The sequence below is a fragment of the Ambystoma mexicanum genome, chromosome 3q (assembly GCF_040938575.1).
Source record: "Ambystoma mexicanum isolate Mex_15411 chromosome 3q, UKY_AmexF1_1, whole genome shotgun sequence".
NCBI lineage: Eukaryota > Metazoa > Chordata > Amphibia > Caudata > Ambystomatidae > Ambystoma > Ambystoma mexicanum.
Window position 1 is genome coordinate 1,273,829,481 of NC_090926.1, and position 144,179 is coordinate 1,273,973,659.

The 144,179-nt window shown below is 49.1% G+C and overlaps 1 protein-coding gene across 1 annotated transcript; it reads left to right on the forward strand.

Moving 5' to 3' along the window:
• The first annotated feature begins 7,813 nt into the window (after nt 1-7,813).
• On the forward strand, nt 7,814-86,050 carry LOC138447867 (surfeit locus protein 4-like). Its single transcript, XM_069604328.1, has 6 exons — nt 7,814-8,111; nt 69,013-69,199; nt 69,874-69,950; nt 70,922-70,965; nt 71,383-71,569; nt 85,573-86,050. Exons 1-6 carry the CDS (start codon nt 8,061-8,063, stop codon nt 85,837-85,839), a joined length of 813 nt encoding a protein of 270 aa, XP_069460429.1. The 5' UTR covers nt 7,814-8,060; the 3' UTR covers nt 85,840-86,050.
• Nucleotides 86,051-144,179: the final 58,129 nt, after the last annotated feature.

Below are 144,179 nucleotides of genomic sequence, written 5' to 3' on the forward strand. Positions count from 1 at the left end.
CACATTTAGTGCAGTAACCCAGGGTTGTCTTTTAGACTTCCCTCTGACTCCATTTCCCTGGGGCTGACTACTGTGCCCCAGAGAAAGGTGAAGTTGCCATTTACTTTACATAGTCACTTTTACCACAGCCCCAGTACACCCCATCTTACATGGAGTACTGGAAAGGGCTAATCTGTACCCCTTTTCTGTCTGTACCACCCTGAGCATTGTTTTGCTCTTTTAACATTTAGACTTGGCTGGTGGCAGTGGTATCTACCCTAACTTGTCTACCACGATTATATTAGATAAACGTAGTAATACCTTTGGCTATTTTGAAAGCCTTAAGCATAAACCCGCTTGACCAAATCATCTTTCTTATGGCTCCGGTTGGGTTTATTCGCCATTTCTTTTTGTTAAAGTCCTTCTTGTGTTTTACTTTGCGCAGCAAACTAGGTTCACCTTCTTTGTTCACCGCCTTTTGGCGGGCTTCTGCAGAGAAGCCCTCCTCTTGGCGCCTGGGTGTCTAGGTAGACTGAATGTGGGGAAGGGGTGTAGTCACCCCCTGCACAGGGTATCCTAGGAAACCCAAGTCGCACTTTGCCATGATTGGCTGAGGTGGTTGTCCTGGCTGGACAACCCCTCTGCTGCATGATTGACAGCCAGGCTGTGTGAATGGGGGTTTTGCGCATAAAAGGCAGGTCTCTTGGGCTAGAAGTCAAAGTCGCCTCTGGAACTACAAGGAACCGAAGAGAAGCGGAGAGAATGACGGCTGCTGCAACTGGCCCATCCCGGTGAAGCCCTGCTGCAGTCCTGAGCTATCTACCCTTCGACGACTAAGAGAAGATCCAGTCCGAGTCTTCTTCCCTTGAGCCTGGTGGGGATAACCAGCTCATCTTCTTCAGACAGAGGTCTCGGTCGTGGTCGAAATCGCTGCACACTGCTGTAGTGGTCCGGATAGCCACCTGCCGAGCCTCTCCTGTTTTTAAGGAGCACACCTTTTATTCGTTGTCGCTGCTGCCGGCTTCATCCCTGTGTGGTGCAGACCCCCCTCAGACGTCCTCCTTCACAACGAAGCTCCAGGAATTGTGGGTCTGCGGGAAACCAACAGGAACAACTGCCAGGGCACCAGCTGCACCATTGGAACAAGGTACAGTGTTCTGCTCGAGGAAACTGGGAGAATCCCTTTTCTTCATCCTCAAGGCTCGTCCTTGTCTTCCCTCCTTCTTATAACTTTTGCTTCCGAATATTGACAATATCAAAATACTTTTGGGCTACGCTGAATCGTGAACTGTCTAACGGTGTGATCTTCGGCAACAGGTCTCCGGTGTCACTTAACCCTGGCTGCGGCCTTTTGACTTTTGAACTCCTGTTTCTGAGTGTTTCTCGATGCTGTCTGCCTAACCTAAATATTGCCTGTGATTTTTGCCTCCAACTCCCTCTGGGTATCTCAGGTGCTAAGTGTGTTTTTGCCCCGGTAGCATTTCATGTGACGGATACGCTTTTATTTAGTAGACCGAACTGTCAAAAAGTGATCGCAACCGTATCCGCGGTATCATGTTTTGTTTATAACACCGGTTCATTCAAACACAGGGTACTTACCTTGAGACATACTGTACAAAGTGAATTGGTTAGTTGTAGTATATTTAACGTGTGGTTTTGTTTAAAGGTTAATAGAAGTGTTGTGCTTTTAACTGATGGTTTAAAAATAAATGTACTTATATTTTTCTACCTGAAACCTTGAGTCAGTGTGTGCTTGAGTCACAGTAATTGTGGTCCCTTTGTGTAATCTCTGCTACTGCTCATATACTCTTGAGATAAGCCTGGCTGCTCTGCTACTGCTACCACTATAACTTAGTAGTACAGGCCTGTACCAAAGGTAAAACTTGTATTACCACCTATGGTCTTAATCGTGTGTAATGGTCCCTAAGGGCACTGCAAAGGATTCTGCCTAACAGTCAAGGCCCAAGTCTAGTATTAGATTGAGGTCTCCACCCCAGATCACCGTTGCAGTGCCTACGGGTGACAGCTGCTCTACAATCCGGAGATAAAATGCAGGGCTATCCAAGTTGGGACCATAAGTATTTACAAGAATAATATCTTGGTTATGTAGTCGCCCCCATAGAATCGCATAGCGCCCCTCGTCATCTGTAATAGATTTGGTGACTTGAAAGTGTAGTCTTTTGTGTACAATTGTGAGTACTCGCCATTGTGGAGTAGTTTGTGGCAACTTTCACGGGTCCCCAGTTTCACGCAAATGTGTCGGTGATCTTTGTCGTGGCGTGTGTTTCTTGTAGGAGGAGGATGTCCACCTTGTGTCGATTCGCATATGCCAATATCTTCCTAGCCTTTATCGGGTGTGCGAGCCCCCTGACGTTCCAGGTGAGTAAGTTAACTCCTTGTCTCATAGTTGCCATTGGGGTCGATGTCATAGGCTTGCCATGGCTTGCGCTTTGTTAATTGCGGTGAAATCCTGCTTGTATTTCTCCTGTCTATGCTTTTGATGTTTTCGTCCCTTCCGTGATGTGGCTCATTTCCCTCATCAATGTATAGCATCTTACAGCTTGCTCTGTGATGTGGATTGTCAATGTCATCTTGTGGGCAACAGGCCATGTAGCCTCCCCTCTCCCCTCCCTCACTATCCCCTCAACTGGACAGTGTAGGTCCCAAACTGAACTTCAACTGTTGAGAAAAAACAATCGGGTGGCCCTGATTGGTGAGTCTATACTTGACCCTCTACCGACCAGACTGATCTGATGGCTGCGGTACCGTTATTATATGAATCCGGGTAACTTGACTTCAAGTGTTCGAATTGGACTGCAAGTTCTTGTCTTTTTGTGTTTGCGGGATGTTGTGCTCAATGTACCTCATGGCTTCCTCCGGGGATTCGAAGAATTGCGCCCTACCATCAAATTGAAGGCGTAATTTAGCGGGGTACAGCATCGCATATGGGATGGAGCACATCCTAAGAGCTTTCTTGACCTGGTCGAAGGTACGTCGAGCAGCCTGTACGCCGTTGGAGAAATCGGGATATATGTGTAACCTGTTGGAATCAAACAGTAATGTGCCTTTCTCTCTGGAGAGGTGGAGAATCATGCCCCTGTCGCGGTAATTAAGAAGACGGACAATGACTGTTGCGAGAACTGAGCCTCTGGGAAGACGGTGCGAATCACCTCCTCCACGTACACTTCCATTGGGTGTTGATTTGCTTTTCTACCAGCCCGACTATTCTTATATTGTTGCGGCGTGACTTCGATTCGAGGTCATCGCATTTCATTTGTACCTGAGACAGGCTTTTTTTGATGCTTTCAATATCCTTGCCATGGGTTATAACCACATCCTCTACAGTGGTAATGTGAGTCTCGGCCTCAGTTACACGTGTGTTCACCTAAAGTAGGTCTGCCTTGAGTGATGTCATTGTGGACCTCATTTCTTCTAACTTGGAGTTTACTGTCTCAAAGCCAGCCTGTAGGGCTGCCATACATGGGTCCGGAGTGTCATCCGTCGGGTGTTGAGGCGCTGGCTGGCTGGTTTGTAGAATTTCATCACTCCTACCCTCCTGCACAGAGTTCGTAAACACGTCCATTGGACCTTTTTTGTTGGATTTGGTGCCTCTAAGCATAATCACTATTATGATTATGCGTTGGATGGAACGGAGGGTAAGGGGTAAATTGTTTTGGGGGAGAGGATCTCAGGGGGTCAGTGATCGTATGTTGTGACTGTGGTATCTCAGGTATAATGCAGACCCCCTGGTGCAGTCTGTTATTAAATTTGCGAAGTGACCAATTGAATGGCCACCTGTCAACTGCTGAGAACTCCGCTCAGTGCACGGCACAACTGAAGTGTATGTTCATGGGCGAAGGTCTCAACTGAGTGTTGACCCATGGCTCTCAGTACATGGATAAGCGGGCCTCGTCTACGGGTCCCCCATGCCTCCGTTCGGCACAGCAGAATGGGCAGTATGGATTTGGGGCCAGATATTAACACATAAAGCTGTATCTCCTCTCGGATAGGGCTCCACCTAGCTGGCAGCTTGTTTGTGGAAGGTGGCGGGGGAAGGCACACCCTCAACCCAGCAGGCCTGCTGCTCGCCCACAGCGCACACAGCGGCCATCGAGGAGGGGAAGCTCACTCCACCCACCGTCAAGCGAAGGGCGGGGGTCTGTCTCACAGGCTTGAGCCGCTCAAACCCCACCAAGCGTGGTGGTCGCCAGAGAATGGATGTCGTCTCCGCCCGCCGTGCGTTCACGGGCTGTTGGCTTCACCAGAGCGTTGAATGTGGAATCTTCAATGCAGGCAGAATGTCCCGGTCCGCAACGGGCAATTGATGCGGGGCCCCAGCCCCGATCCGCACCAGGGGTAGATATAACAGTCAGAGGGTGGGGATCCCCACAGCCCCGCAGGCCACTGTCGGGGTCCAGCAGCGAGGCCCCCCAGCACTCCCGCTTGCCTCCGGTCCCGGGGGAGGGTGGGAGGGGAGCCCGACGAGGCCGTGGCTCAAAGGAAGAGAGCCCGCGGGTATACGAGCACGGAGCTCTTAGGTGAGTCTTCGGATGGCTCGGGGGGAACACCACAGCCCACCACGGGCAATCACTGTGGGGCCCCGACCCTGGACAGCAAAGAAGAAGTGTAGATGGTGGGGAGAGGATAGACGGCCTCAACCCCACCGGACAGGCAATCACGCGGGCAGGGAAGCGCAGCCCGCTCCAGTACGCTGCTCCGATCCCCAGCTGCGTGTGCATGTTTGTGTGTGTGTGTGTTTTTTTTTGGGGGGGAGTCGGGCTTTGCTTTGTCTGATGCTAACCATACCTGCCTACATTTGAAAATCAAAAATCCTGAGATTTATGCCCCGTCCACAAAACTCTGCCCATTTTCACATGGCCCCGCCCACATGTCAAAAAGGTAAACTCTGTTGTAATGTGATGTGACTTCAGAAATTTGCAGTTCAAATTGAAATATGCATATTTCATTAAATTGCCTTTTCACAACCACCCATATTGCATAATGCAAAAGTTATTCGCCTTCCATAAAAATCAACAAGTTAGAATGTGCACACGTAAACTGCAAGAACCAATACAAAGGTTTTCCCTGAATTTTGCAGTACCGAAATTGGACATTTCACCTTAGTTGTTTTTCATCAGGTTAGTGCATTGGTGAGTTGTCCAGCCTGCAAACCTGATGGCTGTGGTTCAATGGGGCTGAGTCCACCCTAACCTAGGCAAAAAGAATGAACGCAAAAGAAACACGCGTTGGCATTGAAAGTTGGCAGACAAGAATGAAAGGTGAAGCAAAATAAACATGCGTTATTTTGCTTCACCTGCATTCTTTCTGCCAATGTGCTGGAAGCGTTAAGACTAAGCCAGTCAAGTGGCACAGCGAGTAGAGCGCTTGCTTTGACATCCGTGCAGAGCCTGCTGACGCAGGTCCGGCGGGGCCAAACTCAGCCTTTCATCCTTCCACAAGGTCGATAAATGAGCACCACACACTGTGGGTAATAATAAGCAGTGCTCAGATACCTGAGGGTGCGTAGCTCTATTTAAATGCTAAATTATTAGTCATTGCTGCAGAGACAAAACCACACTCGGGCAGAGAGCTGCGGTGGCGAAGTCCTGCAAGGATTTTTTAAAAAGCAATCAGTGAAAGCTGCCCCTCACCCCAACAGCGGGCTCATAGGACGCACATTCGCACTATTTCCGGATCCGCACAAAAGTCCACCCGATTTGCTGCGGGTGAGGATCTGACGGGACCGGAAAGAACACAATAATTCCAGAGATTCCAGTGTGTTCACCGGAGACATGATTAAAATTCCTGAGTCTCTGGGAAAAATCCGGAGGTTATGCAGGTATGGTGACAACAGCAAAATAACACTATGCTGTGCTTGCCTGCCCAGTCTTTTGAACCACCTGAAAGCCATGCTTAGTTTAAAGCTTTTAATCAGTTTGCTGCTATTACCACTGCTATATACAGTGAAACGTGGGCCCATACTTGCCATTAGCTTTCACCCACTGCCCTCTATGACCCATTGATAAGCCGATTCATGTTAGCAAAGTTTCAGGCCCTGAACTCTCCCACAACTCCTGAACTTTTCCAGTAAAGCTGGGGTGCACAACATATGGCCCGCGGGCCAAATGCGGCCCTCCATCCCGCGTTATGCGGCCCGCCAAGAGTGTTTACTTTTGTAATGAGATACGGCCCACTTCAAGCAGTTGGCCGCATTTCATTACAGGGACTGTCTGCACCTCTACTAAAGCGGCTATTAACGTGATCTTTATTTCCATTACAATGTATTCCCCCCCTCCTTTGTTTAGAATGAAAAGCAGTCTGAGTGAACCCTTGGGGGGGGCATACATGATAATGGAGATAAAGATACAGTTAATAGTCGCAAATTATCAAAAGACCCAGAGCCAGCAGTCTCCCCTGTATTAATTGTAATTGGTTATTTATAATGCGTTTAATACCCGAATGTTTCTAAGCGCGACCCTTGAAGTGCTTAGAAAGCATTGTCTTGCTTCCAAGGCAAGCACGTTGTCCCTGCGCTATCCTCCCGAGACAAATAGAAACTCGGTTTTATATCTATAACACCCAATGCAGCAGTCTTTTGGGTTTACAGTGATGGAAACATCCTGCATTGTTCACACAAAATCTGCAACCGAACGGTACCCAATCAGGCTGTGTTTGGATTCAGGCATGAAACATGCAATTTACAGATTTGGGGAGCAGGCGCAGTGCTCTGCTCATCTACTTCACCAGCTCTTTGGGGGCAGCAGTGTGTTTGTTTTTGTGTGCAAGTTCAGTGTATGTTGAGATGCGAGGGTGGGGTGAGTGTCGGGTCTGCCTGAATATGTTTGTGTGCACGTTCAGTGTATGTTGAGATGCGGGGGTGGGTGGTCCGGGTCTGTATGGGTGCATGCTTGTGAGTTTGTTTGGTGAGTTCGGGGATGGGGGGTTCAGGTCTGTATGGATGCATGGTGTATGTGTGTGAGTTTGTATGGTGAGTTGGGGTGGGGGTCTGTATGGGTGCATAGTGTTTGCATGAGGGGTGGGTGTCTTGGGGCATAGTGTTTGGTGGGGGTGGGAGCCATGGGGCATATTGTTTGGTTGGGGGGGTGGAGGCCATGGGGCATAGTGTTTGGTTGGTGAGTGGGGGCCATGGGGCATAGTGTTTGGTTGGGGAGTGGGTGTCTTGTGTAGTACAAAATGTATTTGAAATGCAAATAAAAATCATTACACCTCCAAAAACGTATTATTTTTCCATGTGTTTAATAAAAATTGGGGGTTAAAAAAGCCTCCTGCCACGCCTACCGTCCCACCCACATTTACTTTTTCGGCCCACTATAACCATCATGTAAGGTACTTTCAGCCCTCTGTCAAAAGCATTTGTGCACCCCTGCAGTAAGGTGATTTCCAAAAACCTCAAGATAATCCTTACACTTTTTTTTATGAACTGCATTCATTTAAATATTTTTTTTATTTGAATACTGGTTGCATATAATGCAGTTGTTTTACTTTATGTTGATATTCTAATGGCAGCTGCAACAACTGGGTTGACCTTTTTGGCATGTAGGCGAGCCTTGTGTGACTGTGGGCGGGGCATACATCTCAGGGTTTTTGATTTTTAAATGTAGGCAGGTATGGCACACACCCTTGTTAGAGTCACGCCATTCGCATTCCACTTAAAGAACTGCTTTTTGATGTCTCTGGAAACCTGCCCTAAAATAACGTTAGCTAAACTCAAATGACTCAAAAAGCAGCAATAGTCCTGGGTGTGTTATTGTAGATATCGGAATAACCAGGAACTCTGCTGCGAGCTTATCAAGTGGTCCTGTTTTGAAGGGAGAGAACGAGGCTTGGAACGCACAGCGTGGACCGCACAGCGCTGCGAGGCGCGCGACGCGTGACGCGTGGCGGCTGCGCCGGGTCCCCCGCGCGCTGAATGGCTGCGCGCTCCATGTACGTGGCAGCAGCAGCAGCAGCAGCAGCGCGAGCGGGGAGAGTGGTGGGCTGGGCGCGCGCCTCGCCCCGCCCCCTTCCTTCAGCCCTCCACTGACTCGCTGCGGCTCCTTCCCGAGCCCCGAGCGCCAGACATGGCGCCCAGCAGCGACCTGATGGGCGCCGCGGAGGACGTGGCCGACCAGGTACTGGCGCCGCCCCTGCAGCTGCTTCTCGAGTGCTTCCCGGGGACCTCGTGCTGCAGCATATGGGGGGAACCAGAGCGAGTTATTGGGGGTGACTGGCCTGGGTGTGCTTGCAGGGACAGAAGCGAGTTCTCTTTCCTGCGTACCCGAGTACCAGGGCTGGGTCTGCACAGGGTGTAGGGTGGAAAGGGGTACAGGGGGGGCCAACAGCTGGCTGTGTAATGTATAGGGACTGTCAGAGCTGGGGTATGTAATGTATGGGATGACAGAGCTGGGTCTGCACAGAGTGTGGGGTGGAAAGGGGTACAGGGGGGGCCAACAGCTGGCTGTGTAATGTATAGGGACTGTCAGAGCTGGGGTATGTAATATATGGGATGACAGAGCTGGGTCTGCACAGAGTGTGGGGTGGAAAGGGGTACAGGGGGGGCCAACAGCTGGCTGTGTAATGTATAGGGACTGTCAGAGCTGGGGAATGCAATATATGGGATGACAGAGCTGGGTCTGCACAGAGTGGGGATTGGGGGAAAGGGGTACAGGGGGGGCCAACAGCTGGCTGTGTAATGTATAGGGACTGTCAGAGCTGGGGTATGTAATATATGGGATGACAGAGCTGGGTCTGCACAGAGTGTGGGGTGGAAAGGGGTACAGGGGGGGGCCAACAGCTGGCTGTGTAATGTATAGGGACTGTCAGAGCTGGGGAATGCAATATATGGGATGACAGAGCTGGGTCTGCACAGAGTGGGGATTGGGGGAAAGGGGTACAGGGGGGGCCAACAGCTGGCTGTGTAATGTATAGGGACTGTCAGAGCTGGGGTATGTAATATATGGGATGACAGAGCTGGGTCTGCACAGAGTGTGGGGTGGAAAGGGGTACAGGGGGGGCCAACAGCTGGCTGTGTAATGTATAGGGACTGTCAGAGCTGGGGAATGCAATATATGGGATGACAGAGCTGGGTCTGCACAGAGTGGGGATTGGGGGAAAGGGGTACAGGGGGGCCAACAGCTGGCTGTGTAATGTATAGGGACTGTCAGAGCTGGGGTATGTAATATATGGGATGACAGAGCTGGGTCTGCACAGAGTGTGGGGTGGAAAGGGGTACAGGGGGGCCAACAGCTGGCTGTGTAATGTATAGGGACTGTCAGAGCTGGGGTATGTAATGTATGGGATGACAGAGCTGGGTCTGCACAGGGTGTTGGGTGGAAAGGGGTACAGAGGGACCGACAGCTGGCTGTGTAATGTATAGGGACTGTCAGAGCTGGGGTATGTAATGTATGGGATGACAGAGCTGGGTCTGCACAGGGTGTTGGGTGGAAAGGGGTACAGAGGGACCAACAGCTGGCTGTGTAATGTATAGGGACTGTCAGAGCTGGGGAATGCAATGTATGGGATGACAGAGCTGGGTCTGCACAGAGTGTGGGGTGGAAAGGGGTACAGAGGGACCAACAGCTGGCTGTGTAATGTATAGGGACTGTCAGAGCTGGGGAATGCAATATATGGGATGACAGAGCTGGGTCTGCACAGAGTGGGGATTGGGGGAAAGGGGTACAGGGGGGGCCAACAGCTGGCTGTGTAATGTATAGGGACTGTCAGAGCTGGGGTATGTAATATATGGGATGACAGAGCTGGGTCTGCACAGAGTGTGGGGTGGAAAGGGGTACAGGGGGGGCCAACAGCTGGCTGTGTAATGTATAGGGACTGTCAGAGCTGGGGTATGTAATGTATGGGATGACAGAGCTGGGTCTGCACAGGGTGTTGGGTGGAAAGGGGTACAGAGGGACCGACAGCTGGCTGTGTAATGTATAGGGACTGTCAGAGCTGGGGTATGTAATGTATGGGATGACAGAGCTGGGTCTGCACAGGGTGTTGGGTGGAAAGGGGTACAGAGGGACCAACAGCTGGCTGTGTAATGTATAGGGACTGTCAGAGCTGGGGAATGCAATGTATGGGATGACAGAGCTGGGTCTGCACAGAGTGTGGGGTGGAAAGGGGTACAGGGGGGGCCAACAGCTGGCTGTGTAATGTATAGGGACTGTCAGAGCTGGGGTATGTAATGTATGGGATGACAGAGCTGGGTCTGCACAGAGTGTGGGGTGGAAAGGGGTACAGGGGGGACCAACAGCTGGCTGTGTAATGTATAGGGACTGTCAGAGCTGGGGTATGTAATGTATGGGATGACAGAGCTGGGTCTGCACAGAGTGTGGGGTGGAAAGGGGTACAGGGGGGGCCAACAGCTGGCTGTGTAATGTATAGGGACTGTCAGAGCTGGGGAATGCAATATATGGGATGACAGAGCTGGGTCTGCACAGAGTGGGGATTGGGGGAAAGGGGTACAGGGGGGGCCAACAGCTGGCTGTGTAATGTATAGGGACTGTCAGAGCTGGGGTATGTAATATATGGGATGACAGAGCTGGGTCTGCACAGAGTGTGGGGTGGAAAGGGGTACAGGGGGGGCCAACAGCTGGCTGTGTAATGTATAGGGACTGTCAGAGCTGGGGAATGCAATATATGGGATGACAGAGCTGGGTCTGCACAGAGTGGGGATTGGGGGAAAGGGGTACAGGGGGGGCCAACAGCTGGCTGTGTAATGTATAGGGACTGTCAGAGCTGGGGTATGTAATATATGGGATGACAGAGCTGGGTCTGCACAGAGTGGGGATTGGGGGAAAGGGGTACAGGGGGGCCAACAGCTGGCTGTGTAATGTATAGGGACTGTCAGAGCTGGGGTATGTAATGTATGGGATGACAGAGCTGGGTCTGCACAGGGTGTTGGGTGGAAAGGGGTACAGAGGGACCGACAGCTGGCTGTGTAATGTATAGGGACTGTCAGAGCTGGGGTATGTAATGTATGGGATGACAGAGCTGGGTCTGCACAGGGTGTTGGGTGGAAAGGGGTACAGAGGGACCAACAGCTGGCTGTGTAATGTATAGGGACTGTCAGAGCTGGGGAATGCAATGTATGGGATGACAGAGCTGGGTCTGCACAGAGTGTGGGGTGGAAAGGGGTACAGAGGGACCAACAGCTGGCTGTGTAATGTATAGGGACTGTCAGAGCTGGGGAATGCAATATATGGGATGACAGAGCTGGGTCTGCACAGAGTGGGGATTGGGGGAAAGGGGTACAGGGGGGGCCAACAGCTGGCTGTGTAATGTATAGGGACTGTCAGAGCTGGGGTATGTAATATATGGGATGACAGAGCTGGGTCTGCACAGAGTGTGGGGTGGAAAGGGGTACAGGGGGGGCCAACAGCTGGCTGTGTAATGTATAGGGACTGTCAGAGCTGGGGTATGTAATGTATGGGATGACAGAGCTGGGTCTGCACAGGGTGTTGGGTGGAAAGGGGTACAGAGGGACCGACAGCTGGCTGTGTAATGTATAGGGACTGTCAGAGCTGGGGTATGTAATGTATGGGATGACAGAGCTGGGTCTGCACAGGGTGTTGGGTGGAAAGGGGTACAGAGGGACCAACAGCTGGCTGTGTAATGTATAGGGACTGTCAGAGCTGGGGAATGCAATGTATGGGATGACAGAGCTGGGTCTGCACAGAGTGTGGGGTGGAAAGGGGTACAGGGGGGGCCAACAGCTGGCTGTGTAATGTATAGGGACTGTCAGAGCTGGGGTATGTAATGTATGGGATGACAGAGCTGGGTCTGCACAGGGTGTTGGGTGGAAAGGGGTACAGAGGGACCGACAGCTGGCTGTGTAATGTATAGGGACTGTCAGAGCTGGGGTATGTAATGTATGGGATGACAGAGCTGGGTCTGCACAGGGTGTTGGGTGGAAAGGGGTACAGAGGGACCAACAGCTGGCTGTGTAATGTATAGGGACTGTCAGAGCTGGGGAATGCAATATATGGGATGACAGAGCTGGGTCTGCACAGAGTGTGGGGTGGAAAGGGGTACAGGGGGGGCCAACAGCTGGCTGTGTAATGTATAGGGACTGTCAGAGCTGGGGTATGTAATGTATGGGATGACAGAGCTGGGTCTGCACAGGGTGTTGGGTGGAAAGGGGTACAGAGGGACCAACAGCTGGCTGTGTAATGTATAGGGACTGTCAGAGCTGGGGAATGCAATATATGGGATGACAGAGCTGGGTCTGCACAGAGTGTGGGGTGGAAAGGGGTACAGGGGGGGCCAACAGCTGGCTGTGTAATGTATAGGGACTGTCAGAGCTGGGGCATGCAATATATGGGATGACAGAGCTGGGTCTGCACAGGGTGTTGGGTGGAAAGGGGTACAGGAGGACCAACAGCTGGCTGTGTAATGTATAGGGACTGTCAGAGCTGGGGTATGTAATGTATGGGATGACAGAGCTGGGTCTGCACAGAGTGTGGGGTGTAATGGAGTACAGAGGGACCAACAGCTGGCTGTGTAATGTATAGGGACTGTCAGAGCTGGGGAGTGCAATATATGGGATGACAGAGCTGGGTCTGCACAGAGTGTGGGGTGTAATGGAGTACAGGAGGACCAACAGCTGGCTGTGTAATGTATAGGGACTGTCAGAGCTGGGGAGTGCAATATATGGGATGACAGAGCTGGGTCTGCACAGAGTGTGGGGTGTAAAAGAGTACAGAGGGACGAACAGCTGGCTGTGTAATGTATAGGGACTGTCAGAGCGGGGGTATGCAATATATGGGATTACAGAGCTGGGTCTGCACAGGGTGTGGGGTGGAAAGGGGTACAGGAGGACCAACAGCTGGCTGTGTAATGTATAGGAACTGTCAGAGCTGGGGTATGCAATATATGGGATTACAGAGCTGGGTCTGCACAGGGTGTGGGGTGGAAAGGGGTACAGGAGGACCAACAGCTGGCTGTGTAATGTATAGGGACTGTCAGAGCTGGGGAGTGCAATATATGGGATGACAGAGCTGGGTCTGCACAGGGTTTTGGGTGGAAAGGAGTACAGAGGGACCAACAGCTGGCTGTGTAATGTATAGGGACTGTCAGAGCTGGGGTATGCAATATATGGGATGACAGAGCTGGGTCTGCACAGAGTGTGGGGTGGAAAGGGGTACAGGAGGACCGACAGCTGGCTGTGTAATGTATAGGGACTGTCAGAGCTGGGGAATGCAATATATGGGATGACAGAGCTGGGTCGGCACAGAGTGTGGGGTGGAAAGGGGTACAGAGGGACCAACAGCTGGCTGTGTAATGTATAGGGACTGTCAGAGCTGGGGTATGTAATATATGGGATTACAGAGCTGGGTCTGCACAGAGTGTGGGGTGGAAAGGGGTACAGGGGGGGCCAACAGCTGGCTGTGTAATGTATAGGGACTGTCAGAGCTGGGGTATGTAATGTATGGGATGACAGAGCTGGGTCTGCACAGAGTGTGGGGTGGAAAGGGGTACAGGGGGGGCCAACAGCTGGCTGTGTAATGTATAGGGACTGTCAGAGCTGGGGTATGTAATGTATGGGATGACAGAGCTGGGTCTGCACAGGGTGTTGGGTGGAAAGGGGTACAGAGGGACCGACAGCTGGCTGTGTAATGTATAGGGACTGTCAGAGCTGGGGTATGTAATGTATGGGATGACAGAGCTGGGTCTGCACAGGGTGTTGGGTGGAAAGGGGTACAGAGGGACCAACAGCTGGCTGTGTAATGTATAGGGACTGTCAGAGCTGGGGAATGCAATGTATGGGATGACAGAGCTGGGTCTGCACAGAGTGTGGGGTGGAAAGGGGTACAGGGGGGGCCAACAGCTGGCTGTGTAATGTATAGGGACTGTCAGAGCTGGGGTATGTAATGTATGGGATGACAGAGCTGGGTCTGCACAGGGTGTTGGGTGGAAAGGGGTACAGAGGGACCGACAGCTGGCTGTGTAATGTATAGGGACTGTCAGAGCTGGGGTATGTAATGTATGGGATGACAGAGCTGGGTCTGCACAGGGTGTTGGGTGGAAAGGGGTACAGAGGGACCAACAGCTGGCTGTGTAATGTATAGGGACTGTCAGAGCTGGGGAATGCAATATATGGGATGACAGAGCTGGGTCTGCACAGAGTGTGGGGTGGAAAGGGGTACAGGGGGGGCCAACAGCTGGCTGTGTAATGTATAGGGACTGTCAGAGCTGGGGTATGTAATGTATGGGATGACAGAGCTGGGTCTGCACAGGGTGTTGGGTGGAAAGGGGTACAGAGGGACCAACAGCTGGCTGTGTAATGTATAGGGACTGTCAGAGCTGGGGAATGCAATATATGGGATGACAGAGCTGGGTCTGCACAGAGTGTGGGGTGGAAAGGGGTACAGGGGGGGCCAACAGCTGGCTGTGTAATGTATAGGGACTGTCAGAGCTGGGGCATGCAATATATGGGATGACAGAGCTGGGTCTGCACAGGGTGTTGGGTGGAAAGGGGTACAGGAGGACCAACAGCTGGCTGTGTAATGTATAGGGACTGTCAGAGCTGGGGTATGTAATGTATGGGATGACAGAGCTGGGTCTGCACAGAGTGTGGGGTGTAATGGAGTACAGAGGGACCAACAGCTGGCTGTGTAATGTATAGGGACTGTCGGAGCTGGGGAGTGCAATATATGGGATGACAGAGCTGGGTCTGCACAGAGTGTGGGGTGTAATGGAGTACAGGAGGACCAACAGCTGGCTGTGTAATGTATAGGGACTGTCAGAGCGGGGGTATGCAATATATGGGATTACAGAGCTGGGTCTGCACAGGGTGTGGGGTGGAAAGGGGTACAGGAGGACCAACAGCTGGCTGTGTAATGTATAGGAACTGTCAGAGCTGGGGTATGCAATATATGGGATTACAGAGCTGGGTCTGCACAGGGTGTGGGGTGGAAAGGGGTACAGGAGGACCAACAGCTGGCTGTGTAATGTATAGGGACTGTCAGAGCTGGGGAGTGCAATATATGGGATGACAGAGCTGGGTCTGCACAGGGTTTTGGGTGGAAAGGAGTACAGAGGGACCAACAGCTGGCTGTGTAATGTATAGGGACTGTCAGAGCTGGGGTATGCAATATATGGGATGACAGAGCTGGGTCTGCACAGAGTGTGGGGTGGAAAGGGGTACAGGAGGACCGACAGCTGGCTGTGTAATGTATAGGGACTGTCAGAGCTGGGGAATGCAATATATGGGATGACAGAGCTGGGTCGGCACAGAGTGTGGGGTGGAAAGGGGTACAGAGGGACCAACAGCTGGCTGTGTAATGTATAGGGACTGTCAGAGCTGGGGTATGTAATATATGGGATTACAGAGCTGGGTCTGCACAGAGTGTGGGGTGGAAAGGGGTACAGGGGGGGCCAACAGCTGGCTGTGTAATGTATAGGGACTGTCAGAGCTGGGGTATGTAATGTATGGGATGACAGAGCTGGGTCTGCACAGGGTGTTGGGTGGAAAGGGGTACAGAGGGACCAACAGCTGGCTGTGTAATGTATAGGGACTGTCAGAGCTGGGGAATGCAATATATGGGATGACAGCGCTGGGTCTGCACAGAGTGTGGGGTGGAAAGGGGTACAGGGGGGGCCAACAGCTGGCTGTGTAATGTATAGGGACTGTCAGAGCTGGGGTATGTAATGTATGGGATGACAGAGCTGGGTCTGCACAGGGTGTTGGGTGGAAAGGGGTACAGAGGGACCAACAGCTGGCTGTGTAATGTATAGGGACTGTCAGAGCTGGGGAATGCAATATATGGGATGACAGAGCTGGGTCTGCACAGGGTGTTGGGTGGAAAGGGGTACAGGAGGACCAACAGCTGGCTGTGTAATGTATAGGGACTGTCAGAGCTGGGGTATGTAATGTATGGGATGACAGAGCTGGGTCTGCACAGAGTGTGGGGTGTAATGGAGTACAGAGGGACCAACAGCTGGCTGTGTAATGTATAGGGACTGTCAGAGCTGGGGTATGTAATGTATGGGATGACAGAGCTGGGTCTGCACAGAGTGTGGGGTGTAATGGAGTACAGAGGGACCAACAGCTGGCTGTGTAATGTATAGGGACTGTCAGAGCGGGGGTATGCAATATATGGGATTACAGAGCTGGGTCTGCACAGAGTGTGGGGTGTAATGGAGTACAGAGGGACCAACAGCTGGCTGTGTAATGTATAGGGACTGTCAGAGCTGGGGAATGCAATATATGGGATGACAGAGCTGGGTCTGCACAGGGTGTGGGGTGGAAAGGGGTACAGGAGGACCGACAGCTGGCTGTGTAATGTATAGGGACTGTCAGAGCTGGGGCATGCAATATATGGGATGACAGAGCTGGGTCTGCATAGGGTGTTGGGTGGAAAGGAGTACAGGAGGACCAACAGCTGGCTGTGTAATGTATAGGGACTGTCAGAGCTGGGGAGTGCAATATATGGGATGACAGAGCTGGGTCTGCACAGAGTGTGGGGTGTAAAAGAGTACAGAGGGACGAACAGCTGGCTGTGTAATGTATAGGGACTGTCAGAGCGGGGGTATGCAATATATGGGATTACAGAGCTGGGTCTGCACAGGGTGTGGGGTGGAAAGGGGTACAGGAGGACCAACAGCTGGCTGTGTAATGTATAGGGACTGTCAGAGCTGGGGAGTGCAATATATGGGATGACAGAGCTGGGTCTGCACAGGGTTTTGGGTGGAAAGGAGTACAGAGGGACCAACAGCTGGCTGTGTAATGTATAGGGACTGTCAGAGCTGGGGTATGCAATATATGGGATGACAGAGCTGGGTCTGCACAGAGTGTGGGGTGGAAAGGGGTACAGGAGGACCAACAGCTGGCTGTGTAATGTATAGGGACTGTCAGAGCTGGGGCATGCAATATATGGGATGACAGAGCTGGGTCTGCACAGAGTACGGGGTGTAAAAGAGTACAGAGGGACCAACAGCTGGCTGTGTAATGTATAGGGACTGTCAGAGCTGGGGAATGCAATATATGGGATGACAGAGCTGGGTCTGCACAGAGTGTGGGGTGTAAAAGAGTACAGAGGGACGAACAGCTGGCTGTGTAATGTATAGGGACTGTCAGAGCGGGGGTATGCAATATATGGTATTACAGAGCTGGGTCTGCACAGGGTGTGGGGTGGAAAGGGGTACAGGAGGACCAACAGCTGGCTGTGTAATGTATAGGGACTGTCAGAGCTGGGGAGTGCAATATATGGGATGACAGAGCTGGGTCTGCACAGGGTGTTGGGTGGAAAGGGGTACAGAGGGACCAACAGCTGGCTGTGTAATGTATAGGGACTGTCAGAGCTGGGGAATGCAATGTATGGGATGACAGAGCTGGGTCTGCACAGAGTGTGGGGTGGAAAGAGGTACAGGGGGGGCCAACAGCTGGCTGTGTAATGTATAGGGACTGTCAGAGCTGGGGTATGTAATGTATGGGATGACAGAGCTGGGTCTGCACAGGGTGTTGGGTGGAAAGGGGTACAGAGGGACCGACAGCTGGCTGTGTAATGTATAGGGACTGTCAGAGCTGGGGTATGTAATGTATGGGATGACAGAGCTGGGTCTGCACAGGGTGTTGGGTGGAAAGGGGTACAGAGGGACCAACAGCTGGCTGTGTAATGTATAGGGACTGTCAGAGCTGGGGAATGCAATATATGGGATGACAGAGCTGGGTCTGCACAGAGTGTGGGGTGGAAAGGGGTACAGGGGGGGCCAACAGCTGGCTGTGTAATGTATAGGGACTGTCAGAGCTGGGGTATGTAATGTATGGGATGACAGAGCTGGGTCTGCACAGGGTGTTGGGTGGAAAGGGGTACAGAGGGACCAACAGCTGGCTGTGTAATGTATAGGGACTGTCAGAGCTGGGGAATGCAATATATGGGATGACAGAGCTGGGTCTGCACAGAGTGTGGGGTGGAAAGGGGTACAGGGGGGGCCAACAGCTGGCTGTGTAATGTATAGGGACTGTCAGAGCTGGGGCATGCAATATATGGGATGACAGAGCTGGGTCTGCACAGGGTGTTGGGTGGAAAGGGGTACAGGAGGACCAACAGCTGGCTGTGTAATGTATAGGGACTGTCAGAGCTGGGGTATGTAATGTATGGGATGACAGAGCTGGGTCTGCACAGAGTGTGGGGTGTAATGGAGTACAGAGGGACCAACAGCTGGCTGTGTAATGTATAGGGACTGTCGGAGCTGGGGAGTGCAATATATGGGATGACAGAGCTGGGTCTGCACAGAGTGTGGGGTGTAATGGAGTACAGGAGGACCAACAGCTGGCTGTGTAATGTATAGGGACTGTCAGAGCTGGGGAGTGCAATATATGGGATGACAGAGCTGGGTCTGCACAGAGTGTGGGGTGTAAAAGAGTACAGAGGGACGAACAGCTGGCTGTGTAATGTATAGGGACTGTCAGAGCGGGGGTATGCAATATATGGGATTACAGAGCTGGGTCTGCACAGGGTGTGGGGTGGAAAGGGGTACAGGAGGACCAACAGCTGGCTGTGTAATGTATAGGAACTGTCAGAGCTGGGGTATGCAATATATGGGATTACAGAGCTGGGTCTGCACAGGGTGTGGGGTGGAAAGGGGTACAGGAGGACCAACAGCTGGCTGTGTAATGTATAGGGACTGTCAGAGCTGGGGAGTGCAATATATGGGATGACAGAGCTGGGTCTGCACAGGGTTTTGGGTGGAAAGGAGTACAGAGGGACCAACAGCTGGCTGTGTAATGTATAGGGACTGTCAGAGCTGGGGTATGCAATATATGGGATGACAGAGCTGGGTCTGCACAGAGTGTGGGGTGGAAAGGGGTACAGGAGGACCGACAGCTGGCTGTGTAATGTATAGGGACTGTCAGAGCTGGGGAATGCAATATATGGGATGACAGAGCTGGGTCGGCACAGAGTGTGGGGTGGAAAGGGGTACAGAGGGACCAACAGCTGGCTGTGTAATGTATAGGGACTGTCAGAGCTGGGGTATGTAATATATGGGATTACAGAGCTGGGTCTGCACAGAGTGTGGGGTGGAAAGGGGTACAGGGGGGGCCAACAGCTGGCTGTGTAATGTATAGGGACTGTCAGAGCTGGGGTATGTAATGTATGGGATGACAGAGCTGGGTCTGCACAGGGTGTTGGGTGGAAAGGGGTACAGAGGGACCGACAGCTGGCTGTGTAATGTATAGGGACTGTCAGAGCTGGGGTATGTAATGTATGGGATGACAGAGCTGGGTCTGCACAGGGTGTTGGGTGGAAAGGGGTACAGAGGGACCGACAGCTGGCTGTGTAATGTATAGGGACTGTCAGAGCTGGGGTATGTAATGTATGGGATGACAGAGCTGGGTCTGCACAGGGTGTTGGGTGGAAAGGGGTACAGAGGGACCAACAGCTGGCTGTGTAATGTATAGGGACTGTCAGAGCTGGGGAATGCAATATATGGGATGACAGAGCTGGGTCTGCACAGAGTGTGGGGTGGAAAGGGGTACAGGGGGGGCCAACAGCTGGCTGTGTAATGTATAGGGACTGTCAGAGCTGGGGCATGCAATATATGGGATGACAGAGCTGGGTCTGCACAGGGTGTTGGGTGGAAAGGGGTACAGGAGGACCAACAGCTGGCTGTGTAATGTATAGGGACTGTCAGAGCTGGGGTATGTAATGTATGGGATGACAGAGCTGGGTCTGCACAGAGTGTGGGGTGTAATGGAGTACAGAGGGACCAACAGCTGGCTGTGTAATGTATAGGGACTGTCAGAGCTGGGGAGTGCAATATATGGGATGACAGAGCTGGGTCTGCACAGAGTGTGGGGTGTAAAAGAGTACAGAGGGACGAACAGCTGGCTGTGTAATGTATAGGGACTGTCAGAGCGGGGGTATGCAATATATGGGATTACAGAGCTGGGTCTGCACAGGGTGTGGGGTGGAAAGGGGTACAGGAGGACCAACAGCTGGCTGTGTAATGTATAGGAACTGTCAGAGCTGGGGTATGCAATATATGGGATTACAGAGCTGGGTCTGCACAGGGTGTGGGGTGGAAAGGGGTACAGGAGGACCAACAGCTGGCTGTGTAATGTATAGGGACTGTCAGAGCTGGGGAGTGCAATATATGGGATGACAGAGCTGGGTCTGCACAGGGTTTTGGGTGGAAAGGAGTACAGAGGGACCAACAGCTGGCTGTGTAATGTATAGGGACTGTCAGAGCTGGGGTATGCAATATATGGGATGACAGAGCTGGGTCTGCACAGAGTGTGGGGTGGAAAGGGGTACAGGAGGACCAACAGCTGGCTGTGTAATGTATAGGGACTGTCAGAGCTGGGGAGTGCAATATATGGGATGACAGAGCTGGGTCTGCACAGGGTGTGGGGTGGAAAGGGGTACAGGAGGACCAACAGCTGGCTGTGTAATGTATAGGGACTGTCAGAGCTGGGTTATGCAATATATGGGATGACAGAGCTGGGTCTGCACAGAGTGTGGGGTGGAAAGGGGTACAGGAGGACCAACAGCTGGCTGTGTAATGTATAGGGACTGTCAGAGCTGGGGTATGCAATATATGGGATGACAGATCTGGGTCTGCACAGAGTGTGGGGTGGAAAGGGGTACAGGGGGACCAACAGCTGGCTGTGTAATGTATAGGGACTGTCAGAGCTGGGGCATGCAATATATGGGATGACAGAGCTGGGTCTGCACAGAGTGTGGGGTGTAAAAGAGTACAGAGGGACCAACAGCTGGCTGTGTAATGTATAGGGACTGTTAGAGCTGGGGAATGCAATATATGGGATGACAGAGCTGGGTCTGCACAGAGTGTGGGGTGGAAAGGGGTACAGGAGGACCAACAGCTGGCTGTGTAATGTATAGGGACTGTCAGAGCTGGGGCATGCAATATATGGGATGACAGAGCTGGGTCTGCACAGGGTGTTGGGTGGAAAGGAGTACAGGAGGACCAACAGCTGGCTGTGTAATGTATAGGGACTGTCAGAGCTGGGGAGGACTGTCAGAGCTGGGGAGTGCAATATATGGGATGACAGAGCTGGGTCTGCACAGAGTGTGGGGTGTAAAAGAGTACAGAGGGACGAACAGCTGGCTGTGTAATGTATAGGGACTGTCAGAGCGGGGGTATGCAATATATGGGATTACATAGCTGGGTCTGCACAGGGTGTGGGGTGGAAAGGGGTACAGGAGGACCAACAGCTGGCTGTGTAATGTATAGGGACTGTCAGAGCTGGGGAGTGCAATATATGGGATGACAGAGCTGGGTCTGCACAGGGTGTTGGATGGAAAGGAGTACAGGAGGACCAACAGCTGGCTGTGTAATGTATAGGGACTGTCAGAGCTGGGGAGTGCAATATATGGGATGACAGAGCTGGGTCTGCACAGAGTGTGGGGTGTAAAAGAGTACAGAGGGACCAACAGCTGGCTGTGTAATGTATAGGGACTGTCAGAGCTGGGGTATGCAATATATGGGATGACAGAGCTGGGTCTGCACAGGGTGTGGGGTGGAAAGGGGTACAGGAGGACCAACAGCTGGCTGTGTAATGTATAGGGACTGTCAGAGCTGGGGAATGCAATATATGGGATGACAGAGCTGGGTCTGCACAGAGTGTGGGGTGGAAAGGGGTACAGGAGGACCAACAGCTGGCTGTGTAATGTATAGGGACTGTCAGAGCTGGGGTATGCAATATATGGGATGACAGAGCTGGGTCTGCACAGAGTGTGGGGTGGAAAGAGGTACAGGGGGACCAACAGCTGGCTGTGTAATGTATAGGGACTGTCAGAGCTGGGGCATGCAATATATGGGATGACAGAGCTGGGTCTGCACAGGGTGTTGGGTGGAAAGGAGTACAGGAGGACCAACAGCTGGCTGTGTAATGTATAGGGACTGTCAGAGCTGGGGAGTGCAATATATGGGATGACAGAGCTGGGTCTGCACAGAGTGTGGGGTGTAAAAGAGTACAGAGGGACGAACAGCTGGCTGTGTAATGTATAGGGACTGTCAGAGCTGGGGAGTGCAATATATGGGATGACAGAGCTGGGTCTGCACAGGGTGTTGGGTGGAAAGGAGTACAGGAGGACCAACAGCTGGCTGTGTAATGTATAGGGACTGTCAGAGCTGGGGAGTGCAATATATGGGATGACAGAGCTGGGTCTGCACATAGTGTGGGGTGTAAAAGAGTACAGAGGGACCAACAGCTGGCTGTGTAATGTATAGGGACTGTCAGAGCTGGGGTATGCAATATATGGGATGACAGAGCTGGGTCTGCACAGGGTGTGGGGTGGAAAGGGGTACAGGAGGACCAACAGCTGGCTGTGTAATGTATAGGAACTGTCAGAGCTGGGGAATGCAATATATGGGATGACAGAGCTGGGTCTGCACAGAGTGTGGGGTGGAAAGGGGTACAGGAGGACCAACAGCTGGCTGTGTAATGTATAGGGACTGTCAGAGCTGGGGCATGCAATATATGGGATGACAGAGCTGGGTCTGCACAGGGTGTTGGGTGGAAAGGAGTACAGGAGGACCAACAGCTGGCTGTGTAATGTATAGGGACTGTCAGAGCTGGGGTATGCAATATATGGGATGACAGAGCTGGGTCTGCACAGAGTGTGGGGTGGAAAGGGGTACAGGAGGACCAACAGCTGGATGTGTAATGTATAGGGACTGTCAGAGCTGGGGAATGCAATATATGGGATGACAGAGCTGGGTCTGCACAGAGTGTGGGGTGGAAAGGGGTACAGGAGGACCAACAGCTGGCTGTGTAATGTATAGGGACTGTCAGAGCTGGGGCATGCAATATATGGGATGACAGAGCTGGGTCTGCACAGGGTGTTGGGTGGAAAGGAGTACAGGAGGACCAACAGCTGGCTGTGTAATGTATAGGGACTGTCAGAGCTGGGGAGTGCAATATATGGGATGACAGAGCTGGGTCTGCACAGAGTGTGGGGTGTAAAAGAGTACAGAGGGACGAACAGCTGGCTGTGTAATGTATAGGGACTGTCAGAGCGGGGGTATGCAATATATGGGATTACAGAGCTGGGTCTGCACAGGGTGTTGGGTGGAAAGGAGTACCGGAGGACCAACAGCTGGCTGTGTAATGTATAGGGACTGTCAGAGCTGGGGTATGCAATATATGGGATGACAGAGCTGGGTCTGCACAGGGAGTGCGGTGGAAAGGAGTACAGGAGGACCAACAGCTGGCTGTGTAATGTATAGGGACTGTCAGAGCTGGGTTATGCAATATATCGGATGACAGAGCTGGGTCTTCACAGATTGCGTTGTGTAAACGTTCAGAAAGGCTGTATAAGGCAAACGTATTTATGCTGAGCCCCTGAGTAAAAATATTGTTGCCGAGCCCCTCTTGAGTAGCAATAGTGTTGACAGCTTTCCGCCTCCCGTGCCATATCTTCGTATATTTTGTATTGAAATCTGACCCCGAACTCTATTTTGTAGAGCCTCACCCCCACGTACTCCTGGCCATCCTTCGGCCCCCACTAGAGAGGCCAGGCCCACATTTGAAGACCTCTGGTATATGGTATAGGCACTGGCAGATCTGGGGTTTAGCAGTGTATGGAATGACAGCTGGGTCTGCACAAGTTGTGGAGTGTAAAAGTGCATACAGGATAACAACTTGACGTGTAAGGTATAGGCACTGGCAGAGCTGGGGTGATGCAATGCATGGGATGACAGTCTGCACAGTTTGTGGAGGTGCCATGACTGCTGCAAGGATAACTGCTCAGTGTGGAAGGTTTAGGGTCTGGCAGAGCTGGGGTTATGCAATGTATGGGATGACGGCGCTGGGCCTGCACACATTGTGAGGTCTAACAGTCCAGACATGCTAACAACCGACTGTGTAATGTATAAGGACTGGCAGAGCTGGAGTTATGTAGTGTATGGGATGACAGAGCAGTGTAGGTGCTGTATATTGGAGGGGACAGTTGATTCTGCACAGTATTTTCGGTTGACAGACTTGCATAGCTCTCAGCCCGCTGTACTCATCTGGCGGGTAAAAGAATGTTAAAGGATATTTGTACCGCGCACTTTCACCACCGGAGTGGCGCTCTGGCGGCTCTGAATAATGGAAGAGGGGGTGAGTTAGTGGGAATGAGCTGAAAATGTGCAAGAGAGCAGTGATGTGCTGTAGGCAGTCTCAACCCAGTTAGCTCCGTTGGCTGGACTTGTTTTCCATTCGGTAGCCGTAGTGTACTTCTGTGCAAGTCTTTGTGGTTTGTTTTGTTGTTGTAGTGAAGTTTGTGCGGATTGTTTATAGGCTTGTGGTTGTGTTTGGTTAGAGTTTGAGAGGTGTATGATGCACGCCAATGTCTAAGATTACATCTAGGTTTGGCCCATGCTAACAATCACGATTCTAGGTTTGGGACATGCTAACAATCACGTTTCTAGGTTTGGGACATGCTAACAATCACGTTTCTAGGTTTGGGACATGCTAACATTCACATTTCTATTTAGATGCGAGGGAGCCTACTGTTTAAGATTCCCTCTAAGGAGATTTTGTTTGGTCAGTGTGGGCCCAATAAAGTCTATAGGGCTGTAGTTTGCTCGACAGGGGACGCCTACCAAAATCATGTGAGTTGAGCGGTGTGGACTTCAGTCTCAGTGTTTTTGGGGTAGAGTGTAGTTTACTGGGACGCACAGCTTGGTCTGTGCAGTGTGTTCAGCTCACAACTTCTGGGCAGTCTTATCTTTTGACAGAGCTATGTCTGAATTGGGGATGCTATAAGTGAGCCTGTATTGTGGTAAAATCCTCCACTGATTTGGGTACTCTGCATAGAAATGTTTGACACTGCTGAGAAATGTAGTCATGAAGGTTAAACTGATGAGTAGGTGTCACACTTCCTTCACCAGTGTGCTCTGCTGGCAGATTCTTCCGCCATCCAGGGAAGTGAATCAGCAGCTAAAGCTTAAATGCCATAATCGTACCGTAGACCCAAAATGTATTATTATTCTTGTTTGAATCGCTTTTGCGATATATTTTTTTTTTTTTACAAGGTGAAACTGTGGTATAAGAGTTGGGAGTTTAAAGTCGACCGAAGGTAGAACATTTACTTTCTGTTTCATATTTCAAGTTTCTAAGCCTCTTCCATCTTGTAAGTCGAGTGGCTGCTTGTTTCTTGTTTGCAGACTTCGGCTTAGCTCTCTTCCTTGTTTAATAAAGTCAATTCCATGATTTTGTCTGTTGCTCTTACCCAGGAGGTTTTCTCCACTGACCATGTGAACCCACCAAAGGTCTTCCTCAAAGATGTACGATGAGGAGAAGAGATTTGTCATGTTTGGTATCCTGATGTGATATGTCCCTGGGCACGACAGTAAAAGGTGTCTCATGGTTTCGATATCCTCCTGGTTCTCACAGAATCTGCCCTTATTTGAAGTTGATAAACCTCTACCAAGATTTCATTTGTCGGGAAGAGATTCAAGCAAGCTTTTATAAAGATATTCCTTAGTGCTCTGCTTGGATATTTTTTCAGGAATTCTTGTATCGCGTTGAATTTCCTTGTCTGCGGCGGTAGGTGCGATACCAGTTTGTATTTTAGCGCTACGTCAAGGGTGAGGATCCAATCTAGTTCATTCATTTTCTTTTGCACCTTTGATGTGTTCTGGGTCAATTCTTGTTTAGAGCTCAAGATCTCCAAAAGTTTTTCTTGCTCTTTTTTTTTCCCCCCACTCAGCAGTTTGCAACGTCCTCCTTTTTAGTTCTGCATTTATCAGGGCAAATGGCCAACGGCCTTTTCCCAAGATTGTTTTCCTGTACAGCATCATACTGTTTATATGATTGACTGCAAAGATAGTTGGCTTAGTTTGCGTCTGATCAAGACAATTGGGGTCGTTTTAGGCAAGTTAAGAACCGTTCTCCAGAGATGGCTTTCCAAAGTTTTTAGTGAGGTTTGGCATGGCTTCCTCTCCATTGGATATAGATGGTATAACCTTCGCTCTATAAAAGTTGATGACGGGGAATAGTGAGAAGCGGGCAAACTTTTTGTCGACAGCTTACGCTTGGGATGTTGGTTTTCACATTTTCTTCATGTAGAACGTGCTGCTTTTGAGCTGTCCAACGTTACTCCAAGATATTTTAATTCTAAGTCTTTTTCAATTTCAACGCCTTCAAGGTACCATTTTAGTTCTGCTTTCGTACTGCGTTTTTCCAAAGACATCATTTTTGTCTCCCCATTGTTGATTTCTAGGTCGTTGGAATTTATATATTTCGATATGTTGTCCCGCTGTCTTTGTAAGCCAATAGCTGTGTGATCCAACAGGATCACGTCGTCTGCGTAAAGTAGACGAGGTATCTTTTCTTGCCCAATTGTTGGCGGGAATGATCTTGCCCTTCCCTCTACATTTTTGTAGTCTCTTAGGTAAGTGAGCATAAGACAAGACACTAGGGGGCAACCCTGCTTTACCCCTCGTGGAGTTTGGCATTTCTTCTGATAGCAGGATCTGGTGGCTCAAACGGACAGTGTTTGTGTGTAGGGCCATTATTGGGCTTAAGATTTCGTTTGGATATTGCCATGATTGTAGTTTGTTCCACAATTTCGTTCTGTTGACCTGATCAAAAGCTTGGGTTAGGTCAATGAACGCAAGGAAGATCCGAGGTCCCCCATCCAAGATCTTACTCTTAAGTATGCTCAATATCATGATGTTTACGCTGAGTTTTTCTTAAAGCCTGCCTGAAAAGGATCTGTACACAGCGCTTGGTTTGCCCATGTTTGAAAACAACTTAATAGAAGAGAGCCATAGACCTTCCCAATTACATCTAATAATGTAATTGGTCAGAAGTTTCTTGGATCGTCTTTGCTTCCCTTTCTTAAAAATGGGGACTACTATTGAAGAGGTCTCGGATGCTGGCATTTCCTTGATTTCTGTGAATTTTTTAAAGACCAGGCTGGTGAAGGTAGCACATTCCTCAGGGTGGTTTTTCAAATCGATATTAGTAATCCCGTCTAGGCCTGGGGCTCTTGAGTTTTTCAGCTTATGAATGGCGTCTACAATAAGTTCTCTTATCATGTAGGTCAGCCCAGCATGTTTTTTCTCCATTCTGTGTAGTGAACATTGCTGTTTGTGGCGAGTAGAATACATTCTTAGTGTTTCACCCAAGTACCTTCTCCGATGCTGTTTGAGAGTGCGTCATTTGTTTTTCGCTCCATAGACCTAAATCAATGACCAAAATTCATGTGGGTTATGATCACACACCTGCCTCGGCATTTCCTCTGAGTCTTGTTGGTATAAGGGGAGATGGCCTTTCAGCCGCAATTTATAGTTTGTTGCTACGAGTGCAGCGTCTCTATTTAGTTGGATGTTTTTTCGAGTTGCCGCTCTTTTTAGTCTTCGCAGGGTTCTTCTTTTTGTCACCAGAAGTTGGTCGAATTTATGTTTATTTGGTTTTGAAATCAGCCCCAATTTGTGCATATTGCTACTATAAGGGACAAGTAATGGGCAATAATCAATTTGTAGTGGATTGAGGTTTTGGCACCTTCGAGTTCACTGTAGGTCTTTGTTAGAGCTGTGATGTTTCTAGCACTCAGCTTGAGATTGCCTCGGTTTTTTGCCTCAAGTTCAGTGAGCATTTTCTGATTCTTCTGTACGAGTCGAGGTCCAGACAGCAGTCAAGAGATTGTGGTCACTCGAGTTCGTTCTTATTACATCAAAGGATGTTAACACTGAGATCAGAGGACATGATGCAAAAATATAGTCGATGGTTGCGGAAGAATTCCCTCTTTCCCAGGTAGGGGTACGATCAGGACAATTGAAAATGGATTCCAAAGAAATTCTCTTGAAGCCATTAAGTTTGACAAGCAGTGCCTCTCTCTTCTGCGGGAGATCTAAAGGAAACCACTGGCTTCTTTGTGCATGTAGCATTTAAATCTCCACAAATGAATAAGTGTGAGACTTGGTAGTCTACATAAGCGTTGTCGATGTCCTTTTCCATCATCCTAAGGAAGCTGCTGATTGATATTGCCTGTGGATTACAATAGGTATTCACAATTATCCCTGAAGTAGCAGTTTTCTTTCCTGTTTCCTTGTTGTGATGGTCCCAGGTCACTAGAGCAGCTAGTAGGGAGAAGTTTGCTATCAAAATGTGGTCCAAGTGTATCCCACTGCCTGAGCGAATGGCCTGAAAAAGGGCGTCCTCTATCCCCTTTCTTTGCAGATGCAGTCGCCAGGACAAAGCTGTCTCGGTTGGTTTTTCCACTAGCCAGGTTTCCTGGAGGCATGGCCCAGGTCCATGTCACTGGGGACCGTCCCATGTTGGAGACCGCACTTATTCCAGGAGCCCAGCCTCTGCGTCGTCAAAGTTGGTGTTTGGTGGATTAAGGTCCCTGGCAATGAGGCTTGGTACTGGGATCTCATGGATTGCTAATTACTGTGGTGCGTCGATAGAGCCTTTGGGATCCAGGCCCACAGTTGTTGCAAGGGAGACAATTTTTCTTTTGTTTGAGTGTTTGAAGTTTCTGTGGGAACCTGTACGGTTGTCCTTTATTAGTGCTGTCATCGGGCCAGTTGGAACTCTTCCGATCGCGTGGATGTCCTTAAAAAATTGGTGTGGCCGCTTGCTCTGAGCAGGAGCCAAGTCTATCCAGCCAGATGAATTCAATTTTTTTTCCGTTTTTCTGGTTATTGGTTTTGAGGCTGTTTATTCCCGGCAGGTAGTGTCCTGCAAGTAGCCATTATGATCTCGTTTTTTATCTTCTCTTTGCTCCCTACAACTTGTTTTTCGTTTTGTAGGTCTCGAGGGTTCGGAAGGACCTTTGCATTTACCATGAGAGAAAGGGACATATGGTATTTCTGTTACGTTCATTAAGTTGTATCCCAGTTTGAGTCGTTTTTTATCTGATGCTTTTTCTTTTCCACAGCTGAAGAGGTTATGTACAAGTAAGTTGTGGCTTGTTGCCCCTCGTGGTTCAGCTCTACAATTTTTAGGTATTATGTTCTCAGTGAGTGGATATTTGAAACGCAATGAAATAAGTTTAGAACTGTTCTTCTGTTTAGGACGATGTATTCTCTACTGTGCATGAGTTGTTCTAGTTTAAATGTTGGTTTACTTTTCTCGCTTCTCATTCTTTGTTCCCCCGCCTCAAGCAGCTGTACTTTACGAGAAGCTTGAGTTTCTAACTTACTTTCTCCTTTCGGTGGTGGTGTTTGGGTTGGCGAGGCTCTCGCCCTGGAGTGGTAGCGTTTGGAACGGAAAAAAAAATTAGCCCCAGAGTGGAGTCGTGCATCTGGTTTAAGGCCCCAATTTGTTTCTGTAGTTAGTTATTTGCAACGATCTTCCAACGTGAGAACATTAGCTGGAGACGCCTGGTCTGTGATACCTAGGTTCAATGCCGTAGCCGCCTTTGGGCTGGCAGGCTGGTGGAACGAGGTATTTTCCCCTGTTAAATCTGCCAGATCTTCATGTATGTGTTAGCTTAGATTCATTAATTCTTCAGCTGCTGTAAAGTCCTCCACTGTTTTTTGGGAGGTGGAGAGCTGTGATGGCTTGTTTAGATTTGTTTGAAGGCTAGGTGTAGCCATATTTTGTCCCTTTGAAGCCTGCTTTTGTTTAATTCTCGGGGCAGTCGTTTGTCTCCAAGGTTTGGGAGCGTCAGCCTGGTCGAAGTCCGACCTCTCAGGAAGGTGTAGGCAAAAAACAAGTTGTTTTTTGGTTGTCGAGTTTGCCTTTGGTTTCGACTTTTTGAGGTTCAAAAATTGCGAAATCTTTGTTAGAAGTGGCTTTAGTGGTGGTTTCAATTATGGAGTTTTTCACAGACTCCACTGAAACTAAGATCACATCCTCTTCCACTGCACAGTTGCTCAGTCCTGGTCTTACATTGTTTGGTGCTATTAGTTGTAGTTTTTATGGTTTCACATGTTGGCTTTGTTCAAGACTTTGCGGTGTGAAGGTACTTTGCTACTGTTTTAAAGGCTTTATGTGGTCTTCCAGCTTTTCATCAAAAAGATCCATTTGGGTTTGGGAGCCCATCTCAAGTAGAATCTTTGGGGTAAACGCATGAATATGATTTCTTTTCTCAGTTTATTGGATGTTTGTACAAGTTGGGTCTAAACTTCAGTGCTCATTAAATCTCAGTTCCGTCGCAGTGATTTAGCCTTCAAGGTATATTAGTTTTGAATGCATCATTGCTGAGATTGTACTGTGGTCTTTCAGGGTGTCGTTGATCGACTCATTGCTGAAGGGGGCAAGCGCTATTGCTACAATGGACATTACTGAGAATATCTGGTTTTTTGACGGTGTATCGTTTGATGGGATTTGAAGAGATCTTCTGCTTCTAGAGGGCGACCGCAGCAATGATGGTAACAAATCCCTTCTTGCAGACAGGCTCCGAGGTTATGTTTACTCTTTTAGTAGAGGTAAATCCATGAGATGGGTTTCTGTGACTTGGTCTCGCTTTACATGCCCTTCATTTGGCCCCTTTGCAGTTACAGTAGCCAAATCGCCTAAATGGACTTTTTTTCTGTACAGGTCTTTCGAGTAGGAGAAGGGGAGGCCAAACCTTCCGATTTATCCATTTGAGATGGGCATTTTTGATCTTCTAGGCTTGCAAGTAATTTGTCTTGCTGTTATATTTGGATTTGAGCTTCTAGTGGTGTTTTGCTCGTTAAGGTCCCCCCACTTCCATTATGTTGGGAAGTGCCATCTTGCTGCAGGTGAAAAGACCGTTTGTGGAGAGGATATGTTATCGTCAGTTTTCCAGAGTTTTGTGCAAGCCTGAGAGTCTTGAACGGTGTCTAGCATTTCGGTATCTAAAATTTCCGTTACCTAAATAAAACGTTCTTTTACACTGTTTATTAAAGAAGTCCTTTAAAATGTTTGCAGAGAGACTTGAGTTTTGTCTGATTTCTTTTTAGTCAAAGTGCTGTGCTGCTTTTCCCCTTTTAGTTTGGAGAGTAAGAACATCCACTTTTTTTCTTAGTAGAACACTTTGTGCAGAAGAGGGGACTGTGGCTTTCCAAGATCGTTTTTGACGAAGGCCTTTTACCAGGGGCTTGTTGTTTGATAGCCACTTGATTTTTGTTTTAGTTTCTTTGGAAGGGGAATAATCGGGGAATACAACTGCTAAACGCATTGGAGTCCCCTTTGGCATTTTCTTGGCAATTTGTTTGCGTCAAGGCCACGATGTCTTCACAATCAGAATTCAGTGGCAAGTTCATTTTGTCGGGTCGTGCTTGCACTTTGATGTGGACTTCAGCGCAGGTCTTTCCAGGAAAAGGGAGGCTTCAATGAACTCTCCCTTTCCCCTACCTTTTGAGTTTCGACTCACTAAGCGGTTTCCGTCTTTGTGTTAATCACCTGTTGCTCCGGGGAGGAGGCGATAGTCGTCACACATACCGTTCCTCGCGCCGCCTGCTTCGAGCGCCCTGTTGAAGTCGATCGATTCAAGGATAGATCGCCAGGTCCAGCTAAAACCTCCACGTCGGTCTCCGGCTCCACCTCTTGCTCCTACTCTGATAATGGCCGTGCCCCAACCACACCCGCGGCGGCCAGCTCTGTCTCTCCTCCGACAGGCGGAGTGGGCTCGCTGCTGTCTCTCCTCCGACAGGCGGAGCGTGCTCGCCGCTTTCAGGTAAGGAGTAGCAATGGGGCACCACTGTGAAGTCCGGTGGGCTTTTCGAGAGAGCCTCTTTTGTAAATTTGATGTTTGCTTAGATGGAGTAGGAGCCGCTGGCCTGATTAAGCAGCTTCCAGTTTTATCCGATAGACTGCGTTCCACGAGAGAATTCAGTCTAGCTGCATTTCCTCGGTTATCCTCCCGCGGGTGGTTTATAATGCAGTCATTTCTTTCTTTTGGAGGGCTGTCGATGTGTTTGCCCTTCTGGTTAGGGGGAATTAATCCGGAATTACTGTTTTTGTTTGCTTCCTTGAATCGGGACTTTCGCAGCTCTTTTTTTGAGAATTTTCAGGTGGTCATGTTTGCACATGGCATCTTGGGTGGAGTTGATTTGTTGCACTCCAACCTCAATATGTGAACTCGAGGGGCAAGTTCATGCTGTTCACTCATTTGGATTGGATTTACACACACTTGTGGAGTCTTGAGACAAGTTGGGACGGAGCAGACTTATTCACTGTGCTCTTCCAAGCTGGAGCATTGGTTCTGAGTCACATGTTCGATCACATTCTCCTCGGAACAGGTGTCTTGTTCTTCAATAGATTCAAGAAGAGTACGAGGGGAGGAGGCACTTTGGCCGGTCGGATCTTGGATATGTTTTAGGGCGTGCCGAGCTTCGCCCTCTTAGAAAAACACCTAGTCACAGGCCGCAAGCTGAGCTGCTGCCTTGTCCAATTGGGCGACCGCGACGGAAACCACAGCAGTAGCAGCGGTGCGTGGCTCACGTGCGCACTGGAAACTTTGAGCGCGTTCTCTCTCACTTCCCGTGGCATGCAGCTCGGACAAATCCTCATTACAGGAGAGGTAAGATGAGCGAGGGGCGCAGGAGATATCACGGACAAGGGTAAGGACCCAAAGGGTTGAATTTCAGAGTCAAAGAATGTTTTAGGTAAAGTGCTGAATATGGGGGCGGGGCTAAGATTTGGCAAGTTTGGAGGTCTTAACTGGGAATTGGGAGCCTTTTGCACCCCCGAGGTCTGACTCTGATGACTCGAGAGCTGCATCATGAACTGTGCTTGCGGTATTTGTATATGTTGTTGCTGCCACGTACCTTGCTTCTTGAGCGGAGCGGAGGCCCGACATCAGCGAGATCGTCCATGGTGTCGACTCCATGGTGTCGACGAAGAGTCCTTCGCTTCACGACTCACTTAGACTCTGCTAGACTCCACGCTGCTCCGCGTATGTCTATAAGTGAAATCCTCCTCCTCTCAACAATGAAGCTGGAGAAAATACTTGTGCTGCAGATAATAGCAGAGCCAGCCAGTCCACACTCCTCACTCACTTAAACTCTGCTAGACACCCAAAATAAAAGGCACGTTCAAGTAAATTTCCTAATTACTAAACGCAATAATCGCCAACCATTGCAAGGGGGAAAACACATTGTAATACAGGCTGAATTTATACTTGTATGCATGCTGGTAAACTGGGAATTGTCCTGCAGGATAGAAGAGCAGAATAAAGACAGGAAGAGGAAAAACACACACATAGTCCCTTTGAATGTTGTATCTAGACATACTGGTCAATGGGAATTAACTCGCCAGTGAGCAAGGGTTATAGGAAGCATGGGGCAGGACTACAAACCCACGTTCTAATACACTCACTTTAGCATTCTTGACAGTCACGTTGGTCTTTATAGAGGAACCCCTCAACGCTCGCACCAGAAAAAAACACAACCCACTAGGGAAAAAGGCACAACACACCTCTTGCAAGGAGAACAATGTTTTATTTCTACACAGAGATCCACCAGCAAAATACTCAGCTGCCACAGAACTTTCTGATCAAAATTGGTGCAAGCAGCACTTTATGAAGGCACACAGCATCATCAGTGACGTGAATTACATAATGTACATATCCAAATCGCTAGTTGGCAAGACCCTATACATAGGCTACCGGCTTCATAAGGGATGCCCGGCCATCGGTCCCAGCCCTGTCTGTCCATCTTCTTCCATGTGGGTGTCTTCTCACGTGTCACCAGACATGAATCTACAATTAATTGGTTAGTAGGCAAAGAAAAAGAATTCATACTCTATCTCCAACCTAATATGCACATGGTACTGCAAACAAGGGCTGAGTGGATACTTTGAGGTCATTGCATCTAACAGACTACAGCTTGATTCCAGACACGTCAGCGCCTGTCCAAAGCTCCCCACCTTCGTTCATTTATTTTCCCCTCCCAGTAACCCACAGCACAAATCACATGACCCATGGTGAGGGCAAGGGATCCCTGCTTTCTGATCGATTGAGGGTCTAATGGTTTTATGATCTGTGGCCTGGGATTGACTGGTACCTTGGAATGCTGGGGGTCTTGGGATGGGGGCGTCTGGGCGCTATCACTTAGAGCTGGGACTGGGAAGGTTAAAGGCTCATGCCCTACTTCTCGTTGGATTGCTTTTCGCAGAGAGCTCTCAATCCCCTCGTGGTCTTGCAAGGCACAATCCTTCTGGGATATGAATGTTGACAACATGAGACAATGAAGGGTCTATGAATCTCTGCAGCGCTGGCCTTCCTCACTGGTGCTCAGGCTACAACCCATTCCTGCATACATGCACTTAATTTCTGTGTGTTTGTGCCTCAACTCCAATATGGCTGTTACTAGCTATGATGGAGTTTAATTACCCATGTTCACTAAAAAGACATACACCCCGCACTACAGCTCCTGTCAGCATCCCCTTCTCCCTGTATCCTCCCCAAGTCCCGACTGCATGCTTCCAGGCCTCATCCTAAAGCGATTGGGGGGGCCTGGGACGATTGTCTCCCCTTTCCAACATCTTCTAAACACTTCCTTGGAGTTTGAGCTACAGTGGTACTCGAGCACCACATTCCTTGTCAACGGACAGTGACTCTGAAGAGTTCAGGCACTAAGACGATGCGGCTTGATGTAGTTAAGTGGAATTTTTAGTCCAGATATCTCCCACGGTGACACATGGATTGGAGGTGCTCGATTTGCAAGGTGGACAGCTTTGAACCAGGTCAGCTCCACTGGCTTTCTAAGCAGCTTGAGGTCTTGCAGATCAAAGGTGGATTGTAGTCAGTTGTTTGTTTGCTGTACGACCGCTGATGCCAGAATTAATGGCTGTCACCCTTTGCAGCCATCACCTCCTTGTTTTTGCATTTGTCTCCTTCTAGTTACATAGGTGTGCTGGTCCCTTGGTGCTCAGTTGCTGGCAAACTTTAAATTCTTCCCCCTGTTTGCCCTTGTGTAACTTAACGATGTTGTGGGAAGGATCTCTCCTTTCTCTGAAAGTGTACTGCTCTCCTACGGGAGGCAACCTTTTAATATCTGTTGCTCCAACAAATTACCATCAGTAGCGATGCACCCCATTTCCTTTATTATGGATAAAGCCAAATGAGGTAATGGTGGAAGGTGACTTTCTTCTGAGATCCAATGGGAATAGCGCCTCCCGTACTGGCCTCTGTCTTTTGCAGCAGCAATATCCAGAGTGCCTTGTTGCTAGAAAATTCCATGTGGTACTGGAACAAAGCATTCTGGGAGTTTCCACGTGGTAAATGTAATCTTTGTCCACAAGCTCATATGCTGCCTTCTACAGGACATAGGACAGTGATTAACCTGTACCTAATCGCCCTTTATGATCCTGGCCTCAGTGGTTTCATATTGGTAAGCCCTGCTCCCAGAAGGCACAATAAACCTGGTGTAACATCTGCTGGAAGGCTCAAGCACATCTGACAAACTGGCCTGCTGCTTGCTCCAAAGGCAATATTGTCTAGCCATCTGCTCCAAGAAGAAGGCCTGTGTCCAAGCCCGCATCACTGAGGCCACCAACAACACAGCTGAACTTTTTAAAATCTGCAAGGAACTTGCCAATCCTACTGCAGTCCCCTCCTCTTCTCCTCCCTCCCAGGCCCTCTGCACTGGCCTCCTGCTTCTCCTCCAAAACCCAGAACATCCTGTCCTCACTATCGTCTTCTCCACTCCACACCCCCCTCTTCTCGCCTCTCTTGCCCCCCCTCCTCACCCCTCATACTCTCCTACTTTTCCCCCATTGCACCAGATGAGGTCTTTAGAGTAGTCTGCTCTATGAAAGTCGCCTCTAAAAAAGTGGTCCCTTGCTCATCCAGAACCATCAAGGACAGCATCACCGCTCTTGCCCCAGCCCTGGCTGACTTCTATAACCATTCCTTTTCCACTGGCTCCTTCCCTCAAGCACTCTCTTGTGCACCCTCTGCTAAAAAAGCAGTTGTCTGACCTTATTTGCCTGGCTTACTATCGCCCTATCTCTGTCACCCATTTGTTGGGTAAACATGGAGAAGCTGGTCTTCCCGGAACTGACCCTCCACACTGAAGCGGCTGGCTGCCTCTACAAGTCTGGCTTCAGAGCATCCATATGCACGGAGACTGCTCTCCTTAACACCTGTGAAGACCTGCTCTCTAACCTGGACTCAAACTCTTCCTCTGTTCTGATCCTCCTCGATCTTTCTTCTGCCTTTTTCCACAGTCAACCTCTCCATCCTCATAAATAGTCTCTGTGATACCCTACGCATCACGGACCTGGCACTGGCGTGGTTGACCTCCCCCTCACCCCCGTCAAACCGACCTTCCCAAGTGCAAATGGGCCCTTTCCTCTCCTCCACCTAAATCTCTACCTGTGGCCTCCCTCGGGGCCCTATCAGGGCTCTATCCTGTCGCCATGGCTTTTCAACCTCTACCTTGCCCCTCTGGCCCACTTGATCACCCCCTCTTCTCATTTCCAATGTTATGCTGATGACACACAGCTCTCCTTTTAAGCTTCCTTCCTCTCTCATACCGGACTGCCTGACTGCTATTCAGGCGTGGTGCTCTGCAAATGATCTCTGCCTTAATGCCAGTAAAACAGATCTTTCTCATCGAGACCCATGCTCCCGCCTTCCCTCCCATTCTGTGGCCACGCTCCGTGGGTCCCCTCCCCAGACCTCGGTCATTTTTCGACTTGTGTGTCTCCTTCTCCACACATCACAGACCTTGCCAAGAAGTCAAACTTTCAGCTTGACCTGCTCAGAGGCATTTTCACCTTCCCCCAGACGCTCCAGAGCCCTGGTTCTCTCTAGGTTGGACTACTGCAACAGCCTCTTCCTCAATCTGCATCTCTCCTCCCTTCACCCCCTTCACCTAATCAGAATAGGGCTGCGAGACTTATCCTTGGCCTCAAGTCCAGGGACCGCATCTCTCCAGTCCTTAAATCTCTCCATTGGCACCCGGTGACTGCAAGGATCAAATTCAAGACCCTGTGCATCACTCACAGGGTTGTTTGGGGCTTGGGGCCTCTCTACATCCAGCTTTCTCTCTCTAAATACCTCCCAGCTTGAGTTCTTCGGTCCTCTAGCTACAACTCTATGCAGGTCAGGCGTTCCTCCAAGCAGAGAGTGGGAGGTAGATCCCTTCAGGTTCCTGCCTCTTGAACAGCCTCCCTGCCCCCCTCTTGAACCTGATGTTCGGGAACCTCCTAGACTTTCCTTGTCTTCTCTTCCTTCCCTCTCCCCCTCCCATGTGAATGTCCCTCTGCTGCTGGGGCCAGACCACCCCCGACCAGTCTCTTCCAGCAGCCCTTGCCAGCACTTGCCCTCGGGCACCCATCCCAGGACTAGCCCGATCATGGTCCACCCCGTCTTTCCCCCTTCTCCTCTGGCACTTGCCATAGTTGCCCCTCTAAGCACTTGCTCGCCCTCTTGGGCCCCCCTTTCCTGCACTTACACACCCCCTTCCATCCCTCCCCTGCACTTGTCACCTATTCTTTGCAATTGCAGGGTAGGATTGTTACATGGCCAATATAACCGTCATTGTTGTTTTTTCGTATGCCCCTCAAGCCCTTTTCTGTCTTGTGGCGCCTGGAAACACTTGTGTATAGGCGCCATACAGATAAATGAATAACTGCTCAAGAAGCTGCATGTCGACAAGTCTTTACACTAGCTCCGCTCCAGGCACAGTCGAGCAAGAGTTAAGGCTTTAAATAATGAAGTAAGAATCATTATAACGTATTTTAGGAAAACCCTTTGGCCATAAAGTGCTTTATATATTTTCCAGCACCCATGCTTGAGGGTTCTGGGACAGTGTCTGCGGGTAAAGTGCTAATGACGTTTACCTTGATGCTGCATGTCACATCTGCGCTTGGGCCCATTAGGCATCCTCTGATCTAGGCTTTAGTGCGGAAGATCCAGGACGGCAGTTCCCATCTGTATCTCCTCTCCATTCATTCCCCAGCAGTAGGCATTTGATGGAGAGTGCGTTAACACTTCTACCAGGCCACAATACTTGCGTTTGCCTCTAGCCTTTGGCTAACGAGTGACTCTTGGCGAGTAAGAAATGATGTCCTGTGTGCATATAGAGAACTGAGGCGGCAAATGGCTTTATGCCTTGCTAGTAGCATGCGACTTGTATTTTTGTCACCCCCTGTTTATATTAAGCATTCCATATGCATATTTCTCTGCTCCCTTACTGCTGATCTGCCCTAGCACATCAAAAAAAACATGTTGGAAATTACTGGCTGATGAGCAGGAGCAAGGAAAAAGCTCCCGAGTATCAGACATCGGCCGGAGGGCAGGCGCTTCCTCTTGGGAACCAGGAGTTGGCACATAGTGCCTTCAGATTGCTCTTCCTTATGAGATGCAAACTTTAAGCTGATTCCATCATGCCTGTAGATGTTTTACAGATCTCTCCCAATGCTGCTTCATACAGATTTGCACACACGCAGGTTTGATGTCATATGGGTATATTTGCATGGCACCAGTTGGCATGGGAGCCAAAAGGAGATGATGGCGAGTGTTGGCGTCAAGCGTACCAGGATCTCCTAGGCTATAAGGAGAGCATGTTTGAACCCTGATGTTTGCCTTGTCAGTGGTCCAGTTGCGTCCCTTCGATCCAGTTGGCCCACTTGTGTAGAAACCACTTATTTAGTTCTAGAGGTGTTTTTTTTATTTTTTATATACAGGTGAGGCTTTCTTGCAGATCTAATGTCTATGCAGAATTCCTTCAACTAGGGCACCTACAATTACACAAGAAAACTGAAGGCTGTCACTTAACAGAATTCGATCCCAGGGCTGACGGAGCCTATTCTGCGCAGTGCAAAGGGGTGCCCTAGGAGTCTGCGATGATAGCTGTGTCTGGCAGTTTACTGGTTGGTTGATTTATTTATTTATAGAGCGCTTTACACCAAGGCGCTGTACATTGGAACAACACAATACAGAGTAATAACAATAACTTTATGAGCAAATTACAACTTGAATCATTCAGCAAAACAGTGCAAAGAGCAATTGACTGAGAGGGGACGGGGGAGTGGAGTGGGAACAGGAGTGTTGGGTGAGGGGCAGGGGAAGGATTGAATACATGTAATAGGAGGGGAGGAAGAAAGTAAAGGTTGAAGGGAGAAAGGGATTAAAAGAGGGGAAAAAGAACGGGGGGGGAGTAAAGAGGGCAGGGGGGTGCATCAAGGTGGGGAGTGGAGGAGGAGGGATTTAAGGGAGGTGCGAAATGGGGTGAGGGAAGTGGAAGAGCGGATTGAGAGGGGGAGAGAGTTCCAATGCAGAGGATCAAGAAGTTGGAAGGAGCGTAACCGGGAGGAAGCACAGGGGGAAGGGGGAACAGTGAGAAGGAAGTGGTCAGCAGAACGAAGGGGGAGAGAGGGGGAGTAGGAGAGAAGGGAGGAGAGATGCAGAGGTGCAAGACCATGGAGGGTTTTGAAAACAAGGCAGAGAAAGTGGAATTTAAGTTGTAGGTGGAAAGGTAGCCAGCCAAGGTGAGAGAGCGAAGCGGAGATGGCGTCACGGGAGGTAAGGAGACGGAGGGTACGAATAGCAGAGTGGTAAATTTGAGAGGGGTAAGCTGAGATGAGAGAAAACCGAAGATTAGAGAGGAGCAATAGAAGAGGCGGGAAAAGATGAGAGAGGAGATTAGGAGTTTAGTAGCCCGGAATGTGAGGGAGGGACGGATTTTGCGAATATTGTAGAGGTGGTATCTGCGGGAGGTGAGTGAAATGTGTTGCGAGAAGGTGAGAGAGGAGTCAAAGAGAACACCTAGTTTGCGAGCATGAGTGGAGATAGGGAGATTGGAAGGAGGAAAGTAAAACCGGGAGGACATCCAGTTCTAAATGGCTGTGAGACAAGAGGAGAATTTAAGGTGGAGGTCAGGTGTGAAGGAGGAGAAAGAGAGAAAAAGTTGAGTATCGTCGGCATAGAAATGATGGGAGATGCCAGAGGAGGAGATAACGGGGGCAATGAGGGAGGTGTAGAAAGAGAAGAGGAAAGGACCAAGTACAGAACCTTGAGGAACACCGTAACTTAAGTGTGAAGGAAGGAGAGGTTTGGCCTCCCCATGAGACAGCAAAGGAACGAGAGCAAAGGTAAGAGGATAGCCATTTTAGGACAGGGCCTTTAAACCTGAAAGAGGAGAGAGTGTGGAGCAGAAGTGGGTGATCGACGGTGTCAAAAGCAGCAGAGAGATTAAGGAGAATAAGGATAGAGGATTGCTTCGCATGACGAGCGGAGAGGAGGGAGTTGAGGATAGAGGTGAGGGCAGTTTCGGTGGAATGTTTAGGACTGAAGCCAGATTGGAAAGGAGGGAGGAAGAAGAGACAAAGGAAGAGAGTTGAGAGTAGACAAGGCGTTCAAGGAGTTTAGAAAGAAAAGGCAGAAGAGAAATAGGTCTGTAGTTGGCAGTAAGCAGTGGATCAGCAGAGGGTTTCTTGAGAATAGGAATAATCGTTGCATGTTTGAAAGCAGTAGGCAAGGTAGATGAGGAGAGGCAAGAGTTGAAGAAAGAGGTAAGGTAAGGGATAAGAAGAGGGTAGATCTTAGGGATGAGAATAGAGGGTAGAGGGTCAGAGAGGGCGGATGTGGGGTGGGCTTTGGATAAAAGGGAGGAGACATCAGAATGGGGAAACAGATGAGAAGACAGACATGATAGAAGAGGGGGAGGAGGGGAGAGGGAGTCAGAGGGAGTTAATTGTTTGCCTGAGTGTGATGATTTTGGAGGAAAAGTAGTTGGCAAAGTCGAAGGGAGAAAGTGTGGAATTGGATGAGGGATCAAGAGTGGGAGGAGAGAGAAGGCGGGAAAGAGTTTGAAAAATCCCATGAGGATGGGAGGCTTGAGATTGAAGAAGGTTAGAGTAGTAGAAGGATTTGGCAGTTGCAAGACAAGAGTTGTAAAGTGCGTGGTAAGAGAAGTAAGAGGTTTGATTGGAAAGCGAGGGAGTTTTGACCCATAGTCTCTCTAATCGTCTGAGAAGGCGCCACATAGAGCGGAGATGGGAAGTAAGCCAGGGTTGAGGAGGTTTGAGTAGGGCGGAAGAGAGAAAGAGGATAGAGTTGGTCGAGGGTAGTGGAGGTGGAAGATGAAAGGGCAGAGAGAGCATCATCGGGCGAGAGTAGTGCAAAGTCTTGGTGAGATGGAAGAGAGGAAGAGCAAGTGTCACAGAAGAGGGTAGTGTCGAAATCTCGCAGGTCGCGACGTGAGGAGATTGGGGGGGGGATTAGTAATAGTGGAGGAGGAGAGAGGGAGAACGAGAGTAAGGCATGGTCAGAGAGATAGACAGGAAGAGAAGAGACAGGGGAGGAGGGATAGGAGGAATTGAAGATGAGGTCAAGAGTGGAACCAGAGGAATGAGTAGGGGATGAGGGAAGGGGGGAGAGGAGGTAGGAATCGAGGATAGAGAGTAGGGGAGAAGAATAGGGGGGAGAAGGAAGATGGATGTTAAAGTCGCCAAGTACAGTTAGAGGAGATGGGGAGGGAGAAATAAGTGAGAGGAGGTGATCCAGGTCTACAAAGGAGGAGAGAGGAGACCAGGAGGACGATAGATGATCAATCAGGAAGGAAATAGGGTGGGGGGGGGGAGAGAAGGATTTGTAGAGGAATTCAAAGGAAGAGAAAGAGGGGAGAGGAGGAGGAGGAGGAGATGTATTTAGGGTGGTACAGGAGACCAACGCCTCCGCTACGTCCAGAGAAGAGGAGGTTGTCAAGGAAGCGGGGACAGAGGTGTTATGAGGGGGAATCCAGGTTTCAGTTAAGCAGAGGAAATGGAAGGTTAAGACGAAAGAATAGATCAAGGGTAGCAGCGGTTTTGTTACAGATGGATCTAGCGTTCTAGAGAGCAGCGTTCATGATGGCAGCATGGTTGGAAGTGGGGGGGGGGTAAAGAAGGTTAGGGCGGTGAGAAGGGGAAGGAGGGAGGCTGGGAGAGTGGGGGAGAGGAAAGTGGAGTGGATGAGGCATAAGGAGAAACAATGAGAGTAGAAGGGAGAGGGGGAAGAGGGACAGGGTGAGGTGGAAGGTAGATATGGTGGATCGCATAGGGTCAGGGGGAGTAGGTACTGGGAATTCAAGTTGGTGAGTCTAATTGAGGGTGGTGTCAAGGGTGGACGCAAGACAATGGTGAGACAGCAGGAATGGGCCAGAAGATTTAGAGGGTGTAGGTTCTCGAGACAGAGGTTGGGAGTCCAGGTGCTTGAGGCAGGAAAGTGAGGTGACCAATTCAGAGAGATGATCAGCAGGAGCCCAAAGAGTCGTAGGAGTAAGTACTCAGTGATGGCTGGGGGAGACCAGCGGCCAGCAGAGGGTGTTTTCAAAGTAGAATGAAGAAAGTTACCACAGCGCAGGTCCAAAGTTCGTACTGCCACTCAAGAGGACCTGAAGCTGATTCCAGGTGTGCCTGGAGGCTCCCCAGTGCTCAGTGTAGTGAAGAAGGGGGCAGTCGATGAGGCAGGGCGCCTCAGAACCATGGAGGGGACTCCCAGAGCTGAACTGTCACAGCTTGGGCTAGAGCCAGGTAGGTGACCCGAGAGGCACCGAACCTGTACGACAGATGATCGCGGGCTTGGTTAGACCCAGCACAGTGCAGAAGAGGGCCGCAGAGCAGCGAAGCAGGCTCGCTAGGATCCCAAGTGAGGAAGAGTGGGGACCGGACCTCGAGGGATGAAGAGGGAGCTCCAAGGGCTGTGAGGAGTCCGGCTGTCAGGAGAGAATCCAATGCTGGTGAGATGTGGGCTCAGAGGATGGTTGCAGCTGTACCCAAACCCCAACCCAAGGAGAGGGGCTCCTGGGTTGCAGAGGGCGTAAGGAGGATCCAGGGGCTGCCGCTGGTACCGGGTGTGCAGTGGTGGAAGGAGGTAACTGCCGCCCTGAATGTTAGCAAGGTGGGAAGAAACCCACAGGGCCGACCCGAGACAGAGCGGGAGGGGCAGTCATGGGGCTCAAGTTGATACAGATGAGGTCGGATCCGACTCTCGTGGTCCGACGGGGCCCTGATTGTGGAAGTGGAGGGTTTGGATCCGGACTGTAGCTGGCTGTGGCTTCACCCGGACCCAAAGAGAGGTGCTCCGGGGGCTGCACAGAGCGTGCAAAGGCTCTGGGGTTAACCGTGCAGCCTTGGATGACAGCGAGGCGGGAAGGATCCCGCGGGGCCGGCTGTGGCTTCACTGGTGAGGACAGGGCTGGGTGTCTGGTGTTTGAGGGCTGGGGGTATAGTCTGACCGTTTGGGGAGTGTACTGGGGCCTGTGCAATGTTGGAGATGGCTTTATGCGTAGTGTACTGGGGCTGATGGGCGTGCCTGCGTAGTGTCCGGTGGTGAGGAGCTGGTAGGTACAGTGCCTGAGAATAGTTGTAAAATAAAAAAGTAATACTGCACTGTTTGCAAAATCCTTTAGGTGGGGCTGCAACATTAAACATGTCCATAGCCTGTACTCGGTGCATTGCTCCCTTTTCAATTGAATGCGGCATGAGAACACCTGTGTTGGTCTTGGTCAGGCTAAACCCAACCATGCGATCACTAAAGGACACCTGCTGTGTGATGCCTTCATCCAGCTTTATTTGCGCTGCTGGGACCCTTGCACCATAAGGCTGCGGCCGAGCTGCTACGTTGGTAGAAAACTCGAGGTTTCCGCCTTCTGTGCCTTGTGCCACTCCTTCCTTGTGAGTGCAAAGGGATGTATGTATATGTCTGCAAAGTTAAGCGTTCTCTTCTTGTATGAATTGAAGTGCATTGTTAGCACCCCCCCCCCCTTATTATTTGCAAAGCAGAATACTCTTCGTTAAGGTGACGAAAGTGTAGTCCGTGAAGGGCCATTCTCACGGCTGGCTTATCACATTAAAAGCGGGAAGGGTTTAGGGTGGCCATTTGTAACACCAAACAAAGAAGGACAGAGTTAAGTGCACACGTGATCTTTGGTGATAATGAAAAGTGCAAAAAAAGACTTAGGACTCGAGGTTTTTTGGGCAGAAATATTGCTGGTGTGAAATAAACATTGCTAGTGGTATTTCTGAAAATCTTCTCAATTCAAAGTTTGCCACTAGTGAAGGTATTATTGCAGGCGTAACATTACCAGAATTCTAGCAATACCACCTCTGCCAATGGCAGCCTTTAAAAGGTATATGCATTTTAAAGGATGTCGATGTGAAAATGAATAATGTGAAGTAGTGCTTTGTACCACTTTTGTATATTCTTTTCTGCGTTGAACGGGCAAGGTTGGGGGTGTCAGAGATGCCCCTTTCCATGTCCCCATGTGAACATGTTTCTGTGTTGAAGAGATGCGCCCGTGCCTTCCTGCAAGACACTTAACAAGTGATGGGGAACAGTTAAACCTTTTGACCCTCACCTCTGGGGTGGTGATAAAAATGGGTGTTTTTCATTCTGACAAACCACATAGTAATTTCGCCAGACATTTCCTTCCCACTCAGAATCCCGAGATGGGTCATTAAGATGTATTTCTAAACTCTGACCGGGTGGGTAGAAGTTTATGAGGCCACCCTAGTTTACTGCGACAGGGGCCTTCTGGACAAACGAGACCAATCTACGGTATATTGGCAGGTGGTCAAGGCTAAGTCTCAGGAGGGCTGAGAGTGATCGGAAGCCCACAACGAGCGCACACAGTAAAACTCCACAGATTAACCTTAGATAGATGTATGTCAAAAATACATTTATTATAGGCCTTTATAACAAAAACACAATTAAACTACAGTTATCAAGAAATTAATTGCCACACAAGCCTATTCACTATGTAACATATATATATATATAATAATGTGATTAGCCTAAGGCTGATGATGGGTGAGAAAATAACCACAACCTCCAACAGAAAGGTGTTAGTTTGGCACATATATCAATTTAGTTCTTCATCAACAATCCCTAACTTTGAGCCCTACGACGTGAGGAGCCTAGTGTGTGTTAACAACGTGCAGTAGTGCATAATACGGAAAGTGGGTTTGCTTCAGTAGCTGCTAAGTAAGGGGCTTGAGGCAATGAAGAATACGTTCCTATTCCAAGAAGAGGGTCTACCCTTGCACATAGTGATTCGTAGTTTGGGAATAGCAGGGTGGGGGTGGCGGGGAGGGCAGCAGGCTATCCCATCCAAGGTGAGTATCTTTTTAGGGATTCTTGTTTTAAAAAGGGATGGATGTGCCAGGGGGCCACCACTAAGTTGTAAGAAATTGCTGACCCTTGATACAGCCCGGACCAAACTTAGGCAATCTAGCCCACTTCACTCGTTGGCGTTAACCCTCCAGTTTCAGGGCGCTGTGGCTTTTAGCGGCTGCAGGACGATCGTCTGTGGCGGGACAGTAGCCTTTACTCAGCTCTCGAAGAAAGGGGAATGATGGTTCTGCTGCAACACGTCTCAGGACACGGTAGGAACGAGCTGCAGGCACTTTCAGCGATGGTCACCACAGCGGGGCGACACAAGTACCCTTAATGCTTGTGGCGTGGCATGGTGCACTCTCGTAAATCGCGACCCGGAGGAGCTAGGACAATGGCGGGAGAGGGTCCAGGACCACCAGCTAGCGATTCCTAAAGTCTCGAGTCTCAACTCGGGATGGCAGCGTTTCTGTGCGATACCATGGGTGTGAGCTGGTCAGTTCACTGCATGACCCAGGCACACTTCCGAAGAGGCTCTTTGCGAGGGTAAGCAGGAGATGCTGAGAGTAGTTCCCACTACTCTAAATGGGCAAAGCGCCCTTGCAGGCCTGCTTGGTTCGATGAAAAATCAGGGGTCAGGTGCTTCCTCGAATTTGCTCTCTCATTAAGGATACTTGGCTCCTTATGAGGTTCGGTGTGAACCTTAGTAGATCGGCCTGGAATGGATGCAAAGACCTTTCTCTTATCCAAGATACTGTTCGCGCTCAAATCTCAATGTCCAATGACGCACCGAATCTGTTGGTTGCCTTCATGACCATCAGTCAGGCTTCAGGGCTGCTAGAAGCACAGAAACTGCTCTCCTGAACATCCGTGAAGACCTGCTCTCCAACCTTGATTCCAACACCCCATGTGTCCTCATCTTGCTTGATTTCTCTTCAGCCTTCGACACTGTCAACCACACCATCCTGCTCAACCGTCTGTGATAACCTGGGTATCACAGGACAGGCTCTGGCGTGGCTGACTTCTTTCCTCTCTGACCGAACCTCCCAGGTCCAATTTGGGTCCTTCCGCTCCGATATCTTTCTCTCTACCTGTGGTGTCCCCCAGGGATCTAACCTCTCTCCCTGGCTGTTCAATCAATACCTGGCACTCCTTGACCACCACATTGCCGTTCTCTGCCCCAATTTTCAGTGCTATGCGGATGATACCCAGCTCATCTTCAGGCTACCCTCTGACTCCTCTCCCTCCCTCATTGCTGACTGTCTGTCTGCTATCCAGGAGTGGTGTGCTGCCAATGACCTGTGCCTTAATGCCAGTAAAACCGTGATTCTACTCATAGGCACACCCACTCCCTCCTTCCCTGCAGCTCTCTGGCCGGCCTCTCTTGGCCCTTTTCCTGTTCCCATCTGCAAGGCTAAAAACCTTGTGGTCATCTTCGACCCCACACTCTCCTTCTCTCCTCACATCTGACGTTTCTAAGAAGTCGCACTACCAGCTGCACCCCCTCATAGGTATTCTTCCTCTCCTCTGCTTCCCCCAGAAGCTCACCGTCTCCAGAGCCCTGGTTCTCTCTAAACTGGACTATTGCAACAGCCTCTATCTGAACCTGCCTGCCTCTACTCTCCGCCCTCTGCTACTTATCCAAAACAGGACTGCAAGACTTGTCCTTGGCCTCAAGCCCAGGGATTGTATCTCTCCAGGACTGAAATCACTACACTGGCTCCCAGTGGCTGCAAGGATTAAGTTCAAAACACACTGCATTATCCACAAGGCCTTCTGGGGCTGCATTACCTTCAACTCTCTCTTCCTAAATACCTTCCTTCTCGGGCTCTCCACTCATCTGCCTCCAACTCCCTCAGGGTCAGCTGCTTCTCCAAGCAACGAGTTGGTGGTCGATCTCTCTTCGGCAGGGGCCTCCCTCTGGAGCAGCCTTCCTGCCTCCCTGAAACTTGAGAACCATCTCCGGTTCCGGAAACACCTCAAAACCTTCCTCTTTGCTTCTGCTTTCTCTGCCTCTCTCCCCTGCTGAAACCCCCGGCCTAATCTGCTCTGGTTACCTCGCCACCCTTTTGACCTTGGGGCCAGATTCCTGCACTCCTGCCCTGCTTCCCTGTAAACCCCCTGCACTTAGGGACTGTTTTCTGTATCCCTTCACCCCCCCCCACCCCCCACCAGCACTTCTGCTCTACCTTGCACTTGCCACCATGAGTCCGTTTATCGTATTTATTCCTCCATCCCATGTACTGCACTCCCCCCCCAGGCCTTTTCCCTTCTCCCTCCCCTTGCACTTGTGTGATCTGAATGACACTTGGCCTAGTAGGTTCGTTTGTCTGTCTTTCCACTCTTTTTTTTTTTTTTTCCCTTCCCTGCCTCGTCGCGCCTTGAAACACTTGTGTATAGGCGTGTTATAAATATCATATCAATGGAAGATCTGCTCCCTTGCATGCACGCCAGATGTAGGCCAATCGTGGCCCACGGTGGTTCCCATCATACATGGCTACCAGACATGCTGGCACTAGTAGTGTGGATTGGGACAAGATAGTCCCAACCCTCTTCCTGGGCACTAGCCGATGTGACATGCAGGAGCCTGCGAAAGATGAGGTTTTTTTTTGTGGGAGGCCTCATGCCCAAATAAGGAATGCCCAGATCTCACTACCTGGGGGAAGGCAAAGGGACAAAATGGCCAAAGGACAGAACAAAAGACTTTGTGGCACTGCCATTTTCGGCACTGGCCAGAGTCTTGGGCCACGCGGTAAACCCAGTATGGTTTATAAAAACAAAGTAAAAATATTTTAAGTAAACTGCTGCCACCTGTTCGTCCTGGGGACACTTGTACAAACACCCAAAAAATCCTTGGAAGGTGGCTAGAGGTATAAAACAAAAGGACCCCTATGCGCTTTACGGTAAGGTACTTGGCACCTAGATCAAAAGTTCCCAAGAAATGGCAACATAGTCAAAGACTAAGGGAAACCATAGTTTCCCAGTAATGACAGCCTGAAGGAAGGCTGGGCTCAACTGGAAAGTAAGGTTAGGGAACCCAAACCAAAGTAAAATGTTTGGGGGGGTTCCATAAATGGAGGGAAATTTGCACCTAAGTCTACGGTAGTAGGCCACAGCAGTGAACGTGACCCATCAACTCCCAGAGTTTCAGCTCTTCCCCTGTGGGTATTGCAACATTTAGAGCGGAGGCAGCTGTAAACGCCAGCCAACAGCAGTGAGGGTCCCTCCTCCAACATCTGAATTCGCACCCCCCCCCCCTCCCCTCCACGCCACGCCACCCTGCTACCACCTGCCCTGGACTTGTGTTCCTGGAATTTGTGTGGCAGTGAGATTTGTAGGGCATGGGGGAGGTGTGTGCTGGTGGCCGCAGTAAATGTTTTTACTTCAACGTTGCAACTCTTGTATTTTTAGTGAAGTGTTTTATTGCACGCGCCCACCAGATCCTTCTGTGAGGTGTGCTGCTGGCCGCTGAGCAACCATATATTCCTTGAAGGAGAAAAAACACATCCATAGCTTTTGAATCACAGCCTTGACCATGGGTTGGTCTTTTTGTTCCCAGTTGCATGCATGCCCCAATAATGGTCTCCACTGCATGAATGGTATAGTCGCCAATACGACGCCATGTCCATTGATCTTGGCTCAATCGACGACAAAGTTGCCATACTTGCGCTCCAGTCCCCCCAACCTTCTCTGCTGTAGTTGACATTGCTGCATCCATTTGACCCTCCTGGCTGTTGGTCCTCGAGTGCTACCTCATCATCTTGTATTTTCCTGATGACACTTCACATAGCTGGGGGTTCGCAGTGTACTTTACAGTGGGGTCCGAATCAGGCCTCCTGTTGTATCAGGGTAACAGAGGTGGGTCTGCGCTGTATAATGGGATGACAGAACTTGCCACCATCAGAAGACGCTCTTGTCATGTCAACACAATTTCTTCCTTGGGTCTTGCACGCCTAGTGATTTCTTGAGCTGTTCGCAAACATAAAAAACATCACTAATAAAGGGTGAAAAGACGTGTTGCCTCTTCGTTACTGGAAACCCATACCCTGATGTACCGTTATTCACGTTTGTGGTCTTGCAAGAAGAGCCTAAAAAGTGGTTCTTCTGGACACTGTTTGCATTCCGTGGCTAAGCACCCTATTCCTTTCTGTGCATATCTGTCCTTGCACGAGTCCCTGTACTATACTGAGGTTTGGCGAGTCTTTCGAGTTCATGATTTGTTTGTGGACATGTGTGGCATTTTAGCCCGAGGGAATTTGAATGGGTTCAACTCCTGCTTCACTGTTTTGTAGATGTTTCCTCATGCTTTTTCTTCATCCTCCACACTTCTGGCAAAAGGACTTCTGGGATACTTCTGAAATCCACCCATTCGGCCTGCGAGACAGAATCCAGCAGATAAAGAACACAACTGCCACCCACCCTTGCAACCAGTTCCATAGACTATTCCTCTGCTCCCCCAAATGACCAATGCATGAGGAGCTGTACTGACTGCAAGGGGAGCCACGGGCAAACCACCATCGCTCTGAATATCCTCCCTAGGTGCACAGAACAGTCGGCCATGGTTGAACGGAAGACTAGCGGGGAGATGACGACGAAAGGACCGCAACACTCCGCCACGCTCTGTCGCTGTGGGGCCAAAGAAGTTAACCTGAGCTGACGCACTGTTGGTGCCTCCCCGTACACCCCAAGAGACTGGTGGCATGGCCGCTAAGAAGGAAGCCTTATTGTCTGGGGTATTCATCGGCTCCCTACACTGCTCTTTAATTGTAAGTCTTGTGCAATGCAATGCATGTGGGTGCTTTTCCCTGTTACCATTAGAACACCACAGGGGGATGCAGAGTGCAGTCCACTCTGTATAGAAACTGGAACATTCATGCTGCCTTTCACTTAACATGCATCCCTGCGCACAGGTTCATTCTACCTTGTTCTTTTACCCTAATCTTTTTACTCAAGTTGGTTCTATTTTGTTCACCCGTTCTCCTCCAACTTACCCTCATGTTTTTCCTTTCCTCCCATGAACTATGGTTTGGTCGAACAACCCTGGGAGGGTTGCCATCATGCACGGACAATGACTCCTTACTTTTAAGACCACTACGGTAGGGACTCGTGCAGTATAAAAGCCAAATAATATGTATTTTTATGGACGTCTATTTATTTTTGCACCTGCAGTGTATCCTGGTTTGTCGTATGCATCCTCAACCAGAGCATTATCCTTTTTACATCGGAAATGCCTAAAGCAAACGCCTGCATAGCCACCACTCTTGGATGGTGCAATTCACTGACATCAGAAGGCTGTGGTGGACCACATGAAACCACGAGCAAGTCAAGAGGTGCTCTCTACTACTTGCTATGGAAAATTAGCAATTGGTCCTATTCATGACAGGGAAATTATTTTGAAAAAGTAGAAGTGAATAAATAGATTTACCTGTACGCCGTTCATCAACCCCTTTTTTTAGGTCCAATTAAGGGCAGCTTTAGCTCTCTGTGTGAGCTCTTGAAAATGCATTTTAAAGACAGTGCATCATGATGGAAGCTTTTTGAGTCCAGTGTTTTGTAGGAGCAAATGGAACAGTTTAAATATGGGAGATATTCAATATTTAGTTTTAAGAGCTTTGTTTGCATGCTGTATTTGTTGCATTTTTATTTTTTGCTCTATTTTATTCGTTGTCACTTTTGTCTGGGTTGGTCATAATTCCCGTGGTTAAATCGTACATGCTTAGTAGGTTCCCAATTCGTAATGGCTGCCAGAGGCTAGAGCTCATTTTGCATGGGAGTCCTCTTTTGTGTTTCTAACAGTGGCCAGGATGGATGGCATTTGTTTGACTTGCTTCCTGATTGGGATTACTGGTCTGTCCATCGTCTGTGGCTTTCCCGTATAGATGCTAAGGAGGCAGCGCGACTTGGGCACTTTGTGTCTCCATTGCGAAGTCACAGTGCAAAGCTCTGTTTCTTTAGTTGACAGTTCAGCGGAGAGGACCTAAGCCTACAGTGCCCTGCGTTCTGTGCCATGAGGCTGCAGGAAGGGCAGCTAGACCGTCTATTCCCCCGCTCTTCATGGTTCGAAATTGCCTGGAATTATGACACCAACAGCTACCAGGATCTTCCTTTTGGCACCCTAAACTAACGGCTGCCCCAAAAATATACCCCTCTGACATGAAATCTTTGTTTGGGAATTTTTAGTGATCGTCTAGACTACATGTACAGCACGAATGCTTATATGTACCGTCAGTTATTATTGCATCTTATTTGGTAGTTTGAGATGTCGCATGCTATGTATTAGTGTCTCATTGTGCAGCAGCATTGAGAGCGGCAGAGTGAGCAGGGTTGCATCGCAGAGAAAGTGCCAGCAGAGTGGCAATACAGTCCCCATAACAGATGCATGCAGTAAGAGCAGCAAGAGATCTAGTGGCAGACTTGCAGCAAGAGATCTAGTGGCAGACTTGCAGCAAGAGATCTAGTGGCAGACTTGCAGCAAGAGATCTAGTGGCAGACTTGCAGCAAGAGATCTAGTGGCAGACTTGCAGCAAGATGGAAGTGACAAGAGATATAAAAGAAACTAGAGCATTTGAAAGAACGTAACAGGTCAAGACCTGAGAAATAGACCAAGCAACACCGCAATAGGAAAAGGGGTCCAGGCTTGTTCATTTATGGAAGCATGCCAACATTTAGGAAAAAGTCAAATTCCACCATCTTCCAGGTAATCCATTTGAGACTGGACCGTAATAGCTCCTAGCCACAATGAGCAACTCTAGCTCAGAGGAAAATCCTAACACACAGGAGCTCCTTCATGGCCCTGCTCTGTTCTTTATGGACACGGCTCTGCCTTTAGGTGGCTTGTGCGCTCTTTCACCATCCAAAGCCATTACACTGCTGCCTGTACTCTACTTTATGCCGATGCGCCACTCTTTCTCCTGTGTGGTCAAATAGGATAATTTCTCCTGAGGGTTCTTCTCTGTCAAGGAGACGATGAAGCTTAAAGACTTGGCCCTTAGGATACTTTCCTCCATTGTAAGGAGGGGTCGCTTGCTTAGTGATCAAAATGATTGGAGCTACTGTTTTGCAATTAGACACAACTTTCACATACAACTCCATTTCCTGCCTACAGTCAACTTGCTTTCAATCTTCAAAAGGCAAGGAAAGGTCAAGATTGCATAATGGTGATAATGTTTTAAGCTCACCTTCTTCCCAGGTCATGAAAGAATCTGATCAAATCGATGGAGAAGTCAAGGCTACCAATTACAGATGATGGCATACCCGTCCTGCACCACTATTGCCTTACCCGCCTATCACACAAGAATAAGACTCTGGATTCCGCGTACTGCGGGTTCTACAACCATTATGAGGGTACTTATGGAGCCATAACCTAGCTTCTGGAAGCAAGAGTGGTGCACAAATCATACAGGGGAAATACATGGTGAGGGATGCAGCGATACAAGGGAGCCCAGAGCTAGACACGGGGGAGGGTGGACAGTTTGACCGCAAGACATCTTAAGCAACCAGGGGAGATAATGGTGGGCGGGGGGCAGGGCTGCACATTCAACCCCGGTTTAGAGGGTATGTGGGTCTAGGTGTTGGGGAGGAGCCATTCCTTGATGCAGATGGATGGTTATTGGGGTCCTTCCTGAAATGTAGAAGCGAGGGGGCGAGTCTGGTGTTGAAGGGGAGGCTGTTCTAGAGTGTAGGGGTAAAACTAAGGCCTGCCTTTTTCTTTCTGCACCGACTGAGTGTGCATCCTTAATTCTGGTTACTCCTAGGCCACCGGAATGCTGAGTTTCTCAGCGAGGTTGCATGGGGACTTGCGTAACAGCCTTGTAGATGATGCAGGATTTTAAGATGATACGCGCCTACAGCAGGGGCCAGTGCAGTTTAGTGAGGGTCGGGGTGGTGTAGTCAAATTTGCTCCAGCATGTTGAACTCGTCTCAGGTAGTCGCTGAAGGCCTTCCAGAAGGGCATAGCCACCATGCAGGATGGAGAGGACCAATGCTTGTGCAACAGATCTAAAGCTGTTTTCTGGGATTAAAGAGCTTGATTTTCTGTAGGAAGGTAATGTTGTCAAGCTGTTGGTTTCTTCCTTGCTGTGTGCTGATTGCAGGCGAGGTTTTGGTCTTTTTCAAATCCAGGGCACTTGGCACAGGTAGTCGGATGGTGTGTGAAACCCTCGAGGTTCACATCACAGAGCCCGGTCTTGATGTCAGGGTGTTGCTATGATATGATAGTTTATTTATATAGCGCCTATACACAATGTGTTTAAAAGCGCTTCAAGGCAAGGAAGGGAACAAGGGAAAATACGACATTCTTACAGGCCATGAACAGTAAGGATGTGAAATTAACTATCGAACTCGGCCTGACGACATTTCAGATAGTGCAAGAGCTAAGACATAGATAAGGAAGGGAGGGGGAGAGTGGAAAGGAAATGGAGACGGGCTACTACCGTACTAGGCCTGGCGACGTTTCTGGTAGAGCCGGAGGGAAACAAAAGGTGAGGGAGAGGGGTGCATAAAGGGAGGGGAGGAACAAAACAAGTGACTATCGTAGTAGGCCTGACAATTTTTCAGATGGTGCTGGAGGGAAGGGGGTGGTTAACAGGGGATAGGGGAGCGACGGACGAGGTTGCTATCCTAGTAGGTCCAGGGACAATTCTGATAGAGTAAGTGCATAGAAGAAAGTAAGGGGAGAAGGGGAAAAGGGAGAGGGGAGGGGAGGAGAGAACCGAGAGTAAGCAGTCAAAAAGAGTGGAGAAGCAAGAGGGGAGGTGATCAGCAGTAGGAATTTGGTCTTGGAAGGGTTGCTTAAGATGAACACTGGACATCCACGACTGGGTTAATGTGAGTCAGTCAATGAGCCTGTGGAGGCCTTCAGTGGAGGATATCTTGCGGTAGAGCTGCGCATCTATGTATTGGTAGATGTTGTGCAGAGCCAGGCGTGGTCAGTGTTTCCATGTAAAGTTGTAAGATGAGAGTATGGCTTCTTGTGGGATTCCTCAGGTGATGGGTAGAGTTGCTGATCTGGAGGACTCCATTTGGACGAATTGGTGGCAGTTAGCCATGTAAGGTTTAAACCAGCTGTGGATGATCTCACTAATCCCCATGTGGTGGTGTAGATTGTCTGGTGATCTACTGTGTCAAATGCTCCTCAGACGTTGAGAACCAGGAGGCAAGGCTGGTCATCATCGAGCATGTTAAGGGCATTGTCGGATCACCTTCAAGGTAGCTGCAGCCGTGTGTGGAGCTAGATTGGCTGGATTGAAGGAGGTTGTTGGTTTTGATGTTTTGGGTGAGCTGCTTGGCTATTGCTTTCTCCAGAATCTTACCTTGGAAGGCAGTATGGGTGATGGCGTGGTAGTTGCTCAGGTAGTTAGGGTCCACTTAGTGTATCCAAAAAGGCGTGGATCGTCGTGTGGATATTAGCTGGCGTTTTTCATGCTCACTCACAGAACAGTTTCCTTAAATGCATCTAATAACAAATGAGATGCCTGCAAGTCGGCACCACAAGACCACCAACCATGGACCTCCTTTTCTCAGTGAGTCCTGGGACTTCTCAGCAGTTTTCCAGCCCAAATAAACAAAAACAAATATGCATCAAAATATGAGAATTGGGGGGGTACACTGGAATTTGAATGGACAGTGCAAGAAACGTGTAGATGGGTCTGATGACTAGTTCTCTTCCCAGCACTAATCTAAGATATCCTGTGAGTCTTCCATCTGTCCCAGTCTCGTGAGCGTTCCAGGAGGTTCATTCAGAACTTTGGAATTGACAGAGAGGGGGATCTGGTTCTCCTAATTCCTGCATCCGATGGATAGTGTGAAGCTCTGTGGGACCGTTGTCCTCCAGATAAACCCTGACTACTACTGTTTTTGCAGACGCTGTAGGCGAAACTATCAAGGGGGGGGCAGTTGCATATCACTGGAAACATTTAGTCGGGGCTGTGTTTGAGACGGATTGGCTCTGAAAGACTGCTACTACCAAGCTTAAGAAACCAGGGAATAGGAGAGTTCAGGCGGGCATCCCCAGACTTCTGCCACAGTCCTTAAAAGATTAGAATATTGTCATGTGCCTTCCGGTCCCTAATATAGCCAGTCTAATTTGTCACAAGGGAAGGGAAGACTTGCAGCATTTGGGGGGCACGTTTTTGTGTAAATCCTGGCACCGATGTTGAACAAAGCTACAAGACGAACCCACGTTCTGTATGTAATCTATGCTGTTCCTCCTGGGTTCCTGGAGCAGAATAGTGGTAAACTCGGCCATCTATATTTGACTAAACCTTCCACGTCCTTTGTGCACTCTGTTATAGTCGAAGGATCTAATCGCAGTGGTTGGAATGTTTTTTTAATAGGACTGAGAAGTCATCTGGGACCGGTACTTCATTGTTTTTGCGAGGAAGAAACGGCCAAGTCCATCATGGAAATGGACTCCTGAAGATTGAACCAGCCCTGCTCTGTTAGCTGGAGAAGGTTTGCCTGCTGATTTTTCAGGGGCAGTGTCTTCTGGAAATCGGTCATTGAGTGGAGAGTAGTCTAGCCTTCTTACCTTCCCCAAACTGAAGATTCCCCTCACAATCTTTTTGGCCAGACACGAAATTCCTGGATCTAATAATCTTGAGTTTATAGGCCAAAAGTCTGTTGGCCTTAATTTTCTGGAGTGTGATGGGCCTGGTTGGTTTGCAGTAGAGTTCACCCGTGACTTTAGGTACAACTCATTTGTATATAGGACAAGCATCTACTGAAGCACAGGCTATCCACTTCCATGCCTGAAAGACTCACCTACCTGAAGCTCAACACCACAACCGCTTAATTCACTCACATCGGAGGAACACTGAAAAAGAATGCCAAATACCAGAATTGGCTGACTGAAAACAAAAGGTGATGGCTGAAAGATTCTGAAATTAATCATAACCATAGGTGTAGCTCTGGGCTACCCTCCAGACCATCGTTTTTCATCCTGCCAAGCCATTACAGAAGAGAGAAACCATATGCAATCGGGCTTGGTCCCACCCAAAAAGGGGTAGTCCAGCCCGAACTGCTAGGTGGCATTCCCCTCTGCAAGAGACCACAAACATCCCCAGACATGTTTCGGCCTTTTTGGGGGTCATCAGTGAGGCGTAGCTTGGGTCTTTAGGACCAGCAGAATTGGTTGACTGGCAAGAAGATGCACAAACTGCCTCCACTCACCCCAGTGTACACGGTCTTGGATTTACTGTGACTGCTCCTTCAAGGAAGTCCAGATCGCATGGTACTGGCTCATGCTCCAGCAGTGAAGCCTTTCATCCCTGCCTCGATTTCAGAACCGTTGTCTGAGCCTTAGTCCCCTGCCACCTGGAAGGAGGCCACATCTTGCGAGCTGCTGTGCACATTGGCCCCTCTGAAAGCTGTACAGCATGTTCATCAGGCCTCTCACAGGACCAATAAAATCCAACCATATCGCTCCCATTTTCAAGAAGCTGCAATGGCTACCCCTAAAAGCACTCGTCACCCTCAATAGGTGCAGCACCTGTGCCTAAAAAAAAGTGTACTGGGAGTTGCAAATGCTGCAGGGTAAAGAGCAGTGTGTTGGCAGTGACCAGGGATTTTGAGGGTGGAGTAATTATGGCCTTTCCAATAAGACTGCAATCTCAAGTTTGAAGTTTCGTCGGCACTTGGAAGCTAAGGTTCTGGGGGGGGGGGATTTCCTTACACTTGCCACTGCTAAAATGATGGCACTAGGGCAAAAACAACCATGCTTTATTCATCCAGATTGTAAGGGGAGGGACAGGCTGTTGGGATTAGTATAGGTTCAAGCTGTTCCCACGGGGAAGTGGACGTCTCTTTGAAGTATGTGCAGTGTTGTTTGAAATTGTGCTCTTGCATATACAACATTTACACAAGTTGGTAAGATGCTTGAGGACAATGGCAGAGAAGGCAGCAGAAGTACCCCACTACTGCTTCGAAACTGGGCTGCTGCTGTGTGGGCCCTCTTCGACAGCAAATGCAACAGTATGTTGCCCTCCCTCGGTCTCATGCTAAACTTGAGAAATGTAAACCCGGTATTATGCTGCACAAAGACTTAAGTTTGCAGGTCCCTGAAAAACATAATTTGTTTGTCAAATGGCACAGTGCTGTCCTCAGCTGCTGGATGTCTGGGAAGACGCATGGTTGAGGGTGGAAGGGCGCAAGAGCGAGTGATGCAGTTGTGCTTGATGGGAGCAGCGAGTGCTAGGTTGAATTTGCTGAAGACTTTGATCGATGCAACATGATGCAGAGAGTGCCTCTCCACTTAAATGTTCTAGGGAGTAATGCGTCTGCGTTTTTCTTTGGTGGCAACGGGGAGCAGAGTGGAGGAGGAGAGAGTACTGCAGAGGAGGGTCGATTGAAGAGGCGTACAATTTGTGGGACGACGGAAATAAAGGCCCAGTGAGTTGCCACAAATGTGGGTTGACATTTTGGAGGTTGACGTTAGAGCGGTATGAGGGTGGAGTTAAGCATGGACATCCGATGGTGACAATTGAGAAGTGAATGTCGTGAAAAAATATTTCTTTTTAGGGGAGCAGAAGACGAGACGTTGGAACTGGTAACCTGAATTTCGCCTCTTACCCCTTCTCTCCTCGAAGGCGCTGTTAATGTTTGCTCATAACCCATCTATTACTTTAAATGCTGTCCTCTGAGCTGAGGTTACCATTGGGCAGACTAACCCCGGTATCTCATCCCCTCCAGGATCTGAAATTGGAATTCATGGAGCAGGAGCTAGAAATGGTCTCTGGCTATTGGGCGCTTTCCCGCCAGGAGCTTCCTGTTGCAATCCAGGAGCTATTAAAGCAGAGTCTCATGAGTTCCCAGGACAGTGTGGGTTTAGCAGCAGCAACACGTTATAGGAAATAGATTGCAGAACATTTTACTTTTTTATCTAACGATTTAATATTGTGAATTGTACAAATGGAGCCGCCGCTGTGCCTGAAAAGTGGTGGAAGTTTCCTTTTGTTAACGCACGCACCATGAATAAAGCCTTTTTTCTGTTCCTCTTCATTTGGTTCATTCAGTCGTTTTGTTGCGTCTCGATATGTTGCATTCCCTTTTTCACCTCTTTACTTTGCTGTCCTTTCGGTTCTGTCTCTACCACTTGTCTAGCCCCAATGCCAGTCACTTCGTCTGTTACTTTAGCACCCTGCAGGAGGGAGTTAGGAAAGATTTTTCTTTACAGCACCTTTCCTTCCATTTCTATGGACCCCCAAACCATTTGCTTGGTATGTTTGAATCCGACCGGCTCTTTTCACAGCTTCACTGCACCACATTGGTGCTTGCTTATTTGTCATGGGGAAACTGTCAATACTGGTAAACATTGTTTCCCGTAGTCTTGTTGCATTGCTGCCACTTTTGGTAACTTTTTATCATTGCACAATGGGGTACACTTTTGTTTTGCCCTAGACTAACACTCGAGAATTTTTGGTTGCTTTAGGCTAAAGGACACGCTGGTGGCAGAGTAACATTTTGGTATGTTTTGGTGCATTTTGATTTAGCCTTGCTGTGTTTACCGCGTTTGGCTACCTACTGTGGCTAGTGTCCACACATGGCTGTGCCACAATGTTTTTCATTTGTCTCTTGGCCATCTTGTCACTAACCTTTCTTCCTGACCTGTGAGGACAGGAAAATCCCTACATGGACGTCCAGTGCCAGGGAAAGCAGAGGCTTGGTTGAGTCAGTGTCCCTGACAGGGAGCCCTCCTTAGGTCTTTATTGCGAAAAATGGCACTGCGTCTCCCTGTAAATCTATACCGCTGCAGTGCTTTCTTTGCATTGTTCTTATTGCTACCGTGTCCACCATCACCCAGTACTTAGGAATATGGTAATCCTATGTTCTTATTCATCTCGGTACTTTCCCAGAGCTTGAGATGGTCTGCTTTACAATAACACATAGGCCTAGTCCCTACAGTAATTAGCAGAGAAAGAAGAGGCTAGAGCGTTTGGGGGTATGATGTTCCCATAAGGGCGGCACCTTAGATAGTCGTCCTCCACAGGGGAGAGCCAGGGTATACCACCCCATGGGGACTATCGGGTAGCGGCCCCAACTCCCTGGCCTCATGGGAAGGGTCCCCCCTCGGGGAGAAGTGACTACATGTAGTGAATCGTCACACCAGCCATAAAGAAATTAATTCCCATGCCACCTCTATATAAATACACAGCACTTAATTTCCTACTCGCCAAGAGTCAAGTATCATTAACCAATGGCTAGTGGCAAGTGCACATTTTGCACCCTGGCGCTGCCAACAATTATCACCCAAGGTAGGCAAAACCTTGTACATCCCATATTTAAATCATAGCTGATGCATAGTCCCGCAGTACCACTTAATACCACGGTATGTAGATTAAAATAGGGCATACCCACACAAATCAGAATACTACCCTTGTTGCCGCCTCGCTAAAAGTCAATTTACCCAGCCATGATGGAGAAGTCTTCCTGCTTGCTTTACAAAAGAATAAGATTACATTTAAATGGAGCAAATTGGTGGAACAAGTAGCTGCACTGTGCAGGGTAATTTAAGGGAGCTTGCAGGCAAAAATCTCTAACCCCAGTTTACACAGTAGCCCTGGCTTTTACCAAATGGCTGACCCTATGCACTCAGCCGTTTTGCCCCTTTTTCGGGAGGAAGGCGATGTTGGTCAGTGTTTAGCCATGCGTTAGTTGTGCCAGACTGCACGCATTGCCACCTATTAACCAACTCTGGTAATGGACTGTACAAGCAGCATGGAAACACAAAATGCATTTAAAAGCATAATTCTACAAATGGTCTCTCGAATGTAAACAGTTCCATTACCTACTCACAAGTGAAAAAAATCACTGGACCATGCAGCATGAAATTAAAACTTAAAAGCACCGTTCAGCAAATCTCTGACCAACCAACAGCTTCTCTGCCCTTGCAAAATGGCTGCTTGTTAGGGACAATTCTCAAACATGTGTTAATTCCCTTCTACCCTAGAGACCCCCAGCTCTTTTTGCTGGCCTTAGGACTTTTTATCTCTCATGTAATTTTAATGTGATTGATTCTGTTTCTTTTGACTTGGAGTCTGACAAACTCCATAGGCATCATCTTAACTTTGTGTCGCACAGCACCTGCAGTGCAGTGGCACAGGGAAGTCTTAGATTTCCGAAAGGTTTAAATACCTTCTCTTGGTGAACTGTTCCCAAGAGCAGTGAAGTGAAATTGACTTTACTTACAATAGGATGCTGGAGGGGTTACTTAGTATCCCCTTTGTCTAGTTTCTCATGTAACATTTTTATTTTACCCTTTCTACAATTAATAACTGGTGGCAATGGTTTACTTTTTACTACCATTGTGTGTTTTTACAGTGGGCTGCGTTCGCAGCCACAGTAAGGCACCCATGGGTGCCCCATTTCGTCAAAATGGCCTTGGTCGTCCTTTTTAGCCATTTCTTGTTGGAAAGGTCCTTCTAGAGATTTACTTTGCGCACCAAACCAGGTTTGGTCCCTTTGTAAATTTTGTCTTTGGCGGGATTCACGAGTGAAGTCAGCATTTGACTCCAGTATGTCTGGCAGGAAGTGAGGGAGTTGCCCAACTCCCTGTGCTTACTCCCTTTGGTTACAGGAATGCACCCAAAGGTGATTGGCCGGCTGGCTGTCTGGCAAGGACAGCCACCCTTCTGTGTAATTGACAGCAAGGCTGGAATTAACGTGAGAAACCTGCATAAAAGGCCAGGCTTTTTGGCTTGGAAGGCAGAGTCGACCACTGGATGAAGTAATCCGAGGAAGAACTTGGAAGAGACGCCTGCTGCAACTCCTGGACCGTTGGTTTGCCCGGTGAAGCCCTGCTGCTGTGCTGAAACTCCGTATTCGTCTCGTCTAGAGAAGCCCTGCAAGGACGACCTTCCCTTTTGAGTTGGTGGGACCAATCAACTCCAAAGTAAGCCCGTCTGGACATCCTCTCCACAATCTTCTACAATATATTAGGGAAACGTGATTTTAATTTTACAAAGAACCACCCCTCTGGCTCTTGGTGAATGCCACTTGAAATTGTGCTCATAGCAAGATGCACCGCTCGTGCTTATCTGAGTAACAAGCCTCCCTCTAAACTTGCACCTGCAATATGCCGGTAGAGAGCTCCCCATCTCCTCTTCCCTCGCAGCAAGCCTCCCTCTAAACTTGCACCTGCAATATGCTGGCCGAGAGCTCCCCCTCTCCCCTTCCCTCGCAGCAAGACTCCCTCTAATCTTGCACCTGCAATATGCTGGCATCGAGCTCCCCCTCTCCCCTTCCCTCGCAACAAGCCTCTCTCTAAACTTGCACCTGCAATATGCTGGCAGAGAGTTCTCCCTCTCCCCTTCCCCTCTCTCGCCAGAGCTACATTGTTTGAAAGGATCTCCACTTTGGTGTATTGTGTACATGTATTTCTGAGGCTTGTGGAATCTGCTTCGATCACATGCTGCAGAGTATTAGTTTTGTTTTCGAAACTCAAAGGGACGTCGACAGGGCGTGCCAGTAATACTATTCCCTAGTGTGACGTGCACTGTACCCATGATCCCTCATGCGTTGAGGACCCTCGGATTGATTTTTTCCGCCATTTTAGACGGATAAGTGTAGCAGAGTTCCTCTTTCGGCGTAAAGCCATTTACTCATTTCAGTTACCGATAGTTCATTCTTTCCATCCTTTACTTCACCGACCTTCGAAGCATCACGCCGATGAAGACAAGAGGCTGTCCGTCGAAAGACTACCTCGACTGACCTTTTGGCCTTGGAAGGCCACCCCAGGCCTCGGCCCTGACAGTAGGGAGAAGGGGGGGGGGGGTCATTTTAGGATGTATATGCCCCTTTTCCTACACTACTTTCGCCCAGCTGCCATAGTTTGTAGTTATGGACAAGACCCCATTTAAATTTTGCCTCAAGTGCAATTGTAAATTTCCCTGTGTCGATAAGCATTTAGTCTGTAACTTGTCTCCCAAGAGACCACATCGAGGGTTCTTGTTGAGCGTGTAGGCTCTTCAAGCCTAAGACTTTAAAGGACCGCTCGATGAAGCGCTGGGCCCACTACGCCAGGCAACTCGAGGCCATGGAGGTAGAAGGGGCTTTCAGTGATGGGAGCGACGCCGTTGTTTCGAACAGCGAGGGCAACTGGGTAGCTTCAGCTACCCAAGCGCAGGCCCCCGACCCTGGAGGACAGGCCGGTGGCACTGTTGCGGGAACTACACCCAACGGCGGAAGCGCAACAAAAACATCCATCACTAAACACATAATCCCAAGTCGAGACTCAACACATGGGTCGAGCAATCAACAACGCTAGATACCTAGGGAAAGGTCCTTTGAGTGCCTGTCCTCTGGGCACTCTAGTTCGAGATCGCCACACGACAGGGCCCAACTGTCAGATGGCATTGAGTGTCGCGCGTAAACCTCCCTCTGAGGGCCGATCGTCCGCAGACAAGGTCTCGGCCTTACCCCCATCCGAAAGTTGACACTTGGCATCAGATCAGGTAGTAGGCCCCAAAAAGTCAGATAAACACGGCTCTGGGTGCCAGGGGGTGGGGAAAGAACACAAAAAGAAATCCTCAAAGACCCCTCATTCATCAGAATGGTCTTCACAAGACCTATACAGGGTGATGAGAAGAATTACCTTTATGGCCAATTTCTACGAAAAAGACCCTGCATACTTCGAGAGTTTACCCCACCCCCACCACAGCTCCTTTTGGGTCACATGTCTCTGCTCAACCTACTTAACCCCCTTCGTCACAGAGCTCTATGACTGGAATCGGAGAACAAAGATCTCTATTGTAGAGGCAGCTCACCCTCAGTACGTGGATGATACAGCAGACCCTTATTATGGGGATGAGGACCAAGAGGCTGACCCAGAGGCCAATCTGTATCCTATAAACTCACCTATTGATCAGGACCCTCCAATTGTTGATTCTCCTATTGATAACCAACCCCTTCCTAATGAAGTGCTAGCCAGGGAGGTGGAGCACTTTCAAATAGATACCCAGGAAGTACTGGAGGATAAGGACTTTGTGGAACAGATCCTTAGGGACAAGAAAACAATGATGCAGTCAGTACAGCGCAGGATACTACCGTCATTAGAATCCCCTAACCTTACACGGGCTGCAAACTCACGTGTAGAGGAGCTATTTAAACCCGTACCTTCAGACCCATTGTATATTAGAGGGCAGCTGAAGCCAGACTCGTTAGTTGGAACTACAACTAGGAAAAGAGTGGGTACCCCCCTTGCTTTCTCTGAGGCCCCACCCGACAAGGAAAGCAAAAAGATTTACACCATGGGTAGAAAGTTTGCTTCCTCTGCGGTTTATCAGACCAGAATTGCGAACAATGCAACCTTTTTGGCCAGTTACAACTGCCACAAATGGGAGGAAGTTTCGGCTTTACTTTCGTCGGCCCCAGAACCACTAAAGTCCCAGCTAGCGCAGGTGGCTGCAGAAGGGAGGGCAGTGTCAAGCTGTTTACTAAAAGACCAACCTTGATGCAGCGGACAATGCCGGAAGAATCATTGCTCAGGTTACCGTTATTAAACGTCATGCGTGGCTGCGGCAATCGTGTTTCAGACCAGAAACGCAGGCCACCTTAATTACCATGCCTATTGAACCCAATGTGCTCTTCGGCAAGGCCATTGAATACGCCCTTTAAGACAGCCAAGGACGAGTATGACGCACTTAAAACCTTCGGCCAACTCACCAACGAGCCTCCCAGGCAGCGGGGTAATATCAGTTTTTGCTGTTTTCGCAGCCAACGTACTCAACAGGGGTCCAACTGCTGTCAAACCCAAGTCTCCTCCTGCGGAAATAATCCAGGTCAGTCCTCCCATGGCTATCCTGGAGGACAGCACAGAGGTCGGAGGAGCAACTCCTCTCGAGGTGGCACACCACCTCAAAAGCAGTGACCTCCCGCGTCGGGTGCCCTCCCATGCCTTTCCAGTAGGAGGGCGCATTTCTAGCTTTACCCACGCATGGGAGTTAATCACCTCAGACAGATGGGTGCTGTCCACAGTAGCAGGCCGATACTGTATAGAGCTCCTCCAACGACCCCACGACAAAATCCATTCAGAAGAACACCAGCGTATCCTTCTCGAGGAGATGGCCTCACTTCTAATAAAGGACGCCATCGACGTCGTCCCGGCCAACCAGGTTAAACAGGGGTATTTGCCAAAGAAAGATCTAACAATGTCCCCATTATTAGATTTGCACCCTGCAAACAAGTATGTCAAGCCAGAAGTTCTGCATGACTACACTGCAAGAGGTAATCCCTCTACTAAAAGAGGGGATTACATGGCAACACTGGATATGAAAGATGCCTATTTTCATATTTCAATGTCCCCAGCGCACAGATTCTTGCGTTTCAAAATGTTGAACCAGCACTACCAATTCAAGGTGCTGCCCTTCGGAATAGTATCTGCTCCAAGGGTATTCACAAAGGTACTGGTGGTGGTGGCAGCGCACCTACGCAGGGAGGCAATCCCAGTGTTCCCTTAACTGGACGACTGGCTCATTACAGAGGAGTACCCTGCTGCCTAATTTGCAGCCAAAACATTCAAAGATTCAAAGAACAATCCACCTTCTCTTCTCCATCAACGAGAAAGTCAAGCCTAATGCCAAGCACTTAAACAGTTCCTAGGAGCTGTCTTAAACACACAAGAGGGATTGGTCTTTCCGTCGGAGGAAAGAGTACAACATTTGTTACTGTAAATACTGCATTATTCCGCAGGGAAAGCCAATGAAGCCAGCAGTCAACAGACACCAACAACAACTGTAAGTATGGCATGGATGGGGTGTAGAGCAATTGCTCTACTCCAGAAAGCCCCCGCCACTCTACCTTACATTTCCATAATGTAGACTTCCATAGACTTACACCATGCATACTTGGAGAGATTTGTGACCGCCAGCCTAAATCTATACATGGCTGGACTGTAAATGTTGCCTTACATTATATACTAACATACTGCCACACCTAGAGAACTGTGAAGATCAGCCTGCGTCAAATTTAGACAGGTGTAACAATGTTAGCTTGTGCCACACTTGGATGGAATTCTTAACTTTGGCCTGCGTCGTATCTAGATAGAAATATGAATTTTAGCATGCACCACACTTAAATTAAACTGTGAATGTTAACAAGTGCCACACTTAGATGGGATCACTAGCCTGCCTCCCGTCCAGATGGATTAATGAATGATTGCAAGTGCCACACCTAGATATAACTGCAAGGACAGCAATGCCAATTAACCAATGATGGCATCTTGCATTTACCTGGTTCCTCACGCGCGCCTTTGACCCATACAGGAGTGGTTGGGGAAACGGTGGTCTCAGGCAAGTGGTCAGTGGGACGAGCTAGTGGTCGTTTCGCCAACACTTGTACAAAATCTTCACTGGTGGACAAGGGAAAATCTAATGAAGGGGAAACCATTCTACGATCCAGAGATGCAGGCGATTGTCACGACGGGTGCCTCTCTATCGGGGTGGGGAGCTTACTACCTTCACCACACAGCTCAGGGTCTGTGGTCATGCACAGCAGCTCAGAACCACATCAATCTGCCAGAGCTTCAGGCAGTATTCAAAGCCCTTCGGGCATTCGAATCCCATTTAACAAACCAATCTGTGCAAATCCTGATACACAGCACTACAGCAATGTTTTATTTCAACAAACGGGGGCGCACGTTCTCCAGATCTGTCCAGACTTGCGCTGCAAATTTAGAAATGGGCACTCAAACGGAAGATTTTCTTGTAGTCACAGCGTGTTCCAGGGGAACACTCTCTAGCAGACTCTTTAAGCAGAGAACCCCTGCCAGAGGAACACGAGTGGCGTCTATACGAAAGAGTTGTAGAACACCTCTCATCTCAGTGGGGTTTCCCCACAATAGACTTGTTCACTACAAGCAAACAGTCAATGCCCAGACTTTGCGTCCAGGTTCCTCCAGCCGGGCTCCAAGGGGAACACCCTATGAATGAACTGGTCTGGGAAATGTGCTTACGCTTTTCCCCCAACACTTCTCATAAGGAAAGTGGTGAACAAAATCCACAAGGAACCGATGACGCTTATCCTAGTTGCTCCTATGTGGGAAAGACAACCATGGTATCCACATCTGTGCAAACTGGCGATGTGCGATCCCATCAAACTCCCGTGCCAGTACAACCTACTTACCCAGCACGAGGGACTAACAGTGCAGCCTCACTCAATGAACTTGTCAGCATAGCTCCTGAGGACAGAGAGTTTGGACATCTGACCCTGCCACAGAGATGCATGGATAACTTGAAAGAATCAAGAAAACCAAACACCAGGCACTGTTACTTTGACAAATGGAGAAGATTTGTAATTTGGTGCCAGTCTAAACAGATTAAAATCTCATAGAATGTTCTCCTTCCCACATTCTAACTTATATGCTCCATTTGCTAGGTGCAGGGTTTGTATTAAACTCCCTAAAGGTCCACCTGGCGGGTTTATTGGCCTGCACCACTTCCCTAAATAAGGTCTCATGGTGGAAACTATCTGTCATCAAAGCATTCATGGAAGGAGTAAAGTGGCTCCACCCTCCAATTTCAAACCTGCCGCCAGGATGGGATCGCAATGTGGTACTCGCTAAGCTCATGGGACCCCCTGTCGAGTCAATGGACATCTAGAAACACCTGACTTATAAGACTGCCTTCTTAGTGGCTATTACTTCCATAAGAAGAGTTAGTGAAATTCAAGCATTGTCATTGCAGGATCCTTTCTTTGTTTAGTACACAAAGACAAGCTAGTTTTTACGTACTCGCCCTAGGTTCTCCCCTAAATTCATCTCCAAATTTCATGTAAACCAGTCAATTGAGCTGCCGGCTTTCTTCCAGGAACCCACCAGCTCAGCTGAGGTAAAACGCCACACACTAGATGTGAGGAGGTCCTCTACCAGCTAATTATGCACAGCATGTGATCTAAGCAGATTCCACAAGCCCCACAAGGGATGCATTCTCAATGTAATTGTATTTCTATTGCTTGCATCTGCTTAAATTCACATGTGCCCGCCCTTCCTTCCCCTCAGAGAGAAGGCACATAGATGCTTATGAGCTTGTCTGATACATGGCTGCTTGGCTACATCTGTACTCGCCCTACACTTCATGCTACCTCATGTCAGAAAAATAACTATTTCAGGGACCTTGACGTGTGAAGGACCATGGGTACAGTGGGTGTCACACTAGGGGTAGTATTACTGGAACGCCCTAGCGACGTCCCTCTTCAAATTTCAAAAACAACTGTAATACTCTGCCGCTTCCACTAGATGTTGGCCTATGCACATGTGAATCTAAGCAGATCCAAGCATCAGAAATAAGATTATGGTGATATATATATTTTCCTGGTTTAAGATGAATGCTTTCCCTGTTGGCCTCAACTGGCGCCTTCTGCAGGGAAGCCAGTGTACTCGTTGATGAACGAGGTGGCTGTGGGGCTAGTTAAGGAAATGAAGTACTGTAATACAGTTCTTGATTTGGTGGCATTTAGTTTATCACTTGTCTGTGCAATCACAGAGGATGGGATGCCATGCATCTGACTGATCCTACCACAGAAGCTGCAGTCGGACACACAATGCCAGGCCATACGCATGTGCTGGATCGTCTCAAGAACACACCAGCTCTCAAAGATGGTTGAGGGAATCTTGTCAATGTAAAGGGATTTCATCCAAGGTGTCCACCTCTGGCCTTCTCCACCAAGGCAATGCTGGTGCACGTTAAGCCAGGTGCTCGCTTCTTTGTTGCTCTTTAATAGGTAGGGTAGTTTTTCTTTTGCTGCTGGAATTTCTAGTAACTGGAGTCCTTGAGCCGGTGCTCTTTCTTTCGTGGGATGTATAGTGTCTGGCTCACAGCAGAGGGGTCTGAAAGAAAACGGAACTCTGGCCAGCATTTTGTTACGGAGGCATGTGATTTATTACAAGTGGTGCTGCTCACGTGCAACCAGGCACATGAGAGGGGTGGGGTAGTTGTCAGTCCAGAAAAAGTAGGTACCCCTCAATGATGGAGGGAATGTATTTTGTTGGCCAAATACCAACCGCCTCATGTGTTAGGTATTAGAAATACGCATCTATCAGCTTGACTAAAGTGCGGCCATTATGATGTGATTGAAATCGCCATTTTGTTTTTAACTTCCGCCTCTTGCCTTCTGTTGAAACTGCTTTGCTGAAAGCTTATTCTGCTCCACTATTACATTATTGCTCATGCATAGAGCAAGGCGGCAAGATACTTGTTGAAACATAACGCAGGCGACCCAGACAGAAAGGCCCGGTCTCCTCCCTCACAAGTCCTTGGAAGTAAGCAGCAAGGCATTTAATCATTACACAGGTGCCAGCCAGTCTCGCTCATGCGGTAGAAATGGTAGAAACGAACAATTAATGGCTTGAATTATGGTCTTCTTTGCGGGGCCCCCTTCCCTGAGCCCTGTAAAGCCCTGGAGAGCGAGTTGACCCCTAGCACACGACTAGAAAGTAGGAGATGGCGAGGCCTGGAATGTGTCTCTCCCCTGCACGCAGCTTGCTTGCAGAGAACAGGAGCAATGTGTTCTTTAAAACAAAAAATTGTGTCTGCAGGCTCATGAAATTGCAAACTGTTGCTAAATTAATGTTTGAAGGTGTCGTACTCGTCACAATTGTCAATCATTGAACCCAGTACAAAGGAAATACATTATGGGCGGTATTGAATGTGTCACCGCTGATTGTAAGATGCTCGCTTTGTATATATGTAACTGTTGTAAAATTCTCGCTCTCTTGCATCCCTCGGGGTCTGGAGACACACGTTGCAGGGTGTGAGACCCAGTTGGCCAACTGAGACTATTTGCTTTGCAATAAACCCTAGCTTTTGGGAATACAACCTTGTGTCTGGCGTATCAGTTTTTGTGTAGTGATTTTGCCTTGTTTCCATACGCGAGGGTCCCCTAGGGGCCCCATCATAGTGACTGGGGCCCACCCAACTCCCTCATCTCTTGAGCAGGACTGACACTGGCAAACACCATGGTAGGCCTTCTGCCACAAGTTGAGGCGGGTGCCCAACCCTCTTGAGGGGTCTGGTTCTTGAACCCGTCACTCATGTAAATCCCATCAGTAATTGCTATGTAATAGTCTGCGCCATAGGCGATTGCTCCTCCTTACCTTGTTTTCCCTATCCCTTTACAGTTCCTTCGTGGTACGAAGCGGTATCTGCCTCACCTGGCCCACCTCTGTCTCATCAGCACTTTTCTGGAGGATGGCGTCCGCATGTGGTTCCAATGGGGTGACCAGCGCGACTACATCAACATGTCGTGGAGCTGCGGCCTCTTCCTGGCCACACTGTTCGTGCTTGTCAACATGCTCGGGCAGCTAGGTAAGGTGGGGGGCTGCTGGAAGGTCTCTGCAGCGTTGTGGCGTATTTATAGTTGTCTATTGTCGGTATAAGCATGAAGGGCAGTGTGTATCGGATCTCCAGCTCGATACATAGGCTACTCCACTGCTCTTTTCTGCAGTATCTAGGCTTAATCTTCACTCGAGTTACCAGCAAGACCACTGGCAAGGAAACTGTGTGGTGGAGGCACGGTCTGATTAATGGCGTGCATGGTCTGTGGGCCTCATGGTGACCACTGAATGGCGGAAAGGACGTGCATGTGTGTGTCTGTAGTATTGAGAGACCCCGGGAGCTATGAGTCATGATTCGGGGCACTGTTCAGGGTTGAGGTGCACTAGAGCTGTGTGGGTCTCGGTGCTGCAATAGAAGAGGGGTTGGGCTGCTGTGTCCAAGCTATGCACACGTCCCAGTTCTTGGCTGGATCTCTTGCATTTGCTGGTCCGCTGTTGGGGCACTGATGCATTCTAGCACAATGGCGATTCTGCTCCTCCAGAGCGACGCATTGCTTCCTGGAGTGGAACCCAAGGGCGGTTGCACAAGATTGGGATGTTAGCAGCGTGTTGGTCTCAGTGCGGGACTAGCCGTACTGAGCTAGATGGTAACCTTTCATAACTTGCAGCCTATTCCTTGTATTGATCCCCTTTTTTCCTGTGCAGTTGGCTGTGTGCTGGTGTTGGCCAGGAAGTTCGTTCCGTATGCTTGCTTCGGGCTGTTCGGAATTATTTTCATGCAGGTGAGGTCGCGGCTGACATTGCTCGCAAATCATTCACACTTTTGGGCTCAGTTACTTGCATGGCTTGCTGGTTTTACGTGTTTTGCAACCCAATTTTGCGCTCCCAGTGTTTTGCCTCTGTTCTGTTTTGAGGTCTAGGACACGAATCCAGTGTCACTACTGTGAACATGCGTGTAGTGGACTACCACAAGTATTCACACCAGTGGTTCTGAGAGCGAGTGCACTGTACATGCACTGTGGGAAGGAGTAGGGGAGGGGAGGTAATACATTTCTTGGACCTAGCAGGCCCGGGCTATTGAAGGAGTAGACGAGTTAATGGAAAGGCTCCCTGTTATTAATATTTACCCAGCCCACCCTCTGTTCTGCCAAGGAGTAAGGAAGGTGGGTGTGGGGGTGCCTCTTCTGGCACGTACGGGGCTCACACACCAACTCCTCCCTCGCCTTCACAGGATCATTAGATCAGCTTAGGAGAGGTTGGTTCCGGATGGCAAATGTCCAACATGAACCCCTTTATGGAGTGACTCTGCACGGGTTGAGGCCATGGAGGCCCGCGGTAGTTGAAGGCTAGTGGGGAGCGTACATACTGGCTCTGATGCTTGTCAGTCTTCCAGTCCAGTCCTGGCTTCCTTTGCCTTCTGGGGACTTTATGCAGGTGACTTGTGGCGCAACACCCCGGCAAGCGCTTTGCATGCACTCCAGGTAATCAATGGATGGAAGAACATGGTTCACCTAGAACTGCGATCTAGGATCGCTCTCCCCAACTACTTGCAAGAGGGTAGATGTTTGTGAGTTGCCTATTGTGTGCAATGGGCAGAGTCCTGGCTGTGGGACCGTGCCGCTCTGCTTTCCTCCTGCGCCATCACTCCTGATCCAGCTTCCCCATCCTTTGCACGCCCATGCGTCTGCGTTTGACTGCATCTGTGCTTCCCCTCTGCAGGTCTGCTCACTGTGTTTACCTTTTTCCCCCCCAGACCATCGCCTACAGTATTTTATGGGATCTTAAGTTCCTGATGCGGTAAGCTCTGCTTTCGTACGTCTTGACTTCAGCAGGCAGAGACGCAGTATTGGGAGGGTGGGGGAGGGGGCGTTCTGTCTCCACAAAATAACATCGTCTGGCTCACTGTTTTACCTTTCTTGATACAGAAACAAGCCTAGTTTGTCAAAATTATGTAAGAATGTGCAAGTTGCCTGTGTGTTGTATGTTGCTGTTCATAAGTGAATGGGGTGTAGCTTCTGGGAAAGTTTCCATGCTTCACTTGTTTGAAACCACTCTGGACTGAGTGAGCTTTCTGCAATACCTCATTGCAAATTGAATGGTTGGGTGGTACTTCAGTAGCTTAAGTGTTGGCAGTGACAATGTTCTCTACCCCGAGTGCTGTGTATTATGTTAATGGCTGCCGAACTGATGTCCTCTCTGATCCTCTCGTCACAGAAACCTCGCCCTGGGAGGTGGATTGCTGCTGCTGTTAGCCGAGTCCAGGTCGGAAGGGAAGTCCATGTTTGCTGGCGTCCCCACCATGAATGACAACTCTCCTCGGCAGTATATGCAGCTGGGAGGGCGGGTACTGCTGGTCCTCATGTTCATGACTCTGCTGCACCTGGAAGCCAGTGCATTCACCGTAAGTGCCTAGTATGGGAGCCCTCTCTGCCCGCTGGTTCCTGACAGCAGTCGAAACTGGGGTTTGTTGAGCAAGAGCAAAAGGCAGCTCTGGAGAACCAGGAGCCGGCCCATAGCATGGTAGTCGTTGCATGCACAACCCCGGAGGTATTGCGGCTAGGTTACATAGGGTTGCTTATCTGGATGTAGAGGATGTTACAATACAGGTAATATTAAATGCATCATTAAATATTATACAGGTAACAACAGTTCAGGAGGCAAGATAGTTGGAGCCGGCCTGAACATTTCAGTATATGGAGACACTGGTTAGAATTGATTGAATATCCATGCTTTGATTAGACTCTTAAAGCGCAGGTGGCAGAGCTCATTGCTAATGAGCATAAGAAGGGAGTTCCACATCTTGGGTGCAGCGACTGGGAAGCTAGCACCCCCTGCCCTGGAGCTCTTAAATCTTGGGACGATGAGGTGTGTGATCGAGCCCGATCTGAGGGATCGAGTTGACCTTTTTTGTGTGAGTTATTGAGGGCATCATTGATAATACATTTCTGTGTAATAAGATACTTGTTAGGCAGAATGCAGTGCAGGTCCCTTAGGGAGCACTACACAAGATTAGGACTACAGGTGAGCGCAATAAATCCCCTTTTGGTATCAGTCTGTACCACAAAGATTTAGTTGGTAGCTGTGGCTGAGCACTCGCTTATCTCAAGAGGGAGATGAGCACTATTCAGGGTTTACACAATAGGCAGTACAGTACTATGGAGCAAGGAAACACTGACCAAAGCTTTGTATCAAAAAGAGAATATATTTATTCTATACACATCTAGTTCTAACACATAGATTACAGTTGATAAAGTAAATTAAGTTTAGTCAAGGAAAAGCATATACAACTCCCTTTTCAATTGTAGACAAGTTTGCGGTAAAGTGAAAACTGAGCAAAACGGCACAGTGAAAACCAACTACAAATGGCACAATAGCAATTCAACGAAAGGGAGGGAAAGCACAAGTTAAACCGAAATATCTTCAGACACCCCCTAGCAACACTTCCCTGAAGTTTTGTGAACAAGTAATGCACAGTAATACTTTAGCCAAAAGATAAGTGAATGAAAACTGAGCAAAATGGCACTCCACAAGTTAAAACAGTAGGAAGGACGAGGGGTTTAGAAGATTTAGGTGCATCAACACATTTCTCATTGAAAACCAATCTAGTGAGAGCAGATCTAACAAATCAGCCAGAGTCAATAGGCCTGAGCCAGAGTCAGTGGTACAGCACCAAGAGCTTAGGAGCAAAAATGTTCTTGTAGCTGCAGTCAAGTCTTTAGTAGAAAAATGGTAGATGCGAGGCGAAAGACAATGTTAAGAGAGCGGGCAGCCGACCCCACAAGTAGTTAAAGGATTTAAAACGCCTTTAGGGCTACCACGGAGAAAGGGCGGCCTGGCGGAACAATGTACCTTAAACGTGGAGAAATGGCTCCTGCGGTTGTTCCTGGTAGTTCCTGCAGGTCGAGGCATCCAACAGAGGAAGAGAGGCTCTCGTGGAGGAAGATTCGAGTCGCTGCACTACCCAAGGATGAAACCAGCCGCGGTGCTGCCAAACAAAGTTTAAAAGGTACGCTCCTTTTAATCGCGGTCCGAGTCGATAGCTGCCTGGCTATCCAGTCTCAAGGTGCTGGGCACTGTCGATTCGACCAAGGCAGGCCCGAAGAAGCGATTGGTGAACTGGTTGAACTCACCAGCTCAAGGGAAGGAGGCTCTTTCACTGAAGATCTCCTCTCGTCGTATGGAAGAAAAGTGGTGAGATGATCCAGCAGGGCTTCACCGGTCGTGTAGATGCTGAAGATGTCTGTGGCTTCTCTCCCCTTCGGTTCCGTAGTTCCAGTGGCGACGTCTTGCTCTTCCAGTCCTCAGGACCCTGCTTTTATGCAGAAAGAGACCCATTCATACAGCCCAGCTGTCAATCACACAGTGGAGTGGTCTTCTTGGTGGGAGACCCTCCAGCCTATCAGGGTAGAGTGCAACCTGAGTTGCTGTGGCAACTCTGTCCAGGGGTTCTAATCCCCCTCCCAAACAGACCCACCCCAGACTCAGAGGCACCGAAAGGAGGGCTTCTTGGCAGAAGCCCGCCAAAAGAGCGAACAAAGGATCCCCGACCTGGGTTAGGAAAATGGAGTAAGACTCGAGAAAGAAGTTATATAAAAGATCTGGCAAATAAAACCTACCGGAGTGAAGTTAATAATAGAATAAACCGGCGGTATGTTAGAGGCTGTCAGTAAAAGTGTTAGCCTCGAACAATTGGAAAATCCCATAGGAAAATATTTGCGGTTGAATATAAAAGGTAGTAACCACTGCCACCAGCCAGAAACTTTGTAGAGGGGGACTTTAAGGTACCCTCTCGGAAATGAACGTAGGGGATAAACTATTAACCCCTTCCAGTACTTCCATATTAAGATGGGGTGTACTGGTTTAGTTCATAGAGATTGTCTAGTAGTCAATGGGGACTTTACATGCCCTGGGGGACAGTAGTCAGCCCCAGGGTATGGAGTCTATGTTTGGGGGTCACTACAACACCCCTGTGTCACAGCACGGAGGGTGCGGTGTGACACATGTGCATAAAGATGGTTCCTATGGGTGAGAGAAAAGGTCCCATACGCATTAAACACAAAAATAGCCTAGAAGACACATAGCAAAGATGCCTAACAGTGGGAAAAAGAGTCTCACTCTTAGCAGGTAAGCTGCTGGGGGCCTCTATAGGTAAGGGAAATTAGCCATAAAATGAGAATTCTCCCTAATCATACTTGAATAGGCTTCTAGCTTGGATGGGCGGCCAGTGTGTATGAGAGAGATGGTCATTAAGGCTGCTCCTGCGGCTTTGTTTTGCAGGTTAAGTCAGGTTTGTTTTTGTGGTTCCTAGCAGCAGGATATTGCAATAATCGAGCTTTGATAGTATGAGGGCTCACGCTAGAGTACGGCAGTTTTGTTGGGTGAGAAATTGGCAGCGAGTGCATTGAGTTTGGCCATGTAGGCAGTAGCCGATGAGAGTGCACGAATGTGTTTAGTCATGGTAAGGCTGGAGTCAAGATAAACGCCTAATTTTTTGACTTGTTGAAGTACTGGTATAGGTGTTGTCAATGGTAATGGCGTGGTAGTCGGAGTGAAGAGTTTCAGTCGGGTGGGGGTACCTACAATGAGGATCTCAGTTTTTTCATCATTGAGACAAAGGCTGTTGAATGCCATCCAGTTTTGTAAGACGGCATATATTTTGTTAATGGCAGCAGAGTCTTGTTCATGGTCACCCGTGATGGGGATGAGGAGCTGGGTATCGTCAGCAAAATTGGTATACATGATTCCCATGGCATCCAGTGCTGCAAATGGGGGTTTGGTATAAGCATTGTATAAGGTGGGAGATGGGCGAGGTCCTTGGGTGGGACCCCTCGGGGTACTGGGATAGAGCCAGCAGCCTCATCACCAATGGCTACTTTTGAAATGCGTTCCGATAGGAATGCCTTTACCCATAAGGTTGCTTCTGTGGACAAGTTGAAGTTTTCTGACGGAGCATTGCATAACATATCATGGTCCACCAAATCGACAGCAGCAGATGGATCGAGTAAGAGGAGGTGCACAATTTCCCAGAGTGTCTTATGATGTCCATCTGCATTTTGAGGTCTAGTAGGGCAGATTCTCTGGTAAATGGTTGATTTCTAAACACTATTGGACTTGGGTGTAGGCAATTTTGTCAACTTATTTTAACAGGAATGGAACTGTAGTTATGGTTCGGTAGTTGGTGGGTATGGCTGGGTCCAGAGAGGGCTTATTCGTAAGTGGGGTTACCCAAGCTTCTTTCCTAATGATAAAAGATAAGGTGGGGCGCAAAGTTTGACTAGGCGAGCAGAGAAGCTGTCTGCTTTACAGTTGGAGGGTTTCAACGTAGAGATGGTGTTCAGGACATGGTCTTGGGAGACGGTGGTGAAATAGAATTGGGGGGTTGTTTTTAAGGCGACAGTCGCAAGGGAGGTTGTACTTTTACCGGCCAGTAGTTTTCTTTTCGATAGTATTTGCTATTTTAATGTGAGGATTTTGGAGGCTAGTGCGTTCTGTATAGTGGTGCACCAGGCTTTGCTTGAATTAATGGGCTGGTGGAGGGAATGGGGGCTTCAACTCTCTAAGCATAAAGAATAGCTGTTGGAGGAGGTGTTCATGTGAGTATTCAGGGAGTGCGTTGGTAGTGGCTGTGGTGGGAGACTTTTGATGTAGGTGCTCGTGCGTTCTTTTATTACGTTGAACAGTGAGCTCTTCATTGAACCAAAAATTGCTCTGTTTGCTATTGTGGGGTATTTTAGACTTGAGCGGGCGGGGCTGCTGCATCCATGGTTGATTTCAGGAAGTTGTGATAGAAAAAGAAGATACTATCGGGGTTGGTGTTGGATGTTGTGTGGGACTTGCTTGGTCAGAACAGGGCCAAGATTTTCTGCTGTAAATTTGCGGGTGTTTCTCACCGTAATGGGGCAAGGTGTGGGTTGAGGTACAACCTGAGTATTCAGTGTCGGTATATTGAATCTTATTAAATAGTGATCCGACCAAGTGATTTCGGAAATGGATTCTAGCGCTAAATTCATATTTAATGTTCGGATCCAATCCAGGATTCTGCCTTTGGAATAGGTGGGGGAGTTACCAATTTGGGTAAACTGCATTTCTTGTAGGGCCATGTAGAAAGTGGTAGCTTTATGGTCCAGTTGGTCATTGAATCCAAGGTTCAGGTTACCAAGGATAATACGTTTGGTGTTCGGTTTAAGGAGGGGGTGATGAGTAGGGGAATGTCTGATGCAGTGTGGTTGGCATTGTTCGGTGCTCTAGAGATGATGAGAAAGTTGATAGTAGTTTTGAGATCGGTTGTAGGTTTGTGTAGGAGGAGTTTGTAGCCAGCCATTGGGTCTAGTGTGCAGGATCTAAACTGCAGTGTGGCTTTGGCCATAATAGCTCCTCCTCCTGTGGAATCGTGGCGGCCGATCCTAAGGATGGTATACGCGGGGGGATAGCCAGGGCCAGTAGTGGGCCGTAGGCTTGATGTATCCAAGTTTCCATGACGACTAGAAGTCTAGGTCTTGGTCAAGAAGTAAGTCGTGTGTGTCAATGGCATGGGCTCCTAGAGGTGCATTAAGCAGGGCGCATTTGAGGTTGCGATTGGGCTTTGGAAGAGGTATGGGGAGATCTGTAGTCATGGCGGGTGTGCTGTAGAGGGTATACACCTTGGGTCGGTTCCATGTGATAATTTCGCCACAAAAATATCGCCATACAAAAATATCGCCATATTTTCGCGGCGAAATTCACAATGGACCCTGCGGGGGACACCCCCGCTCCCACATAATATCCCCAATAAAAATGTCGCCTATGGCGAACGGCTATATTTACGGCGCTATTTTTGTTGGGATATTATTAGCTGATCCCCTTGGGTCGAGTGGATTCCTGGTTGCACGGTCGTGTGGATGCGGTGGTGATCTGCACCTTAGGCTGAGTGGCATTCTATCCACACTGTGGAGTAGGGAAGAGGGTGGGGGGTGGCAGGCCTGCGGTAGGCTGGGGGGGAGGAAGCCTCCTGTGATCTTGAGCTCAGACGCTGGTGAAATGGTGTTCCTAGGCATGGGGCGGTAGATCTAGGCAAGCTTACGGGCCTGGTTGATGGTTAGCTTCTAAAGGGGCTAACTAGGGGTGTGGGTCCTGTTACACCTGTAGGCCGGGAGATGATTGCTATGGCGTTGCAGAGCCAAGTTGATGGAAGTGGGGAGGTGATGCTTTAGGTAGGAAGGGTGCTGGGCCCGGGAGAGGGTGGTGCTGGGGGCACCCACGTCTAGCAAGGCCATTACCAAGCTGAGTGAAGGAGCAGAGGTCTGGGCAAGTTGAGGTCCGTGATATGGCTGTGGGCAGTCGCCTGCAAGGTAGTCCTGCTCCTGCTGCAGGGCGGGCACCTTTGGGGTTCAAGCAGTAAACCAAATGCAGTGTGCAATAGATTCACAAAGCTCGCAACATACAGCACTGGATTAGCACCGGCGATCAAAAATGGACCAGGGTTCTTTTCACTCTCCATGTGCAGCTTCTAATCTGCGCTGGCAGTCGGGTATCCTCATTGAGGTTTTGCAAGAATCCCGAGTCCGTTTTAACATCCTCGTCACCGCCTTCAGCTATAGGTTTTTAAAGGACCTAGAAAGATGGATAAGGCAGAAGGGTGTAAGGAGGCGTGCAGGGCGTTGAGTCGCTGCCATTGGAAGCATAATGCCTGCCACAAATTGGTGTTTTACTGTATCAATATTGAGAATTCCACTTTCTTTTAGGAAAAACTGGAGCATTTTGCATTGTATTTCAAAGTGCTTAATAACTCACATTCCACCTATCAGTGCTAAAGTATCTTCATCCCTCACAATGGAAATGTTTTGTCTGATTTAAATTTTTTTAAAAAGACCAGGGTTTGTCAGCTAGCACCAGGCAACAAAATCTAACTCTGGATTAACACTACCAAGCAGAATGCAGTGCACTTTGAATTCTCGCGCCAAAACAAAATGCAGTATTCTCCTGTATTTCTGGCGAACAAGATGTAACATGGTTGGCGTTCTCGCAGCAACCCAAGTAAAGTATTCAGAGGATTGACACTGGCGAGTAAAATGCGGCAACCAAAAAATAGTGTGCTCTGGAATTAATATTGGCGAGCAAGATGCAACATGTTTAGCAATTAGCACTGTATGTAACAGGGTTAGCATTCTATCAGTATCCTAGGTACAATAGGCAATAGATTAAAACTGGCGAGTAAAAGGCAAGTACAGTGTGCTGTGGGATGATTAGCATTCTAGCAAGAATCCAGATTCAGTGTGCAACGCACTGCCACTGGCAGCAGCGTGCGATAGGATTTGAATTCTAACAGCAGGTACAATACAGAATGTATAGGATTGACGCAAAGAAGCAACATACAGCATGGTTTGATAAATGGGCTATATGATGAGGGGCGGCCAGATCGGAGTCCGGAAGTGCAATGTGCACCGGTGGGTTTGGGGTGTGCTCAGACGAGGGAAGGTGTCTGGTAGTGTGTCCACTATCGTGGTATGCTGGGGGGACGGTTATCCGTCTGGACGTAGTTAAATTAAACGGGTGTAGGCTGAGTAGCACCGCAGTCGGGTGGGAATATGCTGGGGCACCTGGCATGGATTGGAGAGTACAAGCTGGGGGAGGGGGGGAATGCAACTTGGACAGAGTGTACTGGCTCAGTAACTATCACAGGCTGGATAAGATGAGGCTGGCTGCTCCTGGCTCGGACAGGAGCCTTTGATTTCGTGCCTTAGATGGGAGCGAGCAGCAAATGTAATATGAGCGAAAGATGCAAACTTTAACTTGGACATTTGCATATAATACAATATGCTTTAAATGTCCCTTTTGGCATGTCCTTTATTCTCCTGTAAACACAAAACTATAGTTACTATCACGTAGCTGCGTGTTTGGCGCCACTTGCCCGAGTATGAGGAATTCTTTTTATTTGCAGCCAAATAATTACATTGTTTTCTGTTGAAACGGCCTCCCAGTAACTTCTGGCATCTAATGTCTTCCCTGGAGAAAATGGGTGCTCATGGGCTCAATTCCCTAATACATTGTTTTTCCTCATTCTAGCCTGTCGACCTTCCTCTAGCAAAGGGGGAGTGCCTAAGCTTGGTGGGTAGGAAGGGGAGGGGGGGTACCTGCCTATGATCTGACAGTAACTTGATCTATAATCAAAGTTGATGAGCAGTGAACATCTGCAGTGTCAATTCTGTGTTCACCTCACGCTTATTGGATAAGAGACCTGATCCCGGAAAATGTCAGATTTAATGTTTATCATCTGAGTAATCGCGGTTCCATTTCATGCGTTTACAGTGACCCTCCTGTGACCCCTGCTTCAGTGCAGACGCACCTGATTTGATTGGTTACATTCTTGGCATGGATGAATAAACCTTCTCCTGTCTTCATTCTGCCTATAGAAACACGACCACTGGACCCACTTTCCAGGAAAACGCTGGGGAAACATGTAGGCCGCCAGTTCCCCAAGTGTCCCGTGACTGCAGTTGGCGTGCTGGAGCCCTAGGTTTGGAAGGATTGCTGTTTCCTTGGATAAGGAGCACCATTACCAGTGGTTTCTTTGGGATGGCAGTTTTGAAACTGAGAAAGGCATGGAGTATTTCTACAATGATGCCCTGTGCAACACCCCAAAAGGAGTCCTTTTCTTTAAAGTAATGTAGTAGAGAAACCCAGCTGTGACTTGGATGCCACTGAGGTGTTGGCACTAAATTGTAGTGGGTATGGTGAAGTAGAACAAGGGATGTAATTGATGGCTCGAACATGAAGTCTTGCAGATGACCCTGTGTCTCTGCTTGTTTTGCCACTTTTGTGTAGCAGATCGGTCCTCAGTTGTGATATGTCTGAACTAAATACATTCTCCACTAGACCTTAGCCTAGCAGCAATGTTTCAATCTGCGCTTCTCCAGGTAATCTCTAATCCAGGATCTGTATCACTTCCCTTGAAGCTTCTGGATAATTTGGCCTGGCCAGATTAATGAAATGCGTTCTGCTGAAACCATTGCAGAATGTCTTGGGAGGATTGCTCAGGGGCGACACGTTCCCCTTGGAAGCAAGACGATGCAGAGCATCGCAGGTTCGATCCTCTGGTCTGCTTAGAAACCGCTGGGTATTAAGCGCATCATAAATGACAAATCATATTTGTGAGGATTGCATAAAGCTTGACCTTTTGTCCATGCAAGGAACTGAATCAGCAGTTATGTTAACAGTACTTGTATAGCACACCGTCACCAACTGAATTGGTCCCCAGGTGCTCTGGAGGATCTGTAAATGAGAAGGTGGGATGGGTTAGTAGGGTGAAGTGGGCGTAGGATAGTGAGAAGAGTGGTGTACTGTTGGCAGCTTCAACTCGGTAGACACGGGGTGCTGTGCTTTGGTGCGAGTATTGGATCGGTGTCAGTCCGCGTGTGCTGCTGGTGCGGCTTATGTGTTGTTGCAGTGTGGTGAAGTGCGTGCAGCCGGTTGTGCGAGAGATGGTTGTGTGACTTTTTTAAGTTTGCAGAGAGTTAAGCGTTTATATTGGTTAGTGGGTTATGTGACATCTAACATGCAAGCATTCACAGTTCTATTTAAGTGTAGCACCCGCTGCCCTACACAATTCAGTCTGAGTGTGGCACTCACCAACCCTCACAATACCATCCAGATACTGCACAGGCCAATGTTCATAATTCTACTCAAGTACGGGACATCCGGACATCCCAACATTCTCAATTCCCTTTTAATGCAGTGCCTGGCAATCCCATCCAAATACGGTGCAGGCTTGTGTTCTCAATTCTAAGTGTGGCATATGCTAACATTCACAAACCTGTCTAGATACGGGGCAGGCCAAAGTTAGGAATTATGTCTGAGTGTGGCACATGCTAATATTCACATTTCTAACATTTCAATAGGAGTTCTATCAAGTGTGGTGTATGGTAAGCCTTCCTAATTCCATTCAAGTAGGCAGATGCCGACCTTTTCAAACCTATCTAGGCGCGACGCATGCTGGCGTCCACAATTCCCTCCATGTGGGACACTTGTTAACATTGACTAGTATGTTAGGATGCAGTGCAGGAAATATTTCAAATACTGTCAAGGTTGAAATCCAGCTGGTGGTCACACAACTTTCTAAGTATGCATGGGCTAAGTCTATGGCAGTCTATGTTATGGGAGGGTAAGGTAGAGTGGCGGGGGCTTTCTGGAGTGGAGTAATTGCTCTACACACCACCCATGTCACACTTAGTTTTTGTTGGTGTCTTTTAGCTGCTGGCTTCATTGGCTTCCTCTGCTGACACATCTTGGCGCCGTCAATGTAGGAACTGCCCTTTGCCTAGTGGCCCTTAGCTGCAGGGGCTGCCGGGCAGAGGGCTGCCCTGATCCAGTCTGGGCAAACTACACAGCTCGGGGACCCGTGGGAGCCCAAAATTACTTGAAATGGGTCACAAACGAGGCCCAAGGGGGTCCTTGTTGCTGGAACACTCACCTGGGCAGCCTTGGTGTGGTGTGGGTGGGTGGGTATAAACAAACACAGCAGTAGCTGCTGGGCAAAGAGACTGATTGCCCGCAGCTCCCGCCTTATAAGCGTCCCCCAGGAACCCGACGGAAGTCGGGTCCAGGGGTACGCCTCTTCTGCCTATACAGAGGAGGAAGAGTAGAGGCTGGCCCAACCCCCAGAGGGGGGTGGCCAGAGGGGACAGCCCGCTATGTAGGCTGTCCCTCTAGCGCCCCTTGCGGGGGCCGGTTAGCCTCTTAGCGGGGAGATCCCCATTGGACCCCCCCACCTCTTTGGCCAGCCCAACACACATAAGAAGAAATGAACACAGACAACTTTGCAAGGTTCTTTGGTGTTATTAGATGTTGGTGTGCGCGAGTTGTAATCCTAATGGACCGCTTTGGACTCCATCGTCAACACATATCCATTGAGACTACAGAGTTGAGACTATCTGGTTGCTCCAAGTCTGTCTGGGGTAACACACAAACCATGGATTATTTATCTTATGTACTGTGCATACTTTGTTTTATTTTTTTGTTAAGTGTTGCTGTCAGCTTGAATAGGCGAATGCCTTTTACCATTGATGGTGTACTTCACCCCTGCACTTGCGTTTTCTCAATGTCACTGGGCCTAATAAGATAGTTGTTTGTCCTCCCTTGTCCCTCCCTCCCCCCCTGCCCCGTCACGCTCTGAAACACTTATGGGCGCAATAACAAAATATCATACTTGTAGGATGTGCTGGGGTGTCAGATTCTGGGTTGCTCGGGTATGAGGCATGTGGAATGCAGGTTGACCTGGATAATAAGGGTGGCAACTCCCTTCTGATGGCCTGGTGCTATGATGCAATGACAGTGGGGGGTTGACCAGGAACCCTTGGGGCTGACATCCCCAGTGGGTGTGGGAGGTGCTCTTTAAATCGAAGTCCCGGGACATGGTTTTTGTTCCAACCAGTGTTTGCGCCATTTTAGAGCTGGCGGAACAGTGCTGGTCGTAGATTCTCCACATGAGTGTTGTCGGTGGAGGGCCCAGCAAGGTTTGCCTCTGGAAACAGTGAAGAAAATGTTGCCGGTACAGACCGAGGCCCCACCGTTCAACGCCAGAAGCGCCCCACTACTGATGCCTGGCAGGTGTTCCCTGCAACGATAGGGGGTGCAAAGACATGGAGTTAGTTGTCTGCCTAAGCCCTGAAGCTGCCTTGGTAAAGGAAACCTGGGCTTTCACAACCCCAGATCCCCACCTGGAGGGTTCCTGCAAAGTGTGCAACGTTTATTGTATTTTTTATTGTTGAGTAAATTCGACTTCTAACAATACATAACGTTAAAAATACATTTCCTTAAAGAATTTAATCTCCAAAATGACAAACCTAAAAACAATACTACACATGTTTACATACAAAATTACATTCCTCATCAAGAATACAGACTAAATACATACAAATTCATAAATCAATTAAATCCTCCTAAAACTCTTCTAAATTCAGTGCTCTAATAAAACATGTGACTCCTATAACTAACTGTCGAGGTAGTCCGCCCCGCCAAGCAAGTGCACCAGATTGCATCAGTGTCCAATCTAATGGACAGATGAAATCACTCTCGTAGATATTCCCTGCGCAAACTGCTCAAAGCAATGCAGTCCATCACCCAATGTTAGGGGGTCTCCAACACCTGTTACAGAATCTGCTCAAACTCAAGTTCTCAGGAATCTATTGAATCTGTTAATTTGTTTAGAACACAGTAAGTTGAAAGTGCACGGGTCGATTTTCCTGGGTATATACTCGTGAACGGGGCTGACACACCCCTTCTTTTATAATCGGTCCTCAAATGTACCAAAGATGAATAAGAATGGAATTATTCCAATGTCATTGTCCAATCCTTTTGGTAGAAGATTAACTTTACCCTGTCTGGATGGTCATTCAAGTCTGTGCAATACAGCTTATCTCATCCAATAACATATTGCACAACTCATGAAGGGCTCAAATTCTGCTACAACACTGCTTGATATAAAAAGTATTCAAATCTACAAATAAAGATTCACCTACCGGTCATAAAATCTTTTGGAAGAGCGATCGTGTTTTCAAATATGCTCTTGCTTTTAGAGGGACTAATCCTAATTCATATCGAATTGCTGCTACTGGAAAACTCATAGGTAAATTTAGCACAAGTTTCGAAATTCCTCCCTCCAAGATTGTCAGGTGGTCTAGACTAGCAACAGGGTGGGGTCTCAATGCCAAACAAGAGCTTGGGAATCATTTTAGCCTTATAGTGTCTTATAACTGGTTTCAGAGAGAACCTACCAAACTTTCAGTAGTCTTTAACTCATTCAACCAAACACGACTGTTCTTCAAAGCAGATCTCGCATTGACAGGGAATCCAAGTAAACCATGGAGTCAACACTAGAGACCACTGATTGCACTCCTTCCTACTCTTTGCAAATCTTAGTCTTGATTTTGTGGGATTCACAAAACCGCATGATCTTCCATATATGATGCAAAGGAACTGATCAGGTGTTGAAGACACGTCCCTGTCTAATCCCTCAGGCAGTTGGTATTTTCATTGATAGGACCTCATCATTCTTCATTCTGTTTTAGAGTGGAGAGCAAATATTAAATTGAGGAGCCCAAAAGGAATACCCAAACTTGATCATTTTCCACCAGAGCAGCTCTCGAACAAGGGCATCGAAGGTGATCGAGAGCGGCCCTGTATTACTTCATACTTGCCACTCCATGCCAATTGCTGAGCTGAGTTGATGATTAACTCGTTTAGTACTGTCCTCATTTCACGCCTGAAACTCCTTTGTACTATGAGCTGCACTATAAGAAACTGAACTCGGTGGGTTGGTAATGAAGGGATTGAAGGTGCACTCCCAACCCCCGCGACTCTTTGCTGTTCTGAAGGGCGTTGTATAAACTATGAACGCTGCAGACACCCGCCCCCATGGCTTAACTCGGTCTTCATTCATGTATATAGTTCTTTCTTCCAGCGCCCTTTAAAAATAGAAGAACGGTTCAACAAATAAGGGTAACCCGATTATGCTAAAATACAGTGCTGCACCTTTGGGAGCTGGATGGAAAACTAAGTGAATGAAAGGTTACTTTAGTCGCACTTTAATATAAGCTCAGGAAGAAGGCACTTGGTCGGGGGGGGAGGGGGCTTCATATCTAAAACAGTGGCTTACTGCTTACTTTGGGGACTGTGGCCATCATCTGGGTAAGAATGAGTACTCGGTTGGGGTAGTGTGGGGGTGGGGTTCACATCCTATAGTGTTTTACTGCCTCCATTGGGGACATAACTGGTGCGCCCAAGCACCCTATCACACATCACTCTCTCAACCGATCAGGACTACAGTCCCCTAGGGTGTTCAATCTACCAGCACTTTGAGGTCTTATCAATGATATATAGAGCGCTATATGAATGGCAAATAACATAACTATGGCAATCCTCTGGGTAAGAGTTGGTACTCTGGTCTTGCACAAAAAGCTCACGCATTTCTGTCAAGTTTATTAAACCCAAATTGCGCTGTCCTGCAACTTCGTTAAGGTGTGTTGTAGAAGTGCCCTGCCATTGAGTAGGAGACGAATGCCCCAGGCCCTTTGCTTAGGTTCTGTTTGGGAGGTGGGATACTAAGTTTGCCTCTCTTAATACATCAGTGATTGTGGAGTGGTTGGCAGGTAAAAGCAAGGGCATATCAATATTGACTTTGGATTGGAGAGCGTTTACTTTGGATTAGGAGCAAGCCATACACTTTAAATGAGTTGCCACAATAGATTTTAGGCCGGAGGGCTTTGGCGGGTCTGTGATCGAGAGGATGAGGCCTTTCTGGTTCAGGTGGTTTTTGCGTGGGGCTTCAGGTGGTTTTTGCGTGGGGCTTCAGGTGGTTTTTGCGTGGGGCTTTGTGCTCCTGCTCTAGCACCATCTCTATGCTGTCACTAATCTTTCTGCCCTTTTCTGTAGATCTTCCAGGACATCTTTGGGACGGCTTTGATCATCCTCGTTGCCATTGGCTTTAAGACCAAGCTAGCAGCTCTGACACTGGTGCTGTGGCTGCTTGTGATTAACCTGCTGCAGAACGCCTTCTGGAACATTCCCACCTACCGGCCCCTTCACGACTTCCTAAAGTATGACTTTTTCCAGACCATGTCGGTCATTGGTGGGCTTCTTTTGGTGGTGGCTCTGGGGCCTGGAGGCGTGTCCATGGACGAACATAAGAAGAAGTGGTAGAGCAGGAACAGAGAGCCAGGGAGAGACTGGTGCCTGGGTGCACGTGCCGTACAATATATATATTTTTTATTTTAGTCCTGTTTCTGTATTTTTCATTTGTATATGATTATAAACTCATTGTTCACTGTTGCCTTAGCAGAATAGAGATCTTCATTTTTGTTCCTATCTAAGCCAGGTGGAAGCATTTATAGATTAAATGACTGATTCTGTAGCCTGTTTTCCAGGTCTTGCTTTTGATGAAAGCTTTGTTGGTTGTGTTGCGTGGAAATACAGCTTAAAAGACTGATTTGAGGATTCCGATATCCCTTCACAAATGTTGAGACCTAAACGGCTTTTCCAAGTCAGCAGGAGAAAGAGGAATTTGAGAATGCAATCCAGTACAAAGATGACTTGTCCAATCACATCCTACTATTAACATGGGACTGCCTTCCTGCCTCAACTAAAGAAAGGTATGTTGGTTCTAGCACACATGTCGGCTGAAGAGGTTTCATGATCCGGCTCAGGCGCTGATAGGGTAAATGCTGGTTTGGAGGATGTTCAACATTTTGATGTCCTCTGCTCTGTTAATGAGGTTTTGTACTGTGCCCATCGCCAACCTAGTGGAGTTATGGTGCCAAGACTTTCCAAAGTGTTGTATTGTGCCCCTACCAGGGTAACCCAGTCTGTGGGGCAGGGGGAGGTTGAGGGCAAAGATTCGAGAGGATGTATGCAGCAGGAATAGGATGCAAACGAACTGGCATAGCCATTGGAAAGAGACATGGTGCTTAAGGGGAGAGGTGCCAGATTCTGGTGGTAGGGAGGACCATGTATAATCGTTGGTAATGTATCAAAACGTGTGCTGATCATGAAAAGTGGGAATAAAGGCTGCCCGTAATCCAGGAAATGGTCAGTGAAAGCATTTTCTACTACATTGATGTGTGTGGTACTAGAAATGGCAACTGCTATTGTAATGGACGGTGTTAAAGTGTGCAGTGAAGATCTGAAGGTAAGTGAAGGACTCCATGAACCAGGACGAGGTGATTGCATCAGGTACCTGTGGAAGAACACTGGCTGGATTCCAGTGCTACCACAACGACACCGACAGATCCACGCAACAGCAGCCCATCTCTTGACTGTCACTCTGGAAAGCACGCTTACATTTGCACGCATTGGGCATATTTGTCAGCGTTGAGACTCTATCACCAGATGCCCACATCACCAACGGGTTAGATCACCTGGGAGCACTGAGTGGGTCATGTACAGGTGACTAACACAAAAGGGGAAAATAGAATTTAATGGGAAGAAGGTAAAAGCCTGATTTTGCAAAAACCATACATGCGTGGCCACTTTCTGAGGGCGTCTAAACCATCCTGCTGGGTGCTTGGGCACGATGATGTAGTAACTGCAAGTAGACGTTCAAGGTAATGCATGTACTCTGTGTATTGGGGAAGTTGATCCCATCATTCCTGTGCCTGAAGACCTAGGGGGAGGCAGGATCCTAAATGAGATGAGTCTAGTTGGTCTCCAGTGCTCGGTTCGGCAAAGGAACAGATGTAATGCACTGTAATGTATTGGTACGCAACCTGTATCCTGCCCTATTCATCGCAACCCCCCCACTGGTGCAAGAGAAGTTTTCTTTACCATTCTTAAGGAATTTGAAGGGAGCGATGACCCTTTTCCTCCCATCACAAAAAAGTGATCAATGGTGCTCCGATATTCAGCAAAGCTTTAGTAAGGAATGTAATGTCCATCGGGATAAGATCACTCTCCTGTGCTCTGCTCATGCCACCTTGACTAATGTTCATTCCAAGGAACTTTAGTGCACTGAAACATTTAATTGCACTATCCCTGTTTTTAACTTTAAAGAAAAAACGGAAGCTGAACTAACATTGTCCGCAATCTGGAGCCATCTTCCTACCCTGATGATCTCTGTCCACCATCTAAAATGAAGGAATCGTTTGACTGTTTAGCCCCTTTGTCGCTAAATTAGTTCATTCCTCCTTTGTCACCGCTACAATACCAGCGTCTCAAATTTCTGGATTTCCCCTGTTATCAAGGTTTCTCTTGATCAGCTGCCGTAGAGAACTACGTTTTATCGCCAATGCTACTTTCTTGTTGAAGATTCTGGCAGGGCTGCTTACCTGCAGCTTCCGAAACATATTGAGGAAAACCGGCTTTTGGGCTCTTTGCAATCTGGCTTTCTAGCGCTTCACGGCACTGCAAATGCTCTCTTGGACCTTAAGGCCAACCTGTGCCGTGTTGGTGACTGGTCAAGTTATGTTGATGCTCCTCGACCTCTCCACAGCGTTTGACCTTGTTGACCCTTCTCTGCTGTTGGGGACCATCGCTAACTGTTCCAGAGGCGCCTTGGTATAGCTGGCCTCTTTTTTTTTTTTTTTTTTTTTTTTTTTTTTTTTTTTTTTTTTTTTTTTTTTGGGACCCCGCTCTGCCATGTGGCCTCTGGTGGCTTGAAGTCACTTGCCGATCTCCTTACTTGCCGTGACCTGCAGGATGCTTGCCTTTCTCGCACCCTCTTTAACCTCTGTTTTCGTCCTTTCTTTGATCATCTGGATAGTATCGGTGTGGGTTACACTAACCACGCTGTTGAGATATTGGTCAAGTTGACTGGCGACTGAGGGATCGGTCCAGGATCACTTCTATCTATACTTTGAGGAGTGGATGTTTAACTCCACACTAGCCCTTAACAGGAACAAAACCAAACTTATGATGTTGGGAACTTACCAATGCCTTGGTAAACTAGATCCCAGGTATGCCACCTTTTTACATTTCTGATACCTCTATTAAAAAAATCAGCCCCTGGGTCAAGACTCTTGGTGTCTATTCTGATGCTACTCTTAGCATGAATAAACATGTTAGCCAGGTAAAGAGGTCCTGTGACTACACTACACGCCTCATTGGGCAAATCAAGCCCTTCCTCTCAACAACTTATCCTGCTAACCTTGCTGTGGTTCTGGTCAACTCTAAATTGAACTATAGAAATAGTCTATTGGCGGGCACTTAAGCGTGCAACCTGGCCTCGGTCCAGGTGGCTCAGAGTAATGCTGTTAGTAGTCGGGCGAGAAGGAATCGTGTCACTGAGGCTCGTAGATACCTGCATTGGCTTCCAGTTGAACATTGTCACCTATAACATTCTTCTCCTTACTGACGTGTCTCAGTGACAGAGCACCTCCTTCTCTGAAGAAAACGATTAGGCGACTGTTTCTCTCCCTCTCTAATCACAACTCTAATAGACTCGAGCAGCCTCGCTATAGACTGGTTTCATTTGGCATCACCTGCTTTTGATTCCGTTGCACCTAGGATGTGGGGAAATACACTGCCCACTGATCTCTGCCTTTGCCCTGAACTTTCCTCGTTTAAGAGATCTCTAAAACGTATCTCTTTAATTCCAATGACTAAGCTCCTTACTACTTCCCATCTCCTCTTGGTTTTCTAGACGTCTCCTCTTACATGCTGCGCACTGAGGCCCACGCGCGAGTTGCGCCCTATAAGATAATTAGATCACACCCCATAGTGTTGTCTCCAACTGTGTGCGCCAGTTCTGCAGAAGAGGGGTTCTGAGAAGAAGCCAGCTAGGAGAGTGTCATGCGTGTGGAGTGGCACTCTGGTCAAGAGGTGTACACGTGTGTGTGTGTGTGTACACGTGTGTGTGTGTGTGTGTACACGTGTGTGTGTGTGTGTGTGTGTGTACACGTACGTGTGTACGTACAGGTACACGCACGGTTCGCCAGAAGAGTAGGATCTGGATGTAGAGATGAGAATGTCCCTTTATGTAGTGAAATTCAAATAACTTTCAGGAACAGTCGAATTTCAGCTGGGTATGGCATGTGGGAAAACATCAATATGTGTAGGGGAGAATCGGCAACATGTTCACCAGATCAGGCAAGTGACTTGGCATTCAGCCAATAATAGCAGCGGTGCCTTGGTCATCTTCTGATAGAACCATGCTGCAGCTGACTCCAATGTCTCCAAGTCTTCCTGTCACTGTCAGTTGATTCCTCTCAGGAGAGAGGCTGCCCCCTATCCTCTGTGCCTCCTTGGACCAGGTTTCTTTTGCACGCCCTTGCTTCTTTTTTAATTATTTTTTACTTCAGACACCAGCTCCAAATGTCCTTATCCTCTTTAGGTTCCAAATGCTGCCATCGTGAACCTTCACTGCTCGGTACAGTTTCTATGAGCTTTACCAGTTTGAAAGATGTTTATACCCCTTCCTGCTCCATAGTCCCCCTGCCCTCCTGTGTTTTGTCACCCATCAGTTTTCCTTCCCCTGTTGGGAATGGGTTTGTCTAAATCATGTTTATTTTTAGCCCGAGTCTTGACGTCCTTCTCTTGTCTTGGAATAATCCACTACTAGTGGGAGAAGGGGAGATGGTGGGGGAGGGAGAAATACCTCATTTTAATAGACTGGGTTGAGAAGTTAATTGTCTCGTCCCCTGCTGTCCCAGGATTGTGCTACTCCTGTGACGCTGTTTGGGGAAGATCTTGAATTCCATAACATGGCTTCCAAAGCCTTGAATACATCCCTTGCAAGTGGCATGTTCTACAGTCGCTGTAACCTCCCTCCACTGATCCATTACTGTGAGGGTGCTGTACTGCAGTGTTTCCATTGGATGTCTTACCTCTTGACCTGCCTTGAGGTTCTCCTTCACCAGCCACCTGTGTTCTCCTAAATTGCAATCCTTTGTTGCTAATTACTTTTTCAAGGTTATCTTTTTTTTGTCTCCTACAAATGCTGTCCATGAAGGCTACCACTTCCTTCCAAGTCAACTGTTGGACCTTAACTTCTGGCCACTTAGTTTACAATAGAATGTTACTTTAGCACCGCACGGCACGGCATGGATCTGCAATGGATACCTAGCGGCTTTCATGAGCCGGCGGGAATAGGCGGTGAGGTGGCGCTAGTTAAGACTTCCTCTTCCCCTTGTCCGATTTCAAGTTCATCCTACAATCCCTCCCTTTCCGCTCTATGAACATGTCCTTTCGTGTGCCAGGATGCATATGTCGTGCATGTTGCACCAGCTGATCATGCAATTCTTCCCAAGGGATTAGTGTATGAACAACCGCTCCTCTGTGGACAACTCACTTAACCAAAATGCCCATCTTTTTTATTTGAGGTCACCCATGCCATTCAAGGTATGACAGTAGTATAGTCACGTGGTCTTTTCTCAATTCCTGTATCCATGTTTCCTTTGAGATTACGCGGTCGAAATCTATATATACTACGTATATTGGCTTCTCCCGCTCCCTCGGAGCATAGAAGGGTCCGTGTTGGACGGAGGCATGCGAGATGAGAAGTCAGCAGTTCTATTTAGCACACCAGGGACGTATATCACATGGTATTTATACTAGTGGTGGCTGGTGACATTTTGTATTGGTGGAGCGTAGACGTTTAACACGAATAGGTGTGAACAAACGAGCATAGCAAGGGAGCCTGAACCAATGTCGGGGGGTGTGACGGGTGTTGTCTTGCCTCACCACCCACCCCACTATGCCTTTTTAACTATTTGGCTTCAATCGTGCATTTCAAGCACACTTCCTGTGGAAAAATTGGATAAAAAGCCAGAGGTTGCAATCGGTTTTGTGGGAAGGCAATCCAATCGATGCAAGTTCCCAGCAGTGTACAGGCCTGCTTTACAAATCTATTTCATGATGCCTTTGCCCACAATATATACTAGTACCAAAAAGCTTTTCATGTCCATGCAGGTTGCACCAAAATGACAGCATGACCGTTGAAAATACTCAAGTTGGCTTTACCAGTTCAAAATTCCATACCACAGTAAGCAAATCTATCCAGACTGACTGCACAAATGTAGGCCAGTGTAGTCACGTAATAACTCCCAATGGCCTCACAGTAAAGAAAACATGTTTTCTAGAGACATGTTTTCTCGCTGTGCCATGCTTGCTGTCCGAATGCCCCCTCACCCGTATGTAAGTACAAGTTGGCTCTGCCCTTCACACCTCATTTCACTTGTCAGTCTGCCTTTGCTGATGCAGCACTCTGTCCAATCCATATTGTGCCCTTTCCTTCCCATAGCTGGCGGTCGATCTTTGTTCGGCTGGGGCCTCCCTCTGGAACAGCCTCCCTGCCACACTAAAACTTGAGGAGAATCATCTCCGGTTCTGGAAGCACCTCAAGACCTTCCTCTTTGCTTCTGCCTTCGCCTCCTCTCTGCTGATTTTCTGTCCTCCTTCAGCACCGTGCACCTGGCCACCCTCTGTCCTCTGGGCCCAGGTAGCTGCTCACCCTGCCTCCCTCCCGCACTGCCTCCGAGCCACCCCTTGCATTGGGGTCTATCTGAACCTATACAAGTCCCCACCCCTCTCTTTCTTCAAGCACTTATCAGACATACCCTGTCTGTTGCCTTAAACCCAGCACTTGCCACTTGCTGGCTGAACTACCATTGTTTGTTGCCTTATTATTTATCAATGTATTATTATTCATCTGTGTCTCTTTGCTCTGCACTCTCCTTTTTTTTTTCTTCTCATCCCCCACCCTTCCTTGGACTTTCCCCTCCCCCCCTCTCCCATGCACTTGCGCGTTCTCAATGTCACTGGGCCTAGTAAGATCGTTGTTTTGTTCTCTTGTTCTTGTTCCCCTCGTCTTGTTGCGCTCTGAGACACCTTTATATGAGCGCGATATAAATAAAATATATCATATATCAAAAAATCCTAGTACACTAAAACTCTGGGTATGCCTTTTATCAAATGTGAAGTTACGCTTTGGAAGTACTGCTTCTGTGGGGAGTCCAAGGGGCATCCTGTGGTAGCGAAATTCCAAAAGGTGTCAAGAAGGATCGAAGTGCATATTAGTGTAATTTAGTCATATTTTTATTTTATTTTTATTAGATTTGTTACACGCACAGACCCTGAGGTATCAGGGCAAGGTTACAGACAGTTTATAAAGTTTCATATAGTGTTACAGACGAGAGGAAAAGGAACATTTAGCCGGACGCCTCCGATTGCAGCGTAGTTACAAATTTGCATAAAGTGTGTAGGAAGACATTCATGTGTTGTTGCAGTAGTTGGTGTTGGTTGGGATTTGGTATGATAGCAAGATATGTCAATATTGGTTGAACAGCCAGGTTTTCAGTGCTCTTTTGAATCCTGAAATGGTTCCCTCGTTTTTAATACTAAGTGGTAGGGAATTCCAGAGAGTAGGGGCAAGGACTCTGAAGCTACTTCCACCTGCTCTGGAGCATTTATATCACTGGATTTCCAGTAGTGCCTGTTTGTTTGATCTAAGGGTCCTAGTAGATATTTTTTTCTTTATGGTGTTGTTAAGGTAAATAGGGGCTTTATTCATGAGACATTTGTGTACGACACATGGTTTTGAAGAAGGTTCTGGCTTTGATAGGCAGCCAGTGGGTTTCTCGCCTAATGTTGGAGATGTGCTCTGATTTCTTTATACCCAGTGCTGTTCTAAGAGCTTTATTCTGCAGTAGTTGTAACTTACTGATATTGGTATTGAGGTTCCATATGCAGAGGATGGATCAGGTGTGAAAAATACATTTGTTCCATTCGCACAAGTTAACATTTTTGAGATAACGGGCATGGGAAACATATTGACGATTATGTCCTTCAATGGCTCCCCTTCAATGTTCCTTGAATTCTAGGGCTGGTAGTTTGGGATGATGGTTGATCCTGCTTTGTATTATCTTGTAGTATTAAGCCAAATGCCTTTAAATTGGTTTTCTAGTGATTCTGCACAAAAAATAATTGTATTACTACTGATTATTTAGGACTCTTGCATCTACGCAAATACTGATTATTTAGGACTCTCAAATCTACGCAAACCCTTAACTTGGTTTTTTCTTTTGTGCTGCTACTATGGGGCTCAACCATTTGGCAGACTCACCGGGTTCTTTATTATACTGGGATTGTAGTTGAGCAATGTTTCTTACACCTTGTCTCGAACAGCCAAGAGCATGCCTCTGACCTTATGACTTACAGGTTTTTAGACCCCTGTTTCAGGCAGATCTTATGAGTATCCCGATATCTTTGCAGAACACCTCCGGTCATGCATCTTGCTCAATTGCACGGGAGACTCCTAAAATGAGTTCTTGACTGTTGGGGTCTAGCTTCATCCATCCAGCCGATCACGTCCTCCCTTTTACTGGACATACAGTTTCACGGTTGCCAGTCTGTTCTTGAATTCCACAAATGCTTGGCAATGCACCAGGATTTGTATTTTCAGGCCTTTAAATCCTATGGGTGTTATGGATGTCTGATTTCATGAGATCTCCATTGCAACCCTTTTGCTGCATTTCCTTCCACTTCTCGGATGTTCTGATGGAATACAGTGAGCAATGTAATCTAAGTAGAAGAGGGGGGGGGGGTTACGAACATCCGTGCTTTACCCCACGATTTGTCATAAAGTCTGTCGAACAGCTCCCCGCTTTGCTACCCCGGACCACTGCAAAAGTGTTAGTGTAGCAATTCTTTATCATTTACAACTCCCCACTGGGTGCATTAATATCCTTCAACTTTCCACATGCATTCGCTATGTTTGAAAGGTCGAAAATTGCTACATATAATCTCCCACCTCTGACCTTACAGTATTTCTTGATTAATACGCTTAAAATAAAAATGTGGTCCATCGTCGAGAAACCTTCCCTAAACCCTGCCTGCGAGGGTTGCTGTGAGTCTGCCCGTTCCCCCAGTCTGTTTTCCAGACATTTGCAAAATATCTTACTAGATATGTCTAATAGGGAGATGGGACGGTAAATGTGTAGCACGTTCACAGATCCCCCTTTAAAAATGTAGACTATTCTAGCCTTATTCCAGGAGTTGGCGGGGAGGGGGGGGTAAGGTGAGGGGGTTGCCGGTTGACACTACAGCATAAAAAAGCTTAGCAAAGATGGGAAGTCCTGACACCGTTTTAAATAATCTGATCTAAACCCATCGGGACAAGTTGCTTTTCCAGGTGGGTAAAGCCTTCACACAGTAGAAGTCCACACCTTTGCGGAACTCTCCCGTCCCCTGCACACCCTATGAATATTGTATATACAATCAAATGTTCAATACTTAGTCAAACGTATTCAAATATATTGCAATGGGCTCGATTTTTGATACGGGCTTCAACCTCGGAATACGCAGAAAACATTGATTTTAAAGAAACGAGTTTGGCACGAATATAAATAAAAAAGTTGCCCTGCTCGCCTTATGCTAATTCAGGGCCGGTGGGGGGTGGTCCCCCCCCCCACATCCATAAGGAAAGCGGGCGACAAAAGTTCGGGTGAGAGTCGTCGTCCAGGAGCACAGGTAAGAATGGAATTAAGAGCTAGGGGTGGTGACGGGCAGTGACAATGAATGTGAGTGGTGTTTTTTTTTCTTCTTCTTTCCAATTAGTAATTTTCGGATTTAAAATGTTTGTAAATGAAAATTCCCGTATATCCCCAACCTCAGTGTTGGAGGCTAGAGTTGGTGTGTGCAAGGCCGATACCACTTACTTGTGTGACCTGGTGGTGAGGGCCAGAAAAGCAACATTTCTGGGATCCCAGGCAAGTTGCGGGTCATACCTACCAGGATAGTTGGTGTTACTAGGAGAGATGGCCTGGGGTGACCTGGAAACTCAGTGGGTGCGTAATCTGATTGGGCACTGAGGCGACTGGCCAGCACATAGTACCCGATTGATGGCCAAGCACTGAATAGAAGCTGTTTGGGTACTGCGGGCTCCTGGAGAGAGTCCTGCCCCTGGGGCCACGGATGTGAGCCATGGGTGAACTTCAAACTCCAGTAAACATGATGTTTTTGTGCATGGCTATAGTGGATTTCATTCCTTTCAAGGCACTCTTGCAATCTGTCTGAGTGCCCAGGACACCATTAATAAAACCTGGAGGACATTTCATTTGGGTGTTCTGGAGGTGCTTTGTGATGGTTGCTGTGCCATCGGGTTTGCAGTGCCTTGATCCCAATTGTTGCTGGGTGGGAGTCTATGGTCAAGAGCTGGTCTTTTTCTACTCGCTGGATGATCAATCGATGTGTCTACAGGTTGAATTGCCTGGTGAGATTGTACCAGCCTCGGACTACTACAGAATAAAGGCTGGTCTCCTAGTCGTTGTGGTCTTATTGGCTTGCCTGGTGGATGCTCAATATATGATGATATGGGTTCTTGCGCGTCCTCATCTTACTGCGGTATGTGAGCAACTGGTCACAGGTGTCTGTGGTGCTTTTTGGCAGGGCATAATGCCATGATCCTTGGGAGAGGTTAGGGAGCTCGCAGGAAGCCCTTGGAGGGGAGCAGATGTGCTGGAAGGCTCTCTTCCTTTACTGCTTTGCTGGGAAGGTGTAGGGGTGCTTTGAGGGCATTCAGCTCGCATGCCTGAGGTGAATTCTCGCAGGCCGGCCGGCTCTTATGCCTGAGGTGAATTCTCGCAGGCCGGCCGGCTCTTATGCCTGAGGTGAATTCTCGCAGGCCGGCCGGCTCTTATGCCTGAGGTGAATTCTCACAGGCCGGCCGGCTCTTATGCCTGAGGTGAATTCTCGCAGGCTGGCCGGCTCTTACGCCTGAGGTGAATTCTCGCAGGCCGGCCGGCTCTTATGCCTGAGGTGAATTCTCGCAGGCTGGCCGGCTCTTACGCCTGAGGTGAATTCTCGCAGGCTGGCCGGCTCTTACGCCTGAGGTGAATTCTCGCAGGCTGGCCGGCTCTTGATGCTCGAGACTGGTCCTGCTTGAGTAATGGTCTAGTCAGTCTAGATTGCGTGGGATGGAAGACCTGCTTCGTGTATATGCAGATATGACTACTGCCCCGCTTCACCCATTGTAGTGGGACGCCCCATTGATGTGGGGATGAGCTGGTAACCCCGTAATACAGGCTTGAAGTGTGTGCGTCGCACGCTTGCCCAATGAGCTCCTGATTCCTACGATTCCAATCCTTTCTGCTCGCGGGGACTGGGCGACCCCACAGTACAGGGAATCTGGGTGTGTCTCACTCCCAGATTCTGTAGTGCTGAGGTCCTGGTCCCGCACTTCTGCTGCACGCCAAGAAACCAAGAAATGCAGGCATCTCGCCTGAGTCCTTTCTCAGTCTGATTACCACTCGCAAAGTTTGGGGCATCTGAGAAACAAGAATCATGCCCTCATGTCATGTATGCAAGAAGGATATGCGCTTGCACGGTCTCAGATGTGGTCCTGTCATTGAGTAAGAACTCCTGTCTTGGAATCAGAAGGACATCATTTATCACTTGCCCTTGGTCTCTGGTCTTTACTGGGCAGACCTTCCTATTCGGGACACAGGCTTCAAGTGGTTGGGTGGCCCGCTCCCTTGGAAACTTCTTTGCTGTCGTCAAACTTGTGGTGTACGTTCGGCCTTGACCTCCGTGGTCCATGTGCTTTGAACACTGCGACTTCTGCCAGGGTGCTTTCCAAGCTAAGACTCTACACTGGCCAGAAATACACCATGGGGCCAATGATGAGAATCTGCTGGTTCTGTAGCAACCAGCAATGCATCATGGTTCCTAATGGCCAACAAAGCATTCAATGCAGGAGTGTCTGCAGGCTTCCCGGTGTCCCCCCCGCCCCCCAGGTTCCGCGTTGTGCGATTTGGTCAGTGGCACCCCCTCGAGTACGACAGCAGGGTGAAAAGGCCTTCTGGTGCCCCAACTGGGAGGGATTTTGACACTTTCCATCTCTTGCGGAAAGTTAGAGTTGTGGGGGCAGGCACATGGTCCAGGAGCGGCCCATGAGGGCATGTTGCGCCTTTAGCCATGTATAGGTTATACCCCAGATTGGGTTTACACTGCCTTCCCATTGGTCTCACTGTGTCGCCTCATCCACCCTCTCGTGCTGTTCGGCTGATCTCCATCTTCCACTTAAACTGATCGGGCACCACCTGACAAGGTTCGCTTTCCTCAACGTGCCCTGTGGTTCAGAGTCGCACACCTTGGATATGTCTGCACCATTGCAGACTTGGAGAAGGTTTGCGAAAAAAAGGTTTTGGAGGTCTTCACAGGTTCCAATTGTTGCCTGTGGCTGGGTAACCCACAGATCGATTGAGATGGGCCTGTGTTGTGATGTTCTCCTCAGTTTGACCCAGACAAAGCTTTGCTCTGAAAAGGATTTGGGAAGATTTTTCCAAACGTTGCCTGGCCTCCATGGATGTTGTCCTGTTCTGCTTGAGCCATTAACCCAGCAGGGTGTTGTGGGAAGTCCAGTCCTTCACCCTTTTTAGTTTGGTCCATTAGGTGTCGCTTGCGCCACCATAAGCTAAAGCTATTGCATTCATGTACAGATAGGGATGAATGGCAGAGGAGGGGGGCACAACCTGTTGCTGTTTGGTTATTTGACCACCCATTGAGTGCCCATGTCCAAACTTATCCCCACTCTGTTCCCTACCCAAAACACCACCTAATGGGAACTCTTTATCAAGCCTTACCATCAACGTTTGCACTGGAAGGATCTGGCAGTGTTTTTTCTAAGCAGTCTTCTGAGAGTTACTAACTTGTAACCCACTACTGGTGTAATAATTTCTTACCAGGTCTGCCTTCAGCCACTCGATTTGTAAGCACTTTGCAAGCCCTTCAATCATGTCTGGTTAATAGGCTATGGCGAAGCCAACAGTTTTGGGTTGTGTATATGTTCTAGGCATGTGGCAGGCCCTGCTATTAGATGCCCAGGTGCTCGCACCATTTTGCAGCTGCTGCCATCAAAGGCCAGTTAGTACCACTATGGCTGTTCCTGGAAAGTGCCTTGCCCTTGCCTACACTAAAGCCCCGTTAGGGAGAATTCTCCAGAATGGCTAATTTCCCTTACCTACTGAGTCCCTCAGCAGCTTTGCTGGAGGATTTCTAGGATTTATTTTTTTCAAGAGTGTGAGCCCCCCCCCCCCCACTCTTACATGTGTTTTGCTGTGTGTTTAACATGTTCTTGTGTTCATAGACTGTGGCGCCTCACCTACTCCACAGGCATCATCTTTTTACTGTGTCACAGCACCTTCAGTGCAGTGACACAGGGTTGTCTTTTAGACTTCCCAACTTGGACTCCATTTTCTGGGACTGACTACTGTCTCCCAGAACATGTAAAGTTGCCATTGACTTTATTAGCCTCTGTAAATCCACAGACCCAGTACAAACAATTTTACATGGAGTACTGGAAAGGGTTAATACTTATCCCTTTTTGTCTTTCTCTTGGAGCATTGTTTCGCTCCCTTTTCATCGAGACTTGGCTGCTGGCAGTTTTAACTACCCTATTTTTCCTACCGCGGTTATTTTAAATAACCTAGGTATTGTTTTAGGCTATCTTGGTAGCCTTGAACTTAAACCCGCTAGACCATATATGTTTTATTACGGTTCCAGGTGGGTTTATTCGCCATTTCTTTTGTAAAAGTCTTTCTCGTGTTTTACTTTGCGTGCCAAACCAGGTTTGATTCCTTTGGTCACTGCCTTTTCGCGGGCTTCTATTCTACGCAGAAGCCCTCCTTAGGCGCATGTATGTCTGGGGGGACAAGATGTGAGAGAGGAGTTTAAGACTCCCTGCACAGGGTCTCCTTGGAGACCCATGTCGCACTCTGAAATGATTGGCTGTGGTGACTGTCCCGGTGAGGCAGCCACCCTGCTGTGTGATTGACAGCCAGGCTGTGTGAATGGGGGGAAAAACTGCATAAAAAGCAGGTCTCTGAGACTGGAAAGGCAGAGTCACCACTGGAACGAAAGAACCGACGAGGAGCTGACGGAGGAGGATCCCTACCATGACTGAACCGCCCGGTGAAGCCCTGCTGCAGGTCCGAATCCTTGAACTCCAACGACAGTCAAGATCCTCCAGGAATCTTCTTCCCCTGAGCCGGTGGGACCAACCAGTTTGCCCAAACTGCAAGCCAGGACCCCTCCTCTGGTCGAATTCACTGTACAGAGCTACAGATAGGAATGAATGGCATAGGAGGGGGGGGGGGGGGCGGATAGCCAGGAAAGTCGGACCCTGCTTGGCTTTTAAGGAGCGCACCTTTTATTTGTTGCTTTGCTCTGTTGCTGGTTTTTCCCTGGGTAGTGCAGGACCCTTCAGTCTTCCTAATTCGTGTCAGTCCGACAGTCGCTTCAGGAACCGTGAGCCTGCAGGAACGTCCGCCTTGGCGACCGTTCCTTCTCCATTGAAAGGTACTGTGCAAATCCGGTTGTTCGTTTCGTTGAGCCGCGGTGAAAATGTGTGAAATCTTTCTCCAATCCGAGGGCTTGTCCTTCTCTACTCTTTAACCTAACCTTTCTGCCGACCAACTTAGTCTGGAACTCTTGGCAAAGACTGAACCGCAAACTATCCTGAACTGTGTGATCTTGAGCAAAAGACTTTTGTCCTATTGACTTTGGCCCTAAGCCTTTTTAATTTGATTCAGTCACTGTAGTTCCTCTTTCTAGATTGCCCTGCTTTACTTACCTGTTGGTGCTGTTCAATTTCTACCTAACTTTCTTTCCCTCCCTTTTAAATTTCTGGAGTGCCATTTTGCTTCCACTTCATTTTGTGAGCTTAACTTGTCTAGAACCTATTGGGAGTGGTGTGGTGTATTAAGAGTGTGATTTTTAAACTTCTTTACTTTAGTCAAATGTTATACAACTGGTGTGTAAATAAAGGTATATTCCTTTACTCAGAAACCTTGAGTCAGTGTTTGTTTGAACCATAGCAATTGCCGTTCTTTGTGTAACCTCTGATACTGCTCACTTTACTCTTGAGATAAGTCTGGCTGCTCAGCCATCGCTACCACTTTACTGTGTAGTACAGGCTTGTTGGTGAATTTGTACTGTCACTTGTAGTCTTAATTGTGTGTGTGGTGTTCCCAAAGGGTACTGCATATAATTCTGCCTAACAAGCCCAAACATTTGGCCTTGCCAATGCTTGTTTTTAGCGTGCGTGATGTGCCCCAACCCCTTAACAGGCGTTTACATGTGCACATTGCTGAGAGCACTTGGCAGTAAACTCCTCAGAAGGTGTCCTGTTTAGCACTGGCCGTCGGCCTGCGCAGGGTTTCAAGTCTCGACAGGAAACCATTGGAGGTCTGGTTTTTCTAATGCAGCGAAACTCAGTTGTACGGGGTTGGCTCGAATGCAAGCCTCCTGATTGGCTCGGAAGGGAAAGCGTAACGATGCATAATGCAGGCTGGTGGGTTTTAAAGGCGAGTGGCGAAAATGGTTTTGCAAACGAGCAAAGTGAGCTGGTCTAATGGCATTCGGGCTTCACAGTGGGCCCTCCCTGAAGAATTCTGAAAGACGTTGCACCCTACAGCACGTTTAAGGTAAAATTGGATGAGTAGCTATAGGTACGTGTCACATGACCAACCGTACACGGGAGTATTTCCCCGCGGCCTGAGCGCACGCTAGACATCTGGTGGCATGGCACCCACTCAACCATCCAGATGCCACTACCACTCCGGGGACTGTGTCCCCAGAAATGACGCCACCCTAAAGTAGGGAAGTGCTGTCCCACAAACTGCAGTTTATATTGTGCTCCAAGGTTGCAATTTGAGATTTTCATGTAAAGTTAGCTGGTTATGTTTTCTGTACGTGTGCATGAGTCTAGGGCTGAGCATGGTCGTTTCTTGGGTACTTTTCTGGGCATGGTACGTTTCTGGCGCTGTGCATGATCTGAGGCTGACCAGTCCTGCCACAGCAGTGCTCTTGTGCTAGTCTCCTGGGCATGGTCTGGGGCTGACCAGTCCTGCCACAGCAGTGCTCTTGTGCTAGTCTCCTGGGCATGGTCTGGGGCTGAAGTCCTGCTACAGAGTGCTTTTACGCTAGTCTCCTGGGCATGGTCTGGGGCTGACAGTCCTGTTACTGCAGTGCTCTCTCGCTGTCGTCTCCTGTGCATGGTCTGGGGTTGACCAGTCCTGCTACAGCAGTGCTCTTGTGCTAGTCTCCTGGGCATGGTCTTGGGATATGCATGGTCTGAGGTTGACCAGTCCTGCTACAGCAGTGCTCTTGTGCTAGTCTCCAGGGCATGGTCCGAGGCTGTGCATGGTCTGGGGCTGACCAGTCCTGCTACAGCAGTGCTCTTGCGCTAGTCTCCTGTGCATGGTCTGGCGCTGTGAATTATCTCAGGCTGACCAGTCATGCTACAGCAGTGCTCTCGCGCTAGTCCTGTGGGCATGGTCTGGGGCTGACACGTCATGCTACAGCAGTGCTCTTCCGCTAGTTTCCTGGGCATGGTCTGGGGCAGACCAGTCCTGCTACAGCAGTGCTCTCACGCTAGTCTCCTGGAGCATGGTCTGGGGCTGTGCATGGTCTGGGGCTGAAGTCCTGCTACAGCCGTGCACTTGCGCTCATCTCCTGGACATGGTCTGGGGCTGAAATCTTGCTACAGCAGTGCTCTCTCGCTAGTCTCCTGGGCATGGTCTGGGGCTGTACATGGTCTGGGGCTGACCAGTCCTGCTAGAGCAGTGCTCTCGCGCTAGTCTCCTGTGCATGGTCTGGGGCTGACCAGTCCTGCTACAGCAGTGCTCTTGCGCTAGTTTCCTGGGCATGATCTGGGGCTGACCAGTCCTGCTAGAGCAGTGCTCTCGCGCTAGTCTCCTGGGCATGGTCTGGGGTTGACCAGTCCTGCTAGAGCAGTGCTTTTGCGCTAGTCTCCTGGGCATGGTCTGGGGCTGTGCATGGTCTGGGGCTGACCAGTCCTGCTATAGCAGTGCTCTTGCGCTAGTCTCCTGGCATGGTCTAGGGTTGACGGGTAATGCTACAGCAGTGCTCTTGCGTTAGTCTCCTGGACATGGTCAGGGAGCTGTGCATGGTCTGAGGCTGACCAGCCATGCTACAGCAGTGCTCTCGCGCTAGTCCTGTGGGCATGGTCTGGGGCTGACACGTCATGCTACAGCAGTGCTCTCACGCTAGTCTCCTTGGCATGGTATGGGGCTGACCAGTCCTGCTACAGCAGTGCTCTCTTGCTAGTCTCCTGGGCATGGTCTGGGGCTGCCCAGTCCTGCTACAGCAGTGCTTTTACGCTAATCTCCTGGGCATGGTCTGGGGCTGAAGTCCTACTACAGCAGTGCTCTTGCGCTAGTCTCCTGGGCATAGTCTTGGGATATGCATGATCTGGGGTTGACCAGTCCTGCTACAGCAGTGCTCTTGTGCTCGTCTCCTGGGCATGGTCCTAGGCTGTGCATGGTCTGGGGCTGACCAGTCCTGCTACAGCAGTGCTCTTGCGCTAGTCTCCTGGGCATGGTCTGAGGCTGTGCATGGTCTGGGGGCTGACCAGTCCTGCTACAGCAGTGCTCTTGCGCTAGTCTCCTGGGCATGGTCTGGGGCTGTGCATGGTCTGGGGCTGACCAGTCCTGCTACAGCAATGGACTGGGGTTGACAGGTAATGCTACAGCAGTGCTCTTGCGCTAGTCTCCTGGGCATGGTCAGGGAGCTGTGCATGGTCTGAGGCTGACCAGCCATGCTACAGCAGTGCTCTCGTGCTAGTCCTGTGGGCATGGTCTGGGGCTGACCAGTCCTGCTACAGCAGTGCTCTCTTGCTAGTCTCCTGGGCATGGTCTGGGGCTGACCAGTCCTGCTACAGCAGTGCTCTCTTGCTAGTCTCCTGGGCATGGTCTGCGGCTGACCAGTCCTGCTACAGCAGTGCTCTTGCGCTAGTCTCCTGGGCATGGTCTGGGGCTGAAGTCCTACTACAGCAGTGCTCTTGCGCTAGTCTCCTGGGCATGGTCTTGGGATATGCATGATCTGGGGCTGAAGTCCTGCTACAGCAGTGCTCTCGTGCTAGTCTCCTGGGCATGGTCTGGGGCTGGCTAGTCCTGCTACAGCAGTGCTCTCGTGCTAGTCTCCTGGGCATGGTCTGGGGCTGAAGTCCTACTACAGCAGTGCTCTTGCGCTAGTCTCCTGGGCGTGGTCGGGGCTGGCTAGTCCTGCTACAGCAGTCCTCTTGCGCTAGTCTCCTGGGCATGGTCTGGGGCTGTGCATGGTCTGGGGCTGAGGTCCTGCTACAGCAGTGCTCTTGCGCCCGTCTCCTGGACATAGTCTGGGGCTGTGCATGGTCTGGGGCTGGCTAGTCCTGCTACAGAAGTGCTCTTGTGCATGGCCTGGCGCTGTGCATGGTCTGGGGCTGAGGTCCTGCTACAGCAGTGCTCTTGCGCTCGTCTCCTGGGCATGGTCTGGGGCTGGCTAGTCCTGCTACAGCAGTGCTCTTGTGCATGGCCTGGCGCTGTGCATGGTCTGGGGCTGAGGTCCTGCTACAGCAGTGCTCTTGCGCTCATCTCCTGGGCATGGTCTGGCGCTGTGCATGGTCTGGGGCTGAGGTCCTGCTACAGCAGTGCTCTTGCGCTCATCTCCTGGGCATGGCCTGGCGCTGTGCATGGTCTGGGGCTGAGGTCCTGCTACAGCAGTGCTCTTGCGCTCGTCTCCTGGGCATGGTCTGGCGCTGTGCATGGTCTGGGGCTGAGGTCCTGCTACAGCAGTGCTCTCTTGCTAGTCTCCTGGGCATGGTCTGGGGCTGACAGTCCTGTTACTGCAGTGCTCTCTCGCTGTCGTCTCCTGTGCATGGTCTGAGGCTGAAGTCCTGCTACAGCAGAGATCTTGCGCTCGTCTCCTGGGCATGGTCCTAGGCTGTGCATGGTCTGGGGCTGACCAGTCCTGCTACAGCAGTGCTCTTGCGCTAGTCTCCTGGGCATGGTCTGAGGCTGTGCATGGTCTGGGGGCTGACCAGTCCTGCTACAGCAGTGCTCTTGCGCTAGTCTCCTGGGCATGGTCTGGGGCTGTGCATGGTCTGGGGCTGAAGTCCTGCTACAGCAGAGATCTTGCGCTCGTCTCCTGGGCATGGTCCTAGGCTGTGCATGGTCTGGGGCTGACCAGTCCTGCTACAGCAGTGCTCTTGCGCTAGTCTCCTGGGCATGGTCTGAGGCTGTGCATGGTCTGGGGGCTGACCAGTCCTGCTACAGCAGTGCTCTTGCGCTAGTCTCCTGGGCATGGTCTGGGGCTGTGCATGGTCTGGGGCTGACCAGTCCTGCTACAGCAATGGACTGGGGTTGACCAGTCCTGCTACAGCAGTGCTCTTGCGCTAGTCTCCTGGGCATGGTCTGGGGCTGGCTAGTCCTGCTACAGCAGTACTCTCGTGCTAGTCTCCTGGGCATGGTCTGGGGCTGGCTAGTCCTGCTACAGCAGTACTCTCGTGCTAGTCTCCTGGGCATGGTCTGGGGCTGTGCATGGTCTGGGGCTGTGCATGGTCTGGGGCTGTGCATGGTCTGGGGCTGTGCATAGTCCTGCTACAGCAGTGCTCTTGCGCTAGTCTCCTGAGCATGGTCTGGGGCTGTGCATGGTCTGGGGCTGGTTAGTCCTGCTACAGCAGTGCTCTTTTGCTAGTCTCCTGTGCATGGTCTGGCGCTGTGCATGGTCTGGGGCTGAGGTCCTGCTACAGCAGTGCTCTTGCGCTCGTCTCCTGGGCATGCTCTGGGGCTGTGCATGGTCTGGGGCTGAGGTCCTGCTACAGCAGTGCTCTTGCGCTCGTCTCCTGTGCATGGCCTGGCGCTGTGCATGGCCTGGCGCTGTGCATGGCCTGGCGCTGTGCATGGCCTGGCGCTGTGCATGGTCTGGGGCTGAGGTCCTGCTACAGCAGTGCTCTTGCGCTCGTCTCCTGGGCATGGTCTGGTGCTGTGCATGGTCTGGGGCTGAGGTCCTGCTACAGCAGTGCTCTTGCGCTCGTCTCCTGGGCATGGCCTGGCGCTGTGCATGGCCTGGCGCTGTGCATGGTCTGGGGCTGAGGTCCTGCTACAGCAGTTCTCTTGCGCTCGTCTCCTGGGCATGGTCTGGCGCTATGCATGGTCTGGGGCCGAGGTCCTGCTACAGCAATGCTCTTGCGCTCGTCTCCTGGACATGGTCTGGGGCAGACCAGTCCTGCTACAGCAGTGCTCTCTCGCTAGTCTCCTGGGCATGGTCTGGGGCTGTACATGGTCTGGGGCTGACCAGTCCTGCTAGAGCAGTGCTCTCGCGCTAGTCTCCTGGGCATGGTCTGGGGCTGACAGTCCTGTTACTGCAGTGCTCTCTCGCTGTCGTCTCCTGTGCATGGTCTGAGGCTGAAGTCCTGCTACAGCAGAGCTCTTGCGCTCGTCTCCTGGGCATGGTCCTAGGCTGTGCATGGTCTGGGGCTGACCAGTCCTGCTACAGCAGTGCTCTTGCGCTAGTCTCCTGGGCATGGTCTGGGGCTGACCAGTCCTGCTACAGCAATGGACTGGGGCTGACCAGTCCTGCTACAGCAGTGCTCTTGCGCTAGTCTCCTGGGCATGGTCTGGGGCTGTGCATGGTCTGGGGCTGAAGTCCTGCTACAGCAGTGCTCTCGTGCTAGTCTCCTGGGCATGGTCTGGGGCTGGCTAGTCCTGCTACAGCAGTACTCTCGTGCTAGTCTCCTGGGCATGGTCTGGGGCTGTGCATGGTCTGGGGCTGACCAGTCCTGCTACAGCAGTGCTCTTGCGCTAGTCTCCTGGGCATGGTCTGGGGCTGTGCATAGTCTGGGGCTGGCTAGTCCTGCTACAGCAGTGCTCTTGTGCATGGCCTGGCGCTGTGCATGGTCTGGGGCTGAGGTCCTGCTACAGCAGTGCTCTTGCGCTCGTCTCCTGGGCATGGCCTGGCGCTGTGCATGGCCTGGCGCTGTGCATCGTCTGGGGCTGAGGTCCTGCTACAGCAGTGCTCTTGCGCTCGTCTCCTGGGCATGGTCTGGTGCTGTGCATGGTCTGGGGCTGAGGTCCTGCTACAGCAGAGCTCTTGCGCTCGTCTCCTGGGCATGGCCTGGCGCTGTGCATGGCCTGGCGCTGTGCATGGTCTGGGGCTGAGGTCCTGCTACAGCAGTGCTCTTGCGCTCGTCTCCTGGGCATGGTCTGGCGCTGTGCATGGTCTGGCGCTGTGCATGGTCTGGCGCTGTGCATGGTCTGGCGCTGTGCATGGTCTGGCGCTGTGCATGGTCTGGCGCTGAGGTCCTGCTACAGCAGTGCTCTTGCGCTCGTCTCCTGGGCATGGCCTGCCGCTGTGCATGGCCTGGGGCTGAGGTCCTGCTACAGAGGTGCTCTTCCGCTCGTCTCCTGGGCATGGTCTGGCGCTGTGAATGATCTGAGGCTGACACGTCATGCTACAACAGTGCTCTCGCGCTAGTCCTGTGGGCATGGTCTGGGGCTGACACGTCATGCTACAGCAGTGCTCTTCCGCTAGTCTCCTGGGCATGGTCTGGGGCTGCAATCTTGCTACAGCAGTGCTCTCTTGCTAGTCTCCTGTGCATGGTCTGGGGCTGAAGTCCTGCTACAGCCGTGCACTTGCGCTCATCTCCTGGACATGGTCTGGGGCAGACCAGTCCTGCTACAGCAGTGCTCTCTCGCTAGTCTCCTGGGCATGGTCTGGGGCTGTACATGGTCTGGGGCTGACCAGTCCTGCTAGAGCAGTGCTCTCGCGCTAGTCTCCTGGGCATGGTCTGGGGCTGACCAGTCCTGCTACATCAGTGCTCTTGCGCTAGTCTCCTGGGCATGGTCTGAGGCTGCGCATGGTCTGGGGATGCTAGTCCTGCTACAGCAGTGCTCTTGCGCTAGTCTCCTGAGCATGGTCTGGGGCTGTGCATGGTCTGGGGCTGGCTAGTCCTGCTACAGCAGTGCTCTTTTGCTAGTCTCCTGTGCATGGCCTGGCGCTGTGCATGGCCTGGCGCTGAGGATGGTCTGGGGCTGAGGTCCTGCTACAGCAGTGCTCTTGCGCCCGTCTCCTGGGCATGGTCTGGGGCTGTGCATGGTCTGGGGCTGGCTAGTCCTGCTACAGCAGTGCTCTTTTGCTAGTCTCCTGTGCATGGCCTGGGGCTGTGCCTGGCGCTGTGCATGGTCTGGGGCTGAGGTCCTGCTACAGCAGTGCTCTTGCGCTCGTCTCCTGTGCATGGCCTGGCGCTGTGCATGGCCTGGCGCTGTGCATCGTCTGGGGCTGAGGTCCTGCTACAGCAGTGCTCTTGCGCTCGTCTCCTGGGCATGGCCTGCCGCTGTGCATGGCCTGGGGCTGAGGTCCTGCTACAGAGGTGCTCTTCCGCTCGTCTCCTGGGCATGGTCTGGCGCTGTGAATGATCTGAGGCTGACACGTCATGCTACAACAGTGCTCTCGCGCTAGTCCTGTGGGCATGGTCTGGGGCTGACACGTCATGCTACAGCAGTGCTCTTCCGCTAGTCTCCTGGGCATGGTCTGGGGCTGCAATCTTGCTACAGCAGTGCTCTCTTGCTAGTCTCCTGTGCATGGTCTGGGGCTGAAGTCCTGCTACAGCCGTGCACTTGCGCTCATCTCCTGGACATGGTCTGGGGCAGACCAGTCCTGCTACAGCAGTGCTCTCTCGCTAGTCTCCTGGGCATGGTCTGGGGCTGTACATGGTCTGGGGCTGACCAGTCCTGCTAGAGCAGTGCTCTCGCGCTAGTCTCCTGGGCATGGTCTGGGGCTGACCAGTCCTGCTACATCAGTGCTCTTGCGCTAGTCTCCTGGGCATGGTCTGAGGCTGCGCATGGTCTGGGGATGCTAGTCCTGCTACAGCAGTGCTCTTGCGCTAGTCTCCTGAGCATGGTCTGGGGCTGTGCATGGTCTGGGGCTGGCTAGTCCTGCTACAGCAGTGCTCTTTTGCTAGTCTCCTGTGCATGGCCTGGCGCTGTGCATGGCCTGGCGCTGAGGATGGTCTGGGGCTGAGGTCCTGCTACAGCAGTGCTCTTGCGCCCGTCTCCTGGGCATGGTCTGGGGCTGTGCATGGTCTGGGGCTGGCTAGTCCTGCTACAGCAGTGCTCTTTTGCTAGTCTCCTGTGCATGGCCTGGGGCTGTGCCTGGCGCTGTGCATGGTCTGGGGCTGAGGTCCTGCTACAGCAGTGCTCTTGCGCTCGTCTCCTGTGCATGGCCTGGCGCTGTGCATGGCCTGGCGCTGTGCATGGCCTGGGGCTGAGGTCCTGCTACAGCAGTGCTCTTGCGCTCGTCTCCTGTGCATGGCCTGGCGCTGTGCATGGTCTGGGGCTGAGGTCCTGCTACAGCAGTGCTCTTGCGCTCGTCTCCTGGGCATGGTCTGGCGCTGTGCATGGCCTGGGCTGAGGTCCTGCTACAGCAGTGCTCTTGCGCTCGTCTCCTGGGCATGGTCTGGCGCTGTGCATGGCCTGGCGCTGTGCATGGTCAGGGGCTGAGGTCCTGCTACAGCAGTGCTCTTGCGCTCGTCTCCTGGGCATGGTCTGGCGCTGTGCATGGCCTGGCGCTGAGGTCCTGCTACAGCAGTGCTCTTGCCCTCATCTCCTGGGCATGGTCTGGCGCTGTGCATGGTCTGGGGCTGAGGTCCTGCTACAGCAGTGCTCGTCTCCTGGGCATGGTCTGGCGCTGTGCATTGTCTGGGGCTGAGGTCCTGCTACAGCAGTGCTCTTGCGCTCGTCTCCTGGGCATGGTCTGGCGCTGTGCATGGTCTGGGGCTGAGGTCCTGCTACAGCAGTGCTCTTGCGCTCGTCTCCTGTGCATGGCCTGGCGCTGTGCATGGTCTGGGGCGGAGGTCCTGCTACAGCAGTGCTCTTGCGCTCGTATCCAGGGCATGGCCTGGGGCTGTGCATGGCCTGGGGCTGTGCATGGCCTGGGGCTGTGCATGGCCTGGGGCTGTGCATGGCCTGGGGCTGTGGTCCTGCTACAGCAGTGCTCTTGCGCTCGTCTCCTGGGCATGGTCTGGGGCTGTGCATGGTTTGGGGCTGAGGTCCTGCTACAGCAGTGCTCTTGCACTCGTCTCCTGGGCATGGCCTGGGGCTGTGCATGGTTTGGGGCTGAGGTCCTGCTACAGCAGTTCTTTTGCGCTAGTCTCCTGGGCATGGCCTGGGGCTGTGCATGGTCTGGCGCTGTGCATGGTCTGGGGCTGAGGTCCTGCTACAGCAGTGCTCTTGCGCTCGTCTCCTGGGCATGGCCTGGCGCTGTGCATGGCCTGGCACTGTGCATGGCCTGGGGCTGTGGTCCTGCTACAGCAGTGCTCTTGCGCTTGTCTCCTGGGCATGGCCTGGCGCTGTGCATGGCCTGGCGCTGTGCATGGCCTGGCGCTGTGCATGGCCTGGCGCTGAGGTCCTGCTACAGCAGTGCTCTTGCGCTCGTCTCCTGGGCATGGTCTGGGGCTGAGGTCCTGCTACAGCAGTGCTCTTGCGCTCGTCTCCTGGGCATGGCCTGGCGCTGTGCATGGTCTGGGGCTGAGGTCCTGCTACAGCAGTGCTCTTGCGCTCGTCGCCTGGTCATGGCCTGGCGCTGTGCATGGTCTGGGGCTGAGGTCCTGCTACAGCAGTGCTCTTGCGCTCGTCTCCTGGGCATGGCCTGGCGCTGTGCATGGTCTGGGGCTGAGGTCCTGCTACAGCAGTGCTCTTGCGCTCGTCTCCTGGGCATGGCCTGGGGCTGTGCATGGTCTGGGGCTTACAAGTCATGGTGGAGATTCTTAAGGGATGTCCGCAGAAAATCACGGCATTTGGCTTTTGTTACAATGAGCGCTTCAGGGGGTGTCGCTCTCCGTGCATTGGGGCTCCCGGATACACTGCACAGGATCGGCTGTTGTGAAGTCACGGAGGAGCCCTAGGCATTGCACTCCTTTGCGAGAGCACATTACTCGGTGCTGTGCACGCTCTCTGCAGAGCGCCTGCTCTGGCCTGTGGTGCCTCTTGTGTTTGACACCCTTGGCGGATTCCCCTGTAGTGTCACGGAAGGATGGACAGGCATTACACTGAGGCCGAGTAGAATGGACTCTCCCGACTCTTGCAGGGGCCTCGGGCTATATCCTTGCTGCATAGAATGGACTCCCTTTGCAGACTCTTGCAGGGGCCTCGGGCTATATCCTTGCTGCATAGAATGGACTCCCTTTGCAGACTCTTGCAGGGGCCTCGGGCTATATCCTTGCTGCATAGAATGGACTCACTTTCCAGACTCTTGCACAGGCCTCTGGCTGTCCATGCTGCATAGAATGGACTCACTTTCCCGACTCTTGCACAGGCCTCTGGCTGTCCATGCTGCATAGAATGGACTCACTTTCCCGACTCTTGCACAGGCCTCTGGCTGTCCATGCTGCATAGAATGGACTCACTTTCTCGACTCTTGCACAGGCCTATGGCTGTCCATGCTGCATAGGATGGACTCACTTTCCCGACTCTTGCAAGGGCCTCTGGCTATCCTTGCCATCGATAAGTCGCATTTCGATTTGTGGTGGATCTGTCTCTGCCAGAGCGCCTCCCTGGCACCCGCGGTGGCTGCCAGAGACAGATGGGCAAAGACCTGGACATGCTTATGGGAGGTTTTGCAGCCTCTTCTGCGAGTGCACAGGGAGGCTATCTGCTGTTGTGCGTGTTCATGCGGTCTTCCTCTGCCATCAGGTGCCTATGGCACACCTGACCGCACGCCATTTGGTGTTTGGGGGAGCAGTGAGCGCTGACGGTGTGACCCCAGAGAAGAGTCTTGTTGTAATCTCCGCTGGCAAATCTCTACCCTCGCCGTGTAAGGTTGGAGTGCTAAACTATTGCATGCCAGGAACTGAGCTTCTCCTCAAATGGGAAAGTTCATTCCAGGGGGGGGGGGGGGGCACCCCGCCCCCCCCTGACTAGATGTTTGAGGGCTCCCTCCACGATTCTCTGGCTCCAGATGGTGGCCCAACTGACGGCATGCTGCATCGCTGTCTGGCCTGTCCCACGCTGCTTGAATGGTACACTTCTAGTCATCTGGGACCTCCGGTCCTAGTGCTTCACCGCCCCCACCGCTCCACCCCACCTGCAATACTCCCTTTGCTTCAGAATGGGGGTTCTGTGGAATGACCGCCCCAATGGCCAGATTGGCTCCTTCTGAGAGCTTCTGAAATGGAGCCGCTTGCCCCTGGGGGCTGGTGTTGCCCCGATGGGCGTGCATGTCCGCGTGGCTTCTGCGAGGGCTGCAAATCACAACACACGTGTTCACAATGTTGTCAGGAGGCTCCAACGTGCAAAAGAATCCTTCTCTTTCTGCGTCCAAATGGCTTCTTTCAAATCGGGTCTAGCAGCGATTGGTTCCTTTTAAGAACACCGAAAGGAGTCGCTCTCTTTTCAGAATGCGAGTGCTCTGCACACATTTAATGATCCCCCCCCCACCCCCGCGACCATTTCGTCCCCTTCGACCTCGGAATGCTGTGTTGGCCAAAGCTGACTAATGAGAGGGTGGCACGAACGCTCCTCTGACGAGCCCTGTATTTCCAGTGGGAGTGTCCAGTGGGCAAAGAGCAGAGCTGCCTGGGTGGATGGGAGATACTCCATGGCATGGCATTGCAGCTAGTAACTCAGGCTCTCTAAGATGCCTATTCTCCTTAAAGCTGGTCTTCAGATCCGAAAGGAATAGAAATATTCTGTTCAGCTGGTCTACTGACTGAGCCATGCATGTGGTAGATGCAAGCAGCCGATCTACTGACCGAGCATGCATGTGGTAGATGCAAGCAGCCGATCTACTGACCGAGCATGTCAGTGGTAGATGCCAGCAGCTGATCTACTAACCAAGCATGTATGTGGTAGTGTGTAGATGCACGCAGCCGATCTACTGACCGAGCATGTCTGTGGTAGATGCAAGCAGCCGATCTACTGACCGAGCATGTCTGTGGTAGTGTGTAGATGCACGCAGCCGATCTACTGACCGAGCATGTCTGTGGTAGATGCCAGCAGCTGATCTACTAACCAAGCATGTATGTGGTAGTGTGTAGAGGCACGCAGCCGATCTACTGACCGAGCATGCCTGTGGTAGATGCAAGCAGCCGATCTACTGACCGAGCATGTCTGTGGTAGTGTGTAGATGCACGCAGCCGATCTACTGACCGAGCATGTCTGTGGTAGATGCCAGCAGCTGATCTACTAACCAAGCATGTATGTGGTAGTGTGTAGATGCACGCAGCCGATCTACTGACCTAGCATGCCTTTGGAAGTGTGTAGATGCAAGCTGCTGACCTACTGACGAAGCATTTCTGTGGAAGTGTGACGTACAATAAAGAGCTTTTTTATTTTTAATTAACTACCAATTCTTTTTTTGAGTAAGCCTCCAACCCATCTCGCCCCCAACCTCCACAAACACCCCGTGCCACAATGGACTAGGAACCAGGCCGGTGTGTATCATTAAGATATTAATTAATTTATTATTTGATGAAAAAGGAAAATAGTCAACAAACGGCCACCACTATTGTGGCAACACAAATGCAATATCCTATCTAGAGTGAGCAAGTGGAAATGGGTTGTTACACTCACTTTTGAACAGGAAAATACCATCAGGTTGGAAGTGATAGCCTCACTGTTTTAGCCCTCCCCCCTACAACACTCACCCCCAAACATCAATTAAACTTCATTCCTTGGAATGGAAGGCAGTGGCAAGGAGTAGGAATATAGAGAGAAAATCGGATTTGGGGTAAAGCCCACCACCCCCAGATGGGAAGCCAGCAAAGAAAGTGAAAACCCCGTTTCTGGAGCAAAACGGCAGAATTGGATTTTGATTCTTACTCACACGGCTAGGGACAGCCTGGAGGGACATTCAGAACTCACAACTGCTAGGGGACAGCCTGGAGGGACATTCAGAACTCACAACTGCTAGGGGACAGCCTGGAGGGACATTCAGAACTCACAACTGCTAGGGGACAGCCTGGAGGGACATTCAGAACTCGCAACTGCTAGGGGACAGCCTGGAGGGACATTCAGAACTCGCAACTGCTAGGGGACAGCCTGGAGGGACATTCAGAACTCACAACTGCTAGGGGACAGCCTGGAGGGACATTCAGAACTCACAACTGCTAGGGGACAGCCTGGAGGGACATTCAGAACTCACAACTGCTAGGGGACAGCCTGGAGGGACATTCAGATTGCTTACACTTGGGAGAGTTTAGAGAATCCTAATCGGCACACCAGGGCAAAAATAGACATGAAACGGGGAAAAAAGGTATTGAGAGAAAGCAAATGCAAAGGGAAAATACTGTGTCAAATGGGAATTCGTTTACACTGGGTTTATAGTGACAGGCAGCTCAGGGAAGGTGTTTAACTCTGTTAGGGAGGATTCTCATTTTATGGCTAATTTCCCTCACCTAGTGAGTCCCCCAGCAGCTTTGCTGGACTTTTGGAGTTAATTTTCTTCACTTGGTAAGAGTGTGAGCTTTTCCCCCACTCTTACCCATGTTTTGCCATGTGTAGTTCATCTGTTTTTGTGATTGTGGACTCTGGAGTACACCACTTCAGTAGCCCCCTTCTTTCGTGTGTTACACAGCACCTTCCGTGCAGTGACACAGGGTTGTACTTTAGACTTCCCACCGACTCCATTTCTGAGGCTGACTACTGTCCCCCAGAAAAGGGTAAAGTTGCCATTAACTTTACCTAGTCATTTAACCACAGACCCAGTACACCCCATCTTACATGGAGTACTGGAAAGAGTTACTCCCTATCCCTTTTTATCTATACCACCGAGAGCATTGTTTCGCTCTTTTAACATTTAGACTTGGCGGGTGGCAGTGGTATCTACCCTAACCTTTCTACCGCGATTATACTATATAAACGTGGTATTGTTAGCCTCAAACTTAAACCCGCTTGACCAAATACTTTTTCTTTTGACTCCGGTCGGGTTTAGTCGCCATTCTTTTTCTTAAAGTCCTTCTTGTGTTTTTCTTTGCGCGGCAAACCAGGTTTGCCTCCTTTGTTCAATGTCTTTTGGTGGGTGCCAAGAAGCCCCCCCCCCCCCTCTAGGCGCCTGTATGTCTAGGTGGGCTGAATGTAAGGGAGGGGTGTAGTCACCCCCTGCACTGGGTATCCTAGGAAACCCAAGGCTCACTTTGTCATGATTGGCTGAAGTGGTTGTCCGGGCTGGACAACCCCCCCCCCCTGCTGAGTGATTGACAGCCAGGCTGTGAGAATGGAGGATTTTCGCATAAAAGGCAGGTCTCTTGGGCTAGAAGTCAGAGAGTCGACACTGGAACTACAAGGAACCAAAGCGAAGCGGAGAAGAAGTTGGCTGCTGCAAATACCCCATCCCAGTGAAGCCCTGCTGCGGTCCTGAGCTATCTCCCCTTCGACGACCAGAGAAGATCCAGTCCGGAGGCTTCTTCCCTTGAGCTTGGTGGGGATAACCAGCTCACCTTCTACAGCCAGAGGATCCTCTTCTTGGTTGAAATCGCTGCACACTGCTGTAGTGGTCCGGATAGCCATCTGAAGAGCCTCTCCTGTTTTTAAGGAGCGCACCTTTTATTCACCGTCGCTGCTGCAGGCCTCATCCCTGTGTGGTGCAGACCCCTCTAGGCGGCGTCCTTCACACTGAAGCTCCAGGAACCCTGGGTCTGCAGGAAACTACCGGGAACAACTGCTGTGGCACCAGCTTCTTCTGCTTGAGGAATTAGGGTGAACCCTTTTTCTTCACCTCCAAGGCTTGTCCTTGTTTTCCCTCCTTCTTATAACTTTTGCTTCCTCTGTTGACAATATCTAAGTACTCCTGGCAACGTTGAATCTCGAACTATCCGACTGTGTGATCCTCGACAACAGGAACCCGGTTCCACTTGACACTGGCTCCGGCCTATTGACTCTTGAATTTCTGTCTGAGTGTTCTCTGATTCTGTCTGCCTTGACAAAGGTATTACCTATGATTTTTGCCCCCAACTCTCTCTGGTTAACCCAGGTGCTAAGTGTGTTATTGCTGGTAACATTTCTTGCCGCGGATACGCGTATCTTTAGTAAGTCCGAACTGTCATTTCTGTCAAAAAGTGATTGCAAGTGTATTCCCGGTAACGTCTTTTGTTTCGCAACACCGGTCCGTTAAAACACAGGATACTTGCCCTGAATTAGAGTGTACCAAGTGAATTGGTTGGTTGTAGAATATTTTACCTGTGGTTTTGAAGTGATAGAAGTGTTTATAATGAATAGTTTAAAAATAAATGTACTTATATGTTTTACCTGAAACCTTGATTCAGTGTTTGCTTGAGTCACAGTAATTGTGGTCCCTTTGTGTAATCTCTGCTACTGCTCATATACTCTTGAGTTAAGCCTGGCTGTTCTGCTACCACTTTTACATAGTACAGGCTTGTACAAAAGGTAAAACTTGTATTGCCACCTGTAGTCTTAATTGTGTGTAGTGGTGCCTAAAGGGCACTGCACAGGATTCTGCCTAACAAGCTCACAATAGGAAAATGGGTTTTCAATGACGAGGACAGAGGCACATTACAGGTAGACTTCTAGGCAAAGGGGATTGCTCACAATGGAACAACGGTTTGGGTTTTAATAGAACAGATGGAACTAGGAATTTGTTGGGTAATGCATGCAATACACGTTCGGTTTTCAGTTACAAGGAGACTAATTCTTATGAGGCAACACTTTGACTTTAATAATTAAATGCAACACCAGGGATAAGATGGTTGGTTTCGAATGGCAACGATCTTGCAGCATGAATTTCAAATGGGGAAATTAATTGATTTACTAAAGAAAAATACTAAGGATTTACACAGACAACTGAGTTTTTTTAAGGAGATATGCTAACATACAAAGGTGTAAGTGATTTCAATCCGGCACACCCCCAAGTCAAAGCCCAGCATGTAGTGCACAACTGAAACCCTTATTTATTTTTGTCTATAAGTTCAATATTCTGAACAATATACCACTTGTATCGCCCCCTTCTCCTGAGGCTCCCCCACCCCCGGTCACACTGAACCAGGTATCAGGCTAGTTTGCAAAGGTAAATATTTATTTATGTATTTAAAATGTAATCACAATATTTTTTAATAGATAAACACCAATGGGGTGACAGAACACTGGATAATATATTTAATACACTGGGAATGATTAATGAGCAAAACAAATGCAGCACAGAAAACAATACTTTTGTGTTGGTTCAGATCAGATAGCACTATGGTTAGAGGTTTCCCCTGCAGCACCCCTCAACCCCCCAATAGGCAATTAAATGTGAGGAGAGAGCAGGTGTTCAGGAATGGCACAAATCAACAGAATATCAGTCCCACCTTCCCCCCAATAAAACACAAGAGAAAAATGGAATGGACTTTTCATCTGTCAGATTGGCTTTAAAATTGTCTTTAGAATTGACGGGGGAAAAAACACCAAATATGGTAAATACTTAAATTGTTGTAAATTCCTATGGGAGCTGCTTTGAACAGTTGCACACAATCACAAACAATGATTCAGTCCAAAGAAAACATTAGAAATCTTAAGGTCCAAGTCCGAAACAAATTAAAGCGATTTCACATGTGTAAAAATTTCTCAGAATGGTATTTCATGGCAAACTTTTCCTTTCGTGATATTTGCAATAAGTGGAGATTCCCACTGTTTCTGTCTGGGTTCTATGGATAGCTACGGATGTGGGTACAAGTAGGAGTTTGTTATGATGTTGTTGCCAATATAGCAGCCTGAGCCACCCAGCACAGTGAAGCTGGATGGTATGGATTGTTATGCACCTCCAGTTCCGATGAGGTCATACAGGCTGCAATGTATCTCAGTGTTCTAACTTTGTCAGTTAATCTTGTCTGTGTCACTGTAGGGAGCCCTTGCTGTTGTTGTTGGGGGTCTTTTTTCCCTTATTAACCTAAATAAACACTTGTTAATATACATGCCAGTGCCCTTTGATGACTTCGCAACAATGGCGACGAGGATGGGATGTTGAAGACCCCCAGCAATTTTACTGAAGGCACTGCTGCTCCGCTGTTTCCCCCAGCGTGGTAGTGGCAGTTAGGGGTCGAACTGAAGACACATTGTGAGCTGGCCGCTCCGCTCTGCCCCAGCGTCGAGCGGCCATCAAACTCCGACGGCATTTCCCCAGCAAGTAAGTGCGCCGCTCGCCTGGCCCTGCATCTGTTGGCCTTTGATCCAGTCATCGCGGTTACATTGCGCCAGCTCCACTGCGTTCTAGCTGTGTGTGTGTGTGGTAGGCTCTCACTCGCAACCAGGGCGGTGTTTGTAGAGCCCCGGCGTGGCGTTTAAAAGCACTTTCGGCTTCTATCCAAGGATACGGAATGGGAAGCGAGAGGCGCCGTTGAGCCAAGGGAGATTACTACGCAGCGTTTTGTAGAAGCGCGGCGTGGGTGAACTGAAGGTGATTACTATGCAGTGTGTAGTAGAAGCGCGGCGTGGGTAGCCGAAGAAGTTTGCCACACGGCGCATAGTAGAAGCGCATTTAACAGTGAATTACCACACAGCTGATAGTTAATGCGCACAGCAGTGCTGAAATAGAGGAGGAAGGCGCATGAAATATAAGATACAGTGCAAAGGCGAAGTAGTAACATCTGAGCACGAGAGAGGCTCGAGCAGCGAGGCAGAAGGTGGGTCTGTAGTGTCCACAAGAGGAGTGCCATATCTTAGAACAATATGGCAGGTTTGCCAGGGATAGCTGGACCGCCAATTTTTATGCCGATACCAGGACCTGCGAAGATACCATGGGCTCAATGGCGCAAGGGATTTGCACATTACTTAAAGGCTGCTGGCGGATCGTCATATGCTAGCGAAAGGAAATTGGCACTATTGTTGCATTTCTTGGGATATGAAGGCCAGAGAATCTATGAGACTCTTCCACAGCCAACAGGTGGAGGTAGTGAGGGCGATGCTGGGAATGAATTCGACGTAGCTTTGGTGAAGCTGGACAAGCATTTTAACCCCAAAACCAGCACAATATTGGAACGATATAATTTCCGAATGAGGATGCAGGCCCAGGGTGAGTCAGTCGAGGAGTACGTGACGGCCTTGCGTCACTTAGCATTGACCTGCAAGTTCCAAGGAGCGTTTGATGAACACATTCGGGATCAGTTCATGACACACTGCAGATCAAATAAAATACGCGAAGAGTTGTGGCTGAAGGATGACCTCAACCTGGATGAGGTATTGGATTTGGCGAAACGAGTGGAACACTCATTGGCATGTGTTGCCAAACTATCAAAAGGTGAAACTAATGATACCAAGGAAAGCAAAAGTGAAGTATTGAGTGTAGGAGATAATAAAAGCAAAAGGAGAGGAAGAAGCAAACAGTCGAATAAAATTGGGGTTGAGGAGAAGAAGAACCAAGAGACAGTGCAGAGATCTGAGAAAAGAGAGGATAGACTGTGCTTTCGATGTGCTAGTGGGACGCATTTTGCTTCATCCATTGCATGTCCAGGTCGTAAGGCAACATGTGCAAGGTGCAAGAGGAGAGGTCATTTTGCAAACTGTTGTAAAAACTACCAGTTCGGACAGTCAAGTCAAAGAAAAGTACTTTATGTAAATGAGGAAGAGGACGGCAGATCGTCGGATGAAGAAGTGATGCTTCCAGTGCCAGATGTCATCGTTAATACTGTTAATGTTGTCATGGATGGTGATCAGGATGACTGTGAGCGACCGTATGCGACAGTGAGTGTGAATGGTCGCGATGTGTCTATGATGGCAGATTCAGGCTCGAAAATAACTTTAGTTTCCAAAAATGTGTTTGAGAAGGAAATGTGTGGAGTGGTGAGTCGCTTGAATCGTCCGGATATCAGTCCCGGTGGGTACAATCAAGACAGAATTGAATTACTGGGTTATGAGTGGAGTGAATTTAAGTTTAAGGGAAGGAGTTGTAAAGGCAAAGTATACGTCACTAGAAAAGGGCAATCTCTATTAGGATGGAGAGAACAGAAGAGTCTGGGTATCCGTTTGGACCCCAATCACCCTGAACAGGTGCTCCAAGTATCATTGTTGAGCACAGGATCAAGCAAATATGTCATGAAACATAAAGGAGTTTTCGAGAAAAGTCTGGGCAAAGTGAAGGGGTTTCAACACCAGATTGTTCTAAAAAGGGGCAGTTTGCCCGTCGTTGCTAAACTTAGGTCAGTACCATTTGCTTTAAGAGAAGGGGTGAAAGATGAGCTCAAGAAGTTGTTACAAATGGGCGTGATTGAGAGAGCAGGAAGTGTGGAATGGGTGTCACTGGTTGTCGTGGTAAAGAAGAGTTCAGGTGATTTGAGGCTGTGCATAGACATGCGGGAGCTCAACAAGTGTGTTATGGTTGACAGGTACCCTTTGCCTAACATGGGTGAGATGTTAACCATGGTAGGCAAAGGGAAAGTATTTTCAAAACTCGATATGGCGTCGGCGTACCATCAGGTCGAGTTGACGGAAGATTGTAGGAAGATTACAGCTTTCATAACGCATGAGGATGTGTTTCAGTTTAGAAGAATGCCGTTCGGGCTGGCATCAGTATTTCAGAAAATTATGGATCGGCTGCTTGGATTTGTAACGGGAGTCTTCTGTTTTCAGGATGATGTGCTGATATGCGGTGAGACGTTGGAGGAGCATGACAAAAGTTTGTGTGCGGTCCTGAAAATCTTTCAGGATAGAGGAATCACTTTGAGGGAAGAGAAATACAAATTTGCAGTATCGAAGGTAGATTACCTAGGTCATGAGGTATCATTTGAAGGGGTAAAGCCCAAGGAAAGCATTGTCAACTCCATAAAGGAGATTGAAAGGCCAACGACCAAGAGTGAACTGCGTTCATGTTTAGGTATGGCAGAGTTTTATCAGAAGTTCGTAGAGAACTATGCTGCAAAGGTCGTGGAAATGAGAAAAATATTGAGGAAAGGTGCAGATTTTGTATGGAGTCGTGAATGTGACGTAGAGTTTGCCAGAATCAAGGAAGAAATTGATATGGCGAAACCTTTGGGATGTTTTGATACCAGGAAGTTGATGATTATTACGGTGGATGCAAGTGAGGGCGGCCTAGGTGCTGTCCTGCCACAGAGGCAAGATGATGGATCGGAAATTATAATAGCTCATGCATCACGTGGTTTGAAGGGTGCGGAAGTACGTTATTCGGTTCTCGAAAAGGAGGCCCTTGCATGTTACTGGGCGGTAGAGAAGTTTAAAAATTTTGTCTGGGGTGTGGAATTTGTGATCCGAACGGATCACAAACCGTTGAAAGTTATTTTTGAGACAAAAGGTCTGGACAAAATATCTCGCAGGGTGGCTGGATGGGTTACCAGGTTGCAGGCCCACAGGTTTGTTATGGAAGTAATCCCTGGGAAAGAAAACATATTAGCGGACAGTCTGTCGAGAGTAAAGGTTCATTCCCAGGATGGGATAGAGAATGATGATATGGAAATGGTGTTTGTAAGTACAGAGGGTATCGTATCCAAGGAAGAGTGGTTGGAGGAAATAAGGAAGGATGTGATATTGAGGAAGGTGATATCATATGTTGAGTCCGCAGTTTGGCCGAGCAAAGCAGCGTTATTGGAGGAAGAAAAACCCTTCTGGGAAGTGAAAGATGAATTGTCAGTTGCTGATGAGATATTGTTTAGATGGGAAAGAGCAGTGGCTCCCAAGGGGATTCGGAGAAGGATTATAGATTTGGCGCATAGTATTGAGAACGGATTACTGGTGGCCGGTTTTGACAGGGAGGTTGAAGTTCGGTTGGGCGAGTGCCAATGCTGCCTCCGAAGTGGTAGGGGGGTAGAAGCTAAGAAGCAACCCCTGGTGGATGTGGGAGTTCCTTCAAGGGTTTGGAATGATATAGCCATGGACATACTAGGACCTGTTGAGTTGGGATATGGTCGGGGAAGATTCGTTGTAGTGGTGGCTGATCTATTTTCTAGGTGGGCGGATTTTAGAATTGTGAGGGAGATAACGGGAGAAAGCATGGTAAAAGTATTGCAAGAGATTTTTGCAAGTGAGGGACTCCCGGGAAGTGTTCTTACGGACAATGGAACGCAATTCACTGGTGGATGCTTTCCCAAGTATTTAGAAAAATGTGGTGTGAGTCACAAGAGGACAGCCTTGTACCATCCAGAAACTAATGGAGTTGTTGAGAGACTCAACAGATGTGTGATGGAAAGTATTCGCATGGGGGAAGAGTGTGGATTTGACAAGTTGGCGACTATTCAGAATAGGATGTGGGCGTTTCGAATGGCACCCCACGCCACTACCGGTCTATGTCCATTCGAGCTCATGAGAGGTCGAAAGCCTTATTCCATGGCGTGCCCGCCGTGGTTGGGCAGAAGCAGGGAGTCTGATGTGGTTGTTGACGAGGTGAGAAGATCTCTCAAAAAGAAGAAGAGTGGATGGGTCATGCGGGAAAACAAGAGGAGAGGAAGGAAGGAATTGCATGTGGAGTGTGGTGATTTGGTAAGGATAAAGAAGGGAGTAGTGAGAAAGAAGGGTGAGATGTTGTATTCCGACCCAGTAAGAGTGGTAGCTGTGTTGAAGGGTGCTGTGCGGGTGGCCGGTGGCCAGGTTTGGAATATGAATAGAGTTGCCACGGTGAAGAGAGGTAACGTGTGAAACATTTTAATGCGATGAGGATGTTTATTAAAAAGAAGAGGAGATGTGTTATGATGTTGTTGCCAATATAGCAGCCTGAGCCACCCAGCACAGTGAAGCTGGATGGTATGGAATGTTATGCACCTCCAGTTCCGATGAGGTCATACAGGCTGCAATGTATCTCAGTGTTCTAACTTTGTCAGTTAATCTTGTCTGTGTCACTGTAGGGAGCCCTTGTTGTTGGGGGTCTTTTTTCCCTTATTAACCTAAATAAACACTTGTTAATATACATGCCAGTGCCCTTTGATGACTTCGCAACAGAGTTGAAATTTCGTTTTTATCATAAAAACTGAGGGAGTTATAGAGGTTTTAGTGAAGGTTGTTTTTGTAAAGTAGGCGCGAGAATGGAAAACAGAAATGCGGTTTGAAAATGACAAATGGGTTTGCTCACACTAGAGGATGACTATGAAAAAGCGAGTACCACAGAGGGATCTTAGTCACGTGATCAGTGTAACCCGCCTACTGTGGAAACTCGATTTCTTCAGATGAGAAAAGAGTCAGCGCAAAGATAGTTCTAACAATACTGGTTCTGAATGAAATGGTTCTGGATGGTTTTGAGATGGGGATAAAACAATGCAAATATACTATGGGTCACAGGTCTTCCTATTAATACTCACAGGATAGTTATTAAATTGGACTATCAGCTCTGGTCATGGGATTGGGTCTGGTCTAGTAAAGATAGCACATCAGGCACTGTACTGGATCAGCTAGGATGGTCGCCGGATCTGCCCTCCTAGTCTGTGGGTATTTTAATCTGCTGGATAGCAAGTTCCTCAGGCAAGCCTAGTGGTGGCAAGCCAGAGAATTTCAGGATACTGGTTCAAAGTGCTTCTCACACCACACAGCGCTTCACTGGGTGGAGAGAATACATTTGAGGATTTAGGCTTTGCTGGAAATCAATAGTTCCCTATTGCTGGCAAGAGTTTTGGCATCTGTATCTGGAAGGATATTAAAGCTGGATGTAGAATGCTGGATCGGAGTGCTTCGCCGGAATGGGGAAAGTCAGTGGATCAGTGAGTTCCTATGTGTTGCCAGCTGTCTCTATTTATGCTTTAAAATGACATCACAAAGTGGGATAGGCCGGCTTAGCTAAACTTGCCCCTGTGAACTGGGATAGGATCAAAAATTCATCTCTGCCTTGCAATTTGAGTGATTGGATCAAGGTCAGATGATGTCACATTTTATGGTTTGCTTTACAGTCTTCAAAGACCTCCCTTTAGCCACTGGTCTCAAAATCTGATTTGATACTAAATGTACATTTCTACATTGGTCACCTTTGTACAAATTGCACACAAAGATGCCATATTTTAGCTAGCAACTATTCCTCAAAACCCAGCAGCGGTGGGATCTTGTCTCAACCTTCTACAGAATTTTGTACTTTTTGCAATAAACACAATTTCCAAATTTTATGCAACTTTCCACAAATGTGTGTTTAACATAGGGATGTGCGTGTACATTTTCACAATTCTAATATTAATACCTTTCGCGTGTTATCACATATATTGCCATTCCTGTCCAGAACATGTCATACAGTTCTACCGCCTCTTCCCACGTGCAGCCAGAAAGTAAATTCACAACTCTGTTCTTTTTATATTTTTCACCACTTTGAATCACAAGTTATGAGTCTTTTAAAAATGGTTCATTGTTCATTCTTAACAGCAGATGGCCACTTGGCTCTGCCCATTTGTCTCTCCTGGGAGTCCAGGGCATCCCCCTCCTTGGGGGAAGTTCCTTCCAGGAGAGTTTACGACCGCCTTCACACCTCCGCTTCCTGGGCTGAAAGGCGTGTCATGGTTCCTTCTCTTTCTGTAGACAAGAGTCTGTTCTAACCCGCAATTGTAATCTCCCAGTGAGTTTCGGCTGAGAGAAAAGCCCTCCTCCTAGGAGAAATACCTGCTTTTCCAGTTCTTGCAGCTCAGCCAGGCTAATTAACTTCTTAAATCCAGCCAAAACCAAATTTGTTGCATCAAACATAAATACATTACTTTCTTAGCCTTAAAATCTTTGGGATCAAAAACACAACTAAAATCTGTATTTCTGTTTGGCAACAATCCTCTTTATATTTGCTAATCCAGCAGACTTTGTTTTAGCTCTCTTTAAAGTTTCATCAGTAACTCATCTGACAGCTATCATTCAGGTAGCCCAGGGTATTGCACCCAGATTTTGGCATGGGCTGTCAGTTTTCAGGCAACCCAGTTTGTCTGAAGATACTTTGCTCTTCATATTAGGACTTTGTATGTTCCACAATGCTTCATTAGATGCATGAATTTTAGCACCAGGCAAGAATTTGAATGTTGAGAAGTGTTGTGTTATAGGCATTTTGGAGTTTTTAGCAACAAAGCAAATGTCATTTGTAGGCACATTTGGGGGTTTCACTTGCAAAGTGCTGCTTCTCTCTCTACACTGTTTGCTGGTCATGGAGCCCACTGGCACATTTTCTGCCGGGTGTGCTCTATTCCACCACACATGCACCATGGGTGGCAGGTTGTGCATCCCTCTTTTTGTGTGCTGAAGCACATGTTTTTTGTAGGTTTTTGGCATTCACAAGGGTTTTGCAACCATTGTTGCCATTTCTTTCACCATAACTGGTAGGGTGATGCCGCATAGCATAGTGGGTCGGGTCAATACATCCCACAGAGCCCCCCATCCCGACCTGGTTTTGACCTCAAGTCAAGGGGAAGTCGGGAGATTGGGATGTTCTTTTTCTGTCTGTGTGGATAACTTCAGTCGCTTCTCCCGTCAGTGCTGGAGGCGACCCGCTCTCCTCGCCGGTTCTGGTCAGTAGTATTGCTGGTTCTGGTTGGGAGTATGGAGTGGCACTCAGGGCTCCTTGGGTCTTTCTTCCCAGTCCCAGAGTCGTCCTCCTTTGGATGATTCTTAGTCCAGATGCTAGAAGATAGAACATAACATGGTTATGGATATTTTCCCACTACTGTGTCCACACATCATCTGGGGATGTCAGCAGTGGGAAAGACACTGGCATTGGGCTTAATCGGCTATATTCCCCCATCTATGTTTACTAATGGTCTTAACACTCTTCTTGCACATACACGGTGAACATTTAGTGATTCTTTCATGTTTACGGATTTTCCCCTCTCTGGGTTTCCGGTAGGCTCCTCTATTTGCCGCAAAGTATGCCTGGGATGGCAACTCTTCAGCGGGGTTATGTGGACCCACTTGTCTTCCCCTTCTGCAAACTGCCCATAGGGATGCAGGTTCTGTAGGCGAATGGTGAGATTCTGTCCACAATTTCAAAAGAACCCTGCCAAGTTGGGAGGAATTTGCACTCTTTGGCCTGGTCCTTTGGAAATTGTATAAGTAGATATGGTCCCCTACTTGGTATTCCTTTTTAGTTGTCTTGAGATCATAGTGGGTCTTCATGCTGTCTGCAGATCTTTCCAGATTCCGCTGAGCATGGGCAAAAGCGTATTTAAGGTGTCTTCTCAGATTCTCAACATACTCATGAGTTGTGGAGGCATTTATCAAGGTCTGCTCTTGGGTTCTGTAGAGCAGATGCTGGGGTAGCACCATCCTTCGTCCAGTCATCAGCTCAGTTGGAGACATTTGTGTTGCGGAAGAAGGGGTAGATCTGATGGCCATCATGGGAAAGGTCTTCCCCAGGAGAGAAGGGCCGACATCTTCAGAGTCGTCACACTGTGGGTATCATATACGGGGAATAAGCAAGCCCACCAATGCCTGTGTGTATCATATCTAAGAATAAGCTAGCCCACCTGTATCAAATCTGGGGAATAAAGCAGCTCACCTATGCATGTGTGTATCATATCTGGGGAATAAGCGAGCCAACCTATGCTTGTGTGTATCATATCTAAGGAATAAGCTAGCCCACCTTTACCAAGCTGTATCAAATCTAGGGAAAAAAAGAAGTTCACCTATGCATGTGCGTATTATAGCTGGGGAATAAGCGAGCCCACATAGGCCTGTGTGTATCATATCTAAGGAATAACCTAGCCCACCTTTGCCAAGCTGTATCAAATCTGGGGAATAAAGAAGCTCACCTATGCAGGTGCGCATCATATCTGGGGAATAAGTGAGCCCACCAAGGCCTGTGTGGATAATATCTGGGGAATAAGCGGGCCCACCTATGCCTGTGTGTATCATATCTGGGGAATAAGCAAGCCCACCTATGCCTGTGTGTATCATATCCGGGGAATAAGCGAGCCCACCTATCCCTGTGAGTATCATATCCGGGGAATAAGCGAGCCCACCTATTCCTGTGAGTATCATATCTGGGGAATAAGTGAGCCCACCTATCCCGGTGTGTATCATATCCGGGGAATAAGCGAGCCCACCTATGCCTGTGTGTATCATATCCGGGGAATAAGCGAGCCCACCTATGCCTGTGTGTATCATATCCGGGGAATAAGCGAGCCCACCTATCCCTGTGAGTATCATATCCGGGGAATAAGCGAGCCCACCTATCCCTGTGAGTATCATATCTGGGGAATAAGCGAGCCCACCTATCCCTGTGAGTATCATATCTGGGGAATAAGCGAGCCCACCTATCCCTGTGAGTATCATATCTGGGGAATAAGCGAGCCTACCTATCCCTGTGTGTATCATATCTGGGGAATAAGCGAGCCCACCTATGCCTGTGTGTATCATATCCGGGGAATAAGCGAGCCCACCTATCCCTGTGAGTATCATATCTGGGGAATAAGCGAGCCCAACTATGCCTGTGTGTATCATATCTGGGGAATAAGCGAGCCCACCTATCCCTGTGAGTATCATATCTGGGGAATAAGCGAGCCTACCAATCCCTTTGTGTATCATATCTGGGGAATAAGCAAGCCTGCCTGTGCGTATCATATTCGGGGAATAAGCAAGCCCACCTATCCCTGTATCATATCTGGGGAATAAGAGAGCCCACCTATGCCTGTGTGTATCATATCTGGGGAATAAGAGAGCCCACCTATGCCTGTGTGTATCATATCTGGGGAATAAGAGCCCACCTATCCCTGTGTGTATCATATCCGGGGAATAAGCGAGCCCACCTATCCCTGTGAGTATCATATCTGGGGAATAAGCGAGCCCACCTATCCCTGTGTGTATCATATCTGGGGAATAAGCAAGCCCACCTATGCCTGTGTGTATCATATCCGGGGAATAAGCGAGCCCACCTATCCCTGAGTATCATATCTGGGGAATAAGCAAGCCCACCTATGCCTGTGTGTATCATATCTGGGGAATAGGAGAGCCCACCTATGCCTGTGTGTGTCATGTCTGGGGAATAAGCAGGCCCGCCTATGCGTGTGGGTATGACATCAGGCAATGAGCATGCCCAAATATGCCAGTAGGTATCATAATCGGGAATAAACAAGCCCACCAATGCCTGTGTGTGTCATATCTGGGGAATAAGTGAGCCCACCTATCCCTGTGTGTATCATATCTGGGGAATAAGCGAGCCCACCTATGCCTGTGTGTGTCATGTCTGGGGAATAAGAGAGCCCACTTATGCCTGTGTGTATCATATCTGGGGAATAAGCAGGCCCACCTATCCCTGTGAGTATCATATCTGGGGAATAAGCGAGCCCACCTATCCCTGTGAGTATCATATCTGGGGAATAAGCGAGCCCACCTATCCCTGTGTGTATCATATCTGGGGAATAAGAGAGCCCACCTATCCCTGTGTGTATCATATCTGGGGAATAAGAGAGCCCACCTATCCCTGTGTGTATCATATCTGGGGAATAAGAGAGCCCACCTATGCCTGTGTGTGTCATGTCTGGGGAATAAGCGAGCCCACCTATCCCTGAGTATCATATCTGGGGAATAAGCAAGCCCACCTATGCCTGTGTGTATCATATCTGGGGAATAAGCGAGCCCACCTATCCCTGTGAGTATCATATCTGGGGAATAAGAGAGCCCACCTATGCCTGTGTGTGTCATGTCTGGGGAATAAGCGAGCCTACCTATCCCTGTGTGTATCATATCTGGGGAATAAGCAAGCTCACCTATGCCTGTGTGTATCATATCTGGGGAATAAGAGAGCCCACCTATGCCTGTGTGTGTCATGTCTGGGGAATAAGCAGGCCCGCCTATGCGTGTGGGTATGACATCAGGGAATGAGCATGCCCAAATATGCCAGTAGGTATCATAATCGGGAATAAACAAACCCACCAATGCCTGTGTTATGTTATGTTAATTTCATTTGTAAAGCGCACCTACACCATCTAGGCCGGGCATCATGGCGCTAATGAGGTTTGAACTGGAGAGTCCTGTGAAGAAAGACGAACAATGCTCAAACAGTAAACAGGTAAGACTTTAGGGCCCGCCTGAAGGAAAGATGGTTGACCGTCCCATGAAGAGACTGTGGGGTGGAATTGCATAAGTGTGCCGCTGCTACAGAAAACTTGCGCCCACTCATACGAGAGTATTTGAAGTGGGGCAGAATGATCCGCAGAGAGATTGAGGAGCGCAAAGGAGGAGAGAGAGGACGTAGTGACTAAATGTGGCTTGCAATTATTCGTGCCCTATCCCATAAAAGGCCCGATGATGGACCATGCATACAGCCTTAAACTCAACTCGCTTGGCCACAGGTAACCAATGCAGCGTGTTCCGAATCGAAGATGCAGAGAAATAACAGGAGGCCCCAACGGCCAAGCTGGCAGCAGAATTTTGAAGAACTTGCAACCGTTGGAGCAGAAAAACCGGTTGAGGAAGAAACAGCGTGTTGCAATAGTCCAAAGATCCATAAATAAAGGAGTACAGAACCAGGGGCGCAGTGGAGTGGGGAGATCAGGTCAAACCTTACAAAGAAAGCGCAGCTTATAACGAACTGACAGACCGCGCTGACCTGGTCCTGCATGGACAGCGAGGCAGGGAGCTTCACGCCCAGGGTCTTGACAACTGCGAGGACAGGGGGCTAAGGTAAGTAGGCCAAGATTCAGGCATGGAGCCAACTATAAGCACCTCTGTTTTTCTCCAGTTAGGCTGAGCCAATTCTTTCCCATCCCACATCACGAGACAGACGTGGCACTAGGCAGCAGAAGGTAAACAAGAGAAAGATCGAGCCACACCAAAATCTGTTTTATCATAAGCATAAGAAAAACACTGAAAACCAAAAGCGTATCAATTTAACCAGTTTATCATATCTGGGAGATAAGCAATCCCACCTATGCCTGTGTGCATCATATCTAGGGATAAGCAGGCCCACCTATGCCTGTGTGCATCATATCTAGGGATAAGCAGGTCCACCTATGCCTGTGTGTTCCATATCTGGGGAATAAGCAGGCCCACCTATGCCTCTGTGCATCATATCTAGGGATAAGCAGGCCCACCTATGCCTGTGTGCATCATATCTAGGGATAAGCAGGTCCACCTATGCCTGTGTGTTCCATATCTGGGAGATAAGCAATCCCACCTATGCCTGTGTGCATCATATCTAGGGATAAGCAGGCCCACCTATGCCTGTGTGCATCATATCTAGGGATAAGCAGGTCCACCTATGCCTGTGTGTTCCATATCTGGGGAATAAGCAGGCCCACCTATGCCTGTGTGCATCATATCTGGGGAATAATAAGGGCTACCTATACCTGTGTGTTCCATATCTGGGGAATAAGCACGCCCACCTATACCTGTGTGTTCCATATCTGGGGAATAAGCAGGTCCACCTATGCCTGTGCTTATCAATTCTGGGGACTAAACAAGCCTCCTATGCCTGTGTGTATCACATCTGGGGAATACGCAGGTTCACTGTGCCTGTGTGTTCCATATCTGGCGTAAAATAAAGGCTACCTATGCCTGTGTGTTCCATATCTGGGGAATAAGCAGGCCCGCATATGCCTGTGTGTTCCATATCTGGGGAATAATCAATCCCACCTATGCTTGTGCTTATCAATTCTGGGGACTAAACAAGCCTCCTATGCCTGTGTGTATCACATCTGGGGAATACGCAGGTTCACTGTGCCTGTGTGTTCCATATCTGGCGTAAAATAAAGGCTACCTATGCCTGTGTGTTCCATATCTGGGGAATAAGCAGGCCCGCATATGCCTGTGTATTCCATATCTGGGGAATAATCAATCCCACCTATGCCTGTGCTTATCAATTCTGGGGACTAAACAAGCCTCCTATGCCTGTGTGTATCACATCTGGGGAATACGCAGGTTCACTGTGCCTGTGTGTTCTATATCTGGCGTAAAATGAAGGCTACCTATGCCTGTGTGTTCCATATCTGGGGAATAAGCAGGCCCGCATATGCCTGTGTGTTCCATATCTGGGGAATAAGCAGGCCCACCTATGCCTGTGTGTTCCATATATGGGGGATAAGCAGGCCCACCTATGCCTGTGTGTATCATATCTGGGGAATAGGCAGGTCCACCTATGCCTGTGTGTTCCAAATATGGGGAATAGGCAGGTCCACCTATGCCTGTGTGTTCCATATCTCAGGAATAAGCAGGTCCACCTATGCTTGTGTGTTACATATATGGGGGACAAGCAGGTCCACCTATGCCTGTGTGTTCCATATCTGGGGATAAGCAGGTCCACCTATGCCTGTGTGTATCATATCTGGGGGATAAGCAGGTCCACCTATGCCTGTGTGTTCCATATCTGAGGAATAAGCAGGTCTGCATGTGCGTTCGATATCTGGGGGATAAGCAGGTCCACCTATGCCTGTGTGTTCCATATCTGGGGATAAGCAGGTCCACCTATGCCTGTGTGTTCCATATCTGAGGAATAAGCAGGTCCACCTATGCCTGTGTGTTCCATATCTGAGGAATAAGCAGGTCTGCCTGTGCGTTCCATATCTGTGGAAAAAGCAGGTCCACCTATGCCTGTGTGTATCATATCTGGGAGATAAGCAGGTCCACCTATGCCTATGTGTTCCATGTCTGGGGATAAGCAGGTCCACCTATGCCTGTGTGTATCATATCTGTGGAAAAAGCAGGTCCACCTATGCCTGTGTGTATCATATCTGGGGATAAGCAGGTCCACCTATGCCTGTGTGTTCCATATCTGGGGATAAGCAGGTCCACCTATGCATGTGTGTATCATATCTGGGGGATAAGAAGGTCCACCTATGCCTGTGTGTTCCATATCTGAGGAATAAGCAGGTCTGCCTGTGCGTTCCATATCTGTGGAAAAAGCAGGTCCACCTATGCCTGTGTGTATCATATCTGGGGGATAAGCAGGTCCACCTATGCCTGTGTGTTCCATATCTGGGGATAAGCAGGTCCACCTATGGCTGTGTGTATCATATCTGGGGGATAAGCAGGTGCACCTATGCCTGTGTGTTCCATATCTGAGGAATAAGCAGGTGTGCCTGTGCGTTCCATATCTGTGGAAAAAGCAGGTCCACCTATGCCTGTGTGTATCATATCTGGGGGATAAGCAGGTCCACCTATGCCTGTGTGTATCATATCTGGGGGATAAGCAGGTCCACCTATGCTTGTGTGTTCCATATCTGAGGAAGAAGCAGGTCCACCTATGCCTGTGTGTTCCATATCTGGGGAATAAGCAGGTCCACCTATGCCTGTGTATTATATATCTGGGGAATAGGCAGGTCCACCTATGCCTGTGCGGTCCATATGTGGGGAATAAGCAGGTCCACCTATGCCTGTGTGTATCATATCTGGGGGATAAGCAGGTCCACCTATGCATGTGTGTATCATATCTGGGGGATAAGAAGGTCCACCTATGCCTGTGTGTTCCATATCTGAGGAATAAGCAGGTCTGCCTGTGCGTTCCATATCTGTGGAAAAAGCAGGTCCGCCTATGCCTGTGTGTATCATATCTGGGGGATAAGCAGGTCCACCTATGCCTGTGCGTTCCATATCTGGGGATAAGCAGGTCCACCTATGGCTGTGTGTATCATATCTGGGGGATAAGCAGGTGCACTTATACCTGTGTGTTCCATATCTGAGGAATAAGCAGGTGTGCCTGTGCGTTCCATATCTGTGGAAAAAGCAGGTCCACCTATGCCTGTGTGTATCATATCTGGGGGATAAGCAGGTCCACCTATGCCTGTGTGTTCCATATCTGAGGAAGAAGCAGGTCCACCTATGCCTGTGTGTTCCATATCTGGGGAATAAGCAGGTCCACCTATGCCTGTGTATTATATATCTGGGGAATAGGCAGGTCCACCTATGACTGTGCGGTCCATATGTGGGGAATAAGCAGGCCCACCTATGCCTGTGTGTATAATATCTGGGGGATAAGCAATCCCACCTATGCCTGTGTGTTCAATATCTGGGGAATAAGCAGGCCCACCTATGCCTGTGCGTTCCACATCTGGGAAATAAGCAGGTCCAACTATGCCTGTGTGTTCCACATCTGGGGAATAAGCAGGTCCACCTATGCCTGTGTGTTCCATATCTAGGGAATAAGCAGGTCCACCTATGCCTGTGTGTTCCACATCTGGGGAATAAGCAGGTCCACCTATGCCTGTGTGTTCCATATCTAGGGAATAAGCAGGTCCACCTATGCCTGTGTGTTGCATATCTGGGGAATAAGCACATCCATCTATGACTGGCTTGTGTGTATTATATATGGGGAATAAGCAGGTCCCCTTATGCCTGTACGTTCCATATCTGGGGAATAAGCACATCCATCTATGACTGGCTTGTGTGTATTATATATGGGGAATAAGCAGGCCCACCTATGCCTGTGTGTTCCATATCTAGGGAATAAGCAGGCCCACCTATGGATGTGTGTTGCATATCTGGGGAATAAGCAGGCCCACATATGCCTGTGTGTATCATATCTGGGGGATAAGCAGGTCCACCTATGCCTGTGTGTATCATATCTGGGGAATAAGCAGGCCCACCTATGCCTGTGTGTTCCATATCTGGGGAATAAGCAGGCCCACCTATGCCTGTGTGTTCCATATCTGGGGAATAAGCAGGCCCACCTATGCCTGTGTGTTCCATATCTGGGGAATAGGCAGGTCCACCTATGCTTGTGTGTATCATATCTGGGGAATAAGCAGGCCCACCTATGCCTGTGTGTTCCATATCTGGGGAATAAGCACGGCCACCTATGCCTGTGTGTTTCATGTCTGGGGAATAAGCAGGTATACCTATGCCTGTGTGTTCCATATCTGGGGAATAAGCAGGCCCACCTATGCCTGTGTGTTCCATATCTGGGGAATAAGCAGGTCCACCTATGCCTGTGTGTTCCATATCTGGGGGATAAGCAGGTCCACCTATGCCTGTGTGTTCCATATCTGGGGATAAGCAGGTCCACCTATGGCTGTGTGTATCATATCTGGGGGATAAGCAGGTCCACCTATGCCTGTGTGTTCCATATCTGGGGATAAGCAGGTCCACCTATGGCTGTGTGTATCATATCTGGGGAATAAGCAAGCCCACCTATGCTTGTGTGTATCATATCTGGGGAATAAGCAGGCCCACCTATGCCTGTGTGTATCATATCTGGGGAATAAGCAGGTCCACCTATGCTTGTGTGTTCCATATCTGGGGAATAAGCAGGTCCACCTATGCTTGTGTGTTCCATATCTGGGGAATAAGCAGGTCCACCTATGCCTGTGTGTTCCGTATCTAAGGAATAAGCAGGCCCACCTATGCCTGTGTGTTCCATATCTGGGGGATAAGCAGGTCCACCTATGCTTGTGTGTATCATATCTGGGGAATAAGCAGGTCCACCTATGCTTGTGTGTATCATATCTGGGGAATAAGCAGGCCCACCTATGCCTGTGTGTTCCATATCTGGGGAATAAGCACGGCCACCTATGCCTGTGTGTTTCATGTCTGGGGAATAAGCACGGCCACCTATGCCTGTGTGTTTCATGTCTGGGGAATAAGCAGGTATACCTATGCCTGTGTGTTCCATATCTGGGGAATAAGCAGGCCCACCTATGCCTGTGTGTTCCATATCTGGGGAATAAGCAGGCCCACCTATGCCTGTGTGTTCCATATCTGGGGAATAAGCAGGTCCACCTATGCCTGTGTGTTCCATATCTGAGGAATAAGCAGGTCTGCCTGTGCGTTCCATATCTGTGGAAAAAGCAGGTCCACCCATGCCTGTGTGTATCATATCTGGGGGATAAGCAGGTCCACCTATGCCTGTGTGTATCATATCTGGGGGATAAGCAGGTCCACCTATGCCTGTGTGTATCATATCTGTGGATAAGCAGGTCCACCTATGCCTGTGTGTTCCATATCTGAGGAATAAGCAGGTCTGCCTGTGCGTTCCATATCTGTGGAAAAAGCAGGTCCACCTATGCCTGTGTGTATCATATCTGGCGGATAAGCAGGTCCACCTATGCCTGTGTGTTCCATATCTGGGGATAAGCAGGTCCACCTATGCCTGTGTGTATCATATCTGGGGGATAAGCAGGTCCACCTATGCCTGTGTGTATCATATCTGGGGGATAAGCAGGTCCACCTATGCCTGTGTGGTCCATATCTGTGGAAAAAGCAGGTCCACCTATGCCTATGTGTATCATATCTGGGGGATAAGCAGGTCCACCTATGCCTGTGTGTATCATATCTGGGGGATAAGCAGGTCCACCTATGCCTGTGTGTTCCATATCTGTGGAAAAAGCAGGTCCACATATGCCTGTGTGTATCATATCTGGGGGATAAGCAGGTCCACCTATGCCTGTGTGTTCCATATCTGTGGAAAAAGCAGGTCCACCTATGCCTGTGTGTATCATATCTGGGGGATAAGCAGGTCCACCGATGCCTGTGTGTATCATATCTGGGGGATAAGCAGGTCCACCTATGCCTGTGTGTTCCATATCTGGGGGATAAGCAGGTCCACCTATGCCTGTGTGTTCCATATCTGAGGAATAAGCAGGTCTGCCTGTGCGTTCCATATCTGTGGAAAAAGCAGGTCCACCTATGCCTGTGTGTATCATATCTGGGGGATAAGCAGGTCCACCTATGCCTGTGTGTATCATATCTGGGGGATAAGCAGGTCCACCTATGCCTGTGTGTTCCATATCTGTGGAAAAAGCAGTTCCACCTATGCATGTGTGTATCATATCTGGGGGATAAGCAGGTCCACCTATGCCTGTGTGTATCATATCTGGGGGATAAGCAGGTCCACCTATGCCTGTGTGTTCCATATCTGTGGAAAAAGCAGGTCCACCTATGCCTGTGTGTATCATATCTGGGGGATAAGCAGGTCCACCTATGCCTGTGTGTATCTTATCTGGGGGATAAGCAGGTCCACCTATGCCTGTGTGTTCCATATCTGTGGAAAAAGCAGGTCCACCTATGCCTGTGTGTATCATATCTGGGGGATAAGCGGGTCCACCTATGCCTGTGTGTATCATATCTGGGGGATAAGCAGGTCCACCTATGCCTGTGTGTTCCATATCTGGGGATAAGCAGGTCCACCTATGCCTGTGTGTTCCATATCTGGGGATAAGCAGGTCCACCTATTCCTGTGTGTATCATATCTGGGGGATAAGCAGGTCCACCTATGCCTGTGTGTTCCATATCTGAGGAATAAGCAGGTCTGCCTGTGCGTTCCATATCTGTGGAAAAAGCAGGTCCACCTATGCCTGTGTGTATCATATCTGGGGGATAAGCAGGTCCACCTATGCCTGTGTGTATCATATCTGGGGGATAAGCAGGTCCACCTATGCCTGTGTGTATCATATCTGGGGGATATGCAGGTCCACCTATGCCTGTGTGTATCATATCTGGGGGATAAGCAGGTCCACCTATGCCTGTGTGTTCCATATCTGGGGAATAAGCAGGTATACCTATGCCTGTGTGTTCCATATCTGGGGGATATGCAGGCCCACCTATGCTTGTGTGTTCCATATCTGGGGGATATGCAGGCCCACCTATGCTTGTGTGTTCCATATTTGTGGAAAAAGCAGGTCCACCTATGCCTGTGTGTATCATATCTGGGGGATAAGCAGGTCCACCTATGCCTGTGTGTATCATATCTGGGGGATAAGCAGGTCCACCTATGCCTGTGTGTATCATATCTGGGGGATAAGCAGGTCCACCTATGCCTGTGTGTATCATATCTGGGGGATAAGCAGGTCCACCTATGCCTGTGTGTTCCATATCTGGGGAATAAGCAGGTATACCTATGCCTGTGTGCATCATATCTTGGGAATAAGCACGCCCACCTATACCTGTGTGTTCCATATCTGGGGGATAAGCAGGTCCACCTATGCCTGTGTGTTCCATATCTGAGGAATAAGCAGGTCTGCCTGTGCGTTCCATATCTGTGGAAAAAGCAGGTCCACCTATGCCTGTGTGTATCATATCTGGGGGATAAGCAGGTCCACCTATGCCTGTGTGTATCATATCTGGGGGAAAAGCAGGTCCACCTATGCCTGTGTGTTCCATATCTGTGGAAAAAGCAGTTCCACCTATGCATGTGTGTATCATATCTGGGGGATAAGCAGGTCCACCTATGCCTGTGTGTATCATATCTGGGGGATAAGCAGGTCCACCTATGCCTGTGTGTTCCATATCTGTGGAAAAAGCAGGTCCACCTATGCCTGTGTGTATCATATCTGGGGGATAAGCAGGTCCACCTATGCCTGTGTGTATCATATCTGGGGGATAAGCAGGTCCACCTATGCCTGTGTGTTCCATATCTGTGGAAAAAGCAGGTCCACCTATGCCTGTGTGTATCATATCTGGGGGATAAGCAGGTCCACCTATGCCTGTGTGTATCATATCTGGGGGATAAGCAGGTCCACCTATGCCTGTGTGTTCCATATCTGGGGATAAGCAGGTCCACCTATGCCTGTGTGTTCGATATCTGGGGATAAGCAGGTCCACCCATGCCTGTGTGTATCATATCTGGGGGATAAGCAGGTCCACCTATGCCTGTGTGTTCCATATCTGGGGAATAAGCAGGTATACCTATGCCTGTGTGTTCCATATCTGGGGAATAAGCAGGCCCACCTATGCCTGTGTGTTCCAGATCTGGGGAATAAGCACGGCCACCTAGTATGCCTGTGTGTTTAATGTCTGAGAGCGCTCATCTCACACACACCTACTCTGGGGCTTTGGTCTTGTGCTCCGCCGGCCACGTGTGCAGCCAGAGATGAGCAGGTCGCCTCCGGCCATTACCCAGCTCCCCCCACGCGCCTGGGCGGCACCTGCCTCTTAATGCACTGGTAATTGCTGGGCAAACAGAGCAGCGCTTTTAATGAGCTGGTTCCCAGATCCGCGCGGATTAACTGCAGCCTCCACCCCCGGGGGCTGCGGTGGGGGCCTGCCATGTGTGGCAAGGCGGGGGCGGGGGGGAAAGGCCTCGATCACACCTCCTCCAGGCCCAGGCCCAGGCCCGGCGCCAATATTTGGGGGTAGTTTACTGGATGATATAAACAGGTTTTCCGAGAGATCCCACCAAGGACTCTTTGTTGCGTAGACAGCCATCATTAAATACTAACTAACGCCCCTCCCCACCGCCCCATATGCCAGGGACACCTTAATATGCCCATGCTTTCAACAGTAACCTGCCCACTCCCCCCCCCCCCCCCGCTCCCCAAACACTCACATGCCAACATTATTCCATTCAGGAGATGCTGGTCTAGTTCTGGCTTTAACTTTGCATTCTGGGACTTGTATTCCGGGATATTCCACCCTCCCCCATTATAAACCCAGGACTACAACTCCCGGAATGCAAAGGTAAAACCAGGACTGGACTACGTCTTCTGAATGGATTGGATAATGTTGGCATGTATGGAATTGCCAACATCAGTAGAGAGTAGGGTACTGGGGAATGTCATTTTCGCCACCGCTGGCTCCTTCGCTGACGTCATTTTGCATTCTTGGACAGTGCTTGCAATCTGTACACACTATAAACGCACACCTACAAACACTACAATCCAATAAGGGGTGAGCCTGAAAGCCAGGACTGGACGTTTATTTCACACCCCTATGGGAGATTGTGAGATTGGTGCCGACTGCCCCAGGAGTTGCTATTCCTTTGAGTCCTTAAGACACAGCCCAGAAGAGGTTGTGTGATGAAGTAACCCGCGTACACTTAGTTGTTGCTTAACACAAGCTTGCATCTTGTCATGCATGACGTGAAAGACATGTGTAGTGCATTGCCCAAGCACACGTCACGGCGCTGTCAGCATTCCAGAGTTGCCGGAAGCAGATTGGAACCCCATTGCTGCCAATGGCAAATCATTAACACTTATCAGAAGGCCCAGCTGGTCGCGCATTCATGAATTACTTCTAGTTACAGCTGGCGGATGCCAGCATTGGACTTGGCATTGTATTCAGTAGCACAGTACTCTGGCTAGAGGGAGGAATTGGTATTTGTCCGGTGGGTATTGTTGAAAGAGCCATGTCTTAGTGTTTTGAGGAACGGGAGGATGGTGGCGCATTTGCAGGTTCTTCCGCCACTGCGCCCCGGTTGGTTGTGGTGTGGCAGGGAAGAACTACTTGTAAGCGAGTTCGACAGTGTGGCCAAAAGTGATGATAATGATATTACCGCTGCGTTACCACAATGCCAAAGTGCGGGTTTGGAGGTACGGCGGAGGAAAAACCTCCAGCAGAATGTTGGCAGTAATTCCTCCACTGTGCAGCCAAAAAAGGGGCAAATCGGCAGAAGTACCTGCCTGCAGTATTACCGCTGGTGGTAATTCCTCAGAATCCCTATGGACTCCAATAAATGAGGACTAACACCACCACCACCACCACCACTTAGTAATTCCGCTGGTCCAAGTTGTGGTAACGGTTTATCCGCTTGGTTGTATCTCAGCAGATTTACCGCCAAGATACCACCAGACTTGTAATGAGGCCCTCTGTAGGGGCTAGCTCATGCTGCAACCGCGAGATGGTACCAGATGATGCGAGAGAAAGATGTGCAGTTTAGTTGCTCGAGACTGCTTTGCGAGTGGTGGGGGCAGGTGTGCCGCTACAAGCCCAGTAAGGAAGGAGTTAAGCCAATCGATATGGGCGATCACAAGGGCTTGGCCCATCGTGCGGAATTCACGCCGGCGGGTGATGGGTTTGATTTGGCGAGTGTGGATATCTATAGCCAGGCAGTGTGCACCTTTTTTGGCCATTTACTTTTGAAAGGAAAGACTAGTGTCAATAATGAAATCCAGGGATTTGGCCGAGCTCGACATCTGCAGGGGGAATCCTGCCCATCGTTGCATTAGCAGGGGGCACAGTTGAGGGTGAATTTAGTCTGCGTGGGTAGGCGTTGGACAGCCATGCTTGGCCGGTAGCCAGGCTCTCGGGAAGGCAAACAATGTCGCTGACCTTACACTATAGATTAGCGTTGTCAGCGTACTGATGGGTAGCTGCATTGAAGTCATTCTTCCATTATCGTGAATATCACGCAAGGAAAAGTTTGCCGTGAATTACCATTCTGAGAAATTTTGACACGTGTGAAATCGCTTTAATTTGTTTCCGACTTGGACCTTTAGATTTCAAATGTTTTCTTTGGACTAAATCATTGTTTGTGATTGTGTGCAACTGTTCAAAGCAGCTCGCATAAGAATTTACAACAATTTAAGTATTTTTGAACATATTTGGTGTTTTTGCCCAGTCAGTTCTAAAGACAATTTTAAAGCCAATCTGACAGCTGAAAAGTCCATTCCATTTTTCGCTTGTGTTTTATAGGGGGAAGGTGGGACTGATATTCTGTTGATTTGTGCCATTTATTTAATTGCCTATTGGGGGGGGGGGGTTGAGGGGTGTTTCAGGGGGAACCTCTAACCATAGTGCTATCTGATCTGAACCAACACAAAAGTATTTTTTCTGTGCTGCATTTGTTTTGCTCATTACTTATTCCCAGTGTAGTAAAGATACTATCCAGTGTTCTGTCACCCCATTGGTGATTGTTGTTTACCTATTAAAAGATATTGTGATTACATTTTAAATACATAAATAAATATTTACCTTTCCAAACTAGCCTGATTCCTGGTTCAGTGTGACCGGGGGGTCTCAGGAGAAGAGTGTGATATGAGTGGTATATTGTTCAGAATAGTGACCTTATAGACAAAAACAAATAAGGGTTTCAGTTGTGCACTACATGCTGGGCTTTGACTTGGAGGTGTGCCGGATTGAAATCATTTACAGATTGGGGGCTCATCGATGGATCCTGAATTAGACATACTACTCGTGACAGTCTAACAAAGCATGCTAGCTGACGGGGTACATACACCTTGTTGGGTTACCATACTGGGCTACAATGTAAAAGCACCCCTCAAAAGAAATACTCAAAGGAGTTGGGCCTGTTTGCAAAAGTAAAGTAACCCTGAGATAAGCCAGAAGGAAATTAATATTTCCGGAATGGCGACCCCAGTGGAAATCAATATTGCGAGGGAACACCTACTGCACAAATTGTTTGTCGGGGGTGAATGGCTAGAAGAGGACGAACCGGTATGGCTGCAGGGAATAAAACAAGAAGCCACTGAAATCAACCTTAATACCTGGCAGGATAACGGTCCATTACATCAAGCACTCAGTGAGCTATACACGACCCCTAAAATAAAACAGGAGCAGTGCAAAATTGCCAAAATAGCAGCATACTTGTACCTCCACATAGGAGTCATACAGGAAAAGTACACAGACCACGTACATTTCACAAAGAGCCAAGGGGAAGCCCTGCAAAAAATCTAGAGCAACGTGGACTCTGCAGAGCAAAGGCTCCAGGATAGTAAAGAATCTGAAACAGAGGCCAGGCAGTATGCCACCAAACTCAGAGAAGATCTGGCTCTCTTACTGCAAAATAACGCAGAGCAAGATACACAGGTGCAGACACTGCAAAAAGAGTGTCAGGAAAGGGTGGGCTCTTTGAAACAGAGTCAACAAAAGCTGGCGCAACAATTCGCTTTTAATAGAGTCTGTGTAGAACAGATGGCCATCTTATAAGACCAGATAGACAAATTAAAAGGGGAAAATAATAAATTATTAAAGACCTAGAATCCCAAACAGATTTTGATGAGGAGCACCAGAAAGCTGGGGCACTTAAAAAGCAGAGGGACGATCTAGCTGCACAGAGGGGCACTCCATGTCAGGAAAGGGACGCCTTAGGCCAGGAAGTGAGCCATTTAAAAACAAAGTTGGAGGAAAGTAAGCTGGTCCTTCAGGAACTTGGTGAAATCAAAATTGATTACAAAAAGCAATTAGAGCACACCAGGCGGGTCGAAGACGCCTTGGAATAGAATGATCAGACCAGTAAGGACCACATTCAGGAGGTGAGTCTCTTGCAGCAGAAATTAGCCCAATACAGGCAGGAAGTACACAGAGACAAGAATGACAGGCTCCACCAACAGATAGCCATGCAAGAACAACTCGTAGAGACCAGTAAGGCCTTAAAAGAGGAGCAAAAAGGTCAGATATTGGCATGTCATCAGGGAATAGAGGCTGAAAGAGATGAGGTAAGATGGGAGAGAGAAACTCCTGAGCATAACCTCAGGAACCCTGGAAGCAGGAACTTTCATCCCTTCAATTCCATGAACTCTGCCACCCCCATGACCACTGGCTCATATGAACCAACGGCCACGGGGATGGTAGACTTCAAAACAATTGGAAATATGGGACTGACAAGTCAGCGCCTCCTAGAAATGGATGGGCGGGCATCTATATACAGGCTCCCAAATATTAGGCCAGCCTCTCTGATCAGGGAGACTCCAGTGAGGGGAGAATCAGAGAACTGGATCCTCAAAAATATCACTTACCAAGAGATCAGTCAGTCAAATTTGGTGGTGAATTCCATGAGACTAGGCCCACAAAGAGCATTTTAAAAACCTCTTCCCAGCTAGGCCGGGGGCGGGGGGTGGAACTCAGCCAATCCTGGGAGCAAAGGAGAGTCAGAAGACTTTTCTGAGCGCCACAGGTCTCAAGAGACTAGGCCCCCACATTCTGCCAGCCATTCCCAAGCCCGCAGAATCAGGGAGAACCTAGAGGATCAGACAGCCACCTCTGGTAGCAGTGCCTCTGAGTCAGAGGATGAGTGGACCAGGGTGACCAGAACTAAAAAGGCCAACAAAATTAAGAGAGCCCTATTGAAAGATCCCATAAAGCAAATCAAGGCTATTAGGAGCCCAAACCATAAAAATGCCAAATATTCAGTTTGGGAGCACCTCGAATTGTTTGAGCAAATGATGGAGACTTTCTCCCTGAAGGACAGTCAAAACTGTATTCAGTATGTCAAGTGGACATTTTCACCAGAATACTCCAGCTTCTTTGCGGGGCTGGAGCATCAGAACCATTCAAGATGGTCCACCTATAGGGCAGCCATCTTAAAGCATTTTTCAATCCATAGAAACCCTCAAGAGGCCCGCAAGGCAGCCTACAACCTGCAATGTGGGGAAGACCAGACCCCACAAGAATTTGTCCAAGAGCTAAAACATGCTTTTGTGCAGAGCACCGGGAGGGTGCTCACTGACAGAAGGGAATGTGTCAATACCTTCTTTCATGCACTACCTAAATACATTATGACCCAGATGGTGAGGGACTTTTATGAGAAAAGATCACTAGACTGGGTCATTGAACAAGCAACTAGCATCTACGAAGTGCAGAAGCCACTAGAGAGTAAAAGTGCTAACAAAAGCCCAAAACCAACCAACACCCCTGCTGCTGCTACTAAGGTGGCGGAGGTGAAAGTTGCCCCCATTTTAGATCTGGAGATGTGGGACCTAAAAACCTTTCTGCGTAGAATCCTACTAACCCAAGACCCAGAAGGCCCTCGGGCCAATCCCAAACAGGGAGTCAGGGAGGTAACCCCACAAATGGGACCCCTAACTCCCCGGACATCAGTCCCAGTCACAAGGGCAACAGACCCATCCTGGGCTATGTGTGGACTCCTCCAGCCCAAGGGGGTGGGGAGAATCCAACCAGGCAGCTGCCAACCCAGGAAACTTCCCTCCTCACTTTCCCCAGGAGGGCAATAAACCCCCAAATACCGGGTTGAGTTTCTTCCCCCGGTACCCACCAAACCTCAACCCCCAAAAATTAAAACAAGTTTTCTTGGATTTTCACGATCCCTTTGCGGTGGACTCATATGATGTGGTCGCACCGACATCCACACAACAACAATTCCCACGGACCCTGGCATGACTCCAGTGTTTGTGAAGCAATATCTCTTGCCTCTCGTATCAATGGAGTCCCATGCTGAAATAATTAAGAACCTGGAGTCCCGTGGGATAATTTGTCCAGTCCACAGCACATTCAATAATCCGGTGCTGGGGATTTTGAAACCAAAACGGCTAGTGGAGACTCTGTGCTGACCTAAGGGAGATCAACAAACAGGTCCATACTTCCCGATGGCCTCTTCCCTACATTGACTAAGGGCTGGCCCAGATCCAGGGGTCAAAGGTATACACTGCCATTGAGCTGACCAATGGGTACTAGACTGTACCTGTCAGTAGGGAGGACCAATACAAGCTGGCCTTTACCTTTGGGGGGCAGCAGTACACTTGGACCCGGACTCCCTTCGGATATATCAACTCCGGCAATGAATTTAACATCTTTCTGCAGCAGGCCATGGCCGACTTGGGAGAAAGGGGCAACCTGGCCTATGTAGATGATGTTCTAATCAAAAGAAATGGTGAAGGAACACATAGTGGAGATCTGTTACATTCTGATACAGTTGAGGGCTGCCAGAGCAAAATTCTCTTTCCAAAAGGCACAGTGGTGCAGGACCCGTGTCAATTTCTTGGGGCATGAGATAACTTCTGAAGGTCTCTGTCCCCAGGAAAAGAAAGTAGAAGCACTCAAGAAAATAAAGACCCCACAACTCTGCAGGAACGAAGGAGCCTTCTTGGACTAACTAATTACAGCAGAAAGTTCATCGAGGACTACGCAGAGATCACAAAACCCCCCTGATCCATCTGTTGAAGGTGGGCCTAAGTGGGAGTGGGGTCCAGAACAAGCCAAGGCAGTAAGACAACTCAAAAGGAGTCTCTCACAAGCACCTTGCCTAGATTACCCTGTCAAAAACAAGGAGTTCTTCTTGGAGACAGGGTTCTCAAATACATGCTTAACTGCAGTATTATATATATCAAAAGCATGACAAGGTCAATAAAGTAATCTCCTATGAGAGTTAAGACTTTATCCTCTGTGGAGGAAAAATTGAACGATTTATGAGAAGGCACTCCTGGCAACGGTGTGGGCATTGAGGAATTACCAGCCATTTATCCAGGGGTAACACATCATAGTGGAGACTCCACACCAACCTTTGCAATATCTTGAAAGTGACAGAATCCGGGTCGGAAATGTGAGTAATTCCCAAATTAC

Excerpts from the sequence above, each read along its gene's own strand:
- LOC138447867 (XM_069604328.1), top strand. The coding sequence starts at position 8,061 with ATGGCGCCCAGCAGCGACCTGATGGGCGCCGCGGAGGACGTGGCCGAC. Across the intron at positions 8,112-69,012 it reads CGGAGGACGTGGCCGACCAG|TTCCTTCGTGGTACGAAGCG; the intron begins GTACTGGCGCCG and ends ATCCCTTTACAG. Across the intron at positions 69,951-70,921 it reads TCGGAATTATTTTCATGCAG|ACCATCGCCTACAGTATTTT; the intron begins GTGAGGTCGCGG and ends TTTCCCCCCCAG.